The sequence below is a fragment of the Piliocolobus tephrosceles genome, chromosome 15 (assembly GCF_002776525.5).
Source record: "Piliocolobus tephrosceles isolate RC106 chromosome 15, ASM277652v3, whole genome shotgun sequence".
NCBI lineage: Eukaryota > Metazoa > Chordata > Mammalia > Primates > Cercopithecidae > Piliocolobus > Piliocolobus tephrosceles.
This window is the reverse complement of record NC_045448.1, coordinates 71832467-71958331: the sequence shown is the minus strand read 5'-3', so window position 1 is coordinate 71958331 and position 125865 is coordinate 71832467. Positions and strand designations below refer to the sequence as shown.

The window sequence follows — 125865 nt, the reverse complement described above, 5'->3', positions numbered from 1 at the left end:
TCAAGTTTCCCACTACAGAACTGGGCCATTATGTGTTGCTGGAGAAAACAGCTTTGGCTTGGATGTGGTAATTGATTGATTGACTCATGCATTCATTCATTTACCAACATTTATTGGTACCTTCTCTGTGGCAAGCATTTTTCAGATTCAAGTTTTAGAGAAAGATACCAAGGAGGGAGTAAAATTTAATTGCTTTGGGAAGAAGGGCAGGAGGCCCTGTTGATGTAGGGAAAGCCCAAATTATGGTCTATTTTTGAAGAAGTATAGTTTGGCTCTATTCAGATGTATAAAGTAACATAAACCTGCTCTGTGGCAGAGCTAAAATTGGACCTAAGAAGTGACTAGCTGCTTGAAAATATGGTGTGGCTACAGTGATTTGAAAAGAGCCAGTTTTCCTTATAGGTTAAACACCTTCCTCGCAACTTCACTACTTTATTCATACAGAAGGCTGTCTTCAAACTTTTTCTGTCTGTGCAGAAATAAACCTCTAGTGAGCATGTCTGCCCCCAAATTGTAGGACATGTTTGGGGTATCTTCTCTATTTAAAAGAACCACTTTCTCTGAGACTACCCAACCTGAATCAATCACATAATCTCCCAAAAATGTGGAATTGGGACTGAGAGAAGCTAGCTTCTGTGTGGCTGGAGCTGAGATGAATAAAATGGGAGGCTCAGAGGGGGACCCGTGCATGGAGAAGTGGAGAAAATTCCGCAGTCAGAGAAAAAGAGATCACATGTAGGGGGCGAGGTGGGGAAAACAAGACACAGCAAGAGAGCCTTCTGGTTGTTCCTGGCTGTCATTCCTTGAGTTTCCGTGCCTGTGAGTGCTGAGATAGCCCTTGTGATGGATATTTGTCATTTCTGGCTTCCAGCTTTTAATCTCCCTCTTCCTAAAACATCCTTTTCCCACCCCTCATGAGTGGTCTTGGTGGGCAGAAGTGCCTGCCTTTTTTCTGGAAGCTTCAGGGCTAGAGCCTCCCTCTCTGTCACTGGGCAGTGTGGCCCAGGCTCAGACAGTTGGATACTGTCTCCCAAGACTTGAGACAAGTTCTTGAGCTTCAGGAAGTCAGACATGGCAGCTGCCGTGTGACAGCAAATGACCAGGTATGGCGCCTGCTGTCCAAGTCCTGTCCATAACCAAAGCCAAGTTCTCCAACCTCCCTCCATTCTGTGAGCCCCCCAGAGCTCCTCTGAAATGCTCTTGCTTCAGATATCCAGGCTTGGCTGCTGTAGCTAGCAGCCAGGGATCCAGACCAACATGTCCAGTGTCTTTACAATGAGTTGTTGCACATTTTACTTAGGGTAACTTGAAGCACAATTCTTTTTATTTTTTTTAGAGACAGTCTCCCTCTGTCACCCAGGCTGGAGCACAGTGGCAAAATAGCTCACTGCAACCTCCAACTCCTGAGCATGAAGCACAGTTCTGTTTCTTGATATAAAAGAACAAGTTCTTGTGGCCCTGGTGACACTCTGATCTTGAGTTTCTGGCCTGCCAAACTGTGAAAATAAATTTGTTTTTAAGCCACCATGGTTGTGACAATTGGTTAGAGCAGCCACAGGAAACGAACACACCAAGGCTTTGTCAACACAACCAACCTGTTAAAGAGGGCTGGTTTTCAGGCCACTTTTACTACTTTACTGTTTCAGGACAGAAACAAAGGGGAGGGAGGTGGCTCTCCAATTTCACTGAGAAACTAAGGGACAAGTTTGATACTATTTTCCAACAGAAAATAGCAAAAACCAAACAACAACAACAACAACAAAAACAGAAGAGATTTTTCACCAAAGAGGTAATGTGAACACACTACATTATTTCTATGTTCTCTGTCTTCTGCCAAAACCACAGATCCTTGCAAAGCTTGCTAAGAACCATAGACCCTGGTAACAGCCTGGTCATCTCATCTGCTTCCCCTAAGAAGAAAAACTCAAGATAGTCTCAGAGTTTCAATTTCCCAAGAATCTACCATAATAAACAGTAAGCAATAAATAGAAACTATTTTCTGTTCAGGCATGGCTGCTGATACAATGGAAAGGAGTGAGCTTAGCATGAAGGTGCAGGGGTTTCAGAAAGCCCTCATTCCCCTTGTGCAGGGTGTGAAGAGCAGCCTATCTGCTGAGCTGCAAGAGCGCAGCTCTGGGACTAATGTGAACAGGTCAGCCTGTGTGCACAGTTCTCCTTTTGGATTTAGTTGAGAGGGTGAGGAGTCTCTAGAGAGCACGAGGGAAAGCCTACACACACAGTGATTGTTAGAAGAGCCACTCTTTCTTCTTGAGCTGGGACATTCATCTCCTGCTTTTGGACATCACAGCTGAGCTCCTGATGGCCACCCCACCTCCATTCCCAATGTGTGACCTTTTCTGATTCTCCAACACGCAGATGGCATATTGTAGGACTTCTTGGCTTCCATAATAGCATAAGTCAAATCCCGTAACAAAGAGAGATTTATTTACTCTGTTTCTGCTTCATTTTACTCTCTCTGTACACACACACCTCCTATTGGTTGCTCCTCTGTAGAACCCTGATTAATACACACACACAAGGCTTCTGAGAAGTGAGGGAGATCCAAACCAGGGCGATAAGACTGAGGAACAGGAGTTCAACTTCTTTCCAAAGTGGGGTTATCTCATCTTCTGGAAGAGGCCACAACATCCCACAGGATGCAGCAATCCTAGCAAATGTGAGGAAACCTGTTATAGGCTTGAGCAGTGAGAAGAGTCAGGTGCTGGTGATGGCTGGTTCCTGGCTAGGGTGCAAAATGAAGGCACAGGCAGAGCTGATGCAGGCAAAAAGAGCAGGTTTGAGTGTTCCTACTGCATGTCTCAGGGGAGAGAGGGGCCAGAAAGCTTTCTGAAGCTCATACCCCAAAGGACTCCTGTTGATTCATGGGAAGACATCACCAGAAAAGGCCTAAAGAACATCTTTAGGAGTTAAGAGGGCAACAAATGTCTCACTTTGTTTTCCCCTTGGCTGACGGCCAGGACTTTGGAAAACGGGCACCAAGAGAAGTGAATATTTGACTTATTAGTGTTTTTTGTTGTTGTTGTTGTTTATAGAGACAGGGTTTCGCCATGTTGCCCAGGCTGGTCTTCAACTCCTGGGCTCAAGCAATCCTGCCTCGGCCTCTCAAGTGCTGGGATTACAGATGTGAGCCACTGCGACTGGCCTAGTGTTTCTTAAAGTACTATGAATCTAAAGGTCTCTTCCATCAGAATCTTCTTGTAAAAAATGGAGACACCTGGGTCCCCCTCCATTCCCAGACCTACTCAAAATCTCTGGGAATGGCCCAGGAATCTGGCTTTTAAAAGTTCTCCCTTATTCTTATGCAGACCAAAAACCAGGAACCACTGACTTAGGTTGTGTCAAAGAACAGACTTCAGCTCTTTAGATCATAAGCTAAAATGCCAGATGAATACACTCTTGAATCTGGATGCAGTACATTTCACAATGATTGAGAAGACTGTCTGAAAATTGGCTTTAAGTGAAAAAAGGGGAACTCGGGAGGCAGGGGGAAAGACAGTGGGAAAGATAATATTCAGCTAAAAACTGTAAGACCAGTTGGACAAGAACAATGACAGTAGTGTCAAAAGATGACGCTAGAGTCAGACCACCTGGATTCACATCTTAGCTTTCTTTACCTAATAGCCGTATGGCCTTGGGCAAGTGATCTTACCTTCCCGGCTTGGTTTATCTGTAAAATGAGAACTACAGAAATGCCTGCCTCATAAAAGAAATGCTTTACATTATGGTGTTAAATATTAGCTAATATTACTATTATTGGAATGTGTGACTAGTATTTTATAGGATTAAAACTTTAGAAATGAAGCCACAAATAATGTTTATGATCTCTGACATCTATAAAATGTTGGAATCATTTGAGGTTTTAACAACAGAGGTATTGAAAATGGTGAAAGATACTTCTTGTTCAAAGAAGAGTTACTACCAGGGGGAAGAGAGTTCTGCAGATCAAGGAGACATACGCCTGCATGGAAATCCTTACCAAGACTCATGCAATAAAGGCTCTAGTTGAGGACACGAAGAGATAATCCGAAGAGTATGATCAATGGAGGTGCATGGGCAAGGTGAGGTGGTGAGAGACTTCCACTCTCTGGACATTTGGGGAAGTTACATTAGCTCAAAGATATGCATCTGGTAATGTCGACTTATTTTAGGGACAATTCCATCTCTAAGAAGATGAACTGAGAGAAGGGACCTCTTAGAACCTAATCCTGACGAACAAGGAAGAACTTGTTGGAGAAGCAGATGCAGCAGGAAACCTGGGGAGAATTATCTTTGGGATGAATGCTGCCAGAGCCATGTACGGGTTTCAAGGCCCAAACCCTGCTACTTTGGTGGGGCTCTGTCTTTCCACAACATGCCCTATTAACCAGGCTCCCCAAAACTCAGGGAGCTCACGTAATTCGTTGACACTAGCAAATCCCTGGCCTTCCTAACAGCTTTCTTTTTACAGAGCCAGCTGAGGAACACTTCTTGAGGTTCTTCATTATTCAGCTTGAGAAAAACAGAACTGAGCTTTATAAAAGTCCAAGACTACAGGATAAAGCAGGGTACAGTCTTTCACACTCAGCCAGTCCTCCACAGTAGCCGTGCTCCCTTGCCCAAGCATTACCCAGTTGTCTGATCCAGAAATCAGATCCTATTGACATCCCTGACATTTAAGAATACCTTCCCCTCCAAGGTGACCCCCTTTAAGCCTATAGCTTGGCTCTGAGGTCAATCTTTACCCATATTCAACGCTCCTCAGTGGTTTTAGGATGGGTACTTGTCAAAGCATCCTGAGTTTGTGCCATCCAGCATATAATGGAGGGGAATGAGATTAAAAACAACAATCACCACAAGGCTGCTATAGTCTCCACTTCTGTAGCTGGTGGCAAGGCCTGTGTTGGTAATCTGAGTCAAACCTTTCCATTCATGTTTCTCTCACCCTCTGCCAGCATGAAGGCTAGGCAGACTGGAGTCCTTGGTGGGATTATCTTTACTGGATTGTCAGTTTTCCACTGACCAGGACAATTGGGCAGGAGAGACCTAAGGGGTGCTCCCATGAATCTCCTGGGTTCGGAACAGTTCTTTTCCCCACTGTGTAGCAGCAATTCAATTTCCCCCTGGCAAAGAGATCAATCATTCCCATTAGGCACAGTGATCCTTTTCCTATTCGTTTACTGGCATGAGGAACTCCAAAAGGTGAGAGGGCAGTCTTGGCTCCCAATTCATTCGAGTTATGTTCTTATTTCTTGGTATATGAATTCCTCTCTTGGGCACTTGGGCTTCCAAAAACACTGAGGCCAAGATCACAGAGATGGGAACTAAAATCCTACAAGTGGGTCAGTAGGTCTAATAGGGAGAGGAGGCACTCTCACCTCAACTTCTTGGTTCCTAAACCCGTAAGTTCTAGCCATGGGAGAGATAGCAACATGTGTTGGCCTCTATTTTAAGGCACATGAAGCTTCCATAGGACAACAGCTACACATTTCGTAGGATGCTGTATTGGGGGAACCCACCCCCAATATTTCAACATAGATTCTTTCTATTTTCCCTAAATGTTGGCCAGCTGAGACATAAAGAGAAAGAGTACAAAGAGAGGAATTAAACAGCTTGGCCTCCAGGGGTGACATCCTATCAGTAGGACCATGATGCCCCCTGAGCTGCAAAACCAGCAAGTTTTTATTAGGGATTTCAAAAGGGGAGGGGGTGTATGAACAGGGAGTAGGTCACAAAGATTACATGCTTCAAAAGGCAAAAAAGGAGAACAAACTTCACATGCTTCTGAGGCCAATAAAGATCATAAGTCAAAGGGCAAAGCAAAGATCACAAGGGCAAAATTAGAATTACTGATGAGGGTCTATGTTCGGCTATACACGTATCGTCTTGATAAACATCTTACACAACAGAAAACAGGGTTCAAGAGCAGAGAACTGGTCTCACCTCAAATTCACCAGGGTGGGATTTCCCTACCCTAATAAGCCTGAGGGTACTGCAGAAGACCAGGGTGCATTTCAGTCCTTATCTCAACCGTGTAAGAGAGACACTCCTGGGGGTGGAGCAAGATGGCCGAATAGGAACAGCTCCAGTCTCCAATTCCCAGCGCGAGTGACACAGAAGACAGGTGATTTCTGCCTTTTCAACTGAGGTACTGGGGTCATCTCACTAGGGAGTGCCGGACAATCGGGGCTGGTCAGCTGCTGCAGCCCGACCAGCGAGAGCTGAAGCAGGGCGAGGCATCACCTCACCTGGGAAGCGCAAGGGGGAAGGGAATCCCTTTTCCTAGCCAGGGGAACTGAGACACACAACACCTGGAAAATCGGGTAACTCCCACCCCAATACTGCGCTTTAAGCAAACGGGCACACCAGGAGAGTATAACCCACACCTGGCCAGGAGGGTCCCACGCCCACGGAGCCTCCCTCATTGCTAGCACAGCAGTCTGCGACCTAACTGCAAGGCAGCAGCGAGGCTAGGGAAGAGACGCCTGCCATTGCTGAGGCTTAAGTAGGTAAACAAAGCCGCTGGGAAGCTCCAACTGGGTGGAGCTCACAGCAGCTCAAGGAAACCTGCCTGTCTCTGTAGACTCCACCTCTGGGGACAGGGTACAGCTAAAAAACAAAAACAAAAAAAGCAGCAGAAACCTCTATTGACGCAAACGACTCTGTCTGACAGCTTTGAAGAGAGCAGTGGATCTCCCAACACGGAGGTTGAGATCTGAGAAGGGACAGACTGCATGCTCAAGTGGGTCCCTGACCCCTGAGAAGCCTAACTGGGAGACATCCCCCACTAGGGGCAGTCTGACACCCCACACCTCACAGGGTGGAGTACACCCCTGAGAGGAAGCTTCCAAAGTAAGAATCAGATAGGTACACTTGCTGTTCAGCAATATTCTACCTTCTGCAACCTCTGCTGCTGATACCCAGGCAAACAGGGTCTGGAGTGGACCTCAAGCAATCTCCAACAGACCTACAGCTGAGGGTCCTGACTGTTAGAAGGAAAACTATCAAACAGGAAGGACACCTATACCAAAACCCCATCAGTACGTCACCATCATCAAAGACCAGAGGCAGATAAAACCCACAAAGATGGGGAAAAAGCAGGGCAGAAAAGCTGGAAATTCAAAGAATAAGAGCGCATCTCCCCCTGCAAAGGAGTGCAGCTCATCACCAGCAACGGATCAAAGCTGGTCAGAGAATGACTTTGACGAGATGAGAGAAGAAGGCTTCAGTCCATCAAACTTCTCAGAGCTAAAGGAGGAATAACGTACCCAGCGCAAAGAAACTAAAAATCTTGAAAAAAGAGTGGAAGAATTGACAGCTAGAATAATTAATGCAGAGAAGGTCATAAACGAAATGACAGAGATGAAAACCATGACACGAGAAATACGTGACAAAAGCACAAGCTTCAGTAACCGACTCGATCAACTAGAAGAAAGAGTATCAGCAATTGAGGATCAAATGAATGACATGAAGTGAGAAGAGAAACCAAAAGAAAAAAGAAGAAAACGAAATGAACAAAGCCTGCAAGCAGTATGGGATTATGTAAAAAGACCAAATCTACGTCTGATTGGGGTGCCTGAAAGTGAGAGGGAAAATGTAACCAAGTTGGAAAACACTCTTCAGGATATCATCCAGGAGAACTTCCCCAACCTAGTAGGGCAGGCCAACATTCAAATCCAGGAAATACAGAGAACGCCACAAAGATACTCCTCCAGAAGAGCAACTCCAAGACACATAATTGCCAGATTCACCAAAGTTGAAATGAAGGAAAAAATCTTAAGGGCAGCCAGAGAGAAAGGTCGGGTTACCCACAAAGGGAAGCCCATCAGACTAACAGCAGATCTCTCGGGAGAAACTCTAAAAGCCAGAAGAGAGTGGGGGCCAATATTAAACATTCTTAAATAAAAGAATTTTAAACCCAGAATTTCATATCCAGCCAAACTAAGTTTCATACGTGAAGGAGAAATAAAATCCTTTACAGATAAGCAAATGCTTAGAGATTTTGTGACCACCAGACCAGCCTTACAAGAGACCCTGAAGGAAGCCCTAAACATGGAAAGGAACAACCGGTACCAGCCATTGCAAAAACATGCCAAAATGTAAAGACCATTGAGGCTAGGAAGAAACTGCATCAACTAACGAGCAAAATAACCAGTTAATATCATAATGGCAGGATCAAGTTCACATATAACAATATTAACCTTAAATGTAAATGGACTAAATGCTCCAATTAAAAGACACAGACTGGCAAACTGGATAAAGAGTCAAGATCCATCAGTCTGCTGTATTCAGGAGATCCATCTCACATGCAGAGACATACATAGGCTCAAAATAAAGGGATGGAGGAAGATCTACCAAGCAAATGGAGAACAAAAAAAAGCAGGGGTTGCAATCCTAGTCTCTGATAAAACAGACTTTAAACCATCAAAGATCAAAAGAGACAAAGAAGGCCATTACATAATGGTAAAGGGATCAATTCAACAGGAAGAGCTAACTATCCTAAATACATATGCACCCAATACAGGAGCACCCAGATTCATAAAGCAAGTCCTTAGAGACTTACAAAGAGACTTAGACTCCCATACAATTGTAATGGGAGACTTCAACACTCCACTGTCAACATTAGACAGATCAACGAGACAGAAAGTTAACAAGGATATCCAGGAATTGAACTCATCTCTGCACCAAGCGGACCTAACAGACATCTATAGAACTCTCCACCCCAAATCAACAGAATATACATTCTTCTCAGCACATCACACTTATTCCAAAATTGACCACATAATTGGAAGTAAAGCACTCCTCAGCAAATGTAAAAGAACAGAAATTATAACAAACTGTCTCTCAGAACACAGTGCAATCAAACTAGAACTCAGGACTAAGAAACTCAATCAAAACCGCTCAACTACATGGAAACTGAACAACCTGCTCCTGAATGACTACTGGGTACATAACGAAATGAAGGCAGAAATAAAGATGTTCTTTGAAACCAAGGAGAACAAAGATACAACATACCAGAATCTCTGGGACACATTTAAAGCAGTGTGTAGAGGGAAATTTATAGCACTAAATGCCCACAAGAGAAAGCAGGAAAGATCTAAAATGGACACCCTAACATCACAATTAAAAGAACTAGAGAAGCAAGAGCAAACACATTCAAAAGCTAGCAGAAGGCAAGAAATAACTAAGATCAGAGCAGAACTGAAGGAGATAGAGACACAAAAAACCCTCCAAAAAATCAATGAATCCAGGAGTTGGTTTTTTGAAAAGATCAACAAAATTGACAGACCGCTAGCAAGACTAATAAAGAAGAAAAGAGAGAAGAATCAAATAGACGCAATAAAAACTGATAAAGGGGATATCACCACTGACCCCACAGAAATACAAACTACCATCAGAGAACACTATAAACACCTCTACGCAAATAAACTAGAAAATCTAGAAGAAATGGATAATTTCCTGGACACTTACACTCTTCCAAGACTAAACCAGGAAGAAGTTGAATCCCTGAATAGACCAATAGCAGGCTCTGAAATTGAGGCAATAATTAATAGCCTACCAACCAAAAAAAGTCCAGGACCAGATGGATTCACAGCTGAATTCTACCAGAGGTACAAGGAGGAGCTGGTACCATTCCTTCTGAAACTATTCCAATCAATAGAAAAAGAGGGAATCCTCCCTAACTCATTTTATGAGGCCAACATCATCCTGATACCAAAGCCTGGCAGAGACACAACAGAAAAAGAGAATTTCAGACCAATATCCCTGATGAACATCAATGCAAAAATCCTCAATAAAATACTGGCAAACCGGATTCAGCAGCACATCAAAAAGCTTATCCACCATGATCAAGTGGGCTTCATCCCTGGGATGCAAGGCTGGTTCAACATTCGCAAATCAATAAACGTAATCCAGCATATCAACAGAACCAAAGACAAGAACCACATGATTATCTCAATAGATGCAGAAAAGGCTTTCAACAAAATTCAACAGCCCTTCATGCTAAAAACGCTCAATAAACTCGGTATTGATGGAACGTACCTCAAAATAATAAGAGCTATTTATGACAAACCCACAGCCAATATCATACTGAATGGGCAAAAACTGGAAAAATTCCCTTTGAAAACTGGCACAAGAAAGGGATGACCTCTCTCACCACTCTTATTCAACATAGTGTTGGAAGTTCTGGCTAGGGCAATCAGGCAAGAGAAAGAAATAAAGAGTATTCAGTTAGGAAAAGAAGAAGTCAAATTGTCCCTGTTTGCAGATGACATGATTGTATATTTAGAAAACCCCATCGTCTCAGCCCAAAATCTCCTTAAGCTGATAAGAAACTTCAGCAAAGTCTCAGGATACAAAATTAATGTGCAAAAATCACAAGCATTCTTATACACCAGTAACAGACAAACAGAGAGCCAAATCAGGAATGAACTTCCATTCACAATTGCTTCAAAGAGAATAAAATACCTAGGAATCCAACTTACAAGGGATGTAAAGGACCTCTTCAAGGAGAACTACAAACCACTGCTCAGTGAAATCAAAGAGGACACAAACAAATGGAAGAACATACCATGCTCATGGATAGGAAGAATCAATATCGTGAAAATGGCCATACTACCCAAGGTAATTTATACATTCAATGCCATCCCCATCAAGCTACCAATGAGTTTCTTCACAGAATTGGAAAAAACTGCTTTAAAGTTCATATGGAACCAAAAAAGAGCCCGCATTGCCAAGACAATCCTAAGTCAAAAGAACAAAGCTGGAGGCATCACGCTACCTGACTTCAAACTATACTACAAGGCTACAGTAACCAAAACAGCATGGTACTGGTACCAAAACAGAGATATGGACCTATGGAAGAGAGCAGAGGCCTCGGAAATAATACCACACATCTACAGCCATCTGATCTTTGATAAACCTGAGAAAAACAAGAAATGGGAAAAGGATTCCCTATTTAATAAATGGTGCTGGGAAAATTGGCTAGCCATAAGTAGAAAGCTGAAACTGGATCCTTTCCTTACTCCTTATATGAAAATTAATTCAAGACGGATCAGAGACTTAAATGTTAGACCTAATACCATAAAAACCCTAGAAGAAAATCTAGGTAATACCATTCAGGACATAGGCATGGGCAAGGACTTCATGTCTAAAACGCCAAAAGCAACGGCAACAAAAGCCAAAATTGACAAATGGGATCTAATTAAACTAAAGAGCTTCTGCACAGCAAAAGAAACTATCATCAGAGTGAACAGGCAACCCACAGAATGGGAGAAAATTTTTGCAATCTACTCATCTGACAAAGGGCTAATAGCCAGAATCTACAAAGAACTCAAACAAATTTACAAGAAAAAAACAAACAACCCCATCAAAAAGTGGGTAAAGGATATGAACAGACATTTCTCAAAAGAAGACATTCATACAGCCAACAGACACATGAAAAAATGCTCATCATCACTGGCCATCAGAGAAATGCAAATCAAAACCACAATGAGATACCATCTCACACTAGTTAGAATGGCAATCATTAAAAAGTCAGAAAAAAACAGGTGCTGGAGAGGATGTGGAGAAACAGGAACACTTTTACACTGTTGGTAGGATTGTAAACTAGTTCAACCATTATGGAAAACAGTATGGCGATTCCTCAAGGATCTAGAACTAGATGTATCATATGACCCAGCCATCCCATTACTGGGTATATACACAAAGGATTACAAATCATGCTGCTATAAAGACACATGCACAGGTATGTTTATTGTGGCACTATTCACAATAGCAAAGACTTGGAATCAACCCAAATGTCCATCTGTGACAGACTGGATTAAGAAAATGTGGCACATATACACCACGAAATACTATGCAGCCATAAAAAACGATGAGTTTGCGTCCTTTGTAGGGACATGGATGCAGCTGGAAACCATCATTCTTAGCAAACTATCACAAGAACAGAAAACGAAACACCACATGTTCTCACTCATAGGTGGGAACTGAACAAGGAGATCACTTGGACTCAGGAAGGGGAACATCGCACACCGGGACCTATCATGGGGAGAGGGGAGGGGAGAGGGATTGCATTGGGAGTTATACCTGATATAAATGACAAATTGATGGGTGCTGACGAGTTGATGGGTGCAGCACACCAACATGGCACAAGTATACATATGTAACAAACCTGCACGTTATGCACATGTACCCTAGAACTTAAAGTATAATAAAAATAAAATAAAATAAAATTAGAGAGAGACACTCCCAGAGTGGCCGTTTATAGACCTCCCCCAGGAATGCAATTCTTTTCCTAGGGTCTTGATATTTAATATTGCTTGCTAGGAGAAGAATTTAGCGATCTCTCTCCTACTTGCACGTCCATTTATAGGCTCTCTGCAATAAGAAAAATATGGCTCTATTCTGCCCAACACCAGTCAGTCAGTCAGTAGACCTTATGGTTGTCTTCCCTTGTTCCTTAAAATTGCTGTTATTCTGTTTGTTTTCAAGGTGCACTGATTTCATTTTGTTCAAACACCCATGTTTTACAATCAGATTTCATATTATTCAAGCACACATGTTCTACAATCAATTTGTTTAATAGTGGTTCTGAAGTGACGTACATTCTCAGCTTACAAAGATAACAGGATTAAGAGATTATTTAGGAACTGATAAATGTCCATGAAATCTTCACAATTTATGTTGAGAGACTGCAGTAAACACAAGCATAAGAAATTATAAAAGCATTAATTTTAGGAACTGATAAATGTCCATGAAATCTTCACAATTTATGTTCCTCTGCCGTGGCTCCAGTCGGTCCCTCCATTCAGGGTACCTGACTTCCTGCAACAATGCTGTCTGCAACTTGTGCCATAACCAGTCTTTAGCAGCTCATTCCATCTAACAAGCCAGCTGCTTCTGGGTGATGGACTGTATGGTAAAACTTGTCAAGTCTGCATGCATGGGCCCATTGCCCACACGCCCATTTACCAAAAAAAGTATCTCCTTGTTAAAATGAAGTTGGATGATATTCCACGGTGATGGAGAAGTCCATCCATAAATCTAGTGTGCCATCAGAAGCCCTGAGTTCAGGGAAGGCAAATCCATATCCATAGTATCTCCTGTGAGGACAAAGCATTGTACCCTCCATGACAAAAGAGACTGAATATAGTCAACCTGTTACCAGGTACGTGGTAGAAGAATGTGTCATACCAGAGGCTCCTCACCCTTACCTGCTCTGTGATTCCAAGAGATGAGGGACTCCTTCAAAGCTACCATGGAGGCCTTCTGGTTCTACGTGCCTGTCTTAATTGTATGCTCTTAACTTCTTATTTCTCTTATTCCCAAAATATGCTCGAGGGCTATAAGAAACAGGTGACCTCAGTTTTAATAATCATTATTGTTGTTTGACTTAAGTGCCTCAGACACTTCATCTACCAATGCCTTTTCCTCTACCTGCATTTCATTCCATGATGCTATTGGCAATAATCTGAATAACTGTGAGGACACTGCACATCACCAATTACTATATTCCATTTACCCCTGCCAAAGAGGTTATCAATGCACTCCCTGAATATACGACCAACCCAATCCCAGAATCCAATTAACTTTTTCTTTTGAAATAATTATAGATTCATAGGAGGTTGCAAAGAAGTATGCAGGGAAGCCCTGTGCTTCCTATCTCCATCCCCCTCAAGGTTAACATCTTAAACAACTATAGTATAATATCCAAATCAACAGATAGCATTGGTACAATTCATAAAACTTCTTTAGATTTCACTAGTAACACATGCGCTAGTTTTCGTGTATACGGCTCTATGTAATTTTATCATGTGCAGCTTTGCATAATCACCACTATCATCAAGACAACTTCACTATCACAAGATTCCTTCCTAGTACCCTTTTATGATCCTCTCATTCCAAATACCTGGCATTAAGTAATCTGTTCTTCACCTTTGTTATTTCATGAATGATACATAAATGAAATCATGTGGCACTTATCATTTTGATATGAGCTTTTTTCGCTCAATGTAATTTCTTTGAGGGTCAAGTTGCTGCATGCTATCAATACTAGCCAATAACTTTCCTTAAAAACAAACAAAACCTGTTAAAATAGTATTTCATGGTATGGATGTACCCACAGTTTGCTTAACCATTCACACATTGAAGGATATTTAGATAGTTTCCAGTTCGAAACTACTATGAATAAAGCTGCTATGAAGATTTATGTAAACATTCTTGTATACATTCTATGTGAAAATGGGTCTTTTTCTACGGGATAAATGTTCAAATGTGTAAGTGCTTGGTCATACAGTTACTTGCCAGAGTGGCTGCACCATTTTACAATCTCATCAGCATTGTATGAGTGATCTAGTTTCAACTTCATCCTTTTCAGCACTTCGTGTTATCCTATTTCTCATGTTAGCCATCCTTATAGATGCGCAGTGTTATCTCATTGTGGTTTTAATTTACATCTAACAGCTACTGATATTTGACACTTTTTTCAGGTGTTGTGTATCTGTATATCCTCTTTAGTGAAATATCCCTTTTGCTGATTTTCTAATTGGATCATTTTTAAACGTTAAGTTTTGAGGCTTCTTTATGTATTCTAGGTAAAAGCCTTTGTTGGATTTATGACTTGCAAGTCTATAATTTGTCTTTCACAGAATAAAAATTTTGATGAAATCAGATTTATCCAGTTTTCCTCTTATAAACTGTGCTTTTGATGTCAAGTCTAAGTACTCTTTGCCCAATCTTAGGTCCTAAAGAATTTCTCTTATTTTTTGTAAGTTTTATAGTGTTATGTTTTACCTTTAAACCTATGGTTCCTTGAGTTTTTATAACTTTAAATATATAATTTTGAGTTTTTTAGTTTTAATATAAGGTGTGAGGTTTAGATCAAGGTACATTTTCAGCTGATGGATGTCTAATTGCTCCAGCATCATTTGTTGAAAAGGCTCTCCTCATCTGCTGAATTGCTTTTCCTTCTGTGTAAATAACTAGGTGTATTTGTGTAGATTTATTTCGAGGTTTTCTATGCTATTCTATCAATCTATTGTTTCCTTCTCTCTGCCAATACAGCACGCTCTTGATTACAGGACCTATGTAGTAAGCATCTGCATCAGAAAGGGATTCCTTCTGTTTTATTCTTCTTTTTCAAAACTGTTTTAGCTATTTGCATAATCTTTCCTTTTCCATATAAACTTTAGAATAAGACTGTCTGTGCCTACAAAAAATTTTGATTGGATTTTGGTAGAAATTGCCTTAAACCAACAGAACAACTTAGAGAGAGGTAACATCGATATTGAGTCTTCCAATCCACGAACATGATAAATCACTTTAGGTTTCCTTTAATTTCCTTCATCAGCCTTTTATAATTTTCATCATATAGATCCTATAAATGTTTTGGTACATTTATACCTAAGTAATTTTCTTTGGTGCAAATGTAAATGTACTTCACTTGTTATTTTGGTTTCTACTTGTTTGCTGTCAGTATGCAGAAAACATTAATGACTGCTGTCTATTGATGTTCTGTCCTTCAACCTTACTCATCGATTTACAAGTTTTATTACACATTCCTTGAAGTTTTCTGGGTAGACAGTCATGTATCTGCAAATAGAGACAGTTTCATTAAATTTCTCATCTACATGCCTTTTCTTTTTCTTGCCTAGAATTGCAGTGGCTGGAAAACTGCAGTACTAAGTTTGTTGCCTAACGATGGCAGGAATGAACATCCTTTCGTTGTTCCTAATCCTAGAGGGAACACACACTTTCAACATTAAGTATGATGCCAGAATTTTTTTCTGTAGATCCTCTTTATAAAACTGAGGATGTTCCTTTGTTTATGATCTACTGAGAATGATGAGTAAGTGCTGATTTTTATATCAAATGCCTTTTCTAAATAAATTACTACACTCATTTTTTTCTTCTTTAGCCTATTGATACAGTCAATTAAATGGACTTTCCAGTAATGAACCAGCCCTGCATGCCTGAAATAAGTTCCTCATAAAATGTAATCCCAGCTACTCAGGAGGCTGAAGCAGGAGAATCACGTGAACCCAGGAGGCAGAGGTTGCAGTGAGCTGAGATTGTGCCACTGCACTCCAGCCTAGGTAACAGAGAGACTCTGTCTCAAAAAAAAAAAAAAAAAAAAAAAAGAGTTGAGAAGCGTTCCCTCTTCTATTTTCTTTGGAAGAGGTTGTACAAAATCAATCCTTCTCTTAAATGTTCAGTAAAATTCTCCAGAGAAACCATCAGGACTTGGAGGTTATCTTTTTCATGGATGCTTTCAGTACAAGTTCAGTATCTTTAATGGTTTCAGAATTACTCAAGTTCTCTATTTCATCTTGGCCAAGTTTTAGTACTTTCTGATTTTTGAGGAATTTGTCCATTTCTTCCAAGTTGTATTTGAGTAGAGTTGTTCACAGTACTCCTTCACTATTGTTCTCATGGCTGCAGGATCTGTTATGATATTTTCTATTTCATTCATATTAGTGGTTTGGGTTTTTTTTTCTTAGTCAATCTTATAGGAGATTTATCAATTTTATTATTTTTGAAGGACCAGCTTTTTGTTTCACTAATTTTTCTCTACTGTTTCCCTGTTTACAATTTCACTAATTTCTGCTCTATCATTTCCTTGCTTCTATTTGCTTTGGATTTAGTTTGTTCTAACTTTTCTAGTATCTTGAAGCAGAAACTTAGATTACTGATTTGAGACCTTTCTTTATAATTTAAGCTCTTAGTGCTGTATTATTTCCCTCCCTGCATTTCATTAGATGCATCTCAGAGTTTAATTTATTCTGTTTTCATTTTCATTCAATTCTATGTTTTATAAATTTCCTTTGAGAAATCAAGAAAGTAATTCCATTTACAATGGCTACAAAATAAAACCCCTAGGAATTAACCAAAAAAGCCAAAGATCGCTGCAATGAAACTATAAAACACTGATGCAAGAAACTGAAGAGCACACACAAAACAAAGATAATCCATGTTCATGGATTAGAAAAATCAATATTGTTAAAGTGTTCATATATTTTTAGTGTTCATGCTACCCAATCTGCAGATTCAATGCAATCCTTATCAAAATACCAGTAATATTCTTCACATATGAAAAAACAATCTTAAAATTTATACAGAATCACAACAAAAGAACCAGAATACGCAAAGCTCTCCTAAGCAAAAAGAACTAACCCAGACGAATCACATAACCTGACTTCAAGTTATACTACAGAGCTATGGTAACAAAAATGGCATGGTACTGGCATAAAAACAGACACATAGACCAGTCAACAGAGAGAGCACAGAAATAAATCCAATATATCTACAGTAAATTCATTTTCACACAGGTTCCAATAACATACCTTCAGGAAACGACGGTCTCTTCAAAAATGGTGCTGAGGAAACTGAATATCCATATGCAAAAGAATAAAACTATGCCCCCAACCTTTCCCATATAAAAAATCAAAATAGATTAAAGATTTAAATCTAGGACCTCACACTACGCAACTACTACAAGAAAACACTGGAGAAACTCTCCAGGACATTGGAGTGGGCAAAGACTTCTTGTGGCAAAGACCGCACAAGCACAAGCAACCAAAGCAAACATGAATAAATAGGATCACATTAAGTTAAAAAGCTTTTGCAAAGTTAAGGAAACAATTGACAAAGAGACAACCTGCAGAAAGGGAGAAAACATCTGCAAACCATCCATCTGACAAAGGATTAATAACCAGAAGATATAAGGAGCTCAAACTACTCTACAAGAAAAAAAAAAAAATCTAATAATTCAATAAAAATAATGGGCAAAAGATCTGAATAGACATTTCTCAAAAGACAGACAAATGGCAAACAGGTGTATGAAAAGGTGCTCAAAATCACTGATCATCAGAGAAATGCAAATCAAAACTACAATGAGGTATCATCTCACCCCAGTTAAAATGGCTTTTATCTATGGCAGGCGACAACAAATGCAGCTGAAGATGTTGAGAAAAAGGAACACTATACACTGTTGGAGGGAATGTAAATCAGTACAACTGCTAAGGTTTGGAGGTTCCTCAAAAAACTAAAACCACAGCTATCCTACGATGCAGCAATCCCACTCCTAGGTGTATACCCAAAAGAAAGGAAATCAGTAAACTGAAGATACACCTGCACTTCTACATTTGTTGCAGCAGTATACAAAATAGCTGAGATTTAGAAGCAATCTAAGTGTCCACCAACAGATGAATGGATTAAGAACTGGTTCAATATACACAATGGAGTATCATTCAACCAGAAAAAAGAGAATGAGATCCTGTCATTTGCAATAACACGGGAGGAACTGGAGGTCATTATGTTAAGTGAAATAAGCCACTTACAGAAAGACAAACATCATATGTTCTCACTTACTTGTAGGAGTTAAAAAATGAAAACAATTGAACTCACGGTGACAGAAAGTAGTAAGATGGTTACCAGAGGCTGGGAAAAGTAGTTGGGGTAGAAGGGGGATGGTTAATGGGTACAAACAATAGAAAGAATAAATAAGGCTGAGTGCAATGGCTCACATCTGTAATCCCAGCACTTTGGGAGGCCAAGGTGGGCAGATCACTTGAGGCCAGGAGTTCAAGACAAGCCTGGCCAACATGTCAAAATCCCATCTCTACAAAAAAATACAAAAATTAGCTGAGCATGGTGGCATGCACCTGTAGTCCCAGCTGCTCTAGAGGCTGAGGTGGGAGGATCACCTAAGCCCAGGGAGGTTGAGGCTATTGTGAGCTGAGATAGTGTCACTGTACTCCAGCCTGGGTGACAGAATGAGATCTTGCTTAAAAAAATTTTTTTTTAATTGTACATTTAAAAATAATTCAAAGAGCATAACTGGACTGTCTGAAACACAAAGGACAAATGCTTGAGGTGATGGATGCCCAGTGTACCCTGATATGATTATCACACATTACATGCCTGTATCAAAGTATCACATGTAACCCACAAATATATACACCTAGTTAGTATGTACCCCATTCTACACACACACAAAACTCCTTTGCGACTTCCCCTATTTGAATGTATATTCCTAATGAGGTATTCCCTAAGGACAAAACAAAAGTAAAACTGAAAAACAATTTTTTAACTGTTTTCAATAATCACATTGTTGGTTAAGGTCTTGGCATTGTTATTGTGACTGTGATGCATGTAAGGTGAGATAAAAGCTAAGCAATTCTGTGACAGTTTACGTCTATCATCCTGATGTCCTGGAGAATTGTAATACCTGCCACAGGACAAAGAAGACCTATATTTAAGATAGAAGAGGTTATGAATTTAAACCAGAAGAATCAGTAAAATAATGATGAATTTTCACTGAAAAACAAAACAGATGCATTGAGAGGCCAAAGTGGGCAGATCACTTGAGGCCAGGGGTTCGAGAACAGCCTGGGCAACATGGTGAAACCCTGTCTCTACTAAAAATACAATTAGCCAGGTGTGGTAGCACATGCCTGTAGTCCCAGCTACTTGGGAGGTTGAGGCACGAGAATCACTTGAACCCGGAAGGCTGAGGCTACAGTGAGCCAGGATTGCACCACTGCACTCCAGCCTGGGCGACAGAGTGAGAACCCTGGTCTAGAAAACAAAACATACACTTCAAGTTCCATCTACGGGAAAGTAATAACCAGCCCAGAAGCAATGAACACCCCTAATCAGCCACTGTTCTTTAGAGAAATAGCTGACCCCAGATCTGGAGAAGTGAGCCTGAAACATCTTGACATACACATAACTACTAGTAGAAATGAGGAATTAAATCAAATGTGGGACATATGAGGGTCAATAACACTAATACTGCAGAGGTTTCAAACATCAAATATGTTAAAATTCACAAGTTCATACTAATGCTTAAGAAAAAAATTTATCACAGTTGGTGGATGCCAAAGAATCAACTCATTCTGTAAAAAACAGGTGAGTAAAGGAAAAGCATCCCATATCTGTGTGTTTCTTACACAAACCGTACCACTAAGTAGCCAAATAGTAGATGAGGGAGAGTTTCTCCTTGCAGAGAAATATTCCTGCTTACACATGAAAAAGGGATATAGAATTAAGATATCATTATTTTCCAACCCCTAATGAATAAGTGGATCAAAACTAAGCATTAGCTGTTACTCAAACCCAAAGAAAGCAATCCGTTTGCGCCTCCTATCAGGAAGACCACATCACTGCCTAAAGTAGTCTTATCAAAAAGACAGAAAAAAACAAACTCTAATCAAGTGTCTATATTCACTTACCAATTTATAAGCTACAGAGAGGGCAAGGGACACGTTAAAGGTACTACATGGTTGCAAGCAACAAAGTCAGACCTGGGGAAACCTGTCAACAGTGCTTCTCAAACTATGTGCTTCATCAGTTTTCTTTTTCTCCCTAATTTTCAATTAACTATAGACCAATTATTCTGTAAAGTACCAAAAAAAAAAAAAAAAAAGAAAAAAATTTAAAAAGCCCCACAAAAACATACAAACTCCAATTTTTTTTATTGTAAGATTCAATAATGAACATAAAATCACTGTCAAAATGTTTCTAGAAATTCTCAATTTCTGTACTTAATCATAAACTAGTACTAAAGTTTCTGAACTGGCACTGCACTGGGTCCAAAGACATTTGGAGCAGCACTGCTTGGCAGAGCCAAGAATCTAGTTTCTATATCAAATATATTACAAGGAGGGAAGGAGGGAAGGAGGGAGGGAGGGAGGGAAGAACCTATATATTCAAAATGGTATAATTTAAAAGACCTACCAGCCAGTCATAATGTACAGATCTTATCTGAATCTGGATTCAGACTTAGTAAAGCAACCACCACAAAAAAAAACTTATGAAACAGCTGAAAATCTGAACCAAACTACTATTTAGAGATATTTTTAATGGTACTGGTTATGTTAAAAAGAACCCTTATCCATTTTAGAAATACACAATTAACAATTAACGAGTAAAACATACTGAGATTTAAAGTAATACAAGAGAGTTGGGAGTGGAGATACACACACAAACATAACTGGCCTTAAGTTGGTAATTATTGAAACTAGTGTATGAGGGTAATTACCCTATTGTCTTAATATGCTTAACATTTTCCACAAATAACAAATTAGTAAAATTAAAAATTTAAGGTTTAAAAACCTGACTCCCCTATAAATGTTTTTTAAAGAAGGATTAAAGTTTCCACAGCATTCCAATGCCAGAAAGGGTAATAAAATCTAAAAACTTTTATAGAGAGCATCATGAATGTAAACTTTTTTTGCCTTGGAGTCTAGATGCTGAGTTCAAGACCAGCCTGACCAACATGGAGAAACCCCGTCTCTACTAAAAATAAATAAATAAATAAATACAAAATTAGCCGGGCGTGGTGGCACACGCCTGTAGGCCCAGCTACTCAGGAGGCTGAGGCTGAAGAATCACTTGAACCCCGGAGGTACAGGTTGTAGTGAGCCAAGATCACGCCACTGCACTCCAGCCTAGGCAACAAGAGCGAAACTCTTGTCTCAAAAAAAAGAAAAGAAAATTAAGTCAGCTGCAATCCTAATTACATCCCTCAATCAACTAATAAGCAGAAACTACTATGTATATGATGTTCCATTTGCGTGGGGTGACTAAAGAAGGCAGATTTTTCTGAAAATGTCAAGAACAATACTAAAATTATATGCAAACAGCACATGTTTATTTTCTGAAAACCTCATACAAATCTTTTGTATTTGAAGCCCTGTGATAAAAATTACCAGCATTAAGTGCAAAAAGTCCCAGAGAAAAACATTATTTATAATGTATAATTAATGGTCAACATTGGTCACTAGGATAAAACACAAAAATCACCCCTGCCATTTTTATACTTTAGCAGCTTCTCTCCTCTCATTCTAATTTAGAATCCCAATTTCAAAAGACTGACCCAGACAAGATTAAAGAAGCTTATAAATTCCCTAGTTGCAAAAGTTCCAAAAGCAAGCTGAGAAGAAAGGAAGATTCTTTAAAAGTAAGATTCTTATTCACTATGACTGTGTTTCTGTAGTTTACAGGCACATTATTCTACAATCTTGTAACAGCTTTTCTCCCTCTGATTATCCGGATTCACCTATAAGGTTTTAATTCCAACAAACTCCTGACGGATTCACCTGTAAGGTTTTAAAACAGTGAGTTTCATAGGAGGTGACAAAGAGGTGCTGCCTTTTCTCCAAGTCCTTCAAAGCTGACTGTGTTGTCTCTCTTGTGCTGTGATGGAAATAAGAGATCTAAAAAAAGTAGGGGTTTTGTTGTTGTTGTTTCCCTCCATTCATCCTCTTTGTATTATTAATTGGTGTACTCTATCTTGAGGCATCAAATACTAAAACAATTGTAAGTAAGCAGACTATGTCTGAAGAATGGCTCAATCTAAAAACTTTAAAGTATAGGGCTATTTCCATCACCTGCTAGCCATTCAATTATTTTTTGTGCCCTTAAAACTTCTTATAAACACATTCAACTATAATTCAAATGGTTTAAAAAGCTACTCTGGTGGTCCACAGAGGTAATAGCTGCTCTGCAGATTCAAGCTAATAATAAACGACTAGCTTGGTGTTACCTTAAATGGGTTCTGGCAGAAACAGCAAGTGTTACCAGAAAAAACACCTTTCCAATACATATAAAAATCAAGCAAAGTTTCATTCAAACCTATCTGGGGAAAACATGCTGTAATCTCATTTTATCCAGAAAAAAACTGAATTTTAAGAAACCTATGACCTGTAAATACATGAATGGTTGAAGCCAAGTAAAAACACTGTCATGCTATGACTTCCAGTGATACACATCCCAAATCACAGGAGTTGTAGTGGAAAACTTTTGTCTGCAATAAGAGGCAAGCAAGTCTTTAAAAAATCAGCCACAAACACAGATGGTATTTTAAATATACAGTAGGAACATTTATTTTAACACTTCTAAAAGATATTTCTCCATGCCTGATGATTTGATATAAAAATCAAACCCATCATACTTTCCCCATCAGTCTCTCTACATTTAGGGCAATCAGAAATTTGTACAACACAAATATTTGCTTCTGAAACGAAAATTACAAATTAAATGATAACAAAAATACACAAATCAACTGGACCCTAAACAAATTTCTAGTGAATTCTTTCCACTTTCCCCCAATCACCTAGAGCTTCTTTCTTCAGCCTCATTCTGCTCCTTTTCCTTTCTTTGCTTGGCCATGAATTTCTGTTAAAAGCAATTTGCAATATAAAAGACTTATTAGACATTATTTTGCTATGTGTGCAAACTTATCTACTGTATATTTATAATTTAAAAGAAACTGATCCTACAAAATATTATAAACACAGTGCCTTATATAAACATTTCTTCCTTTCATTCATCAGTCATTTGATGTTTATGATACAACAGGTATTACGCTTGGTGCCTGAGGATTCAGTGGGCAACAAGACAGATAGGATCTTTTATACCATAGAGTTTACATTCTAATGGGAGAAGAGAAACAATAAAATAAAATAATTTAGGGGTGGTGGTAAGCACTTTAAAGACAGAGCGACAAGGTAACTGAGGTTGAACTTTTTGGGGGGTTCTACTTAGCTAGGTCTTTCTTAAGCAAAGACCTTTCTGGGGAACTGATACTTGAGACAAAAAACATGAAGAACTGGCCATGCAAATAAGACTGGGAGGGGGCAAAACGACAGCAATATAAAGGTGCAAAGGCAGCAATGGGCCTCTCATGTATGAAAAACAGAACAGAGAGTCAGAAAAGCTGAAACACAGAAAGCAAAAAAAACTGAGTTCAGAGAAGTAGAAAAGAATCAGATCATGCAGGGCTTTAAAGACCCAAAATAAGAAGTTTGGATATTAGACCAAGTGCAATATGAAGCTACTAGAAGGTTTTAAATGGAAAAGTGACATGATGAACTAAGTTAAGCACACAGGTAGCAAAGCACAATGTATAAGAGCCTGGGCCTAGAATGAAATAGAGCTGAGTTCAAATCCTAGGTCTGCTACTTACTAGCTGTGTGACCTTGGGTTTAGATACGTAACCTCCTTAAGTCTGTTTCCTCATCCTTAAAATTGAAATAATAGCATCTACCTCATGAAGTTGACGAGGAGATTAAATAAGCATCCAGCATAGAACAGCTCAATAAATGTTAGATTGAGTGTCTGTGCCACAAATTCAACAGAGAGGACGTACAAAATTCTCAAATATTCAGCAGAACTAGAACCACCACTTCAATTATGGCTAATGATGATTCTCTAGAGTAACACTTCTTAAAGATGAGTACAATTTAAAAGGTTTTGTGATTACATCAGTTTAATAAATGGGTTGCATGAAGTTAAGCAGGATTCATTTCGGCTAGACAATTTAGAAACTTTAATATGCTAATGTCTACATGACTGAAGAGGTCATCAAAATACGCAGTTTCTTTAATAATGGAGTGTCATATGAGACTAGTGATCTGCAGAATCTACTCTGGCAAATGTTGCTGTTCAAGGAAAAGGAATAAAGCCTAGAAATTACAGGCAAGGTACACTGAAGGAGAAAACAGGACTTAAGAGGAATAAACTGGCATAAACATTCTCCTAAAGGGGGGAAAAATGTACGTTTGGGGTGGATAAATAATTTGATTCTAAGACAATTAACAACACCTCAAGATTTTTAAATTTTAATTTTTAAGAATTTTAAAATTCTTAAAATTTTTAAAATTTAAAGAATTTTAAAAATTACCTCAGTATTTTGCTTATGACGTGTACTCTTGCAGTGATTTGTCATTGCTTTTTCACCTGAGTAGAAGAGGGAACAAATTGGACAGAAGAATCCAGCCTTAGGTATGAGAAAGTCTAATTCTAGGGGATAAGAAAAGAAGAAAATTAACAATAATTAATCTCCAGTTGTGTTCATCAATTTATTTTATTTATTTATTTGAGACGAAGTCTCACTCTGTCGTCCAGGCTGGAGTGCAGTGGTGCGATCTCAACTCACTGCAACCTCTGCCTCCCGGGTTCAAGTGATTCTCCTGTCTCAGCCTCCCGCACAGCTATGATTATAGGTGCACGCCACCGCGCCCGACTAATTTTGTATTTTTAGTAGAGATGGGTTTTTACCATGTTGCCCAGGCTGGTCTTGAACTCCCGACCTCCCCTATAGGATCTGCCTGCCTTGGTCTCCCAAAGTGCTGGGATTACAGGTGTGAGCCACCACAACGGGCCTTCATCAATTTATTTAAACATGACAAAAATATTAAGCACAGTATATACTTAAATATAAGAACAGTATACACTGCTATAAATTTAGGGATCAATAGTAGTAATTTTAATCAGAAAACATAAGTTTTTATTTCGTTAACACATTCTATAATATTCCAGAGCCACTAGGGAAAGGCAGTATGCCACTGCTTTGATATAACGCCAAGTTGAATAGATTCCCAGGGAGAATCTTCAGATAACAAAGAACGATTCAATAATCCTTCAGAATACCAAGTCATTACATAAGAACCTAACAGTTTGGTGGCTCACGCCTGTAATCGTAGCACTTTGGGAGGCTGAGGTGGGTGGATCACGAGGTCAGGAGATCGAGATCATCCTGGTTAACACGGTGAAACCCCATCTCTACTAAAAATACAAAAAATTAGCGGGGTGTGGTGGCGGACACCTGTAGTCCCAGCTACTCGGGAGGCTGTGGCAGGAGAATGGCATGAACCCGGGAGGCGGAGCCTGCAGTGAGCCAAGACTGCATCACTGCACTCCAGCCTGGGCAACAGAGCGAGACTCTGTCTCAAGAAAAAAAAAAGAGGAACCTAACAGTTGAGGTGGCTCCAGCACCTGTAATCCCAGCACTTTGGGAGGCCAAGGTAGGCAGACTGTTTGAGCTCAGGGGTTTGAGACCAGCCTGAGCAAAAAGGTGAAACCCTGTATCTACCAAAAATACAAAAATTAGCCAGGTGTGGTGGTAGATGACGGTAGTCCCAGCTACTCAGGAGGCTGAGGTGAGAGGACTGCTTGAGCCTGGGAGTTAGCTGAGATCACATCACTGCACTCCAGCCTAGGTGACAGAGTGAGACCCTGTCTCAAAATAAAATACAATAAAAACAAACCTCTTAGGAATCCCATTAAAATAAAAGAGAGAGAAGAGGTAGAATGTTGGTCAACTGTCTGATTGAGGAGTATGCTGGCTGAATAAGGTCCCCCTCAGCTCACCTTAGCTGACCATGAACAAAGTCGGCTAGCAAAGACTTTCAGCATGTTCTGCTTAACTGGAGTGACTTTCTGCCTGGGCAAGTATAACTCAATTTTCACCAGAGTGGCAAAGAAAGTACCAGGAATAAAACAGGAGATACATCCCAGATTTCAAGAGTGCAGTAAAAATATCCTTCTCAGGTAAAAACAGCCCAGTAAGCTATCTTCAAAAATGCCACTGTGTAAAACATGCAAATTTCCACTATAAAATGACAGTGCAGGCAAGGTTACCCAATTACTCATCCAAACAACAGAATACTCATTATGGTGTTGAATTTTTATTTCATATAGGTAAGAAAAAAATATCATTTTAACTTTACCCTCAGGGACATCAGATACCACTGATTTGCCTGAAGAAGAGTCTTCAGTCTTCTTGCGTTTTCGCTCTGGTTCTGAATCTTTTAATCCAGATTCCTCGTCAACTAAAATTTTTCAAGGAAAAAAGCTATTCAGAATAGATTTACAGACTTTGTAAAGTTAACATTCGATAATTCTTACCTTAGAACTCAGAGAAAAACCTCCCTTGGTTAATCCTATCTGGCCATTCTTTGCACAATGTTCTCCAAGATTCTTTAATGTGAGGAATAAATGGGTAAATCCATTCAAATGGATTTAAGAATACAGTCTAAAGCTAACAGCAAATTTTATTTATGTATGTTCCAGGCAGAATTTAAAGACTAATAACAAGTCTTATCGTTACTGGCAAGAGAACTTATATATGCAAAGTGCTAAGGTGAGCAGAGTGGAGATTCAGGGAAAAGGGTACCAGCAGAAATTTATTCCATGGCCCAATACTGAGGCCCTTCCAACCTAGAAAATTGAGCCTAAACTGATAGCCTAAGACCCCAGTTAGAATCACAAGTAAAATTATTAATACAAATGTTAAAGCCCACCAAAGTGAGTAACACGTAAGAAGCACTCAATGTTAGCAGACTGCATACTATGATCTTGGGGACAGACAAAAATGAAGACTGATTCCAAGCAATTCTGATTACCCTCAGCAGCTGAAATGCCTTACTGTTGCCTAATACTTGACAAAATCCTTTTACATATATAATCATTCATTTAGCTTTTATCTCATGTAAGATAGGCAGGTCAAATCATTATTATCCCATCCCTATTTCTTCAGAGATGGAGAAAGCACAATCAAAAGAGGTAATAAACAGGTATGCCCAAGGTTGCATAGCTAGTGAGCGACACAGGGTGGAACCAAGACTTTGTGACTTCAAGTTCAGTGTTCCCTCCATACATCTGGGCTACTCTTTAGTATTCCTGAGGGGATGGCCATGAACTTTGAAATCATTACTTACTCTTACTCCTCACATTTTACTGATCAAGTCCTACAGTCAATAAGAAAAAGGTATCATCCTTTTCTTAACTTGATGGTTAAAATAATCTGGTTTCCTTGCCTCCAGCCTCCAATCTCTTTCTATAATTGTTTATTTCTTCATCAGGGTAATAAACTTTTCCAAACATACCTGTTCCTGCCACTCCAAAGGCACATTTATCTTAATAATACATAACATATATTAAAATTATATAATTAAAATAAATTAAATGATTTAAGTTTACAATTGTGTGGAAAAATGACTTTTTCTTAAGCTAGGTCCTTTTGTCAAAACATATTGTTCATTAGCAGAAATATATTGTTACGTAAGCAGTAACTAAATAATCCTTTTATATTACTCGGTTGCAATGAGGTAGTTCTAAGCAAGCTGATTGCTAAAGTTGTCCTACCATACAGAAATTCTGAAGTCCGGGGGTGACCTCGTGAAATCATGCAAGAATCTAATTACTGAACCACCACCTATAGCTTGGTTATCAAAAATTGGTTATGGAAAAGAATAGACAAGGAAGAAGGAATACCCACTTGACCACGACTTGGCAAAGAGCTGCAAGAGAGGGCATAATCAAAAGTAACCAATCATGTGGAAAAGTCAAGTAAGACTAACTTAAGAAAATACTTTAAAAAATCACGTTTGGCAACAACCTATTGGGGGTCATCAACATCATTTTCAGGAAGGTAGTAGGAGAAAGAAACCAAAATACATCCAATTCAATGGGAAATTAAGACATAAAAGTAGGTGGTTCTTTCTAGATGTTTTGATCTAAAAGCAAGGAGGAAAGATAGGAGCTAAGGAGATTTCAAGGTCAAAGGGATATTTCTTTCAGTGGGAAAAACTTGGCCAAATTTTATGTGTACAAAGCAAAATATAAGTTGGCAGACAAGGGAGATCCTAGATTTACTCTGGGAAATAAAAACGAAAGCAAGGACATCCAGTGAGAAACGGGCTAGGTGATGTAGAGTGGGGAAAAAGCTACTTTTACATCTGGTTAGGAAATAGTAAAGGAAGGGGACCTCTAATATATTGGGAGCAGTACTGACAGCCCACCTGAGATCAAATTCAATTAACTCCTTGGACCAAATCATACTTGGTAAGTTTTCTTTAGAGAAGATAGGATAGGAAAGAAAGAGGGCAATGAGTGTGCTACAAAGAGAATGGTAAAAGTGATACCCTTATAGTGCTCTGTTTAAATCATACTGGCAAGGTGATTTTTTGCTTAACCTCTCTGAATTAATAAACCCTTTGAGAGCAGGAGCTATGTACTTTTTAACATTGTTATGAAAGATGACCAATACAATGAATATGACAAATATCTGGTTGAGTGACTAAAGTATTATCTCTCACTAGACATTTCCTTATTTGTTTCAAGTTAAATTTTATAAACGCTATTAAGATTTCTTGTTTAATTCATTGGCTGGCTGCTTAGAAGCATCCACAAAGCAAGGTCCACAAATAATAGCCAGTAATAAATAATTTCTCTCTGATGCTGCAACATGGTCAGAAAACCTTTCAAGGATCATTTCCTCTAATCGGTCACATTCTAATATCAATAATCCATTCTCTCTACATTACAAAGATCAAAATCTTACCCACATCTAATAACTATAGTTGACTTTTCCCACCCCTGCTCCATTCCACTGATTTTCTACTTTTCTTCTCAGCTAAATCTGTAAAACTTCAATTACTCTCTTGTGTTGTGTAACTTTCCTTCCCATTCCAACAATCCTGCTTTACCTTCACTCATCTGGAAGGCCTCTTCACCTTTTGCTGGTTCTGTCACAACAGCTTTTTCTGATGGCAGAGTTTTCCCAATTCTAACTCTCTTGGTTGGAGTTTTAGCTTTAAAAAGAAAGTCCTAATTTATTGCTCTAGTAACAGATTTTAAATTGCTTTAAATTAAACATACTGTCGGAATCAACATTATATTTTGCAAAAAATACCCAAATCTGGGTGGGAAGTCTACTGCTAACATAAAATAGAAGGATTCTATTTTTAAATAATCAGTTTAATCTAAGCATTTCCTTTTGTTCCCAGTTATCATTTTCCAAATAACTATGCTTTTCTAACTTCTTTTCTCATGGTATCTATAAATGTTTTTCTAATTTGTTCCATAAGCCTGTGGGACCTTCCTAGTACTTGTTATTCTTAGTTGAATTAAATCTTTCAGGTTTTTCTTCTTCTTTTTGGAGACAAAGTGGCTCACTCTGTTACCAAGGCTACAGTGCAGTGGCACAACCATAGCTCATCACAACCTCGACCTTCTGGGCTCAAGCAATCCTCTCGCCTCAGTCTCCAAAGCAGCTGGGACCACAGATGCATGCCACTGTCCCTGGCTCATTTTTAAATTTTTTGTACAGATGGAGTCTTGCTAGGCTGCCCAGACTTGTGTCGCATGCCTGGCCTCAAGCGATCCTCCCACCTCGGCTTCCCAAAGTGCTGAGACTACAGATGTGAGCCACAATACTCAGCCTCAAGATTTTCTTAATGGAAATTATGTTTATCTCCCTCAAGTTCAGAAAGTGAGCTGCCCTACTATTCTGTATCATTACCATATTACTTTAAAATAAAATAGTTCCTTTATAAATAGTTCTTAATCCTAAGTCTAAGCAAACACTGGGAGGCAATCTGATGTAAATGTTCTTCTATTTATCAAAAGTTGTCTTTTTCCCACAATACAAATATATCATTTTCATTTCAATTCTAATTTGGCTACTTTAGTTTGTTTTCTGTTTTTTTGTCATCCATTCCTGAAGTATAACCTGGAGCAAGTTCTGCTGTGTAACTTTAAAAAACTGTGAAACTTGTATACATTTCTTTGAAAAATTTATTGTTGACTTTGTCTGTTGGCCTCTAATATCAATACTGGGTGACATTATTGGTAATGCCACAACGTGTATTTTAAAATTAATTTTAAATGTAATCCCCTCATAAAACAAAAAGAGTACCCCTTCCAATTATCTACCTGTTAAGTGTCTTTCAATCATGGTTTTTAGATCTTCTTCCATAACATTCTCGTTTACTGGACCCACTTGGGACAAAGCTTCAAGTTTTGTCTTTTTTGTGTCCACAGCTCTCTTCTTTCTATTCCCTTTTTTGTCTGTGGCATGGTCATTTCTGCTTTGTGCTAACTCAACTTTTAAATCATCTCCATCTTCCTCCTCTCCAACTTCATCAACAGTAACAAAATTAAGTTCTTCTTTAAGGCTGTTAAAATCAGCCAGAGAGTCTTCATCCTCTTCAGTTACTTCATCCAAAGTCACTAAATGCAAATCACTGCTGTCATCTTGTATTTCATCTACAGTAACTAAAGTAGAAGGGTCTTCGGGCATCTGAGAAGAAATGAAGCCAATGGAATCCCTTACAGTATCTCCTTCATTTCCTTTAGTATTTAAAGTGGCAAAAGTTATGTCTGCTGACTCATTCAAAGGTAGCTCTTCCACTTCTCCAATTTCATCCACAGTTACCAAGCGTTCCTGTTTGAGGAGATCTTGTTCTTCCGCCACTGACAGAACAGTAACATCTTTAGGTTCACTGTGGGAAATGCAATCATCTTGGTCAATTAATTCATCTAATGTAAAAAGTGAATTTGAATTTTTTACCATTTCTTCCATATTTAGTTCTTCTTCATCAATAACTTCATCCACAGTGACTAGAGCTTGTGCTAGATGTGTAGCTGCATCTTCCTCTTCCCCAATCTCATCCAATGTTACAAAAGATAGTTCTCCCTCAACACCACGAGGGGCAGAAGTTTTCCCCTTTTTCTTCTTTAAGTTAAGTTCAGAGAAAGGAACATTTTTGAGAGTTTCTTTCCTTTTTCCCTTTAGTGGATTCTGCTTGGCTTGAGAAGGATTCACTTCTTCTATAACCTCATCCACAGTAACAAATTCATCCAAATTAAATGGAAATAATGGTTCCTGCTGGAAAGTTAAAAATCATAGTAAACAAATTTTGACCACTGGTTAGATTCCAAATAGTCACAACAAATGTGCATGAAGATCATGTGGGAGAATTTCAGTGCAAATTAGGTTTCCTAAAGGCTAAAATTAGAGTTATTTTTTTTAAAGCCCCACAAATGACTTAGCTACAAATTCACAAAGTATAAGTCAAAGGTAAAATCCTAACAGTATCAACCTAATTTCACTTTTACTTAAATTCAATAAGATTACATTTCTTAAATGATGAGTTTTGAAGTATGACACATAAAAATACATTTAAAGTATTTGTCAGACAATACAAAGGAGGTACTGTTCCATATGTCAAACATCTAATACGTGTTCTAGGAGACTTACTGGACTTCTAAAAGCACCTCAAATATAGTTAGAAAGTAAACAGCTAATTAGTCTGTTCCATTTATCAGTATATATTGATTACACATTAATTATATATAGAATACATATTTTAAGAAATACAGGCCAGGCGTAGTGGCTCATGCCTGTAATCCCAGCACTTTGGGAGGCCGATTGCCTGAGGTCAGGAGTTCGAGACCAGCCTGGCCAACATGGTCAAACCCCGTCTCTACTAAAAATATAAAAATTAGCTGGGCGTGCTGGCAGCCGCCTGTAATCCCAGCTACTTGGGAGGCTGAGACAGGACAATCACTTGAACCCAGGAGGCAGAGGTTGCAGTGAGTCGAGATCGTGCCTTTGCACTCCAGCCTGGGGGACAGGAGCAAAACTTCATTGCAAAATAGTAGTAGTAATAATAATAATAATAATAATAATAATAATAATAGAAATATGGTTACATTTTGAGAAAGTTGTATGAAAAAATTATTACTAAGACTCAACACCTAATATAACTGTATTTGAAAACAACAGTATCTGTAATTTTTTCAATGCTGTCAATAGTAAAGAAGATAAATTCCTACCAGGGCTCCTATACACTTAGTGTGTTACCAATGATCAACTGCTATTATATATAACAACGACATTAGAATATGTACCCTGTAATTTCTAGGGAGAGTATCTGCAAGCGATTGCAATATCAAGTTAACAAAGCAAAATGAAGTAGCCATAATCCTTATTTCTGCTTAAAACTAGTAACATTTCTCCTTGCCCCAACAACATAGGCCCAAATTCATCCCCTACCAGATGAGTTAAATGACTGAAAAAAAATTCTATGAATGGTAAAAACCTAAAATAACAACTAAATATAAAATATGTTTGACAATGGAACTTGGTACCAGTAAAGTAAATCTTAGAGACCATCCACTTAAGGCTCAATTAGAGCCAAAAGGATAACCTGTTTTAACAAAATGAGGATGACTCAAGTCAAATGTCAGTCTCTTTTACATATATAATTTTTTCTGTGTCTAACAACCTATTCCTGTCAATATGAGATTGGAGGTATTTCCCTACTATACTCTCTTTTTGTCCCTGTATAACATTTTGCGCCCCCCCCCCCCCCCCGCCGCCACCCCAAGAACACAAGGTGTTTCGACTAGCTCAAGGTCAAAAAGTAAATTAATGGTACAATTAGAGATAAGTTAAAAATGAAACATCTCAATTCCTATCCCTTGCTCTATACTCTTACTCTCTAACATTGTTAAGGCAGGCACAAGTTGTAAGATAGATGAACTATGGAGATGAAAAAGAAGGGTTAGGGTCTGTGATCTATTTTTTACCTCTTTAGATTTGGAACTTCTACCAGTAGTGCTTTTAGGATTCTTAGTGTTTTGCTCAGTCAAAGTCTGAAATAGTAAGTAAGAAATACAGAAAAACAGAATTTACAACCAGATTATTAATGTTCTAAAAAAAAAAAAACCCCAGTAAACATTACCCAAATACAGTCAATTATGCAAATTAACACATATACAAAACTAAGTCAATAGTCACTAAACAGTATAGGCACAGTCTCTACAAGTTGTAGTTAAATTCAGTTTTACTGATCTTTTCGTCCCACAATGTCTAGTTAGGCAATCAGTAACCTGACAAAGGAAGCTTCAATTTAAGAGAGGAAACAGTTTCTCATTCAGAAGCAGTGGTAAATCACCTTAGGAGATTCACAGCAGACTTTTTTTTTTTTAAACCACAGTTGTTTCCAAATTGTATCCAAATAATGCCTTTCAAACTTGTCAATAAATTATGAACTTGAGCTTAATATTCTAAATGTCTACTGGCTTAAACAACAGAATCATTTAAGAAAAGGAAATGGAAGCTTCTGGGGCAGAGTGAGGAGATGAAAGTATGAAACAAAATTACATCTCCTACTCCATAGCTACAGCAGCGGAGCTAAGCACTTCAAAGACACACTGCGCCATTCTTCCTACCCTCCTCACCTTATTGTTGCTGTCATCCCGTTTCATGATGGAAGGTCTAGCCTCTGTTTCCTGAGATTGTTTTGTTATATCCCTGTAATCCAGTTTAGAAAGCTTGCCTTGCAGGGCTGAGATCCTTCCACTCCCTCCTCTGGTAAGACTGCTCTGAGTAGGTTTGAATTTACTGCTGCTTTCTGCCAAGCCTGACCTGGCACTTGTAGGTTTAAGCAGACCAAATTCTTTGGCTGAAAGTTTCTTTTCAGCATTTATTTGATCTCTGGGCACAGATTTTGGAAAACTTTTCTCATTTTCAGTTTTTGAAACCATAGCTTTTGCCTTAGGAGAAGAGACCATAACAGCCTTGATGCTTGGTTTACTGCTAGATACATCTGATACAGCCAGAATACTAGTTTTACTAGTTTCATCAGGCTTATTAGCCTGACCCACTCCTTTATTTGGGTATGCCTTGAATAAAGTGTTTTCTGCAGACTTTTCTTTCACTGCTGCCATAATCTTTTCCACCTTTTCTGCATCCATCCTACCTTCATTCTTTTCTGCCTTCTCTGTTCCTATTTGAAGATCCATTCTGGTTTCCTTAGTATTAAATTCATTCCCTTCTTTTTCATCCATGTTACTTTTTTTTTCAGAAATACTCTTCTTGTCCACTGTCTTCTCATCCCCAGGGGAAATTCCTGGTACTAACGTCACAATACAAGTTGATGGCAATATTTCTGAAACAGTTTCATGTTTTTCTACTTCAGCTACAGCTTCTACCATAGTCTGTGTAATTCCAGAAAAGAAATCTTCTGCTTCAGATGGAGATTCTTGTAGAATTCCTTTGATGTTCCTTTCTTCTATAAACACACTGTCAGATGGTAACAATGCTATTTTAGGGCTAATAATTTCTGCCTCTTTCTTCTCCAAGTCACTGTTAAAGATGTGCTGATTTAAAGCACACTCCTCGGCATTTTCAGTGAATTGTTCAACACTGGCTGGAGTGGATGCTACAAAAGGAATTTCTTCTTTGACCTCCTCTCCTTGAGTTTCAAGCTCCAAAGTTTCAATAGCAAAGTCAGAATGACATGTTGTTTTTTCAGGTTCTTCCTCACAAGACTCTTCCTGCTGTACCAAAGTTTCTGTTTGAATACTGGGAGTACTTTCCTCTTCAAGCACATTAGGTTTAACAGAGGGACTATCAGTTGCTGTTTGCACCTCACTTTCATCAACTGGATTGTTTTTCAAGTCAGGGCTAAAAGTATTTAAAAACAAACAAAAAGAACACAAACAAAAACACAAACAAAAATCAAACTATGATGAGAATTCAACCATTATAAAGAATCCTGTTGATGCCAATTGTTAAGACTTCCTGATGCATTCGTAATAAGCACTGGGAAATCCAACCAATCGGCATAAAATGGCTAAGATTATTTGATGGAAATATGTAAATAATATAAATTATGACTGTTGATATGTTCCTTTTGCACTCGTGTGATTATAGCCAATATTTTCCCTCCTCTGTCAAGCTCACCCCTGACACTGAAAGGACAAATGTGAATCTCAGACACTTCAAACATTATCAGGTCCTATTCCCAACAGTGGTAACTGAAATAATAAAGTATGTGTACAGTTCTACAATAAAACTAATGATCTATGCATTACGATTTAAAAGTTTATAAGTGAACCTTCCCTAAAAAGAATATAAAAGAAATTGGTGGGGGGAAAGGACCATACTCTAAATCATATCACCTTTTTATTTTTTTTGAATGTGAAATATTTAATTACCCAAGAACCACATTTATTAATAATACTTAAAACATTTTTTGGAAAGTATTCTTTATATACTCTAGTGAAGATTTAAAGTTAGTGACAAAACCTGATACAATCACCTTATGTGAACATACAGTCTTATTATAAATATTTGCCTTTGGCTATAAGAAGACATATATTAAAAAACAAACCTTCCCAATTCAAGAGAATAATGTATAATTCTAATATTTAACTTAAATGTGTAAGTAATATTATTCAGAACAAATGGAGGAAATGCATGGCCCAGTATATGTAATTTATCTTATTTCATCATGGTCTCCCCAGATCTAAAGTATATGAAAAAAGTGAGTGGTCCTATAATTCCAGTACCTTCACTGAGGTAGACACAGAATAAGTTATTTTTATATTTATGTTCCACAAATCAGAGGTTTTCTTGAAGAAGAACAAGGAAAATCTAAGCTTCCAAAAACAATGCCCAACATGCTATCAATGCAAATTAAAATTTACCAAATATATTCACATAATGAGAAGCAGCAGATTGGAGAAAGACACCAGAAAGTGATCCTATCATATCAAAACCTCATTATTAGAAAGTATTGACTTTCTTCTCCTATTTTTTAAGGAAGGAAAGGATGAGCTATCATCCCTTTTGACCTGCTTCTTAGAGGGTGGCCATGTACCCTTTAGTTAACAACACAAGATGATTTATATCTGTGTACTGAGATGTTAACCATATTTAAGAAGTATTGGAATAAGTCGTGCTACCAAATCAGGGTCTTACATCATTTGAACCAAACTGGTCTTCCCTCATGCCCCAAAGGTTACATCCTGAGGAGAAAACTTTTCTACCAGATTACAGAAATACCTCTTGACCCTAAACCTTAATCAATATATATTCTATTCACTGTGCAAGTTATTCTTTGCATGCTAAAATGGTTTTTATTTGAAATAATCACACCCCTTTTATTCAAAATACAAATGGCTAATTTTAACAGTTTCAAATATTTACAATTCAAAATAAAATTTGTGGCAAAACACAACAGGAAAAATAGTGACATTCAGTTACAGCAGGTATATGAGTATTATTTCTCAAAACAAGCTTTTGTCTTTAAATTACAAGACTCATTTCCAATAATGAAGAATATACTAAATTCCTGCCTCATTACTGTACTGCATATGAAAGCTTTAGGAACTTAGGGCTAAGTAAAAACATCTATGGGGCTAGAATAACAATGGAGACCTTGATTCCTGGCTCAAGGATACAGCAAGACTTTCCCCTTTACAAGTTTTTCAATAAAAAAGTTATTATCTTTTATACAAACTGAACCATTATGCAGTTCCATACTTGAAACAGAGAACACAGGTCTACTCAGAAAAATTATTTAATTCCATATTTGTCCTTGAGTGCTAGTCTTTTTAAATCATAGTGTTTTCTTTAGAGAAGTCATTTACCAAAACTAGTATCTACTTTCTGGCTAATATGGGAAAAAAGCCTCAATATTGATCAAGTTAGTTTGAAAAGAGTTTGAAATGTCAAATAAATTACATTAACACCAAAGTTAAACAACCACCCTTTGTAACAATCAAATGAAAACACAGCCATATTCTGGGAAATGGAACAAAAAAGGATTCCAGAAAGGCATTTGAGATATAGATATCTCATCTGCCACTCCTCCCTCCTGCCCCAATATCCCAGTAATACCAGAATTTCAGAGTCTTTGGAAAAAGCATACAGTAAAAGCTGGGCATGAGAACAAACGTTAACACTGAAAGACAAACTCCTGAGAAACTTTAAACTGGGACTTCACAATGCTAAAGATTAGTGTTTATTTCAGAGGCGAACTGGTTACTTCCTAATATTAATGAATTAGAAAAATTTCATCTAGCATTCTTATTTGTGGCCTTAATCAGATGATAAATAAAATCTGTTTACATGTCAACAGGATGAGTACAGACATAATGTGAATTATTGAATTATAATTGTATCCACGTGAGTTTCCTCTAAACAGTATTTAAATAGTTTACATTAGTTATAAACAGAAGTATCATATTCATAATGAATTGGCAACCATAAGCGCTTTAAAACAAAACAAAACAAAACAAACAAGTGTATGTAGTACCAGCTACACAGGAAGCTGAGGTGGGAAGACAGCTTGAGCCCAGGAGGTTCAAGGTCAGCCTGAGCAACAGAGCAAGACCCTGTCTCTAAAAAAAAGAAAAACAAACAACAAAACCAACAAATAGTATTTTCTCAGCATCAGTTCACTCCAAAAGAAACGTTTAGTATTCTGGACATACTCCACATTTTTTTCTCTAATGTAAGTCAAAAAAAAGGGGGAATTAATAAGTTTTTGATGCCAATTTTAAAAATTAGTTTTATGAGGTTGAATAGCTCTAAAGTCATTAAGAAACAGATTCCATTTTAAAAGTTATATCTAAACAATGAGAGGAGAACAATGACCAACTGCTATTGCTATGGACAACAACTTTTCATGCGGACCTCTATCCGCATGAAATTTTACTATCATGTTTATTTTGGAATAGGAAAATCTAACAAAAACAATGTAATTACTGTTTGTGAAGGTGAGTTACTGGAGAATCTTAAAACATTTTATAAAGAAGTGGTTTATTTAATACAAACTGTTTATATGTTCAGTTACCCTAAATATTCAGTAAATACTTAAATGAGAGTAAATAAACAAAAAACAACAAACAAAACTCCTAGGTCAGGCTGAATCCAAAAAGAAAACTGTAGCAAGCCCATATGTACACAGAATAAATATGTAGAATAGAACTTTTCACTACATGTGAGCCATAAAAATACAGCAATAAAATTCAGAAACTACTACACAGAAGTGTTAGTAAACATACAGCAACATACCTTTCTTTTTCTAATTCTGGGTCATGCTCAGTTTGCACCTGTAATATAATCAGCATTTTATTAGAGGCTATTCCACTGGATTTGAAATATTTAACTATAAAAGCAATGTTTTTAGTTAAAATTTAAGCTAAAAAAAAACTCTTAAAAATGTATCAAAGCAGCTAGTTTTCAGTGTCTACATTACTATCAGGTTCTAGAATTTTTTTTCTAATTAAAGACCTCCAAATTAGGTCACACACAATAACTTACATTAATGAAAAAATAAGTTTCCTTAATAATGATATAAATAAGAAACTTTTTTAACTTTAGAAGCCTGGAAATTCTATCTTTTCCCTAAACAATAAATGTGAAATATCAACATCTTCCTTGTGGAATTATTTTAAAAGACTTCTAAGAGAGATCAGCTGTCTAAAAAAGTTTCCTATTCAAAATACGTAGAAATGCTGAACAAAACTGAACAATAATCCTTTTAAATATTTGTCTGATATCTGATAAATATTTTATTTATCTGAAATGTGGGCCCCAAAAACCAATATTCTGGAGCCCCCAAAAAGGGCAGGAATTAAAAATCAGTCCCTATAATGCCAAGCACTGTCCCGGGTACTTGGGATGCATCAGTGAACAAAATGGCAAAAATATCTGCCATTTAGAGCTTATACATAATAGAAGGAAGCCTTTTCTGAGAAATCATGCATTCTCTGGGTAGAAACTTTCAAGAAAGATTTTGTCAAACTAAAAACTGAAAACGGTACTTTAAGGAAATTCAATGTGTCTAGAGAGGATTCCTGGCATAGGTGTTTGAGTCCAACAGTAAAGACTTTCTTTACTGGGATATCTGGTGATAAGTCTAGTTTATATCCTAATGATACTGGCCAAAACTAAAGATGATGGTTTCTAAGTCCCAATTACAGACACTGTTTATTAGCAGCTTTCCATTCAGGAGAAAGGTTTATTAGAGAAAAAACAAAAAAAAAACCCTGTATGGTCTCAGAGGAACTCTACATCACATACCTATACTGGTCAACTGACTTCCTTATTCATAAAGGAATAACATAAAAACAAATGCACAAAAGTGAACAAGGTAAGCTAAAGAAAAGATATTTCAAGACAACTGAAGTGCCTTTTAAAAACCTCAAAGGAACAACCTCAGAAAAATTCAAGAGAATATAGTATCTATGAAATCAGTGCTGGTGCTATTTCCAGAAAAACAGAATATTAAAAATTGAAGGAAACAAATCAAAAAATAATAATAGAAAAACTTCCCTGGTTCACGCCTGTAATCTCAGCACTTTGGGAGGCTGAGACAGGCGGATCACAAGGCCAGGAGTTCAAGACCAGCCTGGCCAGCATAATGAAACCCCATCTCTACTAAAAATACAAAAAAAAATTAGTGGGCATGGTGGCGCGTGCCTGTAGTCCCAGCTACTCGGGAGGCTGAGGCAGGAGAATTGCTTGAACTCGGCAGGTGGAGGCTGCAGTGAGCCGAGATCATGCCACTACACTCCAGCCTGGGCAACAGAGTGAGACTCCGCCTCAAAAAAAATGAAAAAAAAAAAAAAGGAAAAACTTCCTGCTCTAAACACAGGATGTAGGAAATGAGTCCCAAACCAAGAAAAAACCTTGCTCACTGGACTAGCAATACCAACCCTCTCTTCAGAAATTCTTGAATCACCAAATATGTCCGTAAAGCCTTTGATCTGGTTCTTCTGTCTAAAAAATCTCTTCTCTTTGAAATTTTCTTAAAGCTTGCTCTCTTCCGTCAGGTCTCTCAAATAACTCTTCTGCTGAGGGACTATCACTGACTACTTTAAGATACACATTCCCCACATTAATCATTCTCTTTTTATCTCAACTTATTTATTCACAGTCTTTTTACCACTTGCATCTGTTTATAGTCTATCTCCTCCACTAAAATATAATCTTTGAGGACTAGGACATTGAAACAATGTTCATTATGGTATTCTAATACCTAAAATAGTGTTAGCATAGAGAAAAGGAATTAGATAAATACTAGTTTAGGGCCAGGCAGTGGCTCACACCTGTAACTCCAACACTTTGGAAGGCCCAGGGTGGAGGATCACTTCAGGCCAGAAGTTTGAGACCAGCCTGGGAAACACAGTGAGACCCCATCGACACACACAAACAAAAATAAAAAATCAAATAAAATAAAGTTAGCCGGGCATGGTGGCATGCCCCTAGAGTCTACTCTGGAGGCTAAAGTGAGAGGATTGCTTAAGTCCAGGAGTTGAGGATTCTGTGGGCCATGATTGCACCATGGTACTCCAGACCAGGTGACTGACACAGTAAGACTTCGTCTTTAAAACAAGCATAAAAACTAGTTTAAAAAATTAATATATAAATCCTAAAACCTTTCAGAGGAACAAAATAGTTATGACCCAAACCAGCTTTCTCCTAATACTGGATTCTGGATGCTAAAAATAATCAAAGGAAAAATAGCCTAAGCACAGAATTTTACATCCTGACAATCAATCAATGAAATATATAAGAGCAAAATAAAGTCGGTTTCAAACATGCAGAGATTCAGAAAATGTACTGCCTCTACATACTTTCTGGGGTAAAAAAAAAAAAAATTTGAGAATGTACTCTAGCAAACAGAAAACCTGTGATGTGACAGAATCCAAGAAAAACCAGACATAATTCAGAAAAACAATGAAAGAAAACCAAAGGTGTATAATTGGTCGACAAAGCAAATGGCCATAACTTTAGAAAAGAGTCACAAGAATAGCTCTGAAAGGAGATTCCATTCAACAAATAGTAACTAAGTTACAGATGATCAGAGTAACTAAGTAACAGATGATCAGAGTAACATGAAGACTGTCATTTTTTTCCCCTTTCGACAACAAAATACAAATCCTAAACCATACAAGAAAACCGTAATCTAAATACTTATGAAAATGAAAATGTGGCACCATTTTGAGAAATGACTGGGAATATAAGAAACTCACCTGTGAGTGTAGAGGTTATGGACACATATTACATATTGCCTTCTTTATAAACCCATTCTCATTACTACTTAATTCTGCAGTAAGTATCTTCATATTCATGATATCAAAAATGCATATACTAGTTTTCAGTATTTAGAATGGAGTGCTACATTGCTTTGTATACAAGCTAACTATAGATATTGAAATAAAGGTCACACATACTACACAAAGAAGTAACATTTCAGTCTAACAAAAACAGTAGGTATTGAAGAGAGGATAATATAAAGTTGATTCTTTACTCATTTTAAATAGTAGTCAATTAAAAACGGTTATAAATAAGTCACATGTACTATCCAACTTAAGCTATACGAATAAGGTTCTGGGTAAGCGCTTAGGAAGTGAAGTACCAATTCAAGCAGAAGTTTATGTAAATTTTCACTTGTTTAATTTTCTTTTAACTCTAAGAATTTGGACTGTATTTCCGGGATAAGGATTTCTGTACAGTCAGTCAGTGTTTAATTTTGAACTTAGTTGAACACAACTAAATAATAACTTGAAAAATATAAATGACAAATTTTTAAAAATGCATGTTCTGCTGAGGAATAGCTAAAAACTTTAAAAATATTTTTTCTGAAATTATCAAGTGAAATGATCCACTCATTTGTGCTTAAACTGGTACCTATCGTAATACATTTACTTACAGATACTCTAATTTAGATTTAGATGAAATTGCCTTTTTCTTTAGATAGTACAAGATTTTTAACAGATTGACAGACAACACATGGACACCAAATGTAAGGTTCCATTATTTACCTCTGCTATCGGCATACAATGGAATACAAGGAGAAAATATCTGAGTTTGAATTTAATGCTTTCAAAGGTGGCCTATTCATAGCTTTCCTCTATGTACTACTGCGTAAGCCAAGAACCTGTGAAATCTTATTTCTTAACACAAAAACAGTTTATAATAAATATAACTGAAACAAAAAGAAGAATAAACAAACTTCCTTCTACCCAGAGGAAGCCAAAATGGATTCAAAGTAGCTGCATTCTGGAGACAATCATGTTACATACAAGGAGTCACTGTACACAAAAATGTAGATACCTACATGTCAACAATAAGTATTCAAATGCATATATGTTACACTGTTGAAAATTTCTTTATTCTCATTTAGACAAATTTATACTGCTTTATAAACTATGAAAATTGGAACACTGATTGCAAAACGAATTGTAAAAATCATCTCTAAACACAGAAACACTCTGACTACTGCCTAAGACTGACCTTTATGTTCTCTGTATTTTCTAAAAGCACAAAAGCTGAAGCAAGAGAAATCTTACCTCTGGTAAGTCTATCTTTGGAGATAATGAGCAGGTCAATATACGGTCACCAATGTTTCGTGGATTTTGTTTCAGAAAGCTGTACATTGACTGAGCAGATTCAGGACTATCTAACTGAAGAATTGCCTTTGGAGAAGATTAAAAAGTTATGAATATTTCTTTAAAAAAATTAAAATTAGAATAACCACATAATCCAACAATTCTACTTTTTAGTATATACCTAAAAGGAATGAAAGCCGAGACTTGAACATGTATTTGTATACCCATGTTCACAGAAGCATTACTCACAACAGACCAAAGGGAGAAGCAACTCAACTGTCCATCAATGGATGAGTGGATATAAAAATGTGTTATATGCATAAAACAAAATTATTACTCAGCTTTCAAAATGAAGAAAAATCTGACTCATGCTGCAACATGGATGAACCTTAGAGACATTATGCTAAGTGACATGAGCCAGTCACAAAAAAGCAAATACAATTCCACATACATGAGGTAACTAGAGTAAATTTATAAAAACAGAAATAAAGGTTGATAAGGGCTGAATTAATGGCGAGTTATTGTCAACGGATAGAAAGCTTCCAGTTTGAGAAAATAAAAGTTCTGGAAATGGATGGTGGTGAACGGCTTAATAAAACACTTAAACATGGTTAAAATGTTAAATTTATGTCTTACAAATGGTAAAATTTGTGTATTTTGCTACAATAAAAATGCTTTTAATTGTTTTAAAAGTTTGGAATATATTCTTCTTTCAGGTTTCAGATATGTGATTACAAAGGGAAGGTTAATCCTTATTTAAAGGAAATAAGAGAAAACAATCCTTAAAATGTTGTAAAGGCAAGGCAAAACTGAAGAGAATGATAGGTATTTTTTTAAATAGAGGATTAAAAATGTTTACAAGAAGGGTTCAGAATTCCTATGTGCCATCTGTGCCCCACCTTCCAATCTATGTCACACTATTTATCATATTCCATTCTATGCTCTATTTATCAGAAGCATATCAAAGAAATCTAGTTGTTGGTTAATTAAGAGCTCTTTATGAATACTGTCCATTTTTATGTAAAACCCTGCCTTTCTAGGTAATAATATGGCTGACAAAAATTTAATTTTAATGAACATATAGCTGAAACACATATTAAATACAGAAGGCATACCAAATGTAAACAGATGAGTAATTTTTGGTTCTTTAAGAGGCCAAATCATGAAAGGAAGGAATGATTACTCTATTTTTGAGACAGGATCTCATTATGTTACCCAGGCTGGAGTGTAATGCCGTGAACACGGCTCACTACAGCCTCCAACTCCTGGGCTCAAACTACCCTCCTGCCTCAGCCTCCTAGGCAGCTGGGACCGCAGGCACATGCCACCATGCCCAGCTTATTTTTAAACTTTTTGTAGAGATGGCATCCCACTATGTTGCCCAGGCTGGTCTCAAACTCCTGCGCTCAAGCAATCCCCTCGCCTCAGCCTTCCAAAGTGCTGGGATTAGTGAGCCACGGCATCCAGCAATTATTTTATCTATATCTCTCTCTTTCCATATAAACAAACAAATAGACCTAACTCAGGTGTTTCATAGTTGGAAGGGACTTAAAGAAATACTGGTTAATACCCCTTTCATTTTACAAATAAGTGTAAACCAACTTAGCCAGGACCACGAAGATAGTTAAGATCAGAGCCAAAGGAATTCAGGTCTAAATTTCCCAGTAAGATAATGCTGTCTGCACTGTATTACCTTTCCCCCTTGTGTAACTCTTATCTTTCCTTAAAAACTAGGAGTTCGGAAAAAAGAGATCATCTCTTCTTTCTCGGCACAATCTAGAATAAAATATTCTGGTTTATCATAATCGTGCAAAGTGGTTAATATTTATAGGTGCTTCAGATCAGAAGCTGAGTTAGAAGCTGCAGATCGTCAGAATACAGGGTTATTATATATTCTTTATAGAATGTATAGCTGAATTATGAGGGAACTTGTTACCTTGTTTTTATTACTTATGAATACATGGTGATCCACTTTTCCAAACTGAAGTCCAACACAAAGTACACACTGAAGTCCATCTTCCGGTAAATTATCAAGATGTACAAATCGATCATAAATTGTATCTATATTTGCCTGTAGTTTTTTTTTTAAGAGACAGGATAGAAAAAACCACAGCTGAAGCAACAAACCATAAAACGGATTAACATTAACTTACTATTACAGAGGTTAGATGATGTTCTCTCCCAAGAGTAAGAAAATGACTACATGGGGGAAGATAGTGAGGTCTTGATTTTACATACGAGTAATCAGTAAAACGATGTACTAAAATGGGAAGTAAAATATTTCTACTATCAACATAATGTTTACCCAAAACATCCTCAGACAAGATATTGACCTACTACACTGAGTATGCACTCCAGTCCCTGAACAATTTTTTCGCATCAAGGACTACAATAACCCTTTATTTTTTATTTGTACCAAGAAGACCCATCTGACATTTCCAACACCTCAATATCTTAAAATTAGTTCTAAGGTTTTAATCCCTAAAAGGCAAACAAGTAAAACAATGTTTCCATCAATTAAATAAGTATACAAAAGCATGTAAATGCAAAACTCACCTCTGGGTCGTTTTCTCTTACCAAGGTTATAAATATAGCTTCCTAAAAAGCCAAAATAGATAAAGGTTGATGGTATAAGCTCTTTCTCATACAAATACTTACTTAGGTAAGATTTATAACATGACAATCTATACAAATATACATCACAAAGTATTTCATAAAATTAAGCAGCAGCAAGATTTACATTCTTTCCAAAAATCTTTCTCTCCTCAACAAGCCTCATCCTAACTCATATAATTTAATTCTTCTTATTCCCCTAAGAACATACAAGACTAATATCCCCTAAGAACATAAAAGACTAGTAAGACAGTACCATTTAGGAAAGACATTCAAATTCACATATAAAGAATAAAGAGATTTAATTTAGACAACAAGGAAGAGAATTCAAATTACAAAAGAAAAGTTAACTAAGCAAAGCAGGAGATGAGAAAGAACAGAAATGCAGGCAAATAAAACAACACAGAGCATAAATGCAGATTTGATGCTACTGAATTATGAAGAGGTCAAGAACATCATGAAACAAGGATATCAAAGCAGGCAGAGGACAAGTAATGGAAGGCTTTGTGTGTAGCAAAGGAACCTGGACTTTGTAAGACTGAGGATCCTAAACTTTTTTTCTTGTTGATACTACTGACGTGTACAAAACAATCTCGCCAATTGTATCACATTACAGTGATTCTTAATGAAAGGTGTTTTTACATTACATGCATTTCTACCTGCCTCTAGAGAGGATGTAACATTTCTACCTCGTGTAATGCATACAATATTTCTACCTCATGCTTCTTAGCAGTTGACAGTAAATGTTTATAGGCCACACAGAGGCACTGAAGGGTGTGTACATGAGATAAAAGCTGAGAACTTGATGGAGTTTTATAAAACTGAAGGTAGCGTGTATGTAGAAAAGACAATTACTTTTGTATACACAAAAGGTCCAGGAGGCGGTCTGTCTGTCTGTTTTAGAGACTAGGTCTCCCTCTGTCACCCAGGCTGAAGTTCAGTGGTACAATCACAGCTCAGTGCAGCCTCGAACTCCTGGGCTCAAGTGATCCTCCTACCTCAGCATCCTGAGGAGCTGGGACCACGGGTGTGCACCTTCAGGCCCAGCTAATTATTTTAAGTTTTGTAGACATGGGGTCTCACTTTGTTGCCTAGGCTAGTCTTGGGTCCTCAAGTCCTGGGCTCATACAATCCTCCCACCTCAGCCTCTCAAAGTGCTGGGATCACCAGCGTGAGCCACCATACCTGGACTAGTAAGAGTTTTTAAGAGATAAAGCAATGGTATATGGGATGAGGAAGAGGGAACAAGCTCACTGAGTTAAACAAGATTTAGCAAAAACTCAATGTAAGAAATGAGAGAAAAAAAATTAAAGATAACTTCCAGAATTCTAGTTCAGATGACAGATAATGGCAGAAAGATAAGAGAGAAACCTTTTTTTAAGATAAAATTCAACCTTTTTTCCATCCCAACATGCATGAATAGGATTCCCTCATAATGAAAGTAACTCTCAAACAGTTGGATGGGTGACTGGGTGATTGTTGGAGGGACAGGAAGAAGCTTTCTTAGTGTCTGTGAGAAAAATGTGACCCAAAGTGGAAAACTAGAAAACATAACAGACTGTAACAAATTTGATTTAAAAACTTAGTAAGAGCTAGTAAAAATGGTGGTCTGATTTACCTCATCTTTTATATTCATGTTTTCAGGAGCCATACTTATTGAGAGTTGATTTCCATCCATCAATACTGGGAAGCAGGTATAAAATTTTACCATAGACTCGGCAGCTTTTCTATTTATTTCTATATATGCCTTTTAAAATAGAAATTATGGTAACAAAAAAATCTTACGTTAATTTTTCTCAAAAACAGACTTACAAGTATCAACAAACTACTTTAAAGTCAAGTGAATTGAACAACTTAGTAAATATTTTTAAGATACAAAAGGCAGTCCTCAGAAAACTGAGGCCCAAAGACTATTACAACCACAAGCAAGAAATAATGAATGACTAAACTTAATATACTAAGGCAAACTAAAGAGAGAAAAAAGAATAGACATTCTAGCCACCGACATTAAGAAAAATCTTATTCAACACTGTATCCTTAGTACCTACAGCAGTATCTGACATGTAGCAGATACATTTCTAATCAATATTAGTATTTCTTGAGTAAACAAATTTATTGATAAAATATGAGAAATAAAGAACAAAAGAAACGTGTAATAATTGTGAAGTCATTTTTCATTGTTATTTTCATAGGTGTAAAACTGTAGCTCTATACATTTTGGTTTTAATTTTCACACCTTGGTAAGTAGAGGTTGAAACTTCTTCCATATATTTGATAGTTAATGAGGTAGAGAGTTATATGTTTGCTTACAGTTGTAAGCCTATTTGAAATGAATTATCTCTTAAGGTTGTCTTTTTATTTATTATAGTTTTAAAATGTTACAGCATAATGTAGATGTGAATCCTGTTCCCTTTTTAAAACAAATACTCTTCAGTTTTTAAATTTTCATTTTAATTTATGTTAATTTTAATTTCATAAATGTTTAAAGTAGTTTCATTAAGTCTCCAAAAATTTTAATTTTACTAAACTCCACTCAAAACTGGGCAGATAACTTAGGTTTAAAGTTCAATCGCTGTACACAACGCAATGGGTTTTAGTGTATTTACTGAGCTCTGTGATCATTCAAATAATCTACTTTTAACATAATGTGAAATTACATATACCTTACTTGTACTCATTCTCTTCTACCATTTTCTCAAGCACACTGGCTCCGAGTGCCTCAAAACATATATCCTATTCTACTTTCAAAGATGTCTAGTGACTACCAACTCCTTTCTATTGTAAGAACATTTCTTCCCACTATTCTAATGGTGTCATTTCCATGACTTAAAACTACTTCCTGAAATCTCGCTCGATTAAACATATTTTCTACAAGTTGATTATTACATACATTTTAATGTGTTGTTTTAAAAACACAAAGCCAACACATGCTTATAGAAAATTTAGAACATAAAGATAAACCTAGATTGTTTCAAGTATTGATGACATCATTAGCCTGAGTCTTCCCATTTGAGTATCACTGATAAAAGAGCAGAAAAGAGTATGAAATACAAGTAGAAGAATGATTTACAAAATCTTATGGCTTCCTAAAAAGCCAAAACAGATAAAGTTTGCTGGTAATAAGCTCTTTCTCATACATATACTTATGTATTAAACATATTAAAGATATAAAACATTTCCTATTTATTAAACATATTAAAGATATAAAACATTTCCTATTAAACTAAAATTTTGAGTAAAACTTTGACATATTAGAAAGCCATCTGTCCCCATCATTAAAACTATGTCTCATTACAACAATACTAAAATACAGGATATCTGTATTTTATATTTTAAAATCCCTTAGCTTGAAAGTTTACTTTGAGATACTGCTTTTAAACACTTTCTTTTTAGTTTTGTAAATTTAGTGTTTTTCAAAGTATACTTGCAGAGGATATGAACAGCTATTAATCAACTCTTACCTTTTTATGAGATGATAAAATCAAGATATCCTTTAAACCACCAAATGGTTTTGCTAAGTCATAAACTTCTTCTATAGAATATCCTTTATTAGGCAAATTAGAGATAAGCATCACACACATTTCTTCTGTTTCCTTCAAAACAAAATTTTAAAACCCTGGTATTAAAATTTCTTTAATTGCTTTTATATTTACTTAAGTTTATACTGTATTATCAAGTTTTATGTTAATATATCGTTGCATTTAATACAGAGGAAAGTCTGATAAACTCAAGAGGCTGGTCTGAACCTCAAATTAAAAAGAAAAGCAAAAAAGCTTGCAAATTTACACTCCTCAAGAGTACACAGACTAATTGTAGTTATACCATCTGTCATCTAGTCCAGGTCTGCTGGTCTCTTTTTCACCCACCGTTTTTTTGAGAGTCTTGCTCTGTTGCCCAGGCTGGAGTGCAGTAGTGCAACTTGGCTCACTACAAGCTCCATCACCCAGGTGCAAGTGATTCTTGTGTCTCAGCCACCCAAGCAGCTGTCACCCACTGTTTTCAAACACAAGTTCATTTGTTTCTGGCCACAACTGCTTCCTTTGATATACTGTCGCCATCCCTGTGCCTTGTGATAATATCTCCAAGCTCCAAATCAGTGTGTATCCTTTTATCTTCCTGAATAATATAATCACTTTTAGGCAATAAATAATACAAAAGCTCCTGAGAATCTTTACCCCATAACCCAATCCTCAATGCAATTAAGCACTTTTTCTGCCATCCCTTCTCTCATATCTATTTTATTCTTCAAGGTAACTCTCTCATCAATGCCAATTATTCCTTTCATGCTTATTGGGGAAATTTCTAAAGAAAATGTGTTACAGTCAACTTGGCAATTTTTTATCTCTAGGGGGGAAAAAAAGGCAGGAAGTTACAATTTTCATAAACCAGTTTAGTGTGACTTTAAACTAAATTGGTACTATAAAATACTTTTCCTAAAGTAAGACTTACTACTTAGTTACTACTTGAAGAATGGCTCTACCAGAAAAAAATAAACTTATGCTCAACACCTGAAGGATCTAAAAATCTACACCAGTAAAATGTACATTAATGACTGTAAAGTATTCATAATAATATACACAAACACAAGAAAACAATTATTAAGTGAACTTTCTGTCCTTTAAATAAAACTGCAAACTCCACTTGCTTCTCCAAAAATGCAAACAACTGGTATTCTAACCATTAACATATCTCCCATTTACCTCTAAGAAAAAAATAGATTTCACAAAATTCTACTGATTCTAATTTAACCAACCACTATCTACCCAAAACCCATTTTGGCATAACCTGTTGTTCTCAATGAATAGTAATCTTCAAAAAACATGTACATTTGTTGATGATCTGTTTCTAATTTTTGTGACTTACTCTGCACCTCAGGGTTTCTGAGCTAAAATCACATTTTTTTCTCTTTTCCTTTTTAAAAATCATGTGTTAAAAGTCATAAATGACTGGAATTTCTCATATGCCAAATACCGTGAATTTTTTACCTGGCTTTATAAGAAAAATACATTTTATTAAAATGTCTTGAGCTTTAAATAAATAAATAAAATATGAAAACTGACCTTGCTAACTGGTTCATTTTCTGTGGTCTCCAAAGCAGCATCTTAATACAAAATAAATTAAAAATGATGCAGACATATTTATCAAGATCCCACTTTATTCCACAATGAACAGTAGCTACATTAAAACGTATAATACAACAAAAGTCAAGAGAATAACTATATAACAAAATAACTACAAAAGTGACATTGACTTTTAAAAAACACATTTAAATTTCATTCTTTTCCAGATCAAAATTTCAGATTAAGAGATACAGACATGAATCATAATAATCTTAATTTCACTTAGGTATGGCATTGGTAATTAAAGTAAGTAAATGCGTTGGGGGGATACTAAATTAAGAATTTTTCTAAAAATGTTAACTTTCCTTCCACCTTTAAACATAAAAGAACAAATTAAATTTCTATTGACCTACCACAAATAGCTTCTTTAGTACAGTCTTCAGTGGCTTTGACTTCAATAATGGTCTTTATTTCAGAGTTTCCTGCATCAAATAGTCTGCTTTAATAGTCTAGTAAAACACTAATATAATTAAACTAATGAATCTAAACAGCAACTTCAGCTAGTTTATTTTGACATTTCAAGTCTCCTTAGGCTGACCTAAGTCAAACATCTCTCTTTGAAAAACAAAAGACAGCAATCCCCACTTTGATAATTTTTAGGCAAAATTTCAAAATATACCTTAAAGATGATCTAAAGAAAATAAATGGACCCATAGAGGGAAACAACACACACTGGGGCCTATTGGAAGGTGGAGGGTGGGAGGAGGGAGAGGATCAGGAAAAATAACTAATGGGTGCTGGGCTTAATACCTGGGTGACAAAATAATCTGTACAACAAACCCCCATGACACATGTTTACCTATGTAAGAAACCTGCACATGTACCCCTGAACTTAAAAAGTGAAAAAAAAAGAAAACAAAGCACCGAAAGATCACATTTCAAGCTTACCTGGTACAGTCACAGGTTTGTTAGAGTCTTTGTTTTTGACATTCCCAGTCTTTTTGGCTTCTAGAGACTTCTTCCCACCAGATTTTGCTTGTAAAAGTACAGTGAGCCATTATTCTAAAGGTCTGTTAAATCATTTAGCATGTTTCACACTAACGTATTAGTAAATTAGTTTGACTTTATTACAAAAGCAGCTCTTTTCTAAATATTCATTATTTCTATTTATTTTCAGTACCTCTTTCCCAATAAGATTAAGTCAAGATACAACTTTTTGGTGATGCCCTCAAAAGAGCCACATGTTTAACTTTCATATGGCAGACCAACATCATAATCACATACACACAAAAACAACACTGTGTAATTTCTGCAGATTCTTTAGAATTAGTCTATTAGGCAAGATACTACTAAAAAGATTGCTCTAGTTCCAAGGTGCTACATTTATTTTAAATAGTATTCCATTTCTTTATGGAAAAAAATGAATTCTCCTAACATAATCTTTTTAAAAGTAACAAGCATCTAAGAAATTGTACAAACTGGAGGTGGCAATATGAATTGACAACTCTAAAAAACACGAGGGAAACAAAGATTAAACCATTTATGGAGGGAAACGACAGAACAACCTGTGATTACAAAGCTGTCAAAAATGTACAGTTATATAGCTGTATATATATGTGATTGTTTACATGCACAAAAATGTATCTGCCTATTTGCCAAAGACAAAATTCCAACAAAATGGGTCAGGTTTTAAATATCAAGGAAATATCTACTAAACTCTTCAAGTATTAGATGCTAACAATTATTATACGAATTTAAAACGTGAATAAAGAATAAACAATAAAATCTCTCCTCCCCAATAGTCTTACCTGTTTTGATTGAAGCTTTATTACCTTTAGCGGCTACCGTTACCACAGATTTTACAGAACTTGCTGATTTCCCTAAATCACAAAAGCTGCAGTCAAAACTGGTTTACTTAACTAGTATCAACAATCCCCAAAGAACTTCACAGAGAAAAAAATATAAGAACAATAGACTATCTTTTATACAAAACATAAAATCATCTTTGGGACACAGGCCGTTTTCTAAATCTAGCAATGATGATAATTTATTCAAAAAAAAGAAATCACTGAAATAAGAATCTATCTCCCTACTGGGGTATAGGTCAAACATCCCTAATCTGAAAATCCAAAATCTGAAATGTTCCAAAACCTGAAACTCTGAGTGCTGCTGACATGACACAAGAGGGAAATTCCCACATAAGTACTTAAAAAAAAAACTTTGTTTCATGTACAAAATTATTTAAAACACTGTATAAAATTGCCTTCAGGCTAAGGTGCATATGAAACATAAATGAATTTCACGTTTAGACTTGGCTCCCATCCCCCAGGTATTTCATTATATATATGCAAACATTCCAAAATCTGAAAAAAATCCAAAATCTGAAACACTTCTGCTCCCAACCATTTTGGATAAGGGATACTCAACCTGTACTTAAAATAGCATTCATGCAAGTTAAATAAATTTCTGAATGTATGGATCAACTAGAAGCAAAATTACTAATTCCAAGGACATAAAAACAATCCCATAGTTTTAGCAGTTCCAAAAGCAGTTAAACCTAGACCCTCCCAACCCATGCTTCCATGGCTCCTAATTGATTAAAAAGCATTCAAGAACACTTGTATCATGGTCAGGTCATATAAAGATTGTTTTGACTCATTCCTACAGTTTCCTAGCTGTACAGGACTATTTAAATTGCTCTGACCATTATTTGTACCTACATTATCTATTACTATGGCCTATTTTCCAAGATGGTGCTGTTTATAAAGATGTGATCATCAAAGTGTTGCAGAAGACTGTCAGAGAGCCCAAACCCTTTCCATTCAGAGAGCAACACAAGATTTAACTTCGAAATTAGGATTCATAACAACTAGCAAGAATAGATGAGGAAAAAGCCCGAGATCAAAAATCAACAGATCTAAATTGAACTCCAATTTATATTGAGAAGCTTTGGGGCACTAACAGATTTGTGTACATATTTCCCTATATATAAGGGTGATGATTGCCAGAATTATGTTAACAGGAACCTTATGAGAATACAATCATACTTTCAAAAATCACACAAAAAGCATTCACTGACATCTACAAAAATCAACTGAACCAGTTTACAAATCCACCCTTTATATTCAAGACAGTCCATAATCTTTGCTCAAAAAGAACAATACAAATCCTTACAGCCTGTCACCTAGCTTGTCAATTCTTAGTCATTCACGACTTTTGCCACACTGCTGTAAACTGAACCTCAGTGAGCCCTTAAGATATTTCTTTCACTATCCCTATGTTATTATCACAAGTCAATTCACTTTGTAACTTCCATCTGGGTACTGGGACTTAAGGAAAAAATAGCCGGCATTAATTTCCAACAAGTAAAGGAGTGGCCATCAGCTTAATCCCAGTCTACCACATCCCCAGTGACTCCACACACTCAGTATCAAAGTAACAGCAAAGTGTTAGCAAAATAAATGCAGCTCCAAGACAAGTTTCCCAGCCACCCGTGACCCACTAGCTTCAAGACAAGTTTCCTAGCTACCCATGACCCACTCAAATTACTGCTTCTAAGAAACTACTATATGGAAATTCTGGATCTGCCACTAATAATGATTTCTGCCAGTTCCAGGCTGTTTCCTCTCCTTTTTAATATTATATGAAAGATTACTTATTTATTAGAGACAGAGTCTCCCTAGGCTGGAGTGGTGAGATCTCGGCTCACGGCAACTTCCACCTCCCAGGTTCAAGCAATTCTCCTGCCCCAGCCTTCCTAGTAAGCTGAGATTACAGGTGTGCACTACTAGCACCTGGCTAATTTTTTTGTATTTTCAGTAGAAACAGAATTTCACCTTGTTGGCCAGGCTGGACTCTAACTCTTGACTTCAGGTGATCCACCCCCTTCGGCCTCCCAAAGTGATGGGATTATAGGCGTGAGCCACCATGCCCAACTTGAAAGATAATTTAATACATTGATCTCTATTCACTTAAAAGAAATGACCCTGAATTAATGAGGATTTAGCAGAAATGGGAGAAAAACTGGAAAGGATTATGCCAGGGAAAAAGAGAAAAAAACTTAATAATTACCTAAAATCCCACCATAGCTCACAAAAACCGTAAGGGATCATATTTATTAAACTATTGTATAAAAGAAAGGAAGAAGAGAGACCTCAATAAAAGAGAAAGAGGAAAATATGTGATATTCATCATGAGAAATTTCTGCAGTTAAATTATTTCAATAATTACTATAGGAGCATTATCTAGTATATATCATTTCTCAAAACTGGTAGATGATTATACATCTCAAAGATTAGCATGCATTCAATACAGACTATGTCATGCGAAATCCAAGACTACTACCATACGATTTTAAAATACTTTGAAGTTTTAATAGTCTAGAATCCTAATTTAAAAAACATACCTGCAGATTTGTTTACTTTAGCTACAGATGCCTTGGCTTGTCCAGTTTTGGCTAAAATAACAAGAAAAACATTTAAGTACTACGTTACAAATAACATCATTTGGATTTAGTTAAATCAACCTAGCAATAATTTAGAAAGAACCCTGCAAGAAACATCCCTATACTCATCTTTGTATGTGTCAAAAGGCATACAGATTTAAATTTTAACAATTAACATTAGACTGACCTCCAGAAAGGCTGAACCAATTAATATTCCCATCAATAGTACATAAGCACAGGAATTATTCCCCATTTCCAAACACACACAATATATCAAGTCAAAATCCTGCCAAGTCTGACCCGCAGACTCAGGCTGAGCGACGACGGATGAAAAAAGTACACAGACACAGGTATTTTGCATGAGTGCGGCTAGGGGACTGCTTGGCCTTAGAGACACCGAAGACAGAATGCAGCCCTGATAAGCTGGAGCCGCTTGTATTTATTCAGTACAGATTTAATGACAAAGGCCTGGAGCCAACACAATCTGTAGGTACTTGTCGCCCCTTCCCCCCCTTCCTTGGGAGCAGTCCTGCACGCGTGGAGAGGATGATTAAAGGTCTGCAAAAGTAAATAAACTCGTCTAGATAAATTCCTTTATACTCCTTTGTTACCTACTTCTTGCCCTTAGCATCAGGGTAAGAGAATTTAGCTGCCTTCAGCCTGTATTCTCTCCTGAAGCTTTGCAAAACCTCCCGGACTTCCAAGAAGGTTTGCATCTCTCCTTATAACTTTTCCCATCACCCTGACTGATCTCCTACATCTCCCCCTTTTCTGTTTTTTTGCATCAGGTTTTGTTGATTGAAGAGTACAGATGTGTGCAGCAACAGGTTTGTCAGGCGTAGCGATTACTGCTCGTATTCCGGCTTTGCATCCTAGAATTGGTAAATAACATAAGACAAACATGAGTATAATTAGTAATATCTTTTTCTAATCAAGGAGTGGGAGTCTATCCAGGAGAGATGTTCTTGTACATCCTTCCATATGGCTGTCTGTTGGGCATGTAGATCTATGGCATTTAGCAATTCTAGATTTTAGTTTTAAGTTGCTTTACGTCTGCTGTTAAATTATCATGTAAGGTCACCCAGAGGTGCTTCCTCTCATCCCAACTATGTATTGACTGGCTCCATGGTAGAGAGGTGACAGAGATATGCTTATGCTCCCAGTCGGTTTAATTGCTGTCAGAATGCCAGCGCATCTTGTCACTCCCCTACATGTTCCAAGGCAGTCTCGAGGGCTTGCAGACGTGCAAGAACCTTATGATTTATACCCTGCTGAAAGAGAAGTCCATTAGACACATTTCTGGTCAAGTTATCTACAAAAGTAGCTGTTTGTACTGACTCAGTAATAGATGTTACAGCAACACTAGCAGTTGCTAGGATGACTACAGCTGAGACTATAAAGGCTATAAGAGTAACTATGAATCTTTTGTGTCTGACCTGGGACATGGCATGTTCTAAGGTGGCAAGAGCAGAGGAACATTGCCAATCGTGTATCAAACTGACTGGTAGGAATGTCTCAGATTGTCTCCTTAATACCATAACACTAGTAATATTTAAATTAGATATACTGTAATTAGTGATACATGATGTGAAGCAAGCCTGTCCTTGCACTCAGGTCACAAACGTGGAGTTTTGGGGTGTAATGGAAATACTGGTTCCCGTAAGAAAAACATATGGATGAGTAGTGCAAATCAGGCACTGATCTGTGTGATTATGTATAAAGGTCACAGTATAATTGTTACTGGAATTATGGTATGTCCCATGCCAGGTGGTAAGGGTGGTGCTAAGATGTCCCAGATGCCATAAGGTGTCTTGGGGTGGCACGGACGCTACCTGGGGTCTGGGATATCCCACCCTCCCTTCGGCCCAAATCATAAAGGAATGGACATGGCTACGAAACTATGACTGATATCACAATGGACGCAAACATCAGTATGTTCGTCCTGTAAACTGTCGGGGGTTCCAGTCTAAGATATTAAATTGCCTAACTGGAGACTAAGGGCTTGTCCCCCACGACAGACCTCCCAGCCAAAGTGGAATCCATTACTTTCCCGGCTTTGTTCTTTAGCACAGGAAGGAATGCTGGGGAAAGTGGCACTGATTGCACTGCCCAGTTTGAGGCTACTGGCAACCAAGAATGTTAAGGCATTTCCTTTGCCACGATGTACCCATAATTTTGTTTGGGCAGGTACACAGTAAGGGTTAGAACTTTTAAAACTTACACACAGTGGGAGGACAGTGGAGTGATATGTAGTGTTACCTGGCACCTTAGTCCAATGTGTGCCATTAATAAGGGACCCTACTAGGGATAAGTCAATCCCTCCTAGCCAAGCAGTTACATTATTAGAGGCTGGAAGGGGGTGTCTGCCCAGGTAACAGGGCATAAGAAAGGCGGATCCAACAGAGTGTAGCAGGTACGGGTTGCAGGGAAAGTGCGAGCATAAAAAGGATCCTATGTGAGTTGCAACTTACACTAGAGAGCAGGACAAGGAACAAATTATCTGGAATGAATGGTTTTTGTGTCTGGAGCAGGATTTGCTCAGCCTTGTTAGTTGCCTTCTTCAGCATCCCCCAGGTAATGTCCGGGGCTTGTGTCGTCTGAGGAAGCTGTGTTGTCTGGAGCTGCAGGTCCTGTGGGGTCATTTCTTTCACTTCTGGTACCGTGTTGGGTCCTAGCCACGCCATGGTATGGTCTGATGCATCATGCTGGAATCCAAAGAGGGCCTGAGGGGGGTGTGAACACAAGCATATCATCTTCCCCATGTTAGCAATTCATTTGGACACACCATACATTACTATTTACATCTTTCCATAAAAATGTGGGTTTTATGTCTTGAGAAGATGTAGCAAAGTGCTTTTCTATAGCTGATTGAAATTTATCATTTAAATTGAAGAAATTAAGCGTAAATAACGCTTGTGCTACTAGTGTTGCAGGGTCCTTACTCATTTTCCCCTTTTGTTTTCTGAGCATATTTTTAAGAGTGGAGAGAGCATGTTCTACTATGGCCTGTCCTTGGGGGTTATATGGGATGCCTGTGGAATGTTGGATGCTCCATGTGTGACAAAATTGTTGAAAAAGTGAGCTGGCATAGGCCAGATTATTATCAGTTTTAATTTTTGTGGGCCACCCCATAAACACAAAAGTTAAAAGGTGTTTAATGATATATCGGGTGGACTCTCCAGGAAGAGCGTGTGTGCTAATTTGGTAGGAATTGGTATCAACAGATACATGTACATATCTTAGTTTTCCAAATTTAGGGACGTGTGTAACATCTGTTGCTGTAACTGATTAGGTTCTAGTCCTCTAAGATTAACACCTGTTGAAGGAGGGGACGTGCCTGTGAGCTGGCTATCTGGGTATTGCAGGACAATTTGTTTAGCTAGTCTTGGGGTTAAGCTGCAATTGTTAAGTTTCTCTAATTTTGGTGGAAAAATTGATGCGACTGGGTGGCTTGGTCAAGCAGTGACGTCATAACCTGCAGGTCTGCTTGATCACTGCCATAAGCCAGTGGGCAAGAGAGTGAGCTGTGGGCTGGAATATGTGTGATAAAATTGACTGTGTATGTTGATCCAGCAATTGCTGAAGTCCAAGAAAAGGTGCACTCAGGGTGGGCTCGAGAGCGGACTTAATGAGCGCCGTCTCAAGGTTTTGCAACAAATAAACAGAGTCACTAACAATGTTAATGGGCTGAGAGGAATAGGTTTCTAGGGCCAGTATTAGGGCTCCAACCTCAGCTCCCTGAGCACTAGTAAATCCAGATCTAGTGAGGGAATTATGTGGTTTCCACCAAATAGCCGCTTTTCCATTTTTACCAGAACCATCAGTAAAAAGCGTTAAAGCACTAGGTATGAGGGAGTGAACTACTTTTGTATGCAAAACTACAGGAGTATGAGATAAGAACTGAAATAGTTTGTCAGCAGGAAGGGCATGTTTCATGGCCTGCATAATCAAAGAGTGCTATCTGAAGATCTAGTGATGGGGCAAGACTGCTTTGAATTTTTACTCAAGAAAATTCTTATGACATCAGGGTCATAACCTAGCAACAGATTGCATCGTCTGCGGCCCATACAGATGACTTTACTAACTAGCTGGATATAGTGAGATAGTGTTTTAGTCCCAATACGTGAGCAAAAAACACATTCTAGGAAGCGCAGCCCTGCGGCCATCTGTCCTATTAATCCTGTAGAGGAGTGTTTAGTAGGAAAAACAAACAACTGAACTGAATATCATGGATCTATGTGATCTAGATGCCTCTGAGAAATAACTTGGTCTATTTCCTCAATTTCCCTTTTTGCTGCAGGGATTAAATGCCGGGTGAGTCTAGGACAACATTGCCTTTTAGCATAGAAAACAGGTTCTGTAATTTATCAGTAGTTATGCCCAAGGTAGGAGGATGCCAGGTAATATGACCCAGTAATTTTTGATAATCATTTAAGGTATGTAAATTGCTAGTATTTAATTTAACCTTCTGAGGTCTTACTGACCGGGAAGTTAGTATGTATCCAAGATATTTCCAAGGTGAGGACATCTGTACTTTTTCAGGTGCTAGGATTAACCTCTTAACAACAGAGGTATATAAACTTAGTTTAAAACAGAGGCATATAAACTTAAAAGTACTGGCTGTTGGGTCTGCTAGTAAAATACCATCTACAACATAAATAATCTTGTAATTACATAAATAATCTTGTAATTAAGACATTTTTTTCTACTGGGGAGCAAAGCCTGATTTACATGATGCTGACACATGGTAGGACTGTTCAGCATTCCTTGAGGAGTATTTTCCAACGAAATTAGTGAGCTGCCCTTTCATTACTGATAGCTAGTATGGTAAACATAAATTTTTCTCTGCCCTGTTCTGCAACGGGAATGTATAAAAGCAGTCTTTTAAGTCAATATCGACTATAGGCCAATCTTGAAGAACTGCCACAGGGGAAAGGAGCCTCTGTTGAACGGGCCCCATAGGTTGCAAACTAGCACTGACAGCCTGTAAGTCACTCAAGTCTCCATTTGCCAGACCTTTTGAGAATGATGAAAATTGGCAAATTCTAAGGGCTCTTTGATGGTTCTATATGGCTGGCTTTTAACTGCTCAACTAATTCGTGGGCTCACTGTAATTTCTCTCCCTTTAAAGGCCACTGTTCTACCCAAATTGGATCTTGAGAGAGCCACGTCAGGGGTAGGAGAGGAATAACAACAGTGGTCATTATTAGAAAGGGGTTTGCAGCTCCCATTGGGCTAAGAGGTCCCATCCCCAAAGGTTAACAGGGACGGTCATGATTAGAGTTTTGTAACTGTTTTTTCCCTCCAAATCGCAACGTTGGGGGCACGCGCTCTGCTTGGCTGTGTGCACTTCCCCGATGCCGACAATTTTTGTTTCTGACAGACCCAAGGCCAAGTTTCTGGCCAGTTTTGATCACTAATAATCGAAATATTCGCCCCTGTATCCAGTAGGCCAGTAAAATTCTTATTTCCAATTTTTAAGGTAATCATGGGTCTCTGATCAGTGATTAACTGTTTCCAATATACTCCTATGGCTCCCGTGCTTCCAAAACTTCCCTTACCCTTTCCCTAGGCGCTGGGGACCCAGTATGGTAAGAGTAGTAACTGAGCTATTTTAGATTTAGGAGGAAGAATATGCAGACCGACCTTTACATTCCATCATAACTAATATCTCACCTTGAAACTCACTATCAATTACCCTCGTGAGCACATTGATTCCTTTACTGGATAGACTTGATCATCCTAGTACCAATCCCACTGTTGTGGAGGCAATGGGCCCCAGATCCCCGTTGCAACCCTTTTAGGGTCTTCTCCTTCCTTTAGCACTAATTCGTTGGGGCAGAGTAAGTTCAATCCTGCGCTCCCAGAGGTGGCTGTTCTGATAGAGTGGACTGTGGGCTTTCCAATTGACCAAGGAAAGCTGCTGGCACTGCCCAAGTTTGGAGCAGGGCCTGGGGCTGGCCCCTCATGAAGTTTCCTGATTACTTACGGGGTTGCCATCTTTATCAAATTTGGACTTGCATTGATTTGCCCAATGTTTCCCCTTTCTACATCGGGGGCGTATAGAAGGGGGTTCTTTTCCTGAGTTACCTCTTCATATGACCTGGCTCTCCACATAGAAAACAATTTGAGTTTTTCTCCCTTTTCACTTTAGGAGGCTTTATTGCCATAGCCAATATTTTGGCTTTCTGTGTTTCAGTCCCCACCAGTTGACATGCTCGTGTATGTTCCCTGACCGTAGCTGCCTTTCCGCTGACTGCCTGCATTGCTTGCTGGCAGTGGACGTTAACATTTTCATAAGCCAACTGCAACAATAAGATATCAGCACCCTGGGCATGACTAATTTCTCTCTTAATTGCCTGGGTTAACCAATTGATAAATTCAACAAATGGTTTCTAAGGCCCTTGTCGAACATTTATAAAAGACCCCCGTTGAACTCCGCTTTCAGATATTTGGTCCCAAACCCTGAGAGCACACAAAGATACTTGTGCATAGGCTTTGGGAACAAAACTTAATTGTTGTTGTACACTGGCAGAGGAACCCCTCCCCTGAAGCACAGCAGCTGATATGTCTTGCCTGGCCAATTGATTCTGGTTGGCTTGTTGTTCACACAACTCATCATACTCTGCCTAGAGGAGGTATTAACTGGGCTCTAAAGTTGTTTTAGCTAGCACTGACCAGTCCCATGGGGCCAAACAGAAGTTGTCTGCTACGGCTTCAATTAATCCTTTCGTAAATGGACTACCAGCTCTGTTTGCGTGAATGCTTTCTCTTATCTTTACAAGTGTCAAAAGAAATGGGTTCACATACCTGATTGCCTTGGAGATCTTGCATTTCCGGTCAGGTTAAGCGCTCCCCTTCTAATGCCACCTGCCTAAGACAGGGTCCCATAGCTGTAGTGTATCCCTTGTCTTTTTTCCAATTTATTGGGGGAGGGGACTCAGGGAAAACCTCCATTTCCTCTTTAGTATCTTTACCCAGCAATGGCAGGGACGAGGGAGGAGGCGGTGGCACTAAGGTAGGTGATGGTTCCTCCTCCCTTCCCTTCTTGGGCTCTTCTGCGTACAGCGGGGCCAAAGCAGCCCTAACTAAGGTCCATACGGTTAAAGACGTTACTGGGATCCATTGCCCTTGTGCATGATATTGTTTAAGATTTTTCCCCACTTGTTCCCAGAGTTCTAGGTCCAGCGTTCCTTCTGCTGGGAATCACAGATTATGGGAAACAACAGTTTGCATTAGGTCCCTTAACTGAGCCTGTGAAACCAAGGCTCTGCTATCTTTAAGCAGTTGTTTCAATACTTTTATATACTGTTTCTGTTGTGCGGATAGCTGCTGTCTCATGATTAAACTCTAGCTTGAGAATTCCCCTGAACTTGGATATCCCGAGCGGGCACCAATGACTTACTGACTGCACAGTCTCTTCGCCTTCATTTTCGGTGGTTCCATCGTAATCCCTTGCAACGTTCCTCACGAGGGGCACCAGCTGCTGAGTCTGATCCGCCGACTCTGGCCGAGCGACGGATTGAAAAAGTACGCAGACAGGTATTTTGCGTGAGCGCGGCTAGGAAACTGCTCGGCCTTAGAGACTCCGAAGAGAGAATGCAGCCCCAATAAGCTGGAGCTGCTTGTATTTATTCAGTACAGATTTAATGATGAAGGCCTGGAGCCAACACAATCTGTGGGTAACTGCTGCCCCCGCTGTAGGGAGCAGTCCTGCATGTAGCTGATGAAAGGTCAGATGATCAAAGGTCGGAGGATCAAAGGTCGGATGATCAAAGGTCGGCAAAAGTAAATAAACTTACCTAGATAAATTCCTTTGTTACCTACTACTTGCCCGTAGCCTCAGGGTAAGAGAATTCAGCTGCCTTCAGCCTTTATTCTCTCCCGAAGCTTTGCAAAACCTCCCAGGACTTCCAAGGTTTGTGTCTCTCCTTACAACTTTTCCCACCACCCTGACCAATCTCCTTCAAAAGCCTAACATGGTTAACTGAAATGATCAACCTTCCCAATGTGAAATGGAAACGGGTAGAACTTTTTTTTCTTTAATTGTAAGTGTAGATGTATCCAGCTTCTTATGTTTAAAAGTCATCTCTACTTCTTTTTCTATAATCTGCCTAATCATACTATTTTCCAATTTATCTTTTGGGTTGAGGCTTTTTCCTTATTTTTTATTAGAGTTCCTTATATATTAAGAAAATTAACACATAGGTTAACAATTTTTTTTAAAAGTCACTCAAAATACTGATGCACTAATACATTTTATGTAGTCAAATGTCTTCCTGATTGAGAAGAACTTCTCAACCTAAATTTTACTAAAATATTCTCCACACTGTTATCATCTTATGTACCATAGTAAATCTTTGATCCAACTGCAGTTTGATATAAGTGCTTTTACTTTTTTTCTTCTTTTTTTTTGAGATAGAGTCTCGCTCTGTTGCCCAGGCTGAGTGGCATGATCTCAGCTCATTACAACCTCCGCCTCCCAGGTCCAAGCGATTCTCCTACCTCAGCCTCCTGGGTACCTGGGTCTACAGAAGAGCACCACCACACTCAGCTAATTTTTGTATTTTTAGTAGAGACGGGATTTTACCATGTTGGCCAGGCTGGTCTCAAACTCCTGGCCTCAAGTGATCCAGCCACCTTGGCCTCCCAAAGTGCTGGGATTACAGGCAGGAGCCACTGCACCAAGTAGAGTGCTTTTACTTTAATCAAAAGTAAAAAAAAAAGTAGCTAATGAATAACTGATCTTTTCCCAACCAATATGAAATATCATACAAATTTACTGATGTTCTGTATGTTTTGGGAAATATCTCTGGATTCTCTTCTGTCCTACTTTTTTGTCTATGTAACTATGTGAAACGATTCTAAATCTTTGAACTTTGTAATATATTTTAATATTTATTGTGGTTAGTCTGTTTTCATTGTTTTCTTTAAAAAACTGTCCTGCCTATTCTTCTATGTTAATTTCTTAAACTTAGAATCAGCTTATATAATTTTAAATGTTTTATCGCTATTATTCTTTATACTTAGTGTATAAAGAAAAAAAGGTTTAGCTGGACGAGGTGGTTCTGGCCTGTAATACCAGCTACTCAGGAGGATGAGGTAGAAGAAGCACTTGAACCTGGGAGGTGGAGACTGCAGTGAACTGAGATTCCACAACTGAACTCCAGCCTGGGCAACAGAAAAAAAAGAAGAAAAGAAAAAAAGAAAAAAAAGACATTTTATAACAGTGAAGCTTTCTATCCAAGAATCTTGTTTTTTCATTTAAGACTCATTTTATGCCTTTTAATATTTTAGTTTTCTTTTTATAACTTCTACCATTTTTATTACTGTAAATGGACTTTACTATCAGATTACATAAGGAGCTCTTCTTTATAAATAAAGCAATTAAACATTATATACCAGAGAATTAAGATAGGTAATTATAATTAAATAGCACTGTATAATTGATTCTCTTAGGTTCTCCATCATACTATCATATTTGCAAATAATGGTGTATCCTACTTTCCAATTTCCATGCCTCTTGAATTACATTGTACTGGTTAATGGTTATTAGTTTTAAAAAATATTTATTTTAACTCAAAGAGGTGCTGATGCATAGTCTCAGTTTAATGGGAATGCCTCTAATGCATTATTAAGCATATTATTATGCATATGCTGGCTTTTAACATATGTGTACTTGTCTATGTGTGTGCATAAAAAAGTATATATACACACATACATATCATATTTAAGAAACTTTTTTTTATTTTTGAGACAGGGTCTCACTCTGTTGCATAGGCTGGGGCACAGTAGCATGATCACAGCTCACTGAAGCCTTGACCTCCTGGGCTCAAGCAATCCTCCCAGATCAGCTTTGCAAGTAACTGGCACATGCCGACATGCCCAGATAATTTCTTAATTTCTGATACAGACTAGGTCTCACTATGTTGCCCACGCTAAGAATTCTTTTTTAAATGCTAGAAATGGATGTTGAAGTTAATACCCCTTTCAGTATTTATGGAAAGGTTTATACGTTCCTTTTTTTAATATGGTAGAATTGAATTAACAGATTTCCTCATTTTGAACCATCTCTATACTTCCAATACAACCCTCTCTTGAGAACAGTTCATTATTCAAAGTGCTCGCAAACACTGTATGTTAAAATTTTACACTAAAATTTAACATTATTATTCCTAAATATAATTGTTCTACAGTTTTATGAAAGCTGTCAGCATTAACAAAATACTTAACTTTCACCTTTGTGATAATTGTAAATTCACATGGAGTTGTATGAAGTAAGAGGGAGAGACCCCATATACCCTTTACCCAGTTTCCCTCCAATGGTTAACACTTTGTATAACTGTAATACAGTATCACAGACAGAAAATGGATACAATTGATACAATCTACCAACATCCAGATTTCACTCATTTTACACGCAATGTGTACTTGGCTCTGTGAAATTTTATCATAGGTGTGTATCAGTGTGACTACCACCAGCCAAGATACAGAACAGTTCCTTCATAATGATCTCTTCTAAAACTCATTTATAGCAATAGCCACCTCCCTCCCACCAACCGTGACAATCACTAATCTGTTCTCTCTCTGTAATTTCATTTCAATATGATATACATGAAATTTTATAATATAAGACTTTTTAAAATAGTCATTCATCCACTGAAGAACATTTGGGTTGTTTCCAGTTTGGGACAATTATAAACAAAGTACCCATAAACATTCGTGTATAGGCTTTTGTATGAGTGTAAGTTTTCATTTCTCTGGGATGAGTGGTCAAGAGTGTAAGTGATAAGTCACATGGTAAGCACATACTTAGTTTTGTTAAGTTAAACTTCCATACTCTTTTCCAGAATGGCTGTACTATTTCACAACTGCTCTTGCACACAATGTATGAGTTTCTCTACATACACATCAGCATTTGGTGCTATCATTATTTTTTATATTAGCCGTTCAGATAGGTGTGTAGTGTCTTTGTCAGTATTTGATGTATTAGCCTGTTCCCCCACCTTTTCTCATTCCCCCTTTTATAGGAAGCTTTCCCTTCCCCTGAATGCAACAGTATAGCTGAAATCGATATTGCTTTCTAAAAGATTTGGTGGAACTCACATGTGGGAGTTCCCACAGGTGAGCAGAGGGTTTTTATTGTGGAAATAACTGACTTAAGCAAACAAACAAGAGGAGATCTCTGAATGGTGTGAATCTTCCTTTAAACATTTTCTGAAATATTTTAAATTACTGACAACAAACATTCATTACTTTTATAATTAGATTTAAAAGAAAGCCATTTTCAGCTGGGAATTGAAAAGGTAAAAAGAAAAGGGGACATAGTATTTAAAAAGAGAAGCCACAGAGAGAGAAAAAAATCATTCGATCAAGGAAGTTTCATCAGAGATGAGCCTTACAGGATAAATCAGAATCTGTCCCCTAACTCTCCCCAAAAGGAGTCTTAACTGACTTTTTATCTTCAGTACCTTGCCTGTGACCTATTAAGTGCTTACTAAAGTTAAATGAAGTCAGACATCAATTCCATGCAAATAGACAGCATAAATAAAGAAGCAATGAAATAACATGGAAAATAAACTATTCTGAGTGACTAGAAAATAGTACACAGTTGACTGTTAATAGGTTCAAAAGATAATCTGGGGTCAAAGGGCAAAGAATAATTTATGGAAAGTCAAAGAATTTGGACTTTATTCCACTGGTCACTAAAAGTAGAATGATCAGATCTGCTTTAAAGAGACCTCTAGGCAACAATGTGTATAATAAAGCAGAGAATAGAATAAAAAATACCAGTCAGGAAGCTATCTTCAAAAGTTCAAATGTGAGACGATAGGTCTGAATTAAAAGGAGTTATAGGCATGATGGAGCTACGTATAAAGAATCTGAGAGCTGAAGTAGATTCAAGGGAAAATGCGGATCCACCACTGACCAGCTGAAAAGAGGAAGGATGTTATCTAAATCTGAGTTATGTCAAAGAGAAGAAAAGAGAAGACAGGGTTAAGAATTATTCTACTGGATGATTAGTAGTAATTGTAATATAAGAAAATGAGAAGAGTATACTCCAGGGGATAGAAGAGTTTATGTATGTATAGGAGATGTCCTTAAAGACTGAGAGGAAAGCAATCACCCAGGAAGAGGGCCAGGCATGGTAGCTCACACCTGTAATCCCAGCACTTTGGGAGGCCGAGGTGGGTGCATCACTTAAGGTCAGGAGTTTGAGACCAGCCTGGCCAACATGGTGAAACCCCATGTCTACTTAAAAAAAAAGAAAAAAAGAAAAATCAGCCAGGCATAGTGTCACATACCTGTAATCCCAGCTATTCGGGAGGGTGAGGCAGGAGAATCACTTGAACCTGGGAGGCAGCGGTTGCAGTGAGTCAAAATCATGCCACTGCACTCCAGACTAGGCAACAGAGCGAAACTCCATCTCAATAAAAGAAAAAAAAAACAAAAAGAAACCACCCAGGAAGAAAAGTATGACATGAGAAGAGGAAAAGATTGTTAGGAAAACTAGAAAGGCTGGAGAAAAGTAGTGATTCAGGGAGATCATGAAGTTTTCCTTCCTGAGGGAGGTAATTTACTATATGCACAAAGCTTTGGAATCAAAGTTTTGCATTCAAATTCTAACTCCTCCATGTGACCCTGACTCATTTAACCTTTCTGAATCTATCTCTTCTAGAAAATCAGAACTATATACTTATTTGAGGTGCAGTCTTGCTCTTGTCATCCAGGCTGGAGTGCAGTGGCACGATCTTGGCTCACTGCAACCCCTGCCTCCCAGATTCAAGAGACTCTCATGCCTCGGCCTCCAGAGTAGCTGGGACTACCACCACCACACGCGGCTAATCTTTGTATTTTTAGTAGAGACAAGGTTTCACCATGTTGGCCAGGCTGGTCTTGAACTCCTGACCTCAGGTGATCTGCCTGCCTCAACCTCCCAAAATGCTGGGATTATAGGCAAAAGCCACTGCACCCAGCCAAACATTAACTATAACTCAAAGAACAGTCTGAAAGATTAAACAAAATAACATAAATATACCACGTGCCCAGCATAAATATCATACCCACAAATGTTAGACTTCTTTTCCTTGTTTTCTCTCTTCTGGTACAGATTATGTTAGTAGGCCTGTCTACTTAATAAATCATTTTTACCTCATTTTGTATACTAAATTCTAACTTTGAAACAAACTAATCCTGCATCACCTTTACCCTGGTTCTGCTTTTGCTCTGCGTCACAGAACTTCTCATTTTCTAAAACTTGTGTTATTTTCTATAACTTCTGTGTCACAGAACTTCTCATTTCTAAAACTTGTAATATTTATATTTAATATTTGTCATCTCAAGTTAAAAATGTAAACTGTCTGGGGGGATGCCTATTTGGTCCACTGATACATCCTAAGCCTCTACAAAGTGCCCCCTATCATGGGCATATAATAGGTACTCAATAATTACTATTTTTCTTTTTAATTAGTACTGGGTAAGAGCTCTAATGTTTCCATTTATGATCAAATTACACTCTTGCTTCCTCCCTGTGCTTATAATCACATTTATCCTTAAAACTGCCCTAATTAACTCTTCCTGACACTCTTCAATCTGAGCGGATCTCAAAAAATTATCAAGTACCCTTCTTTCTCACCTGTCACTTTCTCAGTCCTGTTTATAAGTTCCTTTTTCTTTCTACATTTATATTGGAAGGAAGTACTTAGCTTTTCAAAATTTAGACCTTAAACTTAAAAAAATTCCCAAGTATCTCACTTTCAATGCCACATGATTGGCTGACTAAAGAATATCTCCAGCAGATACCTGTGATAGCGGAAATTTGGTAATGTTGAAATCTAAGGTCCTAACCCTAAATTCAAAGGTACCACTGTGAGTTTTCCAATTGTAATCAATAATATCATCACACTCTTAGTAAAGCCTATCAGGACTGAAACTTGGAAATTTTTTAATTACTTAAAAATGTTTTTAAACTCATTTACTGAAAAATTCCATATAATAAAATGCAAATTTTACCTCCTCACATCACTTAAATTAACCTTTTTCACATCAGGTCTTAATCATTCCAAAGTGAGGCCCAACTGTGTCTTCTCAGTGGGATTTTTACATCTCTCCAATTTATCCAATCTATATAAGAATCCTAAACAATTAGTGAGTGGCTCCATATTCTCTACTGCAATTTCCCGGAGTCTGTACCAAATTGTTACTAGCTCTTATACAGAAAAAATAGAGTGCACTTTTGCCAAGCTTAGGGAACAGTGGACTGAACAAAGCTAAATAGGTTTCTTTCCTGAAGGACTTCATAAAACGTGTTCTGTGAATTATTTTTTCAAAAGAGAAAAAAATAGCTGTAACACACACCCCAAACTTTTTTACCCAAAACGTCTTTCAGAAATTAATCTTTAATATGACATATTCTGAAAATGCTACTAATGGGGTCAAATTTGAAAACTTCTCAGCATGACCCTTCAAGGCCTTCAATAGAATAATTCTACTTTGTTACCCTTGTTATGTGTTCCCCACACGAAGTAATCTTCTGCCTCCACATTTTATCTCTTCACATAATGTTACCTAATTTAAAATCTTAATCAAAATGTACTGCCTTCCAGAAGCCATTCATAGTATCTCTACTAACCTTCAATACTTCAGTACTCTATACAACTAAAAACTACAGGGAAATGAGATATTCCATACAATCCAATTTTCACCTCACTAGTAAAACTTGGTGCCTAAATTCTTATCCCATTCCAGGTAGAAAAACCAAAACGCACTATATTTTTACGTTCCCCAAACAGAACATACAAAACGCAATGTAAGTTCCTAAATTTGTGTCTGCCTTATTTTAGCTTTTCTTTCCTGTCTTTCAGTATTGAGCTATTTATTCTCACTAGTATTAGTCTCAAAACTTCTTTCCACCTTTCTAGTCCTAAATGGACTAAGAAAAAAGAGAACTCGGATTATAAAACTGTATGCAAAATTTATTTAACTAGATTCATAATGATGGCTTCAAGTATTTCCCTGAGTATAAAGAAATAGATTTTAGCACATGAGTATGATAACATCCATTTCTGGATAGTCTTTTTTGCTTGCCTTTTGGCTCTCAATTAACCTTCAAAATCAAAGGGGACCAGATAAGCAATCTTAACATACCTTTGTTAGGTTTTGTCTTGTGGGTTTATCGGGAGGGGATGGAGGGAGATATTGCATAACTAACCTAAACATGTAAAAAACAGCTATTAACTATGGAACTAGGATAGATATTTCATATATATTATCTCACAGATTTGTTGTATTTACTCCAGCAGAGATTCTGTAATTATACAGCACTAAATATTAACCACCTGCTTAATACAGGGGTCAATTAAAGAATGTAATTTGGGTCTCCTTCATTAAAGCACAATACTGTCTTCCTAGCATCATCATCTAAGTTTCCACTAAACTGACAAGATACACTCATTTGAAAGAATGTTAAAAGTAGCAACTTACCAGCAGAAGTTGAAGTAACAATTTCAACAGCTTTTGAAGCATCTGCATCTCTTCTATTTAAAAGGAGAAAAAAAATTAGCAGCAACTTAGGAATTCCAAGTTCTTCAAAATCCTAAAAACGTAATACTTAAACCTAAAAATGTTTAAAATCATTCAACTGGAGTGATATCCCTCTTAAATTGTAGTTATAGTGATAAAATATATTAAAAATGCAGTTTTAAAAATTAAAATTTCTTAAGTCACATGCACATTTCATTCTCACATATGAAATCAGAGTCACTTACTTTAAGGTAGATGCAGATACTTTCTTTGACTCTAAAGTCTTTCTCTTCACCTCTTTGTTCTATGTAGGAAAAATATTTTGAACAAAAGAAATTTAGTATAAATAGCAATTTTTAAAATATAGAACAAAAAATAAAATAAAATCTTCCTATTCTAAAGGATACATGCTTATTACCTTTTTCTATTTACAAAGACATTTTTTTTTTCAATTTGTGATTACACAGCCTAATTTTACATCTCATCTTTTACAACTCATCTGCGTTTTATCATCATTCAGTTTCCCCTTATCCAAGACCCCCGGTGGATGCCTTGAAACTGTGCTAGTGCTGAACCCTATATATACTATGTTTTTTCCTATATATACATGAAAGTTTAATTTATGAATTAGACATAGTAATAGATCAACAATAAAAAAATAGAAAAATGCTCTCTTCACTTCAGCAGCACATACACTAAAATTGGAATGATACAGTAATTAGCATGGCCCCTGCGCAAGGATGACATGCATATTCGTTAGGCATTCCATATTTTAAATTTTAAAAAAAGTTGTAACAATATAGTGTAATAAAACTTATGTGAATATGGTCTGTCAAAATATCTTACTATACTGTAGATCTTAGCTTCAGCATACAATTTTTTTCTTTCCTTATTAAGTTGAGAACTTTCACCTTTTCACTTAAAGGAAGCATTTTACAGCTTCTCTTTGGCATATCCAAATTGCCAGCATCCCCATACTTGCACTTTAGGGCCATTATTAAGTAAAATGAGGGTTACTTAAACACAAAGCACTGCAATACAGTGACGGTCAATCTGATAACCAAGACAGCTATTAAGTGACTAGTGGGCACGTAGCATATAAAGTATGGATAACTCTAGACAAAGCAATGATTCACAGCCCCAGTGGGTTGGAGTTGGACTGCATGAAATTTCATCATGTTACTCAGAACGGGGCACAATTTAAAACATGTTAATTGTTTATTTCTGGAATTTTCTATTCAATATTTTCAAACCACAACTGACCACTAAAACTGCAAAGCCAAGCCTCAGATAGGGGGAACTACTGTATCTTTCAAAAACATGGTTTCTTATAGCACTGTGACATTTCAGATGTCTACAAGTTCAACTGCTATCACCCTGGTCTAATCTACTACTATCTTTTGCTTTGATTACTACAATTGCCTCCTAACCATCTCTGCTTCAGTCCTTGGGATTCACCCATTCTCTATTCACAACATAAAACCAGACTGAACCTGCTGTTCTGCAACTCAAAACTTCTCATTAGACTCACGGAAAAAAAGCCAGTACTCACAACGGCCTCTAAGAGTTTACAACCTATGTTACACCTACCTTCTAACTCCCAAACCACAATACACTTCTTCCTATACTTCTTCACTCCAACCCCCAAGCATCCTTTCTACTCCTCTAAGATGCTACACAGGTACAGGTTTTGCAGGTGCTATTCCTTCTGTCTGGAATGCTCTCAATCCAGGATGTGGTTTGTTCCCTCATCTTCTTCAAGTGTTTGCTCAAATATCACCTTTTCAATGAGATCTTCCCCAACTACCTTACCGAAAGTTGCACAGCTCTTCATTCCCCAACAAGAGTACTTCTATTCCCCTTTCCTAATATTTTTTTTTTTACCATAGCACTGGTTGAAAACAAACATAATTTATGTATGCATTTTTAACTTATTTGTGGTCTTTCTCTATCCCTTGAAGTTAAAACTCTGTGATACCAGGGACCTTGTTTTCTTCAATATTCTATTTCCAGTGCATAAAGTCGTGCTTGAACGTTCAGCAAATATTTGTTAACTTGATCTGAATTTCATTACTGTTCTCATGCAATTTTATACTTTCTGTTCTTTTTGGGCACTCTCGTCATTTCCTTTTGCACTATGTGGGATTTTATCCCACACATTCCTTCAACTCAATTATTTAGAAGAAATTAGTTCTAGTTCTATTTTACTAATGGTAACTTTCAATTTTAAAAGAAATTTGAAACTACTGAGTTCCAACATGTAAGTTGAAACATTTAGCCTTTACTCCTTGGCTACATTCCAATTTTTGATTATACATTTCAGATGAAAATTATGTTTCTGGTAATTTTAAGTGATATTTCTTGAAATTTATTTTATAAAAATATGATTATTTAGATTTTAGTCTATGTTTAACTGGTTTCATTGTTCACTGCCAACATTTTATATAATAACTTCTCCATTTCTTATATTCTTCATTTTAATGTTTTGGAAAAAGATGTATTAGTGAACTACCTTCTAAGTCCATGCATGTCTGAGAATAAATACTGCCCTAACACACACGTTAGGATTCCACTTGAAATGAATGTACTCAATTACAATGAATCACAATCTTTTTCCTACCCAACTCTTAAGAAGGTGTTGCTCTGCCATCTAAGGCTAGACTATTTCTTTGTATAGTTAAACTGTTTTCTGCCTAGATCACTATAAGGTGCCCCACCATAACCATGAGATTTAAAATCGTCCGTATTTAAGTGATGTCCTCTTTCTGGAATTCCACTTATGTACAGATTGCGTCATCTAAATATATCTACCATGCCTTTCCTCTAATCATTTTTCACTCTTTAAAACTTTCACACCAAGAGTAGGATCACACCTCTCTTGCTCACCACTGCATCTTCTATAGATGTTACAATGCCTGACACAACAGATGTGTAACAGATACTTAACTAATAAGAAATAGTTTCAGAATTAAAATGAAAACCTCTCATCCGAATTCTGATTGTATATTTTCGCTTTTATCTCCTTGTTAATTCATTAGATTTTCTGTAATGCTCAAATGTTCCCTAACGCTCAGCATTATATCCATACAATCTTCTTAGTTGACTACTTGCTCCAATTTTAATTGTAATGTTCCCATGAATCTTGCTGAAAACACTGAATTGAAATTTTAAAAATTGGTTTTTTTTTTGCACAAGGTTGAACTGCAGTAGTATTTCATGGCTGAACGGGTTTTATGAGAAATCTGATCCTACTTTTTTCCACATCAAGGGCTCCTGACCATCTCCCAGCCCCCCTTTTTCTTGAGATAGGATCTCACTCCTTCACCCAGCCAACCTCCACCTCCTGGGCTCAAGTGATCCTCCCACCTCACCCTACCCAGCAGCTGGATGCATACCACCACACTTGGCCAATTTTTAAATTTTTCTGTAGAGATAAGATCTCACTATATTGCCTGGGCTAGTCTCAAACTCCTGGGCTCAAGCAATTATCCTGCCTCAGCCTCCCAAAGTGCTGGGATTATAGGCGTGAGCCACTGCGCTGGGCTCCTAATATTTTAAAGAAAACTTTTGTTGTTGTTGTTGTTGTTGAGACAGAGTCTTGCTTTGTCGCCCAGGCTGGAGTGCAGTGGCCGGATCTCAGCTCACTGCAAGCTCCGCCTCCTGGGTTTACGCCATTCTCCTGCCCCAGCCTCCCGAGTAGCTGGGACTACAGGTGCCCGCCACCTCGCCCAGCTAGTTTTTTGTATTTTTTAGTAGAGATGGGGTTTCACCGTGTTAGCCAGGATGGTCTCGATCTCCTGACCTCGTGATCCGCCCATCTTGGCCTCCCAAAGTGCTGCGATTACAGGCTTGAGCCACCGCGCCCGGCCTAAAGAAAACTTTTAAACTATGAGTATATGACCCTTTCTCTGGGGGAAAAAAGGATGTTTGCTTTCATTAGATTACTGGTAATGGTGGGGCAAGGAGTAGCTCAAAAAGACTTAAGAATCACTGCTAAGAATGGATGTCGAGATTATTATCAAATTATTATTATTATTAAATACTAGGTTACAAGGTTATTATTAAAGACAAGGTTACCTAGTTTCTGACAAGAATTGTACAAATCCGTATTAACACAGGGATACAGAAAATCTTTTCTGTAATATTTACTGATTCCTAGAAGCAGCAACATGGAAAGGATGTTACATGAAACATAGCTAGAGTCAGAGGCAGTCCTAACATGAAATACCAAATGTTGGGAAGGTAAGTTTTTTTCTACATTTTGACATGCCATGCCAAAATCAAGATCCGGACCAAGAAAGCTATAGCACAGCTCTTTTTTCCTAGTTTGTTCTTTCAGCTTATTTCTGGCTTGCATTGGTAGAAAAACTTGGAAGTGGTAACAGGCCAAAAAGATTGCCCCTTCCTGCTTCAGACACTTATTTACAAAACAAAACAAACAAACAAAACAACAACAGCAACAACAACAAAAAAAAAAACAAATGCCCACATACTTCCAATATGAAGAGGCACAACTCAAATTCTGTTCGGAGTTCCCTCCATTCAATCCCTAGGCATGTTGCTCTATCACAACAGAGGTGTCATGAGTTAGCCCTCTTGTTCCAGCATCATCCAAACGATACGTAGCTGAAGAACATTAATATTTGCCATGCAAATGGCATGTTTTCTAGATTTTAGTGCTAGTATTTTCTTTACCCTATTCATTACTAAGAAAATCATGACAGTAAATATGCCTGGGCTCTTAGACTTACATTGTTACTTTACCAACTTCATCAAAAAGTTGGCCAAGAGAATTTTTTAAGCTATTTGAAACATTCTATTTCCTTAAATGTATCCTTACCTATGTTCCTTATCCTTAACTATGTTAACTGTTTAGAATGAAAGAAAACTGGCCTTCTAAACAATTTCCAAAATTTAATGATCAGCTAGGTCTTTCTGGTCACTAGTAAAAGCCACTATTTCTTTCTGTTTTCAAGGTTACTAGTCTACCCCCAAACCATTACCATTATCACAAAAGGCTGAGTATATTGATTAAATGAGTTTTCTAACTGGACTTCAGTGCTCTTCTCCACTTTAATCAATCTGCTAGGCTTTCTTTGCCTTCAGAATCATTTGCCTAACTCACTCTCCAGACCATTTCCAAATGAATCTTTCTAATCTCCATTTTATTATGTCATGCCCCAGTTCAAAAACCTAGAACATATACCTCTCTACAGAATAAAGTTTAAGTTCTTAAATTATGTATTTAATCCTTGTTTCTCCTTAACTGCCTCTGCAACTAGATGGCCATGTGTCTGGTAGTTCTGGTAAATCAAATGCAGGCAAATGCTGCTGGGGAACTCATTCTTTCCAGAAAAGAAAACAAAAACTCACTTTGCTCTTCATTTTTATTCCTTTATGTTTCGAAGATAGAAAAGATGCCAGAAGGCGCAGAAACCATCTTACAACTGAGGATGAAAGACACATTCTAAAGATAGTAGTGCTGGAAGACAAGGCGGGGTTCCTGAAGATACTATGGCGCTGTTACACCAGCACTGGACCACCTACACGCAGATTTCTGTTATGAGATAAATATCTCTCTTATTTGTTAACAACCTACTAGTGAGGTTTTCTGTTATTTGAAACAATGAAATCCTAAATGGTAAAATTGGTAATAACTAAGGCCACACGATTTAATTATCCAAACCAGGACAATGGGAATAAATGTATGGCATGTAGCAGGTATAAACTAGGATGACAAGTTACTCTAGTAGTAACTAACTAGAAAACATATGAGAACTAAAAAATAAAGATCCTCTCTAATAATAAGTAAAATAATAAATTTAACCCCCACAAAATGTTCAAGAACTTCATGGAAAAAAAATAAAATAAAACTTGCTAAAGGGCATAAAAGGAAATCTAAAGAGACAAACCATGTTCTTTGTTTAAGACAAAGCCTGACTCTGTTGCCCAGGCTGGGGTGCCATGGTGCGATCTCAGCTCACTGCAATCTCTCCACCTCGTGGGTTCAAGCAATCCTCCTGTCTCAGCCTCTTCCTGAGTAGCTGTGACTACATGTACGCACCACTACACCCAGCTAATTTTTGTATTTTTAGTAGAGACCGGATTTCATCATATTGCCCCAGGCTGGTCTCAAACTCCTGAGCTCAAGTTATCTGCCCACCTCAGCCTCTCAAAATGCTAGGATAACAGGCATGAGCCACCAGCCAATGAACCATGTTTTTTGATAGACTTAGTGTTGTAAAAATACTATTACAAATTCAACACAGTATTAATTAAATTCCAGTAAGTTTTTTTTTAGAGAACTTAAACTGATTCTAAAGCTAATGTGCAGGAATAAATGTTCAAGTTTAAACAAAATGTAAATAAAAAGGAAAAACATTAACCAAAATGAATAAACCAAGAAAAATAACTCTACAAGAAAGACAGGGAAATATTATGAAGTTATAATAATTGCTATAACAGAAACCACATAGTATTGCCACAGCAGAAGAGTATGAAACACATCTACGTATACAGAATTCATACAAATAAAAGCAGCTTTTCAAATCAACAAGAAAGGATAAATTAGGCATAAACAGTGTTGAGGCTAACTGGCTCCCATTTTGGAAATAATACTGATTACAATCCTATACTATGCTCCAAGTAATAGATTAAGGAATAAAATCTTCTAGGCACTAGCACAGGCAAGTTCTTTCTTTTTTTTTTTATGAGACGGAGTCTCGCTCTGTCACCCAGGCTGGAGTGCAGTGGCCCGATCTCAGCTCACTGCAAGCTCTACCTCCCAGGTTTACGCCATTCTCCTGAGCACAGGAAAGTTCTTAAAAAGACAAAAGAAAAATGCAGGCCAGGAACAGTGGCTCACGCCTGTAATCCCAACACTCTGGGAGGCCGAGGCAGGAGAATCACCTGAGCCCAGAAGTGTGAGATCACCTTGGGCAACAAAGGGAGACCTCTTATCTACAAAAAATAAATAAAAAATTAGCTATGCGTGGTTGCTTGCACCTGTAGTCCCAGGTATTCAGGAGGCTGAGATGGGAGGATTACTTGAACCTGGGAGGCGGAGGTGGCAATGAGCCAAAATTGTGCCACTGCACTCCAGCCTGGGTGACAGAGTGAAACCCTATCTCAAAAAGAGGGGCACATGTCCTTGGGACCTCCTGAGGTTGTGTCACAGGCAAAATAAATAAATAAAGAAAAAAATCACAGAAGCCACAGAATACCAATAAATTTGAGTACACAAAAATTTCAAATTTGGCCGGATGAGGTGGCTCATGCCTATAATCCCAGCACTTTGGGAGGCCGAGGCGGGCAGATCACGAGGTCAGATTGAGATCATCCTGGCTAACATGGTGAAACCCTGTCTCTATTAGTGGCAAGCACCTGAAGTCCCAGGTACTCAGAAGGCTGAGGCAGAAGAGTGGCGTGAACCCAGAAGGCAGAGCTTGCAGTGAGGCAAGATAGCATCACTGCACTCCAGCCTGGGCAACAGAGCGAGGCTCTGCCAAAAAAAAAAAAAAAAAAAAATTCAAACTCAATATATCTATGCATAACACAAGCAACACACTATAAAAAAATACTTCTTACATAAAATGCAAAATTAGTGTCTAGGATGCACAACATTCATGCACCTTCAAATGAATATTTTTAAAATGACAACAATAACAGAATAGGAAAAGATACAGACAACTCACTTAAACAGTTAATAGATATAGCTAACAATTACACAAAAAGATGAAGTTAATGAATAATCAAAAAGATGCAAATTAAAACGATATCATTTTCTATATAATGCATTTTTAAAGCTGAAGAAATTAAGATGTTGGTAACACTCTCATAAATTACCAAGGAGTAAATTATTACAGTTATTTAGTGAGCAATCTTACATTATCCATTATTGTGCATCTATAAACCAACCACTCCATTGGGTGGGTATCACCTAAAAAAACACTATCATAAATGTCAAAAGATGGCCTGTCAATGTACACAAGGTGTTAACTCAAGTTCTGTTTCTAGAAACAACCTAAATATCAATCAGTAAGAAATTGGTAATATATCTGTGGTATATTCATACAGAGAAACACTATAGAGAAGTTAAAAAGAATGAGGAAAATCTAAATGTACTAACATAGTTAGACTACCAAATCAAATTATTGAGAAATGTGTGTTATAGAACCCCTAAAAAGTAGCCATTCCACAACAAGTAGAAAACCTAAATTACTGGGTGGAGCAGGATGGTAGAATAGAAGCCTACACTCTTTATCCCACCCCCCAGCAGGAACACCAAATTTTACAACCATCTGCACACAGAAAAGCATCATCACAGGAACCAAATATCAGGTGAGCAATCATACTACCTGGTTTCGACTTTGTATCACTGAAAGAGGCATTGAAGAGGGTAGGAGAGACAGCCTTAAATCCCTGACAGCACACCTCCCCGATCTGGCCCCACAACATGGACAGAGTCTGTGCACTTAAGGAAGGGACAGGAAAGCCATGCTGGGCTCAGCCAGCGCCCATGCACTGACGGAGCCTTTGGACCAGATCTAGCCAAAGAGGAATCATCCATCCCAACAATAAGAACCTGACTTTCTTGGCAAGCCTCACTACCATGGGCTCAAGTGCTCCAGGGTCCTAGGTAAACCTGAAAGGCAGTCTAGGACACAAGGACTGCAACTCCTAGGCAACTCTTAGGGCTGGGGCTGGGATTAGAGCTAGTGGACTAGGGTGGCATATAACCTAGGGAGGTACCAGCTGGGAAAACTGGATATCCATATGTATTAATGAACCTGAACCCTATCTCTCAGGATATACAAAAATCAAATAAAAATAGATTAAAGACTTTTATCTAAGATCTCAAACTATAAAACTACTACAAGAAAACACTGGAGGAACTCTCTCTCCAGAATATCGGTATATGCAAAGATTTCTTCAGTAATACCCCACAAGCATAGGCAAATGCTATACAAAAATGAACAAATGGAACCACTTCAAGTTAAAAAGCTTCTGCAGAGCAAAGGAAACAACAAAGAGACAACCCACAAAATGAGAGAAAATATTTGCAAACTGTCCATCTGACAAGGGATTAATAATCAGAATAAAGAAGGAACTCAAGCCACTCTACAGGAAAAAAAATCTAATACTCTGATAAAAAAAAAAATGGGCAAAAGATCTGAAGAAACATTTCTCAAAAGATGACACACACAGCAAAAAGGCACATGAAAAGGTACTCACCATTACTGATCATCAGAGAAATGCAAATCAAAACTACTATGAGATATCATCTTACCCTGGTTAAAACGGCTTTTATCCAAAAGACAGGCAAAAACAAATGCTGGCCAGGATATGGAGAAAAGGGAACCCTCAGTATATTGTTGGTGGGAATGTAAATTAGTACGATCACTATGGAGAACAGTGTGAAGGGTCCTAAGAAACTAAAAATAGGATCTACCATACAATCCAGCAATCCCACTGCTGGGTATATATACCCAAAAGAAAAGAAATCAGTATATCGAAGAGATATCTGCACTCCCACGTTTCTTCCAGCACTGTTCACATCAGCTAAGATTTGGAAGCAAACTATGTGTCCATCAACAGATGAATAAAGAAAATGTGGTACATATACACAATGGAGTACTATTCAGCCATAAAAATGAATGAGATTCAGTTATTTAAAATAACATGGATGGAACTGGAAGTCATTATATTAAGTGAAATAAGCCAGGCACAGAAAGACAAAGATCACATGTTCCCACTCATTTGTGGTATCTTAAAAATCCCACAATTTGTGGGATCTAAAACAACTGAACTCATGGAGACAGAAAGTAGAAGGATGGTTATGAGACTGGGAAGGGTAATAGGGGATAGGAGGGGATAATTAACGGGTACCAAAAAAAAAAAAAAAAACAGAACGAATAAGACCTAGTATTAGCTAGCGCAACAGAGTGACTATAGTAAAAAATAATTTAATGGTACATTTTTAAACAATTATAAGAGTATAACTGGACTGTTTGATACACAAAGAATAAATGCTGGAGGGGACAGATAACCCATTTTCCATAATGTGATTATTCCACACCACATGCCTGTATCTAAATATCTCATGTACCTCATAAATATATATATATCTACCATGTACCCACAAAATTAAAAATAAAACAATTTTTTTTAAATTATAAAAATATTTTCTCAACACCCTATTTTAAAAAACACACATACACAAAGAAAACCTTAAAGGTGAGATATAGCTTTTGTACCTAACAGAAAGGTCATCCTTAAAGGGTAATTTAATTCTTAGATATTATCTATAGACATACAAACTGAGGCATAGAAATGATCTAGAAAGAATATACAACAATGGATACTTCTAAGGAAGTAAAAGCCCAAAGAATATACACTCTATGATTTTGTTTATGTAAAGCTGAAAACAGGTAAAACTCAACTATGGCATTAGAAAACAAGTTAGTAATTACTTGTGAGAAGAAGGGAGGGTGTAAGAATTGGGAAGAAGTAAGCAAGGGACTTCCAGGTACTGTCAATGTTCTCTTTTGTGACCTAGGTACGGGATTCACAGATATTTGCTATTTTTGTGTTATATATGGCCAAGTATTTTCTCCTAGTCATTGTTATTTAATACTGTATACAGCACCATACATTTATGAAGAAGTTTTGATTTCAACATACTAGAATTAATGCACATATAATCTGTTGAGCTAACATTTATGTTTCTATGCATATTTCTGTATGTGTGCCATACTTAAACAAAAAAGTTAAACTAAACAACAGTGACCTAAATCCAGTTTACCTGTGCTTTTTTCTTTCCTGGAACACATATTTTCACACTTTTGCCTTTTATCATAAGAGGTGTTGTTTCAATGTACTTCATAATTGCAGTAATCGCCTCTTTAAATTCCATTTCTAAGTAAGCCTAAAATGAAATTTATTCCATCTTTAGTCACAAATTTACCTTTAAAAGTTCCCGCATTTTAAAATTGACTTAATCCTTTCTTTTGTAACATCAAACTATGAAATTACCTCAAGTCATGGTTGCTTTTGCCCGTTTTTATTTTGCTCATGTGTAATTTGATTAAGGATGTTTCACACGGGAAATGGACATTTAACCTTACAGAATTTCCATACCACTACCAAGATAAATCCAGGCAGTCTCATGGAACAAGAGGAAATGAGAAGGCAGGGCTCACTGAACAACAGGAGGGAAGGGAAGATATGGTCCAGCTTGTGGTAGGTCTGACATTTTAAAGGTTTCTCACAACAAAGACAACACTATCACCATGTTCCCCCTCCTAACTCACAAATTTTTTAAAAAAGACAGAGGTCTCGCTATGTTGCCCAGGCTGGTCTTGAACTCCTGGCCTCAAGCGATCCTCCAGCCTTGGCCTCCCAAAGTACTGGGATTACAGACTTGAGCCACCACACCCAGTCTTAACTCACACATTTTTCTGAGACAGTCTTACTCTGTTGTCTAGGCTGGAGTGCAGCAGCACGATCTCTACTCACTGCAACCTCCACTTCCTGGGTTCAAGAGATTTTCCTGCCTCAATCTCCCACGTAGCTGGGATTAGAGATGCCTGGCTAATTTTCGTATTCTTAGTAGAGACAGAGTTTTGCTATGTTGGTTAGGCTGGTCTCAAACTCCTGACCTCAGGTGATCCACCTGCCTCAGCCTCCCAAAGTGCTGCGATTACAGGCATAAGCGAACATGCCCAGCCTTAACTCACTATTTTATGTTGTGCTTCAAGACTGTTCATAGTTCTTAACTTTATCATGTGAGTCATAGGAATATAACCCACAGACAATACTTACCATACAAAGGAAGTAATTTGTTTTAGTATTATCAAACTGGTGTTCTAAAGCAGTGATTGGCAAGCTATGGCATACTACCTATTTTTGTAAATAGTTTTTTGCAACACAGCCATGCTTGCTTATTTACATACTACTTATAGCTGTTTTTGTACTAGAATGCCAGAGCACAGTGGTTGAGATCCTAAAACTGAAAATATTTATCTGGCCCTTTACAGAAAAAGTGGGCAAACACTTATTTTAAAGGATATAAAACATTATACTGGGGACTTGCTCATTCACATCCAAACATTTATATAACTCTCAAAGAACAATTATATATGCAGTACAAGCAGCTAAGGAACACAACAGCAATTTATAGAATCATCAAAGCAGTGACTTTGTATGAATTTTTACCACAGATTAAATGACTCACCTCCTTTCTATATGGAACAATCAGGACATCATTCACTTTCCCAAATGGTTGAAATAATTTTCTAACATCTTCTTCAGTACAACCATCCTCTGGTAATTCCGATATAAGAAGAACCGAACCATAATGCAATGATTGCTCTTTCCGAAGCTATTTTTGGAGTGAAGGAAAATTAAAAATAAACCAAATTAAGCTACAATGTACAGTAATAATTTCCTATATAATTTCTTCTATGACTAATATTAGTACATTAAAGGGTCTTTTCCAAATATTTTACCCATTTTCCTTTTTCCTTCACCACCCCCTTTACACAATTTTTTTAAAATCACAATTTTAACACTTTAATAAGATTTTAAATGCAAAAGTGATCAGAAATGTTATTTATATTTTTTAACCCAGAAATGGTTTACAGGTGCTCTTTTCTGTTTATAGCATCTTACAGCAAATAAGATCTAGGGAATGGTCCAAGGCCATTAGAGAGAATTTTTCTATGAAACTACATGGCCCACCGACAAGGAAAGCTGAAATTACAGCTTTGCTCACCCCCTCTGTTCTAATAATTGGAAATGATATCTAGACAGGTATATTTTTAAAAATTCATATATAATGCATACCATTTGAATACACTGTAGTATCAACTTTACCACTCATGTTAAAAATCAGAGCCAGGCATGGTGGCTCATGCCTGTATCCCAGTGCTTTGGGAGGCCAAGGCAGAAAGACTGCTTGAAGCCAGGAGTTTGAGGCCAGGAGTTTAAGACCAGGATGAGCAACATACTAACACTCTCTATTTTAAAAAAGAGAAAAAAAAAAAAAAAAAAAGGTCAGGCCCGGTGGCTCACGCCTGTAATCCCAGCACTTTGGGAACTGAGGTGGGTGGATCACAAGGTCAGGTGTTCGAGACCAGCCTGATCAACACGGTGAAACCCCGTCTCTGCTAAAAATAAAAAAAATTAGCCAGGCGTGGTGGCATGCGCCTGTAATTTTAGCTGCTCAGGAGGCTGAGGCAGGAGGCAGGAGAATCACTTGAACCCGGGAGACAGAAGTTGCAGTGAGCCGAGATCGTGCCACTGCACTCCAGCCTGGGAGACAGAGCGAGACTACGTCTCAGAAAAAAAAAAAAGAAAACACCCAGTGTGGTGGTGCATACCTGTAGTCTTAGCTACCTGGGAGCCTGAGGCAGGAGGATGCTTGAGCTCAGGAATTTGAGGCTGCAGTGACTTATGACTGTGCCACTGCACTTCAGCCTGGGTGACAGAGTGAGACCCCCATCTCTCCTATTTTTTACTAAATAAGAAAACTTTTTTTTAAAAAAGTTCCACTGCTACCACCTAGAAGTCTTGAACCAAAATGAAAAGAACTTCATATATTAATAATCTTATGAGATTAACTCAGCCTCTTCAAAATTTTCCTTATACTCAAAAATTTCTTCCCAATGCTCTTCAAAATTCTGTTATTTACTGGTTGATTACTGTAAGTTTATCCTTCTAAACGTTAAGTTCTTTGGGGCAGGGAACAGCACATACTGAAAGTCTTTAATGTATTTAGATACTGTTGAGAGCAATGCATACCACACCTAAATACTTGAAAACTTATTAATATTAAAATATACAAAATATTTGATATTTGGCCTATTAGGATTTTCTCTGAAGTCTCTTGATGTTTTAATATACTATTTCATAGTGATTCAATAAACATACACAATAAAACAATACCTTAGTATTGTAACCAGTAGGTTACAGTCAAAATACACTAAAAATCAGTACCAAAATACACGTTTTACACTGTACAACAGTTTTTGACTTCTGAACTGTACCACAAAAAGTATAGAACAGATGAATAAAGATCATTTCTCAGGAGAGGCTCACTCTTATACCTTACTAAAAAAGATTACAAAAGCTCAATAATGCTGCTAGTGATTATTCACTTTCTCAATTAGACAGCAAAACTCATCAAAATGATCTGCTTGGGAAGCTAGCCAAAAATGCCAAACCATCAAAATGTTCTCTTTTGATGCATCAAACACCAAACCACTGGAATTCCTAAGCTACAAGATTTTGAACCTTGGACTTTTATTATAAGAAAACCAGTAAAATATTCCATACTAAAATCATTTAACAACTCATAATTTCAAAGTTATTGGAAATATGGAATAAAAAAGTTAAGACAACTTCATTTTTTCTTGAGACAGGGTCTTCCTTCTGTAGTCCAGGCTGGAGTGCAGTGGTGTGATCTCAGCTCACTGCAACCTCTGCCTCCCGGGCTCAAGTGATCCTTCCACCTGAGCCTCCCAAGTAGCTGGGACTACAGGCATCTGCCACCATGCCCAGCTCATTTTTATATTTTTTGTAGAGTGGGAGTTTCACTATGTTGCTCTGGCTGGCCTCAAACTCTTAAGCTCGAGTGATCCACCCCGCTTGGCCTCCCAGAGTGCTGGGATTCAGGCATAAGCCACCATGCCCGGCAACGATTTTGTTTTCTGTTTGTCATAGCAAATGTATGCATACTTGCACTAACAAAGAATTACGAGGCCAGGCATAGTGGCTCATGCACTTAGAGAGGCTGACGTGGAAGGACTGCCTGAGCCTAGTACTTCGAGACCAGCCTGAGCAACATGGCAAGACCTCATCTCTACAAAAATTAAAAAATTGGCCAGGCATGGTGGCACACGCTTCTGGTGCCAGCTACTTGGGAAGCTGAGGCAGGAGGATCACTTGAGCCCAGGAGATCGAGGCTGCAGTTAGCCATGTTTACACCACTGCACTCCAGCCAGGACGACAGAGTGAAACCTTATCTCCAAAACTAATTATTTTAAAGAATTACCTTTCGCTGGAGAGAAACAGTTTTATCAGCCACCTGTTTACATTCTGACAAAGTGTCATCTTCAAGATTCTTTGATTTACAACGAATAGAATGTCCTCCTAGATTTGAATCACTCTTTGTAGCGCTTGTAGGTTTAACTGATGGTTTTGTTCCACTGCTAGTTTTAGGCTTTTGTGCTGGGGAATGTCCCTTATCAGCAGCTTCAAGATGCTTCTGTTTATTAAATTCTGTCCCATGCCCAGATCGTTGTACCACATCTTCTAATGCTTTTTTTCTATCTAGTAAAAATATATAAAACACAATTTCAATTGGAAAAAAATTAAGGTAGGAGCTATCTCCTGATATAATCACATAGTGCTCTTCTCAAGCTAAACAGGGAGCACACAGACAATAAAAAAACCTATACTTTATTCACTCAGAAGGCTCTTACATAAAGTTCCTTTATTCCCTTATACCAGTGATCCTCAAAGTTTTGGTTTTGAGATTGCTTTACACTTTTTGAAGACTACAAAGATTTGTGTTATATTTATTGATATTTACCATATCAGAAATTAAGATCTTAAAAATATTTCTTAATTCATATATTAGGTTGTTGCAAAAGTAACTGTAGTCTTTGCCACTGAAAGTAATGACAAAAAAAGTAAATTCCCATATTAACGTAAGTATTTTTATAAAAACCAACTGTAATTCCCAAAACAAAATTAGTGAAATGAGTAACACTACTATATCTTCTTCCAAACATTTTAATGTTGGGCTTAAAAGAAGAACCTAAATTCTTTCATCTGCTTCTGGATAAAGAAAATCCAGACTCATAAAGGCATGTAATTGGAAAAGAGAAGGCCTCACAGAACTCTCAGAAGATCTTGAGGACCCCAATCGATCCTTGGACCATACTTTAAGAAGGAATGCCTTATATATTAAAGGTATCTCCATTTGAAATCAGCATTTTAGACTGTATTAGATACAATAAGACCTGTGCAAAGTACTATTTTTGAATTTTTCAGGCTAGTCAAGTGAAGCAGTGGGAGTGTCGAAGTACTTCTCAGATATTAACTATAGTTTCTTTCATTGTAGAAGAAGGAATGTGTTTGTATGTGTGCGCATGCCTGTGTGAGTTATTTCTGAGAGGGCCATAAAATCAACATTAAGTCACAGGTTAAAAATAATAATCATTTCAAAAACATTTTAAATTAATTCATGGAATTCGATAATCAATTATTAAAGCAAACTAAGACATTTTTACCATCCTTGGTTTTTAAATATGTTGGTGGACACATACATTCACACACATTTCTTTGCCAAGTTACCAGAGGGAATAATTAACTCTGTGGGATGTGGGTCAGATCTCATTTAGCAATTCTAAAATTTAAAAAAAATAGAACATTTCTCAAAATCCAAAAAGACAGACATTTAAAAATTTAGTCAGAATAAGTACATTAATTATTTCATGGCCATCAGTGTACCTGATGATCTCACTGATCTCCTTGATATCCTTTCAGGGCTAACTGATCGAAAGCATTTTGGACTACCTCTAAATGGATTTCTAATTCGATATGGTGAACGGGATCTGGATCTGGATCTGTATCTAGAAATGAAACGATGGCAAATTCTTGGGCTTCGACTTCTTGGTCTATACATGTAATGCATTGGGCTTCGAGACCGATGGAATCTGTGACTTGAGCTTGATCTTCTAGAACGCCTAGGACTGGGGGAATGAGAACGTCTTCGTGGAGTTTCATTTTCTTTTCTATTGCCCTCATTTCTACAAGTGGGGGGGAAAAAGAAAGTGATCAGCAATTTAATGTAAATTTAAATGATACTAAATGACAGAAGTACCTTGTTAAAAACAGACTATTAACAATACCAAACTCTGATAAAAAGATAGGTCCTTAAAACAAAAATCTGTTTGTTACGATGTAATTCAGCCTTATAGGTAAATAAGAAATAATCAAGAACAGTTTATCAGCCCTCCAACTGCTTGGATGTCTGTTTTCTAGTTTACAGAAGAATACAATAATGAACTTCTCTGGTTTTTCCTGTACCAACATTATATCTAATTATGTTTTTAAAGTATTAAATTATGTAAGAATTTAGGAAATGATTTACATAAACAGAAGTTTTAAATAATTTTTTCCTGAAAGATTATGCCATCTATAAATATGACTCTGATTTCTCTAGCTGTGCGTACGTGTGTGTACACACCTAACCTGAGTAGAATCCCCTAGGGTATACAGAACGTAATAATACCACTCCTAGCAGTCAAGGCATTTATGACAGAAGATATCATAAACATAAAATAATAAAGTCAGAATAAAATATTTTCAGAAAAGGCTAAAGAAAGTAGATCGGGGCGGGGCTGTGTCACATTTAAGCATTGGAATAAGTCACAGATTCATAAAGGTTTTTGCATTTGCCTATTGTTTAAATGGCAAAAGTAGAACTTGAAAGAATCACTTTCTTAAAATTAACTGCTTACTTTTAAAATACAATCAAGTTTTAATAATATTACTATTTTAAAAAATTACCTTCTTGATGGGAGGATCTCAGGATTCCAATCAGGATATCTATTTTGAAAATAAACAACATTAACTAACAGCTAAAATAAGACTGTAAGGCTCAATTAATCTTTACCTGTAATATATCAGAAGGACTTTTCACAACCTTTGCTGGAAATAAAATATTTTGAGTGTTCAATAAATAATCAAAGTATTATGCTAATAGGTGTTATCAGGGAAACACATTCCCCATACTTTAAAGGACTAAACTTTTATTTAAGTAAAACGGCCAGTATATGCACAAAAGTGTTAAGAGGTACAAGATACAAGCTTAGGTTAAGGGTTAAAGAAGAGAAGACAGTTCATCTACTATACACAACTCTAGGGAACACCACTCCTATCACATTCCATGTGGCAACTCACAGAATACAACACGAATGGTGCCCCTTAACTTTCACCAAATAGTCCTCATGAAGATATATCCAGTGAGAGGAATCAGGAGAGAATTCATAGAAAGGGCTGCTTTTCAAGTAGCCCTAACAAAGACCTATTAATAGGAATGGATTAGGTTAGATTTCATGCAGTGGCAATACATAAACTAAGATTGGAGGCAAAACATTAGTGTTTTGTTTCAGGAACTGGTCTAGCTGCAGCATAGAAATGATGAAAAGGAATTATAAAGGGGGAAACTTGGACAGACTGTCTGTTGTTTCAAGTAGAGACAAATTATGAAGAGCCTTAAAATCAGGTAATGAGGTTACACACAGGAAAAAACAATGGGAACTTAACAAGCATTTGTAAGAGAAGACAACAGGAATGTTTTCAGAACAAGTGTAAAGGAGTATCTGGAATTAGGGGAAAAGATGGGAGCTATTTAGAAATCAGGCATGTAGAAGCCATAATTACAGCCCTAAGAGTGAGACTAACGTAAGATGGAGTTTATAGAAAAAAAGAGCCAAGGACAGAACCTTAGGCACATTGACAACTTCAGAGTAAAGCAAAGAAAAAAAAAACAATAAATGATTAAGGAGTAATCACAGATAAAACTAGTAGGAGAAACAGTAGTATCACAGAAGCCTAAGAAAAAGGCTGTATCTTCACTCTCAACTTCTAGAAAATCTGAACTCTAAGAGGCATTTGGACAAGCTGATTATACATATATATATATATATATATATATATACTTTTTTTTTTTTTTTGAGACAGAGTCTGGCTCTGTCGCCCAGGCAGGAGTGCAGTGGCCGGATCTCAGCTCACTGCAAGCTCCACTTCCTGGGTTTACGCCAATCTCCTGCCTCAGCCTCCCGAGTAGCTGGGACTACAAGGCTGATTATATTAAATAAATAAATCACTACATTTAAGAATACAATTTCAGCAGCAAGATGAAAGCCAGGTAAGGAAATGGAGGCAGCAAACTTCTGACAAATCACCAAGCAGAAAAATTAAGTTAGGTCAAATCTTAGTAAAGTGGTTTGTCTTGGTTGCTATTTGTCTCAGACAGCGTTAATGAGCTAACCCTACGGCAATTCTCAATTCCCTTTTCCCTTGTTTGCCTTTACTACAATGGCTAAAAAAGTTAAATATTTGCTTTCCCACTATCTCTAGAAGATAGCCAGTGATAGGTTCTAACCAATGAGACATAGGTACAAAACCCCTGACAGATATCTGAGAAAGCTTCTGCCTCATTCTTCCTACTTTGAGAATAGATATATTGTCTGCAGCATCTTTTAATTATGAGGGGACAAGCTATGAAGACAAAACAGTTAACTTTAATCCAACATACCCATCACCTAGTGTCAACAATTCCCAATATATGGATAATTCTGTTCCATCTATTTCCATACTTTTAAAAACTTTCATTGCTCTGTACCATCCAGGAGGATAAATTCCTAGTCTTACAGTGATTCAAAGCAAATCTTTTATCATCAAACAAAAGTGGATTTCACTGTAGGTGCTGTCATTTAATGGCTATGAAACTTAAAGCCAGTTACTTAGTATGTGTAAGCCTTAGCTTTCTCACAGGTATATGGTGGAAATGAAGGTGATTAACAACACATCAAAGTTATTAAATTTCCAGAGCTCTCTAGTTTATGGTTCACAAGAGCTTGAAGACTATCATTCAAGAGTTGGTAATAATGGTCAGGCATGGTGGCTCATGCCCGTAATCTCAACACTTTGGGACACTGAGGTAGGCAGACTGCTTGAGCTCAGGAGTTTGAGACCAGCTTTGGCAATCCCGTCTCTACCAAAAATACAAAAAATTAGCTGAGCATAGTGGCACTCGCCAGTGGTCCTAGCCACTCAGGAGGCTGAGGTGGGAGGATCACTTGATCCCAGGAGGTGGAGGTTGCAGTGAGCTGAGAGAGCTAGTAATAAATAATATTGTTGATCTTCACTAGGTTCAGGTTCACCAAGTTTAGACCTGTTCACTAGATAACACATGTTCTTATCCCTGCTGCCAGGGGCAGAAAGATAAAGCATGTATACATTCTGTAAGCAGAATTTGGAAACACCTCTATCCTGCCCAACTAGTCAAAAATGTGCTTCAGAAGCAATAACGCTCCTAACATAGGTGGTATAACATAACTATTAAGAACAAGGACCTAGTTAACTGATATTATCTTTATCCCAATGTGATGCAATAAATAAACACATCACCAATGAAGTATTTGCAACAAAAATGTTCTCAGTGAATTTAATGCTAAGGAAACAAATAGAAAACTATATAAAGTGGGACATTCAACAAGACAAGTTTCCTGGACATTTCAAGGAAAAAGTCAACACCGTAAAAATATCCTCCTCAAACAAAAAAAAAAGATGACAAACAAAACAAAACAAAAAACAAAACAAAGAGTAGGCTATTGTAGATTAAAAGAGATTGCAATACGTAAATCTTAACTGAATACTGGATTGGGGGTATGGATGGGGCAGACAGGAGGAGTTATAAAAGGCATTCTGGAAAGATTATAAAAGGCATTCTGGAAAGAAATGGGAAAATATGAATTTGGTTTATATATTGAAGGAATTGTGGAATTATTGCTAATCTCCTTAAACGTATTGTATTGTGGTTATGCAGAACAATGTCCTTACACTTAGGAGATAGACGCTGAATTTAGAAACACGTCTCGTAATTTCTACAATTTACTTTCAAATAGTTCAGAAAAAAGTATGAAGACATAATAAAGCAAATATTAACAAATGGTGACTATAAATGAATAATATATAAATGTTTTTCTTCCTTTTTCCCTTCAATATTTTATTCTGAAATTTTTTTAAGCCATAAAAAAGTAGAAGGGATGATACATAAAGGCCTATGAGCTAAACTAGTTCCGTTTAACTATTTGCTGCATGATGGTAGGGAAATTGTCTCTGTGCCTCAGTTCTCTCACTGATAAAATCAGGAAGAATCCTTATACTTAACACCTCATAGGTGGTTTTGAAAACTAAATCAATTATGTAAAGCACTTAGAATGCCCAGTACACAATAAACATAGTATAATTACCTATTTTTAATACTAAAATTCTGATGCATTGTATCTTTCCTCAACTACTCTTGTGTCATAATCCAGAAAGATCCAATAAAGCCAGAGAGAATAAGCCATAAGACAAGAAAAATCTAAATATACATCAAGGGAGGAATGAGTAGAAAGAAGGTATATCCCCATAACGCAGCTTAAAAGAATAAAGAATGCAGATCCCAAGCACCTAACCAAATCTAATTTATTTATTAAATTATTTTGCAGTGGAGAGAAAGTCATGAAGCAATTATTCAAGTGCATACAACCTGAATGTGATGGTCAATTTTGGGTGTCAACTTGACTAGATTGAGGGATGCTTAGATGGTTGGTGAGGCACTCTCTGTTGGTGTGTCTGTGAGAGTGTTTCCAGTGAAGATTAGTCTGAGTCAGTGGGCTGAGTAAGGAAGATCTGCCCTCAATGTGGGCGGGCATCACGCCATAGGCTAGGAGCCCAGATGGTACAAATAGATGGACGAAGGTAGAAATCCCTTCCTCCACCCCACCTTCCCTCTCTCCACCCCTCCTTCCCTCAGAGCGGGATGCCCTTCTCCTCGTTCTTGGACATCAGAACTCCAAGTTCTTTGGCCTTTGGTCTATGTGACTTGCATCAGCAGACTCCTGGGGCTCTAGGGCCTTCTACCTCAGACTGAGAATTATGTTATCAGCTTCCTTGGTTTGGAAGCTTTTGAATTTGGACTGAGCCACACTACCAGAAGCCCAGAGTCTTCAATATGCATACAGCATATTGTGGGACTTCTCAGCCTCCATAATGGTGTAAGCCAATTCCCCTAGTAAATCCTCTCTCGTGTACCAATACATAGGCATACCTCAGAGTTATTGTAGATTCAGTTCTAAAACATCACACTAAGCGAGTCACATAAGCTTTTTGGCTTCCCAGTGCAAATAAAAAGTTCAATTTAGACTATGCCAGTCTATTAACTGTACAATAGCATGTTTTTAAAAATGTACATACATCAATTTAAAAGCACTTTATTGCTAAAAAATACTGAGGATCATGAGCCTTCAGTAAGTTGAAATCAAAGATCACTGATCACAGATTGCCATAACAGGTATAACAATAAAGAAAAAAACTGAAATACTGTGAATGTGACTCAGGCACACAAAGTGAGCTTATGCTGTTAGAAAAATGGCACCGATAGGAAAGAGTCCTGACCGGCCCAGTAGAGACGAGGGAAGAGGGAGGCCTTGGATCTGCCATTGTGATCAGAGTGAGGCCAGGTGAAGAAAAATGTGCAGAAGGTAAGAAACTGTGAAGGCATCATGAGGCCTGGTTAGGAGACACAGCCTGGAGAATTATGAAAGATATACTGTTGTTTTAAATTTCAAACCACAGTTACCTGTGTAACAAAAGAACTCAAGCTCCACAACAGGAAAAAGTGGAAACTGACCCAGAGGATGCCAGATCAAAGGATATATCCAGTTGCAGTTCTTACCAGCATACAGGTGCTAATATACACACTGTTCATTTTCAGCTTCAGCTCTTGATTGCTTTTGGCAGCAAAAGCACTGCTCAAGGCCCAAACGAGAGAGCGATTTGGTATTAGGAGAATGATTAAGATGGATTCTTGAATGGTGTTCCCCAAAAGACACATACATATATATGTTCCAATCCCTGGAACTTGTGAATGTTACCTGATTTGGAAAAGGATCTTTGCAGATGTAATTAAACTAAAACTCTTGAGATGAAATCATCCTGAATTATTCAATGGGCCCTAGATCCAATAGCCAGTGTCCTTCTAATAGCAGGGCAAAGGGAGGTTTGAGAGAAGAGAAGGTGGTGTGAAGACAGTAGCAGAGATAGGATTGATGGGCTACAAGCCAAGAAATGTCAATGATTGTCCCCCTTTATCAGAAGTTAGGAGAGAAGCAAGGAACAGATTTTCCCCCAGAGCCTCGGAAGGGAATGGTGGCCCAGCTAACAGCATGATTTCAGACTTCTGGACTCTAAATAGAAATTTATTCTCTCCCAGTTTAAGTCAAAAAGAAAGAAAAAAAAAAAGAAAAATGGCACCAATAGACTTGCTTGACACAGGGTTTCCATAATCTTTCAATTTGTAAAAAAGGCAAATTACGGGAAGTACAATAAATCAAAGTACAATAAAATGAGGTATGCTTATATATATATTTTTTTTTTTTTTTTTTTTTTTTTTTTTTGCTTATATTTATATATGTCTTCCCTATTGATCTCTGTGGAGAACCAAAATACACTTGGTATGGTTAAAAAATAAACAGAGTAGAATATTAAAGTAGCAGGCATGGAAAGCAAATGCTTTAAAAATCAGGGTCCTAAGTGTATGAAAAAATAATAGGCTTACCTACACTAAAGGCTTTAATGGGTATATACATGCTGTTTGCTCAAGTAAATTAACGTAGCTATAATCCTCTTACTAGCATAAATGACTCTCTAAAATAAATAACTCACGCCCACCCAAATAAAAATTCACCTTCATAAGAATTAAGATGTCCCACTGAGTACCTGTGGGAAAATGCTGCTTTGGAGAGATTTTTCAATTTTCAACTGTATTCCTTACAGTGGCAGTAAGGCATATCCAATTCAGGTAACAAATTATCTCCCCATGATAACCTATATTTGTCTGTACAGCATCTATATAGAATACTAACCCCCATTTCTAGTCTTAATGCAAAAGATCCAGGTGACGCTTATCTCACTCTCAACACCAGGAGTAGACATGACACAAACTGAGGTGGACTACCCTATTCCCACAGCCACTTTAATGGGTTTCGGGATGGACAACTAACCCAAAGTGAACCAAAGAGTCAAAACAAGGACTTCTGCCAGAGTTATGGAGAAAGAAGTGCTTTAAAGAAAAAAGGTCAGACGGAAGAGGCATATATTCTCAGAACCTCCCAAGGCTGTGTCACAGGGTGAGGGGTGGGGTAAGGAAAACAAAAACAAAACAAAACCAAAAAAAACTCCTAGAAATGCCAGCTATACACATCACTTACATCCAGAACCGTGGGGTCCATTTTGCTATGTGAAAGAAGTGTGTCCAAGATTTCATAAGGCCAATGTAAAAGACAACAGCTAAGAAAGAAGTATTGCTGACACTAATTTTTATTTGGGCATCCAATACAGCTGCTCCTGAAACTATTAATAGAACCACCAACCTGATTTAAGCTTCCCAGTTAAATAAGCTTACAAATTATCTTACTTCAAAAAAAAAATTTTTTTTTTTTTTAAAATAGGCTGTCGCCCAGCCTAGAGTGCAGTGGCACAATCATGGCTCACTGAAGCTTCTATCTCCCATGCTCAAGTGATGCTACCACCTCAGGCTCCCATATACTATAACTACAGATGTGCACCACCATGCCGGCTGATTTTTTTATTTTTATTTTGGTAGAGACGAGATACTGCTGTGTTGGCCTGAACTCCTGAGCCCAAGCAAGCCTACCTGCCTCAGCCTCCCAAAGTGCAGAGATTACAGTCATAAGCCACTGCAACTAATTTGCAACTTTAATCACTTATGACCAGAAGGATCCTCAATGATAATCTCAAATCCATTTGCCCAATAACATGTTACTGTCAGTCTGGTGGCTAGGAACTGTTTAATGGTATTAGGGAAGACAGAGTTTAATTTTACGCTACTTCAAGAGATACAGGAACACAGTGTTAAAATCACATTTTTCACCCCCATGGCCAGTAGGGAAACCTTCACAGTTGCCCTGTCTTTAAGAAGAAAAAGGTGGAAGAATTGAAGAGCCAATGTTAAGGAAGCAAGACATCTAGCCTGTCCATCCCTTACTTAAGGTATATTCTGAAAACTGGTTCTAAGTCAGAGAAGAGTTTTAGTTCCAAAATTAAATACTGGTGTTTGGTTTGCATTGATTTTCAGTTACTTGTCCTATGGGTAGAGGTGGAGATAGGAGAAGAAAGGATACCTGCTCTGATATAGATAAAAGATCCTGGGAAAGGTAAGCCAGCAAAGAATGAACTAATGACATAAAAGGTTTACCTACTGGGAATTAAGCTAGAAAAGTGTAAGAGCAAAGGATATATTGAATTCTACCATTTTGGAAAAATATTAAATATACTTCCACAAAACTATTTTTAAAAGACAATAGCTTTCCAAAAATATTTTTCTCTAAAGTATTATACTAAAGGTATTTAAGTCACATCTGAACATTAACTATGTTGTAAATATGCTATCTACAATAAAGAAAAAAAAGGTCTTACTGTTGACGTAACTGTCGACAGCTCTCAATATGAGTAGATGTATTTTGATGCTGAATCCAATCCTATTGTAAAAGGAGAAAAATGTTGAAATCAGAATATTCCTAATGTTGACTAATGAATTAGGCTTTTAAAAAAGACAAAGAATATTTTTTTTTCAAAAATTAAACAAACATACTCATAAATAGCACTTGGCTGCTCAATAAAATTTTCACAAACAAAAGTTAAAGGCCTTGAAACAAATGCACTTAATACCATACCTCACTGATCCCATCTGAAAATATTTTAGTACAGAAAACATTTAAAAATCAAAACCATGGCTGCTCATTTTGAAATCAATATATAAACTTGGAGAAAATAAAAGCATGGATCAGAAAAATCTTACTGCAAATATAAAAACAACACACCAGAAAACACCAAAAAAATCTATGAGTAAAATGGTATCTGTGAAACAGCATCTTCAAAATACAGTATTTCAATGACAAAATACCTCTAAAATTCAAGCTAACATCATCATCAAAAAATGCCACCTCATAAACCAGTACCATTCCATACAAGGTATTCACTACACTGGCAAATAAGATTAGGAAAAACATGGGGAAAAATGCTACTGATCAAATCTATTTTCAAAATTTAAAAGTAACAACATTTCAAAGATACAATATCCCTTATATACAGAGCTTTACAATTAACACATGCTTTTTTTTTTTTTTTTTGACAGAGTTTCGCTCGTTGCCCAGGCTGGAGTGCAATGATGCGATCTCAGCTCACTACACTCTCCACCTCCTAGGTTCAAGCGCTTCTCCTGCCTCGGCCTCCTTAGTAGCTGGAATTAACAGGCATGCGCCACCAAGCCTGGCTAATTTTTGTATTTTTAATAGAGACGGGGTTTCACCATGTTTGTCAGGCTGGTCTCAAACTCCTGGCGTCAGGTGATCCACCTGCCTCGGCCTTCCAAAAGTGCTGGGACTACAGGCGTGAACCACCATGCCCAGCCCAAAATGCTTTCTTATACATTACTTCATTTACAAATAAATCTGTCCTAAAATTACAATCTGTACCCATAAATAACTCTGGAAGATACACCTGGTTTAAAAAAAAAAAAAAAAAAGGCCAATACAGTTTACAAAGATACAGTTTCCAAGGTGAAACAATTAGTTAAAAGCAATATGTATGTTACTCAATGTTTTACTGTTCCTCCAGCATTTGGAAAGGCAGAAAACTTACTAGATAACTCTGTATTTCAACACTTTGCTTAAGGAAAATGTTATAATTTCTTTCCATTTGAAACACATTTTAGGTCATTAGAAATTTCCAGTTAAAATCACGGTTGACAATAATTTTGGATTCTGCCTTGGCAAGAACTATCTAAAAGAAGGTACACTGATTTGCAATGCTCAGCATCAATTTAAACTCAGCACCAAGGTATGACAAATCCTAAACTATTTTATTAAGCCATGGAACTGACTGTGGACTACAAAAAAGAAATGTTTGTATATCCTGTTTAGTAATACAAATAGAAAGCTAGAAGAGATTGGCAGTTAAGAGTCTCTAGTAGTATTAAAACCCATATTTTTAATATTAATTGAACATTGTTTACATCAAACAGACACACTGGTGCAGGCAGTGGGTTGGGCATGCTTTATTTGAACCATAAAGTGTTTTATCTGAATACGATGCCAACATTCAATAATCCAGAGATTTTACCCCCAAGTCCAGATTTCCAGCTTTTCTTGAAAAAATAGGAAGATACAGTAATACAGGATACCATTCTTATAGCAACTATCACCTGAAGATGATGGCTGCCCTATTTAAGACATACTCTTCTCAGTTCAACACACACATACACATGTTCTTTTAGGCTTGCTTCACAAATTGACATTACTTGCTTTAAGCTCAGTAAATACACCCATCCCACCCCAACTTCTAGACTCTCTAGTAACAGTTTCCACATTAGATAATAGTCCAAAAGCAGCACTGCCTCCCCAGAGAAAAAGTGATAATTACCAACTAGCAGGAGATGCTGCAAGGACTGTACAGAATTAGGCAGGCTCAGAATGAAACTGAAAGTATCTACTCATATCAGGGCTCACTTACTATTCTCAACAGTTTTTTATTGTCAGTACTTTCTCAAACTGAATTATTTCAGTCATTATGATAAAGCTCCTAAACTAAGGAAAGTTTCTCCTTTAAAATCTGAACCCCAATTTAACAAGCAAATACATTTCACATTCTCAAAGTACATCTTCACAGCTACAGTTTCAAAGACTCGAAGGTGGGGAATATACATATTGTCAGATTTACTCAGTAGGAAAAAGTTTACAATCGGTAATTTACATTTATTGGCTTCATATTTATGTCACATATACACACACACAAACACTTACGAGGCTGCAAAATATATCACAGAAACGAGAGGCAGTGTGTACTATCAAAATCCATCTTCACAAACCCCCATCATTTGGCCACTTAGTAGTGAAAAATTCATTACTTAGATGAGCCCCATTCTGTTGTGCTGTCTGTTAAAAGGTGTGTGTGTGTTTTTAACGGCAATCTAGGTGAGCTCTAATGATGACTAAATGATTTCCTCTCCTCTCAAATTTTTACTTTTATCCCATTAACCCACGTTTTTACCATCTTATACTTGAACAATTAGAGAGGCTTCCAAGTGGAAGTCCTACTACACATCATCTCATCTCTATTTACCCTGCATACTTCAGTCAGGTTGCCCTAAAACTACTTCCAACATGTCACTTCACTTATCAACAGACTTATCTAGCTTTCTAACGCCTCTCACCTCAAGTCTAAACTCCTAGGCTAGCTCTTCAAGAACTTTCATACTTACTTATAATATGCTCATCATTCTTTCCCAACTGCCTCCTACCACTATGAAATATAATTTTCTCTCCAGACCTTTGCCTCTCTGTATGTTGTTGCCATCCCTCCTCTTTTCTTTTTCTTTTTTTTTGAGATGGAGTCTCGCTCTGTCACCCAGGCTGGAGCCCAGTGGCGCGATCTCGGCTCACTGCAACCTTCCGCCTCCTGGGTTCAAGCGATTCTCTGCCTCAGCCTCCTGAGCAGTTAGGATTACAGGTGTACATGATCACACCCGGCTAATTCTTGTATTTTTAGTAGAGAGGGGATCTCACCATGTCGGTAAGGGTGGTCTTGAACTCCTGACCTCAGGTGATCCACCCGTCTTGGCCTCCCAAAATGCTGGGATTACAGGCTGTGAGCCACCGCGCCTGGCCCCCTCCTCCTCTATATACAGGCGTATCTAAAGCCTCTTTATCATTCAAGACCCATCTTCAACCTACTCCATCAAGTCTTCTCTCCCACATCATTCTAGTCAAGACAGACTCAGTGCATTCAGTAACTGTCATTCCATTAGTCTAACTAGGCTATAAAAGTCTTTTGATGCCAGGATGTGTATTTATACTTCTTTTTAAGCACACACTGCTACAAATACAATAGTTAAAATAATTAAATTGGTAAAATGGTAATGATTAAATTGGTAAACTGATGATGCTGGCCTGAGTGATACACGCCTGAAATCAAGATCGAAACCTCTGTTCCCTACAGCATATCCAAACAAGTTAAATAAATCACAAAACTACTTGTTGCCTTCTAATTGTTTTAAATGTCTTGGGAGTATAATTTTTCTCCTCAATAAGATTGAATAAACTGCTTAATAACATCTAAAATTTTACACAGTTCCTCATTTCTGTCCCAGTACCTAACTGGAGTCAAGCACAAAACTGGTATCCATAAGTACATACTAAATTAAATGTACACCTTTTCTACTCTACAGAATACAAAACTTCAAGTTCTTTATTTAAAGATATATTTTCTTGGATTCATTATGACCAACTAAAAGTTCAAAATAAATTTTTAAAAAAATTATGTGGTATTCCCAGTCACAAGAACACAGAGAGACTAACACTCAATTCACTACTTAGGCCAGGGCTACTTACAGATTACAATTAGGTGATATGAATTATTCTAAGACTTTCCCTTGTAAGGACTTTGCTATCCCTTCTGATGGAATAAGGCAACTATTATTTTAACAGAATTTGGCACATCTGGCTAAAATGGGGTAGAATGCTGCTTTCTTTTGCTGGGGTTAACCTTAAGAAAATAGCATAGCAACAGATCTAATCAGATTCATGTTGATGAAAACCTAATGAGTGAATAATGAAAAGAAAATCAAAAGGCAACATTGGAAGAAAAGAACAAGAGCATAACACATAGATTTTTAAGCCTAAGTATACAACCAATTCCAGGCCATGGCCTTGAATCAAAGCTTTTTTCCATGTTAGTATATTCCCTTCTGACCCTTTACAACCTACATCTATAAATCACATTAGCAAATAGAAGAAACAGTGATTGCCAACCATACGTAAGTATATAAAATTTACTTGGAAATTCCTGCTCAAATCTACCAATGATTACAACTGAATAGTATGTTCTACATTATAGTAAACTTTACTGCCTCTGCAAAATACTTCCTTCTAACTATACTATCAAAGTACCTAAATCATCTTTATTTTTTAAAGATTTTTCTCTACAAATTTCTATCATTTCACATTATTTTTTGAGTCCACAGCTGGTCCTAGAATAATTTACTGCACCTTGACTTATTTTTGCTATTAAGTTATTTTAGAGAGCTTCTTCTCGAAAAATACTAAAAATCACTAGTCTACATAAAGTCAGGAAATATTTAGATCAACACTGTGATAACCAAGACAGGTATATATGTGCAAGTCTATAATATACTGTCTCTTAAATGTGTGCGTTACAAATGGGTTATACCGTCTCTTTGTATTTTTATACTAACAGATCCCTTTAGAGAAAGGTGATTCCATGTGACATTTTAAGTACGCAGCTTATGTTACATAAATTTTACGTTGCGTAAGTGGGATAACTAAAAGTTCAAAATAAATGGACAAACTATTAAAATATGGTGTGCCCGGTCATAGGAATACAGTAAGCCTAATACTAAACTCAGTACTAAGGCCAGAACTACTTAGGATTACAACTATGTATTGAGGCTGCAATTAAAATTACCTTCTGCTATTTCCTTAACACCTAGTTAGCAGCAGTATACATATCAGAATTTAGAGAAAACTTTGGCGCTGAGCATCATTATACAGTGATCTTTTTTTAAAAACACTCACCTTCAAATGACTACATTCTACGTTACACAGAGAACACAAATGTGGAAATATTCTTGGAGATGCTGCATAATAATCATTCATCATAGAAGGAGTAGGAAGTCTCTTCATCTTCTGGGCATCAGCATGTGAAAACTTTGGTAGCCAGGATGCTTTCACAATACCAAAGGGAGATCGAATGGGAACGTCAGCCTGTGACTGGTAATTCTTTTTACTTCCTCTTGATCCAACATGTACGTTAGATGAATTAATCACAGGTTCATGTGGGATCCGCTCTTGCTGGCTTACAGCTGAAATTAATTCCGATGTAAAAGGCTGCTGGTTCATAGATGGAGGAATCAGAGATTGACTCATTGTCTGGCTAACTGTTTGGTTAATGGATTGGTTGACGGATTTTATGGGTTCAAGGACTGACTGTCCTCCCGAAATGTGTAAGCCTGACATCTTGGCTCCACTCTCAACTGGGAAAAAGGATCGATTATTGGAGGACTCACCGGGAAAGTCCATTTGGCGAAATACGTCTTCAACAGGAAACATAGAATTACATATCACATTTGGATTGGGAACAGATGCAGAGATGTTCTGCTGTGACTGAAATTCATTCTCGACCTCATCAGTTGGAATTTCAGGATCATAAATACGTACTTCAAGTGGATCTTCTGTGTAGCCATATTTGCTTGCATGCCCATAATCTATCACATTACTTGAAACTGCTTCACTACCAAGGGTTTCTTTATTTCTGCTCTGAGAAGGTAAATTAGGTAATCGGCGCCCCATTTTTCGCATTCTTATATCCCTCAAAATTAATGGCATATTTTCAGGAGTCAGTTGTTCATCAGGATAGCGACTGAGTTCTTCTAGGTCTTCATTAGATAATCCAAAACTTGCTAAGATACTTGAGGCACTCTCTTTTGTATAGCGGCTCTGTACTTTGGGACTCTGCTCTGTAACCTGTGTTAGAGAACTCTGTTTCACTGCCACTGATGCAGATATATGAGGCTCATCATCCCACCGGCTACCATGAGGCTTCCCCTTCTTCTGTTGTGCTTCATGAAAATCCAGTTTTTCTTTGGTCAATCTTGGATCAGTTCTGTGTTGAGTTACCTGAACATTCATTCTCTGTGGTCCCATGTTCTGATAAGATTCATGGCCAGCAAATCTGTGTGGAATTCCACGTGCTCTCCCTGCTGGGTAAAATCTTGGGAGACCCATAGATCCAGGCCTCATAAATGGTCCTGGAGGCCTCATCCCAGAAGGGTTAGGTGCTCGTGGCCTTTGAAGTGGAAAGTCTCCTCGAGGATTAAACCTGGGTCTCGACATGGCTATTTTCAAGAAAGCCTGATTTAATAAAGTATAAGGTGATGTTGAACCATGTGAGGCAACGGCATTCAGCTGCTGAAGCGCCAATTGAGTCTTAATCTGAGCAAAGTGCAAAGGAGATGGGCCCAACAGAAGTGGGTTTGCAATGCCCAGGTTCAAGGAATTCACAAGTGGTGCGAAATTTTCCAAGAATAACACAAAGCTGAAAGTTAAAACACAAATATTAGATCATTTTAATTCAAACTACTTCATGAAGTGGGTTCTACAGCCAGTGTAAAACATTTTGAAATAAAGCCATGTAACCATTCTGCATTTCATATACTTTTGGAGTAAGGGCTTACGAGGATTTAAATTTCCCAAAAACTTTCTCTTCTTCTCTTTCCTGAATGCAGAACACAAGCCCCAAACCTCAAGTCAGATTTCATGTACATTGTGTTGTTCTGGGTGCTGTCCTAGGTGCTGAGCAGTAATTACAACTCCTTTTACATAATCTTGAAAAATACTGGGAATCTATTTCACGCTGTAATACTGGGAGAAAAAAAGATGAAGGCATTAAAATACTTATAAATGCACACATATTTAATATGCATGTTATCAGATACACAAATAATGAAAATAAGAACTGTAAGCCTAAAAGACCCATTTTTATAAAACACAATCTTCCTTGGAATCAGCCTTCACATCTAATCAATCCCACAAGGCAATTAAACTACACTTAAGTTCGTATTATTAAATAGTTGTTTCTCGTCAGATAAAAATGTGTTGTCAATAACTTGACTACAGAGTCTAAGAAAACAGTAAGCAATGGCATGGAATTTGTTATAACACAGAACATAATATGTAACAAAACCAGTAACCCTTCCTTTGGATTCCCTCCATAATCACAGTTTAGACGAATATATATGGATTATAATAATGATTAACTTTATACAGCACTGTCCATATGTCAGTCAGTGTTCTATGAACTTTACATGATGCTCACAACAATCCTGAGGTATGTACAGTTTTACAGAGGAAGACACAAAGGCACACACAGGTAAAGTAACTTACAAAGACAAGTGACTGCTGAGATTTGTATTCAAGGTTATCTGGTACAGTAATCTGTGCTCTTAACCATTAACAGATGTGAGCAAAGTATCTTACAGTTTCCAGACATTTTATTAGTTAAAACTGGTTGCTGACCAGCCCATCAGACTGTACTACCCACTTCAACACTCTTCTAGATAGAAAACAGTACTTTAGCTATCATTCAGGACCAAGGTCAGCAGCTACATAACTTGGCTTTCCTCCTGCAATTAAAAAATTTATGAGCATATAGACTATGCTGGTGCTTTCTATCAGGACCTCACTTTTATGCGTGATTGAAATGCATGGTGGACAATGTGAGGTCTTAAGGCATCTACAATCATTACAAAAATCAACATCATGGATCCTATTTGCTAACCACCACTGTCTGGTTCAAGCTACAATTCCATCCATTACTTTACTATATACTTTTCTCTTTATTTATATATAATGTTAGTAATTGTTAATTTGGCTGGGAAAACGGTCTTTATCTGGTTAACAGCCTCCCTTCCAATCATTCTGCATGCTGCCACCACATTTAACCTTTGCAAAAGGACATTTTTACCACACTACTCCTCTGTTCAAAAATCCACAAATATCTCATTCCCTTTATTTCTTAGCTTTATTGTTTAAGGTCCAACCAATCTAACCAATCTTTCTAATTTTATCAGACAGGTATTTTTGCTATGTCTTTGTTCCTATTCTTCCCAACTCTTTTCATCTCTTCCAATCAAAAACAAACCTTGCCCTGGATGCTGACCTGACTTTATTTATCCTTCAAGGTCACCCCCATTCAACCTCCCTTGACTACCAATGCTGAGAGCGAGTCTTCCAATAACACTTTTTTTTTTAAAGACAGGGATGCGCTGTTACCCAGGCTGGAGTCCAATGGCGCAATCTCGACTCACTGCAACCTCTGCCTCTCGGGTTCAAGCCATTCTCCTGCCTCAGCCTACCAAGTAGCTGGGATTACAGGCATGCGCCACCATGCTACCTGGCTAATTTTTGTATTTTTAGTAGAGATGGGGTTTCGTCATGTAGGCCAGGCTCGTCTCAAACTCTTGACCTCAAGTGATCCACTAGCCTCGGCCTCCCAAAGTGCTGGGGGGTGTGAGCCACATCGCCCAGCATCCAATAACCTTTATTTATTGCTTGCACCATTTTTGGATTCTTAATATCTTATGTTTTTGCGCTCATACACACATGATCTTTTCCAACAACCTAATGTCAACTGAAGGTTTATATTCATGGCTAAGTCTTATCCCCCAAGCATATAAACCCCACTCCTACTCAAAAGATCCTCAAGTATTTGTTAAACTATCTAAATGATCACATCCAAAGTATTCATTATTAACATGCACAGGTTAACTTTCAAATTAGAATGAAACACAAAAACACATCAAATACATAGGTTTTTGATTCACCAGATACAAGCTGCAGACACACGCTTACCAATGATACCCAAATTCTATTAGAAAGTTCATTTATAACAAACTTACGGTCTTTTTAAGGAATCATAAATTACATGAAATTGTGCCTACCTTCTACATAATAAAATCTCTTCCAAAAACAACTGTCTTCACCCAATCCTAAAAGATACACATTGCTTATGTAAGCAGTTTATCATCTAGTTATTACAATGCTTTCTGAACCACTTATTCCATTTGGTGAAGACTCCTCTTATAAATTCATAAGCACGAGCTCTTCCAAATAATGTTTCTCCCCCAAAATAAAACAGCAAATTTCAATCAGAGTGATCTAATTACTAAATGTAATTTTTGTGAAGAAGTATCATTTGGAAACATCTCCATTTTGAATTCCTTAAAGGCAAAAATCTACTGTGTATTTCCTAATGTGCCAACATTGCATTACACTGATTCAAGTACACATTTACAGAGGTTAAGAGAACTGCCCTTGACAAACTGTATTCTCCAGAATACTAGAGTACTCTGAGCGGTCTTCTACAAAGATGTTCCCTGGCCAAGAAAGTTTGAAGGGCGCCATACTTGCTTTTTAAGAGGGGAATAATGTCTATTAGCATATTAAAGTCTATGAGGGGCTAGGTGAGGTAGCTCACTCACACTTGTAATCCTAGCACTCTGGGAGGCCAAGGCAGGCCGATTACTCTGAGCCCAGGAGTTCAAGACCAGCCTGGGAAACATGACGAAATCCTGTCTCTACAAAAGAAAAAAAACCACAAAAATTAGCCAAGTATGCTGGCTCGTGCCTATAGTCCCTGGCTACTCGGGGGGCTAAGGCTGAAGAATCGCTTGAGCCTGGAAAGGAGAGGTTGCAGTGAGCTGAGGTTGCACCATTGTACTCCAGCCTGCGCAACAGAGTGAGACCCTGTATTTAAAAAAAAAAAAAGAAAGAAAAAAGAAAAAAAGCTACAAGAAGCCCTGCTGTAGTTTATCAAAATCCTTTTTACATTTTCCACTTCCCAAACCTGGGTTTCTATTCGTAAAACAGACATTTGCTTCCTATGGTGGGTTTCCCAAAATATAAATGTTAAAAGAGAAACTTTCCTACCTATATACCCGGGGTCATATCTGAAATATTTAGTAACTGGTAAAGCACACGCAATGAACAATCAAAACATAGGTGTTTTACAGTGTGGAAGCAGACTCCTAAGCCCCTCCTTTGTCTATCACCCTTAAACTGTTAAGGGTTTAAGTTGCTGTAGCATGAGAAGGTAGTGGTGGGGCATCCCTAGGGAAGGAACTAGAAGAGAAAAGGATGTGGGGGTTCACCCTTGGAGTAGCCACTACTTACTAATCATGCTAATCATGGAAGAATTATTTCTGTATTTAACACAGCGGCGTCAGTGTGTAGTCACTATTAGTCCTGCAAAGACACCAGTCTTTCATAGAACAATCTGGAATTCACATGAAGAGAAGAATTAAACGGCATTTTCCCAGTTAAGGAATTTCAACTATCAATATGCAGAGGTATGGCCTGTTTGCATTTTTTAGGAGTCTTCAAAAACCACACCTGACCTCCCATATGGTTAGTCCCATCCTAAAATCTAATATAATGAAGATAGAGTAATAAGTTGGTAGCCCTGGCTCTCCCTAGAAGATCTCTCTCCCTTCTCTACTGGGAAGAAAAGTCAGAGTTCTGTTCAGCTACAGTTATTTACTGAGCATTCTGGTCCCAGGACCTGCTAGCTAGAGGTAGGAAAGTTTCTCTTCTAACATTCATATCCTGGGAAACCTACTACAGGAAGCACATGTCAATCTTCCAATAGGTCACTTCTGCCAACTTCCTTTCTGAGAACAGTTTCTTTAATCCTCCTGAACTTTCAGCCAATGCTTCTAACTTATCTCAAGATGCCACACAAATTTCATACTTTTATGTGTAGTATATATCATTGTAGTTTGTATTTATAGTTACATTTTCACACAATAACCCAGTTGATATAAAATCATCATCTTCTTATGCTACCGCATCATTTCTAATCCTGGTAGAGAAGTTTCTGATGAAATACTTTGTCAAAACATCATTAAAAGAAGAATTATGGGCCAGGTACAGTGGCTCATGCCTGTAACAGTTTGGGGGCTGAGACGGGTAGATGGCTTGACCCCAGGACTGCGAGACCAGCCTAGGCAACATAGAGACTTCACCTCTATAAAAAAATTAACAAAAATTAGTAAAGTGGTGCGGCATCCCTGTGGTTCCAGCTACTCAGGAGGCTGAGGCAGGAGGAACACCTGAGCCTGGGAGGTTGAGGCTGCACTGAGCCATGATTGCACTACTGCCAGGTGACAGCGCAAGACCCTGTCTCAAAAAACAAGAAAAAAAAAAAAAAAAGAATTATAATCAATTACTTTACCATACATTTGTTCAACTGTCCCAGTTTTATTAGAACTCCCACTAAAATCACATGATTCTCAAATTAAAGCATGACACACAATGTTGGGCATTGGTAAGAAGTAATAAAGACATTTTTTAAAATACAGGTTGTTCACATCTGTAATCCCAACACTTTAGAAGGCCAAGGCAGGTGGACTGCTTTGAGCCCAGGAGTTCTAGGCCAGCTTGGGCAACATGGTGAGACCTTATCTCTACAAAAATGAAAAAGCCAAGCATGTTGGCTTTTTCCAACTAGCTACTCAGGAGGCTGAGATGGGAGGACTGCTTGAGCCCAGGATGTCAGGGGTGCAGTGAGCTGTTTCTACCTCTGTACTCCAGCCTAGGTGGCAAAGCAAAACCCTGTCTCAAAAAATTTATATAAATAAAAAATCTGCCTATGACCTACATGCCAAATAACATATCTTCAATGGTTAAAAAAGTATGTATTATGTTGCCTCTTCTTTGTGAATGAAATTTAAGGAGTATAATGGTCACCCTTCTCTGAGGTGAAAGCATTCCAAGATCCCCAATGGATGCCTGAATCCCCAATGGATGCCTGAAACCATGGATGGTACTAAATCCTATGTATACTGCGTTTTTTCCTGTACATACATACCTGTGATAATGTTTATATATCAGCTACAGTAAGAGATTAACAATAAAAAACAGAATTAAAATATAGCATAATAAAACTTATATGAATGTGGTTGTTCTCAAAATGCCATTCTCATACTATACTCACCTATTTTTGGCTGGTGGTTGACTACGGGTAACTAACTACAGAAAGTAAAGCTGTGGTATATACTCATATTTCATTTGCACAATTTTCACTTTTAATTAAAAGTGTTAAGTACATTTTTAATCATTTAGCAAAGTTTGTCTTCTATCATTCATATCCACTCCAAATAAAATGTTTTAACTAAAAGGATGCTTGTTATACTTCAAGCTTTCTATTTATGAAGTATTATAAAGTTTCCTTTTGCAATTACATAATTCTGCAGTCTTATTTTTTCAAATTTAACTTAGGTGCTCCACCAACAGCACTTTTCTTTACTTTGTCACTTAACTTTTATGCCTTTCTCAATCAATTCAAGGGAATAAAATTCCAAGATTAAGTATCAGGCCATTCAGGATATTTTTTTAAATACTAAGTACTCCCAAGAAATTTTGAGAAAGTTTTTCTTAGCAATAAATCTCGACAGTAAGTTCAAATTCAGCTTTTATTCATACAAAATAATTACTGACATCATTGTTCTAGGTAAGGAAGGACTAAAGATATTAAAGCCAGAACAGATCTCTCCTTCATATAGCTAACATTCTACTTTTTAAGATGGAGCTAGTGTCTCATAAAATTAGGGTAAACACAATGATAAAATATATAGTTAAAAATCTCTTGAAAACTTCCCTTTCAACGCTTCTGCAATTATAAAAGCTTGTAGAGAGATTGGAAACTGGTCAAATTAACTATAGTACATCCATATTTTTAGCATCCACTAGGAGGTTTTAGAATGTATCTCTCTCAGAAAAGGGGACACTACTAAGTAAAGGCTTTTAATGACCAGAATCAGAATCCATACAGACAAGACAGGAAAATTCTTCTGGGTTGGAGAGAATTTCAGAATTTGGATACTAAAAGTAGAGGGCAAGCTATTAATTTTAACAGGAGATGGTGTGATACAACAGGAAAATATCTGAGATTTTTTTGGTGGGGAGAGGGGAGCATTAAGCAGTAAATTCAAATTCAAACTGTAAGAGTCTGTCATCCATTTGTCAGAAAGGTCTATGACTCCCAAAAGGTTAAGAAATTCTATTTAGGGGTGTCACAATCTACATTTTTAAGGCCTCAATTTACATGGTTAGGAGACAATCTAATCTCGCTTCTATTCCATTTAATTTTCAGCTACTGGCTCTCCTACACTGCTACATGCCTAATGCTTTCTACTGGATCATCACTTCTGTACATCTCAACTTTGCTAAACACTGATTTTTGTTGTTTCTGTTTTACTTATTGGCAGGCAGGAACATTTAATAGGGAATGACAGTGGGTCACACATTTCCTTCTTACAAGTGTCCATCTAAATCCTGCATGCCACTGTGGGATGGGGTGAGGAGATACATCCTAACAGACCCTTCTTTTTCCCCTTTTTGATTTTAGTGGAAAGGAGTAAGTTCAGAATCATTCACTCAATGTATTAAATATCTTCTGAGAGCCTAACATGACAGTAACCAGGCTACTTCCTAGTTTTAAAGCCAAATAAAATACAGTTACGTTCCTACAACCAAACTGCTAACAATCTAACAGAAAAAAACAAATTGCAGTAAGGTTTGTCAGTATTATAACAAGGCTGAAGTATCAGAAAAGGATTTCTGGAAGACAGAAATGCTTGAATTGAGTTTTGTAGCATGGCATCTTCTACAGTTTTGAGGAAACTAGTAGAAATGAGATTTCAAATAACAATGTCTTACTAAACGTGTTTATCAAATTTTCAAAAATTTGGAGTATCTATCCTAAAGTCTTTGGATGAAATACTGTAAGACAGTTGTACTGGAAATGATAATAAGTAAATTATAACTTATTAACTACGTTTTTCTGACAAAGGCATAACATTCAAGACAAAAAAAATGGCTTCAGCTAAAACATTAGAATCTTTGCACCCTCAGGACTATTTGATACAAGTCAGCTATGAAGACAGAAAAAAAGTGTTAGGAACCAACATCCCTTATGCCATATGTCAGCTACTGTTTTTAGTGGCTTTTTCAATCCTCTGCTCTCTCTATACTAATTCTCTTACCAAATTATCAAGATACAAAAAAAAAATAAAATAAAATAATTCCATTTCTAAACATAAAATTCAATGTATTCCTGTCAATACTTCTCATACATACTTTTCTTTTTCCTCTCACCACCATCATCGTCCTAATGCCTTTTCTTTGGCTATTACAAACTTTAAATTTACAGTTATCTATGCAGATTCACAGACGCACTGGCCAAAAGGGGCAGAAGTTACAGGCTCAAGTGCTTAATGAGTAAAATAATGTGTCTGAGATTTTCTTTAAAATAATCTGGGCAGAGGTGAGGCAAAGAATGAACATGTGTAGTGGGGCAGGGGGCGGTCGTGGTGGTAAATGAAGGGAGTTTGATGAAGTAAGACACGTAAAAATACTGGCTGTGGAAGCTGAGTAATGAGTCCCTAAGAATTCATCTGTGCTTTTTTCACATTTCTGAAGATTTCCAAAATAAAAAGTTTAAGTCCTAAATATTAGGTATGACTTTTTTTTTTTTTTTTTTTTTTTTTTGAGACGGAGCCTCACTGTTACCCAGGCTGGAGTGCAATGACACAACCTAAGCTCACTGCAATCTCCACCTCCTGGATTCAAGCAATTCTCCTGCCTCAGCCTCCCAAATTCCTGGGATTACAGGTGTCCGACACCACGCCCAGCTTTTTGTATTTTTAGTCGAGACAGGGTTTCACCACGTTGGCCAGGCTGGTCTTGAACTCCTGACCTCATGTGATTCACCCGCCTAGGCCTCCTAAGTGCTGGGATTTCAGACGTGAGCTACCATGCCCGGCCGGTATGACATTTTTAACCAAACGAAAAAAATGGGAAGAGTAAAAAACAACGAACATGAGTTAGTGAAGATGACATCATTCTTCTCAATCTAACATTATCACACCAAGGTCTAACAAAGCCAAATCAGCTAAAAAGCTGATTAACAAGCAATGTATAAATAATAAATTCAGATTTAAGTCTAAAATCATTTAAATTATACCCTACACCTTTCCTTCCCACTTGACTCTTTAACTATTACTAAACAGTTTGATATTCTGCTGTCTTTGTTTCATTCTACCTTTTGGTGGAAAAAATTAATTTGTAAAATTTAGAAAGTAAAATTAAGCAAAACAAGCAAAGTGATCTTGGTAAGAAACCTCTAAGAATTAGGTTATATCACAACGAAGAAAATAAACCCTCTGCCTTTTTAAGATAAAGATGTAACCTGAAAACAATGTGATAAGAAACAGAAACCAAAGGCAAATTTGGCATTAATACCTGGAAAACCACCAAACAAATTAAGATAGTCATTATAAAACCTTTCTCCTTTAACCCCAGGAGCTCTGGTCATAAAGAGGTTTGTTCGTCGGAAGATTTATGGATAGTCTTCTTATGAAATAAATAACCTGGAAAAACGAGAGTTGAGATCAGGGTTCTTAACTATTAACTTGTTGGGGAAAAAACTGCAATTAAATAGTATTAACCCTTTAAAATAAATGTTTTATTCCTAGTTATGTAAGTAACATGTGCTTGTTACAGAAACAGTAATAACCTGCAAACAAAATCCTTACCAATAAAACCATCACCCAGAGTAAATCAATACTCTGGTATAGTTTCATCTACTTTAGTGTACGTTCATGCATGCATGATGGGCGGGTGTGGTATATCAAACATTGTACAAAATTAGAACTATGCTATTTGCTCTTTTCAATTGACATTTTATTTTTCTAAATTTAATATTTTCCAAAACTGGATAATAGTGACAAAATATTCTCAATCTTTGAACTGTTTTATTTTAACAAATAACTAATAACTCTCATTTGTGTCCTTTTAAGAACAAAAACATGCCACTGTAAAACAAGAAATATTCAATATAATGTCAACAGTAAAAATTCTTTCAGAAACACATAGTAGAAACTGGGTTCTTGAGGAAGCCATGACAGAACGGCTTGATGAATTGAAAAGATAGCGCTATTAGATCCTGTGAGGTATTTCTGAGATCTCCAATACCATGGACAATCAAGAACTGCCTATTATTTTGATGCAGTCTTTCAGAAGGAAGGGAGCCCTTAATTTTCCTTACAGATATGGGTACTTTATCCAAAGCAATCATCAAAAATCAATCCATCAGATAATGGCTCCATTAGACTTATAAGGAAAAGATTTACATCAAACCCTATACTTGGACTTACACTACTTTATAGTTTACAAAGCACTTTAAATATTATCTCGTCTGAGCTTCACAACGACCTTAAGAGCAAAGGAATTCCAGTTTACACATTAAGTAAAACACAGCTAGGAAGTAACAAGATTACATCTCCCATTGGTGTTCTTTCCATATACCAGATACATTAAGTATAAATTTACTTTATAACTTTATTTCTAATCATAAAAAAGCACAACAGGTTCATAATCTGCCCCCAAAAAAGAAAAACTACCCTATAACATGCAGGAAGGAATAAAAAGTATTCTATAATCTTCCCACAAAATGAAAACTACCACTAACATTATTTCTCTAGACATACAAACATATACCTCATTTGGTACTGCTTTGTTAGAGCACTATTTGTCTCAGAGTATATAAATTCACTTTAGTACTTAAGAATGCAGTTATTACAATGGCTAGTTAATACAAGAGGCTGATTGTTTATTCAGCTATAAAAACTAACATGTCATTCTGTGCTTTCCTGGTACTCAATCTGCCAATCTCTCCTACCACGCAGATGAAGCCACTCAGCCAACTTCTTTACTATTAGTTTTTGTCCTCTCTTGTCTCACAAAAGGTATGCAAGTAACAATTCTGAGGGTGCCCAAGTGTTGACAGAGAGTACCATGTTTAATGTTAAAATGCCAAAATGTGGTGCCTTCAAAGAAACAGTCAACGAAATAGAAAGCAAAAATAAGCAGAAAATTAGAAACGTTATTTGGCATCATGAAGGGCAACACCAAATTTCACTACTAACTGCAAGGATTGATAAACACCATGATTTCGGATTCGAAAAAAAATGGAAAACTGCTAATGCATAATGTTAAGAAGAGATCTCCATGAGAACCAGGCATTAATCCCATACAGCAATGATTTAATATTGTTATCAATTTCAGGAAAATGATTTTTTGATAAATGGGCTATTGTAAGATATACCTTTTTATTTCTTAAAAGCATGTACACTGCATACATAAACGGGCTCCTAGAGCACAACATTGTATTTATTGTAAATGATGCTCCCCTGGAGATGTGCACTGGTGACCTTGCTCTAAACACTCCTAGTAAGGTCTAACAGGTTAGCCCAAGAGAAACCACCTTATCCAAGCTGGAACAAACAAATCTTCCCCAGGATTTTTTGTTAAACTAGAAATGAGAGAAGTGGTAGATGTTTCTAAAATTCAAATGCTGTTAGCAGCCCTATTTACTGCTTTACTGAGAAACTGCACCATAAAACAACCACCAAAAAAAACCACTGGAACAGAGGTAAGCAAGCCCAAGAAGTAAAGACAATAATGAAGGTATTCAATATACAGTCCCCAATTGTTTCTGAAGCCTAACTGCATCCTTGCCCTCTTTGCCATTTGGTTATTAGCTTTTCTTCATGGAGTCACATGGGCCAAAAAATGTTTCCATTTACCTAAAGTGGGTTCTAAAATCTTCAATTAAATATACCTAAACTGGCCGGGCGCGGTGGCTCATGCCTGTAATCCCAGCACTTTGGGAGGCTGAGGCGGGCGGATCACCAGGTCAGGAGTTCAAGACCAGCCTGCCCAACATGGAGAAACCTTGTCTCTACTAAAAATATAAAAATCAGCTGGGTGTGGTGGCAGGCGCCTGTAATCCCAGCCACTCAGGAGGCTGAGGCAGGAGAATCCACCTGCACCTGGGAGGAGGAGGTTGCAGTGAGCTGAGGTCACACCACTGCACTCCAGCCTGGGTGAAAGTGAGACTCCATCTCAAAAAAAAAAAAAAAACTAAACTGACTAAATGCATTAAAAACCATAAGCCTTAAAGTCTTTACAAGTACAAATGAACATATAGTATGCCACCTTTTGTGTTAAACAAAAAAGGAAAATAGGAAAACATACATATACCTGTTTATGGTTAGCATTAAGAAACAAAGGAAAGATAATACAGAAAATGATGAAGTTGGTAATCTACAAGGGGTAATGGATAGAAAGGATTGAAGGAATATGGTAATGTTATTTTACGGAGCATCTTACTGTACAGTTTTTACCTTTGGAAACATGTTAACAATTTACATATATGTTTAAAATCAGTAAGGATGGGATGGAGAAAAATATCTAACACTGAAAGCAAACTAATCCAATCATATTTCAAATGCATACCACAATACATTGAAGGGGAAAAAGAAAACTAATCCAAAAACTTAAAACCGCTATTCAATTTATGTACCTCACAGGAGGCCACACCCCCTGAATGTTACAGCCCCCCAGGAAAATAAATAAATAAAGGAAACAATTTATGTACCTCAGTTTTGATGGAGCTAAGGGAAAGAGAAGAAGAAGAAATTTTCACTCTTTTTAGTAATTTTATTTTTTGTAGTGGTATGGATGAAGCAATTCTGAAACTACTTTAGACACATCATAGATTTGAGCAAGTAAGTAAATGTTTTGACGGTGCTAGGAACTTTGGGCTTTCATTGTGGAAGACAAGAAATACAAATAGGAAATGGGAGAAAGCAAGAAAGAACTGAACCGCAATAAATTATCAAACACTGGAAAACACAGGAGTCCATAAATACATAGCAATAAATTAATCAATGGAAAGAAGGGAAGCTCTTACAGAGTGCTGAGTACCTACTAGTAAATGTAGAATAACAACTGAAGTAGAAAATCATTTTGCAACCATCATAGTAAAGAATGGTTCAGGTAAGAATCATGAGTGGGTATTACAGAGGTAAATTCTGATAAGCAGGACATTTGCATGGTCTTAAAATGTCTCTCCACAGATTAATTCCAGGGGGAGTGGGAGGAAACAAGCACTTTAACCAAAACATATGCTCACACATAGTATCATGCATGAAGGGCAAATGGAAATGGTGAATCTCCAGATCTGATATCCTGGGGACATAGCATTAGTTACGTGATTTTTCTGCCCAGGGACATATAATCTACATCTAATCAAGAGGAAACATCAGATAAATCCAAAATGAGAAATGTTCTATTAAAGAGAAAAGCAAAGCAGATTGTATTCTTCAAAAATGTCAACTTCACAAAAGATAAAGGCACACTGCGGAAATGTTCCAGATTAAAGATTAAAAAGACATAACAACTAAATGCAACATCTGATCTTAGTTTGGTCCTGTACTGGAAAGGGAAAAAACTGCTATAAAAAACATTATTGGGTCAATTGACAAAAACCAGAATACAAACAGTAGATTGATTAATTTTATAGACTATGCAGTGGCTCACGCATGTAATCTTACTACTTGGGAGGCCGAGACAGGTGGAATGCTTAAGCTCAGGAGTTCGAGACCAGTCTGGGCAACATGGCGAAACCCCATCTCTACAAAAAACATAAAAAGTAGTCAGGCATGATGGTGCGCGCCTGAGCCAGTACTCCCAGCCACTTGGGGGGATCGCTTGAGCCCAGAAGGCAGAGACCATAGCGAGCCGAGATCACCCACTGGACTCCAGACTGGGTGACAGAGCCAGACACTGACTCAAAAAAATAAAAAAAAGATTTTATAAATGTGAAATTTACTGAAGTTAGTAACTGTGATGACTATGAAAGAAAATATTTTTAGGAAATACACACTAAAGTATTTAGGGATAAAGGACCACAATATATGCAACTTAACGTCAAATTTTAGGAAAAAAACATGTATGGAGGAGACAGGGAACTCCCCGGTTACCTGGCACTTAAATTCATTCAAATATAGTGAATGACCCAATATTTCATGTCCAACATTGGACTATATTATCTTATTGTATACAAAGTCAAAAAAAAAAACTATAAGCAATATGGCAAGAGGCAGAAAACTTGCAGTATAATAAAGAGCATCAGCCTTAAACACATTTTTGGATTTGGCCCTTCTTGTCTACATCATGTTCACTTCCTAACTATTGACTGTTAGTCAGCCTATTATGCAATCCATAATAATCTAATCTTTGGGGAAATGTCCACTGATCTAAAGATACCCACCCTGCTAGGAGGGGTGCCAGTGAATGACTTCATGCAAAATTAGTTAACTCCCATTAAGTAAAATTTAACACTATTAATTCAGCTTTAGAGAGGTAGTACAGCATAGTGTTTAAGAACTTAGACCCTGCCGGGCGCGGTGGCTCAAGCCTGTAATCCCAGCACTCTGGGAGGCCAAGACGGGCGGATCACAAGGTCAGGAGATCGAGACCATCCTGGCTAACACGGTGAAACCCCGTCTCTACTAAAAAATACAAAAAACTAGCCGGGCGAGGTGGCGGGCGCCTGTGGTCCCAGCTACACGGGAGGCTGGGGCAGGAGAATGGCGTGAACCCGCCAGGCGGAGCTTGCAGTGAGCTGAGATCCGGCCCCTGCACTCCAGCCTGGGTGACAGAGTGAGACTCCGTCTCAAAAAAAAAAAAAAAAAGAACTTAGACCCTACATTCAGTGTTTTAACTCTGGTCCCGCTGCTTGCTAACAACGTTACCCTGAGCAAGTTGGTTAATCCAAGCCTGTTTCATTCTGTGAAATAACTCTGGTCCTGCTGCTTGCTAACAATGTTACCCGGAGCAAGCTGGTTAATCCAAGCCTGTTTCATCCTATGAAAATGAAACAACAGTACCCATTCGGAATGCTGCTGTGAAGATCAATTAAAACTGTAAATCCTGACATGCAACGGGGTGCTCAAAAAAATGCTCAACAGTAAACAAAACGCTTTACTTAAGAAAATAGGTGTTTCTTCCTTTTAGTAAGACTTGAGTAATTTTTGAAAATTATATTAGAAACAGGTGTTAATTGCTTAAGTTCACCTTTCTTTCAGTATTTCCTATACTGAGATCTAGCAACTTATTTATCAAGTACTTTTTTGTGTGTGTGTGAGGGAATTTCGGAATTTCGCTCTTGTTGCCCAGGCTGGAGTACAAAGGAGCAATCTCAGCTCACCACAACCTCCGTCTCCTGTGTTCAAGCCATTCTACTACCTTAGCCTCCAGTACTGGAGGTCATTCACTATATTTGAATGAATTTAAGTGCCAGGTGATGGGGGAGTTCCCTGTCTCCTCCATATATGTTTTTTTCCTGAAATTTGACGTTAAGTTGCATATATTGTGGTCCTTTATCCCTAAATACTTTAGAGTGTATTTCCTAAAAATATTTTCTTTCATAGTCATCACAGTTACTAACTTCAGTAAATTTCACATTTATAAAATCTTTTTTTTATTTTTTTGAGTCAGTGTCTGGCTCTGTCACCCAGGCTGGAGTCCAGTGGGTGATCTCGGCTCACTGCGGTCTCTGCCTTCTGGGCTCAAGCGATCCCCCCAAGTGGCTGGGATTACAGGCATGCCCCACCACCACAGCTAATTTTGTATTTTTAGTAGAGATAGGGTTTCTCCATGTTGGTCAGGCTGGTCTTAAACTCCTGACCTCAGGTGATCCGCCTGCCTCCGCCTCCTGAAGTGCTGCAATTACAGGCGTGTGCCACCACGCCCAGCCTTTTCAAGTAAATTTTTAAAGTCACATCAAAATTCATGAATTCAGATGCTGATGAAGCAAAGGATTATCTAATAACGTATAAAAAGCAAAGTTTTTCTTCAACAAGTAAAGTGTAAGCAAAGGTAGGTGGGGAATTTATAGACTTGAGAGTTATCGATCGTAACCAATTATGAACATTAGCTGGATCCTGACTCCAACAACCTTTACCACATATGCATGGGGGTGGGAGGTAGTGAGAGATACCTGGGGAAATCTGGTATCTGTCTGAATATCTGATATCAAAATTAATTACTCATATTTACTGTTATTGTTTTAGGTGTAACACGCATGTTTTTTTCTAAACACTCTAGAGAAAATTCTGAACTATATACTGAACTGATAGAAGGATTTGTTTAAAAATAAGCAAGTAGGAGATGAAACAAGACTGACCATTAGCTAGATAACTGAAACTGGATAGGCACATGAATGAATTAGTATCATTCTCTCTACTTTTGTATATGTTTAAAATTTTCCATAGTAAAATGGTTTTTTTTTGGTAAAAATATTTAAAAGTTGGCAACTCATACTCAGCAGAGACAACAGGCAAATTAGCTAAAAGCTTAATAAACAAAGACTGTGGAAATAAGATAGGAAATTTTTTTTAAACTTGATATGAACAATAAACATATTTTGGTTCAAAAGAGTAAAAAAAAAAAATCCAAAATATATGTTCCTCAGGGTAACCATTAAGGAAACAGGCTAGGTGCAATGGCTCACACCTGTAATCCCAGCAATTTAGGAAGCCAAGGTGGGAGGATGGTTTGAGTCCAGGAGTTCAAGACCAGCCTGGGCAATACAGCAAGACCTTGTCTCTACAAATTTCTTTTTAAAAAAGATTAGCCAAGCGTGGTGACGTGTGCCTGTTGTCCCAACTACTCAGGAGACTGAGGCAGGAACATTGCTTGCACCCAGGAGATCGAGGCTGCAGTGAGCCATGGTGTCCTCCGAGATAGAGTGAGATCCTGTCTCAAAAACAAAACAAAGCAAGAAAACATATGTACATTAAACCTACTTCTGTTTCCTGGACTTTCTTTTCAATCCAAAACCTTTATTATTTATTGACCCTCACCGGAGTTTTTTTGTTTTGTTTTGTTTTTGGACGGAGTCTGGCTGGGTCGCCCAGGCTGGAGTGCAGTGGCGCAATCTCAGCTCACTGCAACCTCTGCCTCCTGGGTTCACGCCCTCAGCCTCCCCAGATGCTGGGACTACAGGCACCCGCCACCATGCCCAGCTAACTTTTTTTTCCTATTTTTAGTAGATATGGGATTTCACCGTGTTAGCCATGATGGTCTAGATCTCCTGACCTCGTGATCCGCTCACCTTGCCTCCCAAACTGCTGGGATTACAGGCATGAGCCACCACGCCCAGCCCTCACCCCCATTATTATAGTTGTGTGTTTTATTTCTACATCTCTCCTTTTCCTCACTCTTCCTCCTTTCCATTATTCTCTTTTCATCTTCTATATACTTATTTTCCTTTCGTTTTAATTTTCCATCACAAATTTCAAAAGACTAAACAAAGTTAAAGCAGTGAAAAGTAGACAAACTGGATACACATGAGGGCTTATTAGTTTTAGCCACAAACATAATTACTTTCAATTTGGAGAGTCTCTAAAACCACTACATTGCAACATTCATCAGCGCCTGTTTCCTTGCAAAACAGCCCAAACTGTGTTACTGGGTACCAATACTGGAAGTACTGTTTCTAAGTATATAAGGCATTTTATTAAGGATTTGGACAAATTTAGTCCAAACCTTAAACAGTATACATTAAGGCACAATGGAAAGAGCATGATTTAGAGTCCAGGCTCTAGTGACTATCAGCTGAGTTCACTCACTCAACATCTTAGCATCTAATACATACCAGGCACTGGGAAAGACACAAAGACTAACGTAACAATCATATAAATGGTTACAAATATATTGATAAGTTCTACAAGACAGATATGTAAAAAGTTTATAGAAGCACAAAACATTTTAATAAAAGTTAGATTAGATTGTCTTTCAACTCCAAAATTCTATTACCCTAAATGCTTTTAGGCTGTTTAATTAGAAAAGAATACCCACAGATAATAATTTTCTATCAAATGATGCTGCCTAAGTACTTAAATTTTGAAATGAAACAGCTAACAATAAGCACCTAGTATGTGCCAAGGAATAGGAGTTTTCTATACACTGTCTCACTTAACAGTCACTCACAAAAATCCCAAGCAGGAAGTAATAATGTCACCATTATAGAGATAAGGAAACAAAAGCTCAGAAAGACTAAAATAATTTACCAAAGTCTCACACATACTGAGGAAGAGATTTGATTCCAGATCTTCTGACTGCAAAGCCTATTCTCCTTCCACTAAACAATTTGTCTCATTTTCTTCCACTACCTAAGAACAAAATTTCCAGAGATCACCTACTTAAGAGCACCGAAGAAAAACCGTAAGATAGTCTTCAAGTACAGTGACGACTTTTTTAAACTAGAGTACCTAAAACTTTTTAAACCAGAGTAACTGCCGTACACACCCTCCGAAACAAAATGCAAAAAATTACAAAACAAATACAACCAATATACAATAAGTATGTGAACATAAATATATTATGAAAACTTGTTAATAAAAACGAGTAAGATTTTGTGATTTCTTCCAGCTGTTATATTTACCCTTTCTTGGTTCCAAGGCAAATAAACTCCCAAGGAAGGAATAGCCCAGCATATTTCAGTGTATTAACATGCTGGGATGCCCTCTAATTATTTAGAAATACATATTACAGAATATGGAGTACAAAATAAAATATAAAATGCTGTCAAATAAATTTTTTTAAAAGATAGCAACGTAAGTCCACTAAGTCTCGAATGTCTAATCATTAACAAAATTTAAAGTTATCTGAAGTAATGTCATCAACATGTTTTTCTGCGAAAACTTCCTTAACTTCACCTTTTTTTGGTCAATCCTTTTTTCCAGGTTATCAATTTTTAATTGTAAATCTGAACCAGCAAACACAACATCCCTGAAAAAAATAATCCTTTACAACAAATGAGGGAAAAACGCAGAAAATTTTGTATGCACAATTCCAAAGTTCGTTGGAAAAAGTAGTTTAATTAACATAAGTCGCTGGATCCTGGTGACAAGTTTTTCATCCGGACTCCTTTAGACTACTACAATTCCTGGTCCTCGCCCCAAACTTCGTCTGAGGGCAAATCTTAAGACTAAGAAAAATTAGCTTCAGGTAGCCTTCACTGTCTAGCTCAATTAATGATTTTGTAATACTGAAGTATCCCTCATTGGCAATCACCTCAAACAACAAAAGATCTATTTCAAAGGTTCTCAAGGACTCCAGTCCGTGATATATACATTCCCCCTCCCTTTAAGAGAACGGGGCCCAAGCAAAGAATCACACACAAACAATTCACTGACGTCGTTTTCACAATTCCTCTGAGAAATTTGGAAATGCTGGTAGGTATCACAACCATTTATGAGTCCTCAGTCTCCCACACAGAGGCGACATTTTCTTTGCTTTCATACCTGCACTACGCAGCACAGAACGCCGGCCCGCAAAAGCCGCTGGATCCTAACATTCCCTCCTTCATCCCGACTCCCCCTCCCCAGCCCCAAACACAAACACGCTCTTCTCTCCACGCTTCTTGCACAATGTCGCTGGCCAGAGGGGGCTTGGCTCAAACTCCACCGCCTCTTCGGGCCCGACGGGAACGCTTCCTCCCTGCTCGGCGCTCCCTCACCACCGCTTCCTCGGCTGTCAGGCCCGGCGCAGCCTCGGCAGGCCCTGCGCGGCTGGGGAAGGGGCCACCTCCGCCTCGCCGAGGGCTCTTCAAGATCCTCGGCCCAGTGCAACGGCGTCAGGCAGCTCTTCTCGAGGCAGGGTCCTACACGGGTGCCCGGACGGGCGCTCCCGGGTAGCGAGGTGAACAAACGACGGAGCAGGGGAGCACAACACAGCTTCCCTTCCCATCCCGGGGGTCCCCCAACCTCCTCCCGCCCCCGCCGTCTGCCCGCCGCCATTTTGTGCGGAGTCGCTGCGACACAGATACAATAGTCGGCCCGGATCTCGCAGGAAGGGCTCAGGACCCCCACGATACGGGCCTCCGCCTTCCAACCCCCTACTCCCCACAGGGCAGCGGTCCTACCTATGCCTACCCGACTAACAGCCGGATCCCATTCGCGCCCCACACAGTTTAGCACTCAGCCTCCAGTCTCGACGCCGAAAAAGCTACCGCCTCCAATGATCTGCACGCATGCGCGCCTCTCCAGCCCCTGCGAGCCCTCGTAGGCTCCCGGCGCCTGCGTACCGCTAGCACTGCGATCGCCCGAAGCCCGAGAAGAGCCGGGCGGAGCTGGCTCTCGGAAGGGGGCGCTCCCGCGTGGCGGCGGCCAAGGCGCCTGCGGCAAAAAAAAAAAAAAAAAAGTCCAGCGCCGTCTCCACCCCTTTGCTGGTTCTGTGCCTGTCCTCTCCCAACCGCTCATCCTTTTAAGATCTATATTGTCTCACCTCCTTCATGAAGTCTTCCCTGATCATTTGTGCCTTCAATAATAACATTATATGGCCAGGCGCGGTGTTTTACGCCTGTAATCCAAGCACTTTGGGAGACAGAGGTGGGTAGATCATCTGAGGTCAGGAGTTCGAGACCAGCCTGGCCAACAAGGTGAAACCCTGTCTCTACTAAAAACACAAAATATAGCTGGGCGTGGTGGTGCGCGCCTGTAATCCTAGCTACTGGGGGTGCTGAGGTAGGAGAATTGCTTGAACCGGGGAGGCCGAGGTTGCAGTCAGCGGAGATCGCACCACTGCACTCCAGCCTGGGCAATAGAGTGAGACTCCATCTCAAACAATAATAATAATAACAATAACATTATATTATAACAGGTTATACTCACGCATAGCACAAAATATACTGCTTTGTATGGTCAAGATTTTGCCTGCTTTTATCCTGTCACCTTGCACCTTTTGATCCCTATGGCAATGATGTGTGTCATTGCTACTCAAAACTGTAAATTAGAATTCAACTAAAGCTTATTCAGCTAAAACTTGAACACTCTGAAAATCCTTCTGTCATTTCACAATAAAAAGCCCTATCTGTATGGTAGGTATTCGTAATCCTCATTTTACCCATGAAAACCTTGGGATGACAGAAGTTAAAGAACTGTGTTATGCAATGTTTTATCTTCTCAAGGTGACTATACTACACCAATATGAAAACCCAGTCATTGGACAAAATCTGGTAAAGCTACAAGCCCTGCCGTATGCATACCACACAAATCACACCACCCACCCTGAGTCTCACACATTGGTTTTACCTAGCACTCAAGCAGATGCATTTCTTTTATTCACATTAAAACAAGCATTTGAAAGACTGAAAAGAAAAGTCGTTTTAAAAAGATATCTTATCGGATTTTCATTTCAAACTAAAAATCCTGCTAGGGACAACAAACCAAAAACAAAGAAAAAGCCAACAAGCGCCCCCTAAACACCAAATAACCCATGTTAGCATTTAATAAGTTTCCTTCTATACATTTCTTTATATTCATACAAACACATTATTTGCATGTAACAGGAAACGTCTTCTTTTTCGCACATTAGCTATTTGCTTTTCTGATTATTGACATTTCTCCAAGTAAACCATATAATCCTTTTTAAAATAATTATATAATATTCATAGTATACCTGCCTCAGCAATTATTCAACCTGTTGTTGAACACTGAAGTTGTTTCCAGTCTTTCTGCTACTACAAACATTGCTGTATACAAAGATTACCAAATGATGCTTTAATTTCTAAAGGCTAGAATCATCACAGTGGGACTGCTAGATTAAATATATATGTGTGTATATACATTTAATTTTAATAGGTGTTGTAGAAAAACTTCCCAAAAAGTTTCTACAAAGTGTCACTTCCACTAAATAAGAAAATAGGTCGAGCAAGGTGGCTCATGCCTATAATCCCAGCACTTTGGGAGGCCGAGGTGGGTGAATCACGAGGTCAGGAGTTAGAGACCAGCCTGACCAACATGGTGAAACCCGATCTCTACTAAAAATACAAAAATTACCTGGCTTTGGTGGTGTGTGCCTGTAATCCCAGCTACTTGGGAGGCTGAGGCAGGAGAATCACTTGAACCCAGGAGGCAGAGGTTGCAGTGAGGTGAGATCGTGCCACTGCACTCCAGCCTGGGCGACAGAGTCAGACTCTGTCTCAAAAAAAAAAGAAAAGAAAAGAACCATTTCCCTACAAACTTACTTCTTTCTCAAACCTGAAATACTTTAAATATCATTGGACTTCTATCTGTTCTTTAAAGTTTGAAATAATTCACCTTTGAAATATCTTGTTTGGTGCTTTTTCTGAGAGTTGTTCTTCTCTAATTTTCTCTTGATACTTTATGATATTTAGTTGGGTAAGAATTTCTCTCTCTTCCACAATGAATTTGGTAATTTATATTTTGCTTGAAAAGCATTCATTTCATCCAGATTTTCAAACATTTCCCTAGAGTTAGGCAAAGTAACTTATGAAATTTCTTTCATTTCCTTTACGTGGGCCCCTTATATGGCTTTATTTATTTGCACAGCACTTATCACCTTCCAATATACCAATAATTTATTTATTTGTTTCTTCTTCATCTTCCTCCACTAGAAATGTAAGCTCCCTGAGGTCAGGGATATTTGTCTGTTTTCTCCACTGCTTTATTTCCAATACAGAGTATCATTGATACATAGTAGAAAATCAGCAAATATTTCTTGCAAGAATGAATGACTCTGATGGGGTGTGTGTGTGTGTGTGTGTGTGTCACTGTCGAGCATCTTTTCATATCTACTAGACAGATGTATTTCTTTTTTTTCTTTTTTTAAGTCTCCATTTAACTGGTTTATCTGCTGCTAATAAATTGGCAACGCAAGGAGGGACCGAGGGTGAGGTCCCAGCCAGGCTCCCATTTCCAGGCTTTGGCAGGAGTCATGTGTATCTCTTCATTCAAAATAACTCATTTTCATATTCTTTGTGCATATTTCTAGTGAAGTGATTGTCTCTTATCAGAGGTAGCTCTCACTATATATATATTTGTCAAATATGTGGCAATTAGTTTCTCCTCACTGAAATTTTGTTTCTATCTTTTGCTATTATAAACTAAATGTTCATTAAATCAAATCAATCTTTTCATTTATGACTTCTGAGTTTTCTTTTCCTCCCACTCCCTTGAAGCATACACACCCAGAAATTACACGAAATTCTCCTGTTATCTAAACTTCACAGTTGTTCACAATTGTTCACTTTTGTTTACAACTTCACAATTTTATTTCTTACATTTAGATGTTTAATCAATCTAACATAATTTTTATGGTACGAGGTAGATCTAGCTTCATTTTCTTCCAAATGAATAAAGGCAATCATGAAGGTTCCAGATATTAAGTAAACCATCCTTTTTCACATAACTGAAATATATCTTCCCCTTAAAAAGCAAACAACAAAAACTATTTCGTTTCCATGTATAAAAATGGATTTATGGCCCTTCCAGTCTGATTTAACGATCTATTTGTCTACCTGTGAGTCAGGGCCATTTCATTAACTGAGCCAGTAAATATGTATTGTTTATGTTTTTATTTTCTGTATATTATGATGTTTGACATCTTATTAACCTTTCTGGCTGGGGAGAAATTGCCACTCCTGGGGCTAGCCAATTCTTAGAGAAGGCAAAGTTCAGCCGGAGCCTGACTTTGATATGCAAACTACCAATTCAGAGCCATCCTCCTCTATCTGGCCGGTATACCCCAGGAGGCAATATTCCTCTGCCTTAGTCATCCCAGGGCCAGGTACCAGGCAACTACAGACCACTCCTATACCATAGAGCCTGCGGAAATGATTCAAACTAGCCAGTCCTGAGCTGTTTACCCTGTTCTGCCTTGCCTTTCCCTGAGAAACTCCAATAAAGGCCTTGGCCTGGGCTCCTCCTTCTGCCACTCGTTCCTGCCCCTTCTGCCTCCTGATGGACTTGGGTGTTTCCTCATGTGGCCCTGTATGGCAGAGCATGCATGCTTCCTGCTTTTAGGACCTATGAGCATAGTAAACTTTGTTTCCCTGAGCTTCTCCTGGAACTCCTCTTGTGGCCGCACCTGACTGACCCTCAGATAAAATAACGCAAAACAAAATATTACTTGAGGGTGCACTCTGTGCCTGGAACTATTCTAGCCACCAAGGAGTAGCAAAACAAAAGGCAACACTCACTCCTGCCCTCATGGCACATACAGCCTTGATCAGGGAGACAGAAAATTAACAAGTACATTTATAGTATGTCAAATGGTGACAAATGCTATGGAGGAAAACAAA

At 37.7% G+C, this 125865-nt stretch overlaps 2 protein-coding genes and 1 non-coding gene across 9 annotated transcripts; 1 reads left to right on the top strand and 2 right to left on the bottom strand.

The window, feature by feature from the left end:
- Positions 1 to 22856: 22856 nt before the first annotated feature.
- ZNF638 (zinc finger protein 638) lies at positions 22857 to 121805 on the bottom strand. Of its 7 annotated transcripts, none has more exons than XM_023224118.1 (28): positions 121697 to 121805; positions 100866 to 102710; positions 95692 to 95753; positions 87988 to 88026; positions 86926 to 87224; positions 85463 to 85740; positions 82643 to 82789; positions 81212 to 81334; positions 70653 to 70711; positions 70369 to 70421; positions 54847 to 54897; positions 52250 to 52321; positions 51390 to 51476; positions 50855 to 50923; positions 50442 to 50482; positions 48843 to 48974; positions 47000 to 47128; positions 45325 to 45366; positions 44705 to 44839; positions 42730 to 42855; positions 38444 to 38481; positions 33817 to 35044; positions 33163 to 33228; positions 30502 to 31453; positions 29274 to 29378; positions 26514 to 26615; positions 24686 to 24804; positions 22857 to 23178 (listed from the first exon to the last, which is right to left on the bottom strand). In XM_023224118.1, the coding sequence occupies exons 2-28, from the start codon at positions 102180 to 102182 to the stop codon at positions 23113 to 23115; spliced, it is 5937 nt and encodes a 1978-aa protein (XP_023079886.1). In that variant the 5' UTR covers positions 102183 to 102710; positions 121697 to 121805; the 3' UTR covers positions 22857 to 23112. The 7 variants fall into 7 exon arrangements, with proteins under 7 accessions (XP_023079886.1, XP_023079885.1, XP_023079880.1 ...); XM_023224117.1 differs by having other exon boundaries at positions 100866 to 102384; XM_023224112.1 differs by having other exon boundaries at positions 22859 to 23178; positions 30502 to 31456; positions 100866 to 102384; positions 121687 to 121805.
- On the bottom strand, positions 55239 to 62146 carry LOC111550608 (periphilin-1). Its single transcript, XM_023224120.2, has 3 exons — positions 61696 to 62146; positions 57357 to 57608; positions 55239 to 55757 (listed from the first exon to the last, which is right to left on the bottom strand). The coding sequence occupies exons 1-3, from the start codon at positions 61717 to 61719 to the stop codon at positions 55731 to 55733; spliced, it is 303 nt and encodes a 100-aa protein (XP_023079888.1). The 5' UTR covers positions 61720 to 62146; the 3' UTR covers positions 55239 to 55730.
- Positions 71076 to 71182, top strand: LOC111550638. The gene has a single exon (XR_002734134.1). It is a non-coding gene; the product is annotated as a U6 spliceosomal RNA (small nuclear RNA).
- Positions 121806 to 125865: the final 4060 nt, after the last annotated feature.

Excerpts from the sequence above, each read along its gene's own strand:
- LOC111550608 (XM_023224120.2), bottom strand. The coding sequence starts at position 61,719 with ATGCAAGATCTCCAAGGCAATCAG. Across the intron at positions 57,609-61,695 it reads AAGATCTCCAAGGCAATCAG|GCCCTCTTTGGATTCCAGCA; the intron begins GTATGTGAACCC and ends CACCCCCCTCAG. Across the intron at positions 55,758-57,356 it reads TCCTTGTCCTGCTCTCTAGT|GATGCAAAGCCGGAATACGA; the intron begins GTAAGTTGCAAC and ends TACCAATTCTAG.
- ZNF638 (XM_023224112.1), bottom strand. The coding sequence starts at position 102,182 with ATGTCGAGACCCAGGTTTAATCCTCGAGGAGACTTTCCACTTCAAAGG. Across the intron at positions 95,754-100,865 it reads TAGAATGTAGTCATTTGAAG|GATTGGATTCAGCATCAAAA; the intron begins GTGAGTGTTTTT and ends CTTTTACAATAG. Across the intron at positions 26,616-29,273 it reads GGCCTTCCAGATGAGTGAAG|TTGACGAGGAATCTGGATTA; the intron begins GTAAAGCAGGAT and ends GAAAAATTTTAG.